The following is a 121,896-nucleotide window of genomic DNA, read 5'->3' as shown; positions in this document are numbered from 1 at the left end:
CAAGAGCCGCCGAGTCCGAGCCCGCGCCCGGCCCGCGGGGGCCGAGGGGATCGGGTTTCACGCGCGCGGAGGGGGGTGGGTGGAGGCGCATCCGGCCGAAGGCGCCCCCTTCTCTGCCCCTCCAGGGAAGCCCGAGGCCCGGAGCGGGAGAGGGGAGGGTCCCGCCGGCCCCGCCTCCGCCGCGCCCTCCTCCCGGGCGGGATAATTGAACGGCGCGCCCGGGCCCGGCGTTGGCTGCCGAGCCTCGGGCCGAGCGTGGAGCGCGCGCCGCACGCCGCGCCCGCCGAGCCAGGAGCCGCCCGCGCCTTTGTCCCCGCCGGCCCCATGGAGCGCGCCGCGCCGTCGCGCCGGGTCCCGCTGCCGCTGCTGCTGCTCGGCGGCCTCTTGCTGCTGGCGGCCCGAGGTAGGGCGTCCCCGCGCCGGGGGGAGCCGTGGAGAGGCCGGGGTCGGGGCCGGTGCGCTGCCCCGCGCCGCGCCCCCGGGGCCGTCGTCGTGCGGTCCCCTGAGCAGCGGGGCTGCCCAGACCCGGGCGACGTCTCCGGGCCTCCCCCAGCTCCCGGCCCAGCCCGAACGCCGGCCCGTCTGGGGGGTTTGCTTCCAAGGCGGGACCCCTCCCACGCCCGCGCTCCTGCCCCAGCCCCCGCAGATGGAGCCGGCTCCGAGGGCCCTTCCCGGGCCTTGGCGATGGGGGCGCTGGCTGCGGGTTACCGAGCCCCCCCGCCTTGCACCGGGAGCGCCCTTAGTGTGTCTTTTAGTGCCCCAGCTTGCGGATGGGGAACGGACCCCGGTGGGGAGCCGTCGGGTAAGGGGGTTGGGGGAGGCTGCAGACCCAGCCCCTCCTCTCTGCCTGCCCTCCTGTCCACCGGGCCCCACGCTTGCTGGGAGTTGGCTTAGGCGGCTTCCAGACCTATCCACTGCGTGACAAGGGGGGGATGAAGCCCCCTGCAGTGGATCAGAGCGGCTTGGGGGGCAGGGGAGCCATGACCTGTGACCTCTCTGCTGACCCCATGGCTCCCTGGGGCCATCAGACAGGCCTGGCCCTGCTGGAGTGTTTGTTTCTCCCCCAGGGCCAGGGCAGCTCCTTTGTGCCTTGTTTAGTTTCTTTTGAAGTCGCTGGTGTTCACTGGCCTCCTTGGTCAGAAGGTCGCTTGCTGGGGGATTCCAGAAGAGGCTGAGGAGGGGGCTGGGCTGTGGCGGCCGGCCCCTGGGGACTGATAGTTGGCCTCTGGGGACTGATAGCCTGCCTCTGGGGACTGATAGCTATCCTGGGTGCTGGCTGTCTCCCGGGCCACTTCTCTGGCTTGGAGGTGGCTTGGGGAGGCACAGGGCTCCCAGGAGGTCTCTTGGGCAGGCTTGCTGGTGGTCCGGCAGGAGAGACCTCCCAAAGGGGCTTGGGAGTGGGGGGCACCAAGAGAGGAAGTGGGTGTCCAGAGAGAAGGCTGAGTTCAGCTCTCAGGAGCCCTGGAGACCCCAAGGCCCTCCCCTCCCCCACATTCTTTTGTGCCTTTTGTGCCCTGTGCTTTGAAGGAGCCGGGCCCAGCCTCCTCCCTGAAGGGCATGAAAAGTCTCTTCCATGCAGTCTGGGTGGTCCCGTGGTCCTGTGTTTGGGGAGCACCCTCTTGGAGTTTGTTTGTGCCGGCTGGTCTGGTCTGGGCAGAGGGGGTTAAAAGGCAGCCTGGCTGCTCTCCGCTGCTGCGGGCCAGGCGGCTGGCAGCCAAGGCCCCTGCAGCCCTGCAGGGTCGTAGGTGGCCCGGCCCTGCACCCTGGAGAGTGCGGGGTACACAGGGAAACCACACTTTGACCGCAGCCGGGGAGAAGGCGAGCCGATGGGGAGCGCCGGAGCCACTGTGCTGACAGGCCCTTGGCGAGGGCCACCTGGCCACTGGCGGGCCGCGGGGCACGGCGGAGCCGCCTGTCTGTCCTCTGTCTGTCTGCCCTGTTGGGCTTTACCCAGAGCTGGGGCGGGAGGCGGGGGCGGGGAGGAGCAGGGGTCGGGCGGACGAGCGTGTTTTCTCCAAGACTTTCTTGGCCTCTGGTTTCGACTGATTAAAAGAAAAGTCGCGCCGGGAGGGAGAACAAAGGCTAGAGAGGACTTGGCTTACAAACATGTGGCCTGGGCCGCTGCCCTTCTGGAAGGTTCCCAGCTGGGGGGTGGGGCCCAGAGCTCTGAACGCTTGAAGGACCAGACTGGGGGGCACCACGAGGCCTCCCCTGCTGGGCCCAGGGCTGACGGAGCCCTCCTGGCGGTGCTGAGCCCCACTCCCACAGCACAGCTGCATTTGCCTCCCCCACGGACTGGTGGGAGGGGGCTGGGGCGGGGGGGAAGGGGGCAGCTGAGGCTCAGGTCCCAGCAGGGTGCCATGGGTGGGTGTGCACCGGCCTCATCCTAAGAAAAGCCCACGGTGGTCTGGTGGTTTACTCCATGGCGCACACCTCCCGTTAGGACGGAGGGAGAGCGCTCGGAGCTGTTACTGTCTGCTGCGTGCACAGGGTCCCCTCTCCCAGGGCCAGGACAGAGCCAGTGCCCCTGGACTCAGCTGCAAATCCCAATACTGGGTTTCCCCAGCCGGGCGCTTCCTGGGGAGGAGACCGCAGAGCCAGCAGCTTCCGAGTGCCAGTCCCGGGTTGGCACCGGTCCTGCCGAGTGGCGTCTTTGGGTCTTCGGTCATTCGTTCGCTCAGCGTCGGCTCTGGGTCTTGGGGAGACCCAGCTCTGCCACCCCGCGCCGCTCAGTCTCCCAGGTGAGCCAGAAAAAGGAGCCCAGCCCTCCTGGCAGAGTCTGGAAGGACTTCCTGGAGGAGGCAGCATGCACCATGGGGCCTCAAGGAGGAGAGGCATGGGCAGAGACTCCAGGAGGCGTAGCCCCTCTCCACAGCTGGGGAAGACCCCTGCCAGCCCGGGACTCCCCGAAGGCCAGCCTCTTAGCCGTGGGCACGGTGGGCAGGGCAGCGTTACAGATCAAGTGTTATGAAAACAGCTCTAACAAGACACCTCAGAGCTTTGCCAGTGGATTTTGTACAACAAAAGGCTTTCCTTTTGCAAAATATAAAACTGTAACAATTTGACTAATAGATGCTATTGCAGTCCCCGGATGGTGCCAGTTTCTCGGCGATGATCTCAGATGTGGCCGCATAGCAAGTCTGGGGTGGGGGAGGAGGACAGGAGCCTGTTGTGGACTGGCCTGGGATCAGAGACCCCGAGGCTGGGAGCCTGCTGCGGTCGTCTGCCCCAAGTCAGCCAGCCGGGAGCAGATAGGGCTGGCTGCCCCATTAATCCTTGGGTTCTAACTCCGGGGTGGGCCAGGAGGGTGGGGTACCTGCTGCTTGAGCTGCCCGCTGGAGGGCCCTGCTTTGTGGGGACCGGCATTCGGTGGGGGCTGTTTAGGAGACCGGTGCCCCGGTGCCAGCTCTGGAAGCGACGAGAGCCTTTGCCCGGCTCCCGTGACCCTCTGCGTCCATTTCCTTTGCTGTGAGTTGAGGGCGGCTCTGCTCTGGGCGACTCTCCTAGCTGGACTGCTTCACGTTTAGTCTCCAGTGAATCCTCTCCACAGCCCTGCAGCTCGGAGGTCCAGTACTTTTCCTTTTGGGTCTCGTCCCCGGCTGGAGTGAGACTGGATGTGCGCTTTGCTACCCAGTGGCTACTGGCTGTGGCCTGCGGCTTCCCTCCGGATGCAGTGGGGGCTGCTCCTGTGAACCACTGGGGTGGGAGCGGAAACCCCGCACCTGTCACCTCGCACCTGTGCCCCACTTCACCTGTGCTGCCTCCCTACACCCTCACAGCAACCCTGTAAAGATTATTTATTCAAAGGCAGAGTTATACAGAGGCAGAGGCAGAGAGACAGAGGTCTTACCGAACCGCTGGATCACTTCCCACAACAGCTGGAGCTGAGCCAATCTGAAGCCAGGAGCCAGGAGCTTCTTCTGGGTCTCCCACACAGGTGCAGGGGCCCAAGGACTTGGGCCATCTTCTACTGCTCTCCCAGGCCATAGCAGAGAGCTGGATGGCAAGTGGAGCAGCCGGGACTTGAACCGGCACCCATAGGGGATGCTGGCACTGCAGGTGGTGGCTTTACCCACTAAGCCACAACACCAGCCCCTCCCCTGGAGTTTAATAACAGGTGGGGGTGTGAACTCTTAAGCCAGGGCTGGATCTGGAGGCTCCTCTGATTTGGTGCTGTGGCCTCTGGGGAGTTGCTGCAGCTGTCTGCCCCTAATTGAGCACGTGATTTCATTTGCTCATTCATTCATTCATTCACACACAGTGATTGACAGCTCAGGGGCAGACATGGGCAGGGTGCAGGAGACAGAGCCCATCCCAGCCCTCGTGGCGCCAACTACAGAGTTAATTATTTGTGTGCAATTCAGGGAACAAAGGAAACAGCTCTGTCCCGTGTGTGTGTGTGTGTGTGTGTGTTGGGGGTGGTCAGGGAGGACCTCTCGGAGAAGGGGACCTTTGCACCGGTGTGGCGGTCTGAGGACAGGAGCCGGCCAGGGACCACCTGGCCTGCCCAGCGCCGAAGGCCAGGCACGGGGGGTGCAGGTGCAGTGGCCAGAGGGAAGCTGCAGAGGCGTTGGGGTGAGGGCAACCTGTGAGTGCACTGCCTGGGAGGGAGCCAGATGCTTCACCCCTCCCCCCAGACGTGCCTTGTGCCTCCCCCTGCGCCAGACCCCTGTCGTCTCTGTGATGGACGCTGGGAGCGCTCTCAAGACTGGCACCTGGGGGTGTGTGCGCTCCTGGGGAGGCTGGCGGGCTGGGGGCAGCATGGAGCGGGGATGGGGTCGTTCACCTCCTGGCCCTGCACGGATGCAGAGGCACTGGGACGACCCTGCTGGGCCCCTTCGGGCTTCCCAGGCCCGGGGAGGGTGGCCTGAGTCTTGCCCAGTCTCATCTCATTGGCGTTTCCTGTCCAGCTCTGTGACTGGCGAGGAGCTGCCCTTCAGGCCTCCCCGTCCCTGGGTCCTGGGCAGGGTGGGGGGTGTTTCTTTCCAGGAGGGGGGTGGGGGCTGCCGGCCGTGTGCACACGTCAGGTGCGTTGACTGCGAGAAGGAATGCGCTGGTCGTGACGTGAGGACTTCTCTGATTTTGAAGATTCCATTTTTCTCTGCTGATTCCAGCATTTTCCCTGGCTGACCTCATTCGTCTTCCCAGCCCCGCGGCGGGCGCTGTTAGCACCCACACTGTGCAGGTGAAGACAGAGGGAGGCTTGGAGAAGTCCCGTGGGAGCCGAGCTGGAGCCAGGCTCAAGGCTGGGCCCTCTGCCTGTTTGGCCTTGGGTTTGTGCCGAGTTTTACGCTTGGGTGATTGCGGGTTCTTCCCAGAACAGATCAGCCCTGCACCCCACTTTCTTCCTTTTTTTTTTTTTTTTTTTTAGCAGATTTATTTATTTATTTGAAAGGCAGAGAGGCAGAGGCAGAGAGAGAGAGGTCTTCCATCTGCTGGTTCACTCCCCAGGTGTCCGTAATGGCAGGAGCTGAGCCCATCTGAAGCCGGGAGCCAGGAGCTTCTTCCAGTCTCCCAGACGGGTGTAGAGGCCCAAGGACTTGGGCCATCTTCTACTGCTGGGAAGTGGGGCAGCCCGGACTCGAACCAGTGCCCATATAGGATGCTGGCACTGCAGGTGGCAGCTTTACCCACTACAGCACAGCACCACCTGCCCCCCCCCTTTTTTTAAAAAAAAATTTATTTGAAAGGCAGAGTTACAGAGAAGCAGAGGCAGAGAGAGAGAGAGGCCCCACTTTCTTAAGAGCTCCTGCAGACCAGCGCCAGGCGTGCTGGGTGGGCCTGGGTGGGGATTTGGGCGGGTTCCTTCCCAGCTGTGGCTTGAATTCTCTAAGCATTCACATCGCCTTAGGTATTGTGAGTGAGTCGGCACCTGGAGGATGGGCGTGGCTTCCCTGCCATCCTGTGGCCTCTGGTCCAGGATGTGGAGTTGCAGGGTGTCCTGGGTAAACCCCTGCTGACTGCACCTGCAGGGCGTCTCACCGCTGGCCACCACGGCCACGACCTTGTGTGAGAGCTGCTCTGCTCGGGCGCTGGGGTGTGTGGGCGACCGGCCTGCGTTCGGTGCCCCTCCACGTGTGCCGGCCGCCGAGTGACTGGTGAGGCCGCTGGACGCTGTCAACCACTTCCCAGCTGCTTGGTTCCCGTGAGATGTGGGGTGGAGGTGGGAGGCCTCCTGTCCCCTCCCCAGCCTTGCCAGGAGGCCCCGAGGGCGTTGAGGGGGCTCCTGTGTGGGCCTCGGCAGGCCCCCACTTTCGTGGTGGGGCAGAAGGGCTCTGGCCGCTGTTCCTCAGATCACCGCAGGTGCTGTGGCCATCAGGCCGCTGTGCTGGCCGCCTCACTGGACTCGCAGGGAGCTGCCTTTCCCTGGGGGGTTGGCTCGTTTTTGTTTTTAAAAACTTTTAAAGTCCTGTTTATTTTGGTTACAGAGGTACAGTTTGTTACTGGATGTTTGAACTGTTCCTGTTTGAAGTTGCACAGCTTGCCACGTAAACCGTTAGAACATTCCAGATACCGTTAACCAGCCGCTCTTCACAGAGCTCGTGTTAGTGTGGATCCAGAGCAGCATTGGTTGAAAAAGGCAAGTGAGTGTGTGAGCCACCATCCGAGTCCTTTCTTAATGAACAAAGTGCAAAGTGGCCCATAAATAAGGAATTTTACAAATCTGCTTTGGGGCCAGCATTGTGGCATAATGGGCGAAGCCACCACCTGCAGTGCCGGCGTCCCATGTGGGCGCCTGTTCAAGTCCAGGCTGCTCCATCCCGATCGGCTCCCTGCAAATGCACCTGGGAAAGCAGCAGCAGATGGCCCAAGTGCCAGGGCCCTTACACCCAGGTGGGAGACCTAAAAGAAGTCCCTGGCTCCTGGCTTTGGCTTGGTTCAGCCCTGGCTGTTGTGGCTTTTTGGGGAGTGAACCAGCAGATGGAAGACCTCTTTCTTTCTCTCTGTAACTCTGCCTTTCCAATAAATAAAACTTAAAAGCAATTATTTTGTTGTAGTAAAATTTACATCCCTTTGAACTTTTTATTTATTTGAGAGGTGGAGAGAGAGTGAGGTCTCTGCTGGTTCACGCCGCAAGTGCCCACAATGGCTGAGGCTGGGTCGGTGCCAATGCCAGGGGCCAGAGACTCATTCCAGGCCTCCCACACGAGTGGCAGGAACCCAGTGACTGGAGCCGTCGCCTGCCATCTCCCAGGCTGAGTCCCCGCTGCCCCCTGCTCCCGCCCGCCCCCGCCATTCTCTCGCCCCCAGTGAATCCCACTCCTTCAGGGAGCCCGTCGGCTGTGTCGACCTCTGATTTCCATAACCGGAGCAAAACTTGTCTGTTTTAGAGGGGACAGATCTGCAGACAGCGGAGATGGCACGTTCTGCCTTTCTGGCGGCGATGTGTCTGGCCGGGCTGGGCTGGGGGTGGGGAGTGGGTGCAGCCTTGGCCTTGGGACTTCAGTCCCCTGGAAACGCCCGCCCAGAAAGCACTGGGGGCTTTATTTTGATCTCTGGTTAATGACAGCCTTTCCTTGGGCGGTGGGAGACGCGCGGGTGGCGCCTCTGGGTGGCGCCTCCGGTGGCTGTGATGCTGGGGAGTTTTGCAGGCCGACTCCTCCTCTCCTTGCAGCTCAGTCTCCCTCTGATGGGTCGAGGGTGGCCAGTGCTGAGGCCCATCCCCGTGGCAGGTCCACGGTCTCAGGCCCACCCCAGGCATACTGGCTCTGGCTGGAAGTTGGGCCGGCCCCGCCCTTTGGCTGCAGCCTCGGGATGGTCCCTCCCATCACTCCCTCCTCCCCCGATGACCCAGGAACAGGGCTGTTAGCCAGGCCGGGCACCTGTCCCGGTGACTGTGCCCATCAGTCCCTCTGGTTCTGTGTGTGATACTGATCCTCAGTGAGCCCTGGTGTTTGTGCTGGGCGCAGGCCGGTGCTGCAGGGACAGTGAGCTGAGAAGGGGCGGGCCCTGGCCCTGGCAGAGCCTGGGCTGAAGGGCGGTGGGGCCTGGGTGTCGGCCGGGTGCTGGCAGAGCTGGCCACACGCTGGCTCTGGGTGGGTGTGGCGTGGTCTGGTCTGGGTGGGAGCGGGGACCCCTCCACTGGGCTGTGTTCTGGTTCCAGGTGGGTGTGGCGTGGTCCGGGTGGGAGCGGAGACCCCTCCACTGGGCTGTGTTCTGGTTCCAGGTGGGTGTGGCGTGGTCCGGGTGGGAGCGGAGACCCCTCCACTGGGCTGTGTTCTGGTTCCAGGTGGGTGTGGCGTGGTCCGGGTGGGAGCGGAGACCCCTCCACTGGGCTGTGTTCTGGTTCCGGGTGGGTGTGGCGTGGTCCGGGTGGGAGCGGAGACCCCTCCACTGGGCTGTGTTCTGGTTCCGGGTGGGTGTGGCGTGGTCCGGGTGGGAGCGGGGACCCCTCCACTGGGCTGTGTTCTGGTTCCAGGTGGGTGTGGCATGGTCTGGGTGGGAGCGGAGACCCCTCCACTGGGCTGTGTTCTGGTTCCAGGTGGGTGTGGCGTGGTCTGGTCCGGGTGGGAATGGGGACCCCTCCACTGGGCTGTGTTCTGGTTCCGGGTGGGTGTGGCGTGGTCTGGGTGGGAGTGGGGACCCCTCCACTGGGCTGTGTTCTGGTTCCAGGTGGGTGTGGCGTGGCCTTGGTGGGAGTGGGGACCCCTCCACTGGGCTGTGTTCTGGTTCCGGGTGGGTTGGCATGGTCTGGGTGGGAACATGTGTGTTATCACCGGGATCGCCTCCACTCTGCTTTGTCTGCTCTGGATTCTGCTCTGAGTGGCTCTTGGAGCGCCTCTTTGGCACTGGCATGTAAGGTGTGCATTTTGGAAGAGAGCAGGTGCAGGGGATGGGGCGGAGCGGAAGTAGGAAGGTTTCCAGTGGCTTCCGCGCGCCCTGCCCCTTGGTGGTGCAAACCTTAGGACTCTGGCATCTGCAGGATCCGCCTGGGGAACCCAGGGCTGCCCCGGAGGCCAGCTCCCTCTCGGCCCCTCTCCCAGCACGTCTGCCTCGACCACAGCCTGTGACCTTCGGCCAGTCAGCCCGGCTCCAGCTGGTCGCCGATGGGCCACCGGTCCCGCCTTGAAACCCGTGACCCCACTCCACTCACAGCGGGGGCCGGGCAGAGGATGCCTTTGGGGCATAGCCGCGGGCGTGACAGCTGCCCCCTGTGGCCTCAGCAGGTGTGTGACTTCTGCAGCGGGGTCTGTGGCTCAAGGTGGTCCTCCCCAGTGACGGCTGGAGGTGGCCTCTGTCCCAGGGCGGGGCACGTGGCTAAGGACCCAGTGCTGCCTGTCCCTGACAGCACCACTCAGTGTACACCATGCTGGCCACAGAGGCTTCTGGGCTTGAGGGGATGGGGCTGGCATGTGAAGGGAGCCGGGGCCGGGCGGGGGCGCCCTTCCCAGCCCACTCCTCCACCTGTGCTCCTTGCTGCCCAGCCTGGGCAGCTCAGGGTCTCTCCGAAGGACTCTGCAGGAACTTGCCAAGGAACTTGAGCTGACCCTGGGCAGCAGGCCGGGCACTGATCCCCCCGACACATACCCCCGGGAGCCCCCTTTTAAACCTCCCACGTTTGCTCGTCCTGCTGAGAGCGAGGCTCCAAGTGCCCAAGGCTCCGCGGCAGGGAGCTCAGGTGAGCTGTCTGCAGCTCAGGGCACAGAGCTCCTGTCCGGGGCCTTTGCCTCTCTGAGTCCGAGGGACGTTTGGAGCTGCAGCTCACGCGGGGGGAGTTCCGCACTCCAGGCCGCCGGGCGAGGCTCCCGGTTCTCGTGGGCATCGGCCGGAAAACCCCCTTCTGTCATTTAACACACAGGCCAGCTGTCGCTTAGGAAGCGCCGGCTGCGTGCTTGGAACCAGGTTCTCCGCACCTGCCCGGCGGCTCTGTGAGGCCATCGCAGCCCCGTTTTCCTGCCCTGGAAGCTGCGGCTCAGAGCGGTGCAGCAGCCACCCAGGGTCACAGAGCAAGAAGGCGCTGGGACGGGCTCAGAGCTCCGCTTCCCGGGCACCAGAGCCCCTGCTCTTTCCACTCAGAGCTGTGGGTGCCGGCACGCAAGAGCGCGCGAGACAGATTCTTGACTTACGAAGATGCTCGTGCTGTGGCGCTGGGAGAGCTGTGCTCGATCTCCTGTTCACCAAACAGCATTGTGGGGCCTGTGAGGAGGGGCAGCCGAGGCAGGGGTGGGCCGACTGGCCAGGTGGCAGCCGTCCCCCTGAGCCCCATCACTGTGACAGTGAGAATGGGGCGGGCACAGAGAGCAGCTGTGAGTTCCCCAGGAGCCCTGGGGAAAAGGGGAAGCCCTGAAGTTGCCCTTGGGGGATGTGCCTGGAAGCCAGACCCCCTCTTCCTGGCCTCAGCTCATCCGTGCACTGACCACACCCACCTGGGGTGCTTCTGGAGGTTTCTCCCCCTCCCCCACAAGAGCAGCGTGCCCTGAACGTGTGTCTGACTGCAGGGGAGCTCGCCTCAGCAGAACCTGTGGATTAGGCAACTTCCCTCTGGGGCCATCCCTAGGCCCAGCATGGGGGGGAGAGAGCAACGCCCCCTGCTGTCCGTGCCCAGAAATGCCGCCGAGCCCAGTAGCCTTCAGCTGGACACTGTGGGGTCACTGAGAGGCCGAGGGGCAACTTCTGCCTGCCAAGGGCTATTGGGATGTTTACGTCTTCCGGGGGCCGTGTGAAATCATCGCATGAAAAACGAGCCTGCTTTATACATGTGTGGAATCTCGAGTCTCGCCTGTGGCTGCCTGGGCAGGGACAGTCCCGCTCTGAAAGCATGGGGACTGAGCCCGACCCCCAGCACGCACACGCACACGCACACGCACACGCACACGCACACGCACACGCGCTCCTGCCGTGAGGCCTGGAAGCCGCTCTGCAAAAATGTGGGTTCTTCTGCCTCCTGCCTCTTGAGATCCCCATTTCCAGGCTCTGCTCCGGGGGAGTTGGACCGGTGGTACCCTGGGGCCCCACCTCCCAGCTCCCCCAGCTGCTGCGCTCCATGGTACCTGGCCACACCCCTGCCAGCCGCACCCGTTCGTCTTGCCCAGTGGACCCTAAGCCCAGGGACCCCTGTGCGTCTCCAGCACGTGGCTGGAGCAGGGAAGTCGTCATGTGTGCTTGCGTCGTGGGTGCTAAGCTGTGTGCCGTGGGCAGGGTTGGGTTCAGGAGGCGCAAGCATTTACAGAACAACTAAAGGGGGTCCTGTTTGTCCCTTCCAGCCCGGGCCCGAGGTGGTGGCTTCCCTGGTGGGGCAGCTCGGGTGCGGGCCCCCGGCAGGGCAAGGGCTGAGTCACCTGTTGGCTTCTCTTCCCTGCACAGGGGCCGCGGACGTGTCCATGGAGACCTGCTGTGCAGACGGACATCGCATGGCCACCCAGCACAGGGACTGCTCACTGCCCTACGTCTCGGAGTCCACCGAGTGCAGGTGTGTCCGCCAGCAGCCGCCGTCTCCCCAGGGCCTTGTTCCTTAGCGCCTCTAGCGGAGGGCAGGGATGGAGGGGTGGTGTGTGCCTGGCCGCGGGACGAGGGTGGGCGTCCCCACCTCCCTCCTTGGTGCCCCCTCTGTCCTCGCACACGACTCGGCAGTCGTCGGATGAGAGGACGCGGGGTTGGGGCTCACCGTGCCACAGTGGGGATTGAGCGGGGGGTCGATGAGACTGTGACTGGAGCTGCTCTGCACATGGGAATGGGGACCACCTGTGACCCCAAAGTGTGGGGGAGCCAGGCTCCAACAAGACTTCCCCGGGCAGGTGGTGCCCTCGGGCAGCAGCCTGCGGTGGGCTCTGCTCCTCCCGGGTCCCTGCAGGCTCTGGGTCCCTGCAGGTTTGGGCAGTCACGCTTAGCAGGGGCTCCGCCCACTACTGAGAACAGTAGCAGCTTTCTGTGGAATACCAGCTGTGTGTCGTGTCTCTCACACACGTCTTCTCATTTATTTATTTATTTAAAGAGTTTTTATTGTTTGAAAGGCAGAGTTAGAGAGAGAGAGAGAGAGAGAGAGAGAGCGAGCGCTTCCACCTGCTGTCCCCCTGAGCCCCATCACTGTGACAGTGAGAATGGGGCGGGCACAGAGAGCAGCTGTGAGTTCCCCAGGAGCCCTGGGGAAAAGGGGAAGCCCTGAAGTTGCCCTTGGGGGATGTGCCTGGAAGCCAGACCCCCTCTTCCTGGCCTCAGCTCATCCGTGCACTGACCACACCCACCTGGGGTGCTTCTGGAGGTTTCTCCCCCTCCCCCACAAGAGCAGCGTGCCCTGAACGTGTGTCTGACTGCTGGTTCACTCCTCAGATGGCTGCAACAGTCAGGACTGGGCCAGGCTGAAGCCAGAAGCTTCCTCTGGGTCTTCCACGTAGGCACAGGAGCCCAAGCACCTGGGCCGTCTTCTGCTGCTTTCCCAGGTGCATGAGCAGGGAGCTGGGTGGGAAGTAGAGCAGCCAGGACTCGAACCAGTGCCCATGTGGGATGCCTGTGTCTCAGGTGACAGCTTTACCCGCTACGTCACAATGCCGGCCGCCTGCTGGCAGGAGGTGGATGTGGAAACAGTGTCGGCCCAGACGTTGGTGTTGGTGTTGGCACCGGGCACAGGGTGCCGCCTGCCAGCCGTGATGGGGAGCGTGCACCCTGAGGGGGCAGTTCCTGGAAAGCCAGAAGTGTCACAGACCAAACGGAGGGAGGCAGGACACTGAGAAGGCCACACAGCTGGGGCTGGAGACGCCACTGACCAGAGGGCTGGGCCTCGGCCGTGGGGCCCCGCGCCCGGACGTCTGGGCAGCTGGTGGCTCCGTCAGCACCAGGCCCTGTACAGACTGCGCTGTGCTCAGGAGCGGCGGCCGGGCCCTGGATCTGGACTGGCCTGGCTTGGACTTCCAGCTGTGTGACCTCAGCTAGCTCGGAGCCTCGGTTTCCCTCTGCGTAAACCAGGGGCCAGCACCTCTCTTGCAGGACCAGAGGTGGCCGGAGACCCACCAAGAGGGCCACACAGAGGGAGTCGCTTAGGGTCCCAGGGCCGCAGCCTGGGGGCTCCAGGCATACGTCTTGTCTCCTGTTGGGTGTGGGCAAGGCTGGTTGCTCCTGGGCCTGGTCCTCGGGTGCAGGCAGCTTCCTCCCCCATGGCTGTCATTCCCACGCCTGTGTCCTTGTCCCCCCCCATGGCAGCGGCCATGTCCACTCGAGTCCACCTCGATGCCTTCTCTTACCTTTGTCACCGCTCCACAGTGACCTTCCGAGGTCCCGGGGTCAGGATTTCAGCAGCGCATTTGGGGGACGCCATTCAGCGCGTGTCCTGTGCTGTCACAGAACACCTGAGACCCGTGATTTATAGAGAACAGACATTTGTTTCTGGGGCCGATGCCACGGTGCATCCCATGCAGCGCCGGCATCCCATGTGGGCACTGGCTCGAGTCCCCGCTGCTCCGCTTCTGATCCAGCTCCTGGCTAATGCACTGGGAAAGCAGTGGAAGATGGCCCAAGTCCCAGGGCCTCTGCACCCACATGGGAGACCTGGAAGGAGCTCCTGGCTCCTGGCTTCAGACTGGCCCAGCTCCAGCTGCTGCGGCCATTGGAGGAGCGAACTAGCAGATGGAAGACCTTTCTCTCTGTCTGTAATTCTGCCTCTTAAATAAATAAATATTTTGGCCGGTGCCGCGGCTCACTAGGCTAATCCTCCGCCTTGCGGCGCCGGCACACCGGGTTCTAGTCCCGGTCGGGGCACCGATCCTGTCCCGGTTGCCCCTCTTCCAGGCCAGCTCTCTGCTGTGGCCCGGGAAGGCAGTGGAGGATGGCCCAAGTCCTTGAGCCCTGCACCCCAAGGGAGACCAGGATAAGCACCTGGCTCCTGGCTTCGGATCAGCGAGATGCGCCAGCCGCAGCGGCCATTGGAGGGTGAACCAACGGCCAAAGGAAGACCTTTCTCTCTGTCTCTCTCTCTCTCACTGTCCACTCTGCCTGTCAAAATAAATAAATAAATAAATAAATATTTTTAAAAGTTTTATTTATTTGATAAATAGATTTTTAAAAAGAAGATGTGTTTATTTAAAAGACCGAGTGACGGGTCTTCCATCCGCTGGTTCACTTTCCCGAATGCCTGTGACGGCCAGGGCTGTGCCAGGCTGAAGCCAGGAGCCTGGAGCTCCACCCAGGTGTCCTACGTCATCTGCTGCCTCCCACCCGGCAAATTGGCGAGGGGTTGGGTCAGAAGTGGAGGCAGGACTCAGACCAGGCTCTGACTCCCTGTCCCAAGCAGCAGCTGAACCCGCTGTGCCACGGCGCCCACCCTGGCGAGGCTTTCTTGCTACATCATCCATGGCAGAAGGCGGACCGGCAAGAGAGCGTGAGAGAGGACAAAGTAGCTTTTAAAACAAACCGACTCCCGTGGTGAGGACACGAATTCGTTCCCGGGGGCACGTGTTGAGGGCCCATCCCCTGCGTTTTGGCCGGGGATATATGTCACAGGTACAGGAAGAGGTTCCTGGAAATGGCCTCGGAGTGGCCGGAGGGGCTCTGTGGCCGAGTCCAGCTCCCGAGGGTACCTGCCGTGTTTCTGGCTGCACCCACTTCATCACGTGCGGCCATGGGACTTTCTGGCTGGAAACCAGGAGGTCCCCAGCGGCCGGACGACTCCCCTCCTTGGCCACCAAGGGCTCTCTGGGATCCAGAGGACATAGGGCAGATGCTTGGGTGAGCCAGGGGCTCAGGACGCGTGTGAGGAGCTGCCCGCTGCAGACCCAGGCTTCGGCAGGGTGAGGATTGAGCTGCCTGGAGCTGTCACAGCCATGCATCCCGTCGGGAGCGGCCGGGAGATGGCAGCTCTGACATCTCCCCAACCCTGGCATCACTTTGCATTTTGGCTTTGGGGCCCAACAGTCCATAGATCTGAATCTAAAGTCTCCTAAAACCCTGGTTTAGGGCAAACCCACGCATCCCTCCTTTGGGAGCCGGCCCAAGGTGGGTCCTGGGAGGCCGAGATCACTAAGTTGGGCCAGGTGTAAACTGAGGAACAAAATTGGCAAAAATCCCCTGGCCTTGTCCTCCAGGGGCTGCAGACAACAAGCAAAGTACAGAGCAGTGGCGCGGCTGGCAAGGGGCAGGATGTGCACAGGAAGAGAGATCGGGGAGGGAGTGGGCCCGGGGTTGGGGCGGCTCACAGCAGTGGGCAGAGCGCTGAGCAGCCTGGAAGGGGGCACCAGAGCCAGCCATGTGGCGTGGAGGGAAGAGCAGTCCGGCGGAGGGAACAGTCAGCACGGAGGCTCAGGGGAGAGGCTGTGCAGGTTGACAGGCCAGCAGCGAGGGACAGGGGTGGCCAGCAGGGAGAGGTGAGGTCGGAGGGTCTCCAGGGGTCGCTGTGGGGCTGAACGTCCATGCTGTGGGACCACTTCAGAGGCTGACTGTGTGTGGGAAGAGAAGGCGCTGGACTTGATCAGATGGGTGGAGGAGGGTCTGTCTGAAGCTGAGCTTAAGAGGGAGGAGATTGGGGGTGGGGGTGGGGGTGAGGTGGAGCTGAGACCAAGTGGCCGCTTGGATGCCCCGGGGAGAGGTGGCAGGAAGAGAGCTGATGTGGGCGGGACTGGGAGAGCCCCGAATTGCAGGGACTTGGTGTGGGGGGAGGGCTGCCGGGCTTTGCTCTGAACACCTGGACCGAGGGCTGGGTGCTGAGCTCCAGGTGCCCTTGGCGCCACGTGGGACCTGAGTGGGGGGCGGGGACTCTGCCAGGGCGCAGGGCCCAGAGACGCAGGTGCAGGTGAAGTGGAGGCCGCCAGGCGCCCTGGGGCTGCCTCCGAGTGGCCTCCTCCCCAGCAGCGAGCCCTCACCCGAAGCTGTTGGGCACCAAAAAATACGTTGTGCCCGGATCGTTAGATCCCCGCAGAGACCCCCAGAGAGTCGACCACACCGAACTGCAAAAGCAAGGTTTACGCAGGAGTACAACCACGACAGGGACCCCATCCAACCAACCGGCACAGCGGAGGAAGGAGTGAGGCCCCGGTCTTTGTATGGGAGAGTTTTTAAAGGAAAAAAGGGCTACATCAGCAGGAAGAGAGTTACATACAGCATGGAGGCTTTGGGTACAGGGAGTTACAGCGGGGGCTCACAGCACGGGAGCTCTGGGCACAGGGAGTTACTTTGTTTACCAATCTCTACTGTCTGTCCTTGGTCTACCGAGTTAGCTGTCCCTGGTGAGCTTTGACATCTCCGGAATGCCTGAATGCCTGCTTTTACAAGGACTTGGGTCTGCTATGGGAAATGGAGGCTGCTTTTTTTGAATTGTTTTAAAATGGAGTCACTTTGGTTCTTCAAAGCCTCACGCCGACCGGGCGCAGAAACACCAGGGCACTGCTAGCCAGGGGGTGAGCGTGGGGGGCCGGCACGGTCCTCCGGAGGCTCGTGGACACTGGCTGGTCCTTCGAGTTGCAGACCGGTTTCCCTGGAGCCTGGCCTGTGTTTGGGAAACCCCAGTCATCAGCCCAGAGATCGAGAGAGATGGATCCGTGTGCACGCACAGTGAGGCAGACGGCTGGCTCTCATCCGCTGGTTTTCTCCCCAGATGCTCACGGCGGCTGTGGCTGGGCTAGGTCCAAAGCCTGGAGCCGGGGCTCCATCCAGGTCCTTCCCATGTGGGTAACAGAAGCCCAGCTACCTGAGCCATCACCGCCACCAGCCAGGGTCTGTGCTGGCAGGAGCTGGTCCAGGAACCGGCCCAGGCCACTGTGGGACGTGGGCACCTTCGCTGCCAGGCCAAATGCCTGCCCCTGCTTTAACTTGCTTTGGATGTGCCCTTCGGTAGTGTTAAGTATGTTCACACTGTGCTCAGCGAGCGCCCCCTCCCTCTCCAGGACTTCCCACCTGGTAGAACTGAAAGTCTGGAACTCCCCCTGGCAGCCCCTGGCAACCACCCCTGCGCTCGTCACCACGAGCGTGGCTGCTCTCGATGCCACATAGGAGTGGACCCACACGGCCCTGTGCCTCTGTGCCTCTGTGCCTGGCTTATCTCATCGGGCATGAGGCCCTCACGTCCGTCCAAGCTGTGGCCTGGATGAGAAACGCCTGTCTTCAAGGCTGATACTCCGTTGTGCGAGTGGACCATAATTTAAAACGATGCGTATTCATTTGTTTATTTTCCTTACTCTAAAGGCAGAGCAGCAGAGGGAGGAGAGAGAGAGAGAGAGAGACATAGAGATAGAGATCCTGCATCCGCTGGTTCGGGGCCCACAACAACTAGGGCTGGGCCAGGCCAGAGCTTAGAGCCCAGAACTCCAGCCAGGTCCCCCATGTGAGTGGCAGGGACCCGAGTCCCTGAGCTACCACCTGCTGCCTCCCAGGGCGCGTCAGCAGGAAGTGGGATCAGAAGTGGAGCAGCTGGGACTAAGCTGCTGGCACTCTGGTACGGGACGCACGGGTCCCAGGCAGCGGCTTCTCCCTCTGCGCCAACCCTGTCGCCCACTGCTGGACCGCTGGGTGCTCCACCTGCTGGTGGTCATGAGTGGTGCAGCTGTGACCCTGAGCGTGCGGGCCTCTCTTCCAGCCCAGAGCCGGCCTTTAGAGGAGTGACCGTTCGGTGTTCCTGCCGGCGGTGCCCAGGGGTCGCCCTCGTCTGCTGGTGCTTGCCGGCTCCTGTCGGCCGGCGAGTCTGCGATGTCTGGGTTCCCACCGCGTGTCGGGAAGGAGGCACGCGTGGCTCTGACCGCTGAGCAGCGTGAGTGATGTGTGTCACAGCCCAACATGGACAGATCCATCCTGAAGCCCCAGTGTGGCTCTGAGAAGGGGCAGAAAGCTGGGCGCCGGCCTCCGGCCCCCCACAGCAGAGGGCCAGGGAGCTGCTGTCCACAGGAGGAGGCAGCCTGGCCGGCCGCACAGGGAGGCCAGCTGGGCCCCACCCTCTCCCGGATGGAGCAGGCCGGGCAACTCTTCCTGCCCTTGCTGGCTTTGGCTGAAGCTGCGGTTATTTTGGGTCTGGTCGGGAGCCACCTGTGACATACAGACCTCCCACGCCGGCCCCCGCACCGCCCCCGCGCCGTGGCTGCGTCTGAGATGGATTCTGGCAGCCGCCGGCCTTCTGCCTCCCTGAGCCTTGGCCTTTGAGAACTTATTCCAGCAGGGCTGGGCGACGCGGGCACCACGGCCAGGGCTGCCGCTACCACTGTCCCTGCCCGGGGAGCCTTGAGTGAGCTGTGCGGTGGAATTCCCCGAAACGGTTTCCTCTGAGCCTGGCACGTGGGGGTGAGCGTGAGTGTGAGTGGCAGGTGCTGGTTCAATAGCCGGGAGGCCCTGGGTGAGGCCCTGCTCCGGCAACGCCTCCGGGGCTGCCCCTCCATCCCAGTCTCCTCTCTGCGTTCAGTCTCCAACTAAACACGCGTGCAGGCCAGGGTTGCGTGGTCTCACCGAGCGGGAGCAGAGTGCGTCCCGTGTGCTGACTGGCCGGCCCCACCCTGCCCACAGGATGGTCCAGGAGCAGTGCTGCCACAGCCAGCTGGAGGAGCTGCACTGTGCCACGGGCATCAACCTGGCCAGCGAGCAGGACAGCTGTGCCGCGCCCCGCGGGGACAACGCCAGCCTGGAGGCCGTGTTCGTGAAGGTGAGGACCCCAGCCCCTGCCAGGCGGCAGCCCCGGGCTCTCCCAGCTGCCCCAGGCTCTATCCATGTGAGCCCCGCCCAGCAGGGAGCAGAGACCACCCGGTGTTCTCTCCCCTCCCCAGGGTACAGCCCCATGCTGGGGAAATGGGGTGGGGTGGGGGCTGTGGGCAGGGGAGGGGGCCTTGCCCAGAGCACAGGCGTCCCCAGGCTCTGCACGGAGTGCAGAGGTCAGAGCAGGCCTCTGACCTACGACATCTTCCCCTCAGTTCAGGCTGGGCCCTGCACAGCCGGAGGTCTTTAGGCCTCTCTGCTTCCGAGGCTCAGCTGGGGCCCAGAGCCACCGTAGATGACGCAGCTGAGCGCAGAGTGGCCTCTCATTGCCCTGCCAAGAAAACTGCAGAAACAGCAGGGGCCCATCCCTGAGTGCACCTGGACCCTCCCCCCGACCCACCAAGACAGCGGCCACTGAGGCCACTGGCTGGGCTGGGCTGCGTCCATCTGGGGTTGGCAAGCGCCTGAGGATCCCATTCCTGGGCCGGGGCCCCGCAGAGGAACAAGCTGGCCAGGCCACCTGCTGTGGGAGCTGCCAGGCGGGACACGGCATCTGCTGGCGGTGCCGGGTGGACAGCGCGAGCCCTGGAACACACTGTGCCCGCCCGGGAGGCAGGGGGCCCCTCGAGGAGTTGGAATCTGAATGGAGTGGGGGTGCTCGGAGGCAGGCGTGGGCTCCCGTCTGGGCTTCCCCTCCACACAAATCGAGACGCCACGTGGGCCCCCCGGGTGGCGACTCTGGCAGGAAGGAGCCTGGGGGGCGGTGAGGGAGGGGTGGCCAGGCCCCGGGCACCTGGGAGCCAGGCCCCGGGCTTTCTGTGACCTCCTGGCCGGCAGCTGTGCCTGCGCCCCAGGTCAGAGGGCAGGCAGGGACAGAAGCAGCCCGGGCTGCTCCCAGGGGATTTGGTGGACGAGGGATCGGTGTTGCCGGGAAAGATAACGCGTACCCCAAAAGGTGGGTGTGGTAACGAGTGCTCCCCATGTGTGGCGGCAGAGGGGGCAGTGGGGAAGTCGTGGACCCCCACAGAAACCACAGCTGGGGCTTTTCTGGAAAGCTCCAGGCTTTCAGGTGGGGAGCAGGGGCCCAGGCGTGGCAGCGACCCAGCACCTGCACCTCTCCGAGTCCAAGGCTCCTGTGTTTGTTGGGTGTACACTTCCGTTCCGGCCGCCCTGGGAGAGCAGACGGCTGTGCGCCCGTTCTCGGGGCACGGTAGCGAAATCTGAGACCACCCAAAAAGCCACGGATCCCCTGGGACTCTCGGTGACCCTGTAGGAGGCTCCCTTGTCCTGGGATCAGGTGGAGAGGGGGTGGCCCTGTACGGAGATTTGAAGGCCTGCCTCGCTACTTACTGCCAGTGTTTCGAGGGTTCGAGGCCAGACGTGGCTGGCCTTGCTCTGAGCTCAAGGTCACGTGGCCAGGACGTCGGCATCCCGACTCCTGGCAGATGCCGGTCTCCAGAGCCGATATGTGGGCATCAGTCGCCACCATCCAGGGAGGCGGCCCCAGGCCCCAGGCCCCGCCGGCCCTGGCCCTGTGCCCAGCCTCCCCAGCTGGAGTCTCCTGTTCACAGAGGTGCTGCCACTGCTGCCTGCTGGGGAAAGCGGCCCAGGCCCAGGGCCAGAGCTGCGAGTACAGCCTCATGGTGGGCTACCAGTGCGGCCTGGTGTTCCGCGCCTGCTGCGTGAAGGGCCAGGAGACGGCGGACTTCGTGCCTGGGGACGTTGTGGACCTCCGGGAAACAGGTGCGTCCCCTCCCCTTCCCTCCTGGGCCGCGTGTGGGGTTTCCAGGATGTGTGTGGAGCCCACTTATCTCCCGATACCACATCCATGGATTCCAGTGCAGATCAAGAACATCTAAAAAAAAGGGGGGGGGCATCTGTACAGAGCAGGTGCAGACTTTAAAAACCATTTATTTACTGAAAGTCAGGGACACAGAGAAATCCCTCAGGTACTGGTTCACTTCCCAACTGCCTGCAAGAGCCGGGGCCAGGCTAGGTGGAAGCCGGGAGCTGGAAACTGCCCAGGTCTCTTAATGGGCGGCAGGGCCCCGACTGCTTGAGCCGGCACCTGCTGCCTCCCAGGGTCTCATTAACAGGAAGCTGGAATTGCTGGCAGAGCAGGGACTTAAACCCATGGGACACAGACAGCGTCTTAACCACCAGGCCCAGCGCACACCCCTCCAACTAGCTTCTGGTTTCCGATCCCTTAACAGTAGAATGTGACAGCTAGTCCATCCCATTTACATGGGACCAGGTTCTCCAAGTACTGAGAGACAGCCCAAAGTCCCCAGGAGGATGTGGTGGGATTTGGGTACCCGTGGGGGTCCTGGATGCTGGAGGAGCACTGTGTTGGGTCTGGCTCCTGTAACTGAGGGGCTGGCAGGTTCCAGGACTGCAGGGCAGGCTGGCCCTGGGGAGAGCTGCTGTCTCGGCTGAGGGTTCCTTCCCCAGGTGGCATGGGGGGGAAGGGGTTGTCACTTTGTTTTCTCGTAAGGTCTTTGATTGCCTGGGCCCACCAGGTTGTGGAGGGCCATCCGCTGGACTCAGGGTCCACCGGCTTCATTATTAACCTCTCCTCAAACACACCTTCTGAGGGTGTGGCCTGTGTCATGGTGTGGCCAGTTAAACTGCTGCCTGCAGTGCCGGCATCCCATGTGAGTGCCAGTTTGAGTCTTGGCTGCTCCACCTCCGATCCAGTTCCCTGCAAATGCACCTGGGAAAGCAGTGGAAGATGGTCCAAGTGCTTGGGCTTCTGCCACCCACGTGGGAGACCCAGATGGAGTTCTGGGCTCCTGGTTTCAGCCTGGCCCAGCCCCGGCCATTGCAGCCATTTGGGGAATGAACCAGCAGATGGAAGACCTCTCTCTCTCTCTCTCCCTCTCTTTCTCTCTCTCTCTCTGTGTGTGTGTGTGTGTGTGTGAGTCTGCATTTCAAATAAATAAATTAAAAAAAAAAAAAAAAACCTTGCCTTCTTCCAAAAGCATCCACAAGGCACTTCAAAAAAAGTTCAAAACAGGATACTTAAAAAAGCCAAATCTTTAAATTAAAATAAATTCCTTCCCAGCCACATCCAGACGGGTGTCTGAGCAGATGTCTGGGAACCGTGGCCCGGCCAAGTGCACATTTGACATTCACCATCGTGGACCGCGCAGGGCCACACGTTCCCGGTACAGCTGAGTGCCGGTGTTGGAGCCTCACCTGGGAGCTGCTGGCCTGCGATGAGACAAGGACTTGGGGTTCAGGATCAGACAAGTCTGCGTTCATGGCCTCGTCCTAACGTGGCCCTTGGGGCTCAGTGCCCTCATCTGTGGGGTGGGCATCAGCTTCCTGGGATGAGCACATGGAGATGGGTCCCAGGTACCACACCTGGTGACTTCACCCTGTCCCTGGCAGCCCTGGGGCAGTGTGGGTGGCTGGCCTTGCTCTGAGCTCAAGGTCATGTGGCCAGGACTTCAGCCTCCCAGCTCCTGGCAGATGCCTGTCTCCAGAGCTGATTGTGGGTATAAGTCCTTAATAATGGTCTCTGCCCTTCTAATAGTAGACACCCCCTCAGCCAATGGGAGTGTGACCCCGAGAGCTCCCAGCGGGGCACCCACCTGTTCTGCTTCTCTGTCCCCTGGAGCATTGGGCTTGGTTGAGTTACACGGGCCAGGGGAATTGACTCTTGTGCCATAATGAAACTACCCTGGAAAAATGCAGGAGTCTCTCTGCCCAAGCTTGCTTGTGCTTTTGGGCTGGTTCCTGCCTGAGTTTCCTCTCCCTTGAGTTAAAAAAAAAAAAAAAAAAAAAGGGAAGGAGGGAGGGAGGGAGGGAAAACGGTGAATTCCCACCCCTGGCTCAGCCTGGCTCAGCCTTGGCTGTCACTGGCATTCGGGGAGTGAACTGGTGAATGCTTGCCTTCCCCATGTCTGTCTCTCTCTAATAAATAAATTTTAAGAATTTTTAACAAGAAGGGGTTGAAAGGGAAGGGCTCTCACAGCTGTCGCTCAAGCCATCCATTCTGTGGTCGTGGGAGCCCTGAGGCTTTGGGCTCCTGTGTGGTCTTTGATATTCAGAACCTGGGAGGGTCAGGACCACATCCCGCCTCCTCCCCAGACTTCTGGGATGACATTCTCACTCCATCCCGCCCGAGCCCTTCCCCTGTGCCTCCAGGGAGGATGTCCTGGCTTGTGGCTGGCTTGTGGCTGGCTTGTGGCTCGTTGGGTTCCGGCCTCAGGCCTTCTCTGGGGCTCCAGATGTTTTTTCTTGCCCGGCTTTTATCCACTTCCACCCCTGCCCAGGCTCTCCTCCAAGACTCCCTCCTCCCCAAGACTTCCCCAACTCCTCCTCCCCCACGCGGTCTCCTCCCTTCCACTAACCTTCACCCAGGGCCTACTGTGTGCCACCCAGAAGCGCCACGGACAGTGCTGGCTGTGATGGGGTCAGTTGGTGGCCACGGCCCAGCCGTCGCTTTAACAAGCCTCTGCAGTGCGTGCTGCCCTGGGACGGAGGGCCGGGTTCAGGGTGCGAGGAGGCCAGGACTGCGTTTGTGGAAATATTGAGTCATCTGAATTCTGTAACAGCATTTGGCGCGGAGTGAACCCGCGAGGCCGCTGTGCCGCGCTCTGTCTGTCGTCATAGCTCTGAGAAATCCACCCACCACTAGGAGTGGCAGTTTTTTTTTTTTAAAGATTGATTTATGGGGGCCGGTGCTGTGGCACAGCAGGTAAAGCTACTGCCTGCAGCACCAGCATCACACATGGGCACCGGTTCGAGTCCTGGCTGCTCCACTTCCGATCCAGCTCCCTGCTATGCCTTGAGAAAGCAGTGGAAGATGGCCCAAGTGCTTGGGTCCCTGCACCTGCATGGTGACCTGGAAGAAGCTCCGGGCTTTGGATCTGCCCAGCTCTGGCCATTGCGGCCATTTGGGGAGTGAACCAGCTGTTGGAAGACCTTTCTTTCTGTAACTCTGCCTTTCAAATAAGTGGGTAAATCTTCAACAACAATAACAACAAAAGATTTGTTTATTTGAGAGAGAGAGAGGTCTTCCATCCACTGGTTCACTTCTGAAATGGCCACAATGACCAGCGCTAGGCCGATCCAAAGCCAGGAGCCAGGAGCTTCCTCTGGGTCTCCCACGTGGGTGCAGGGGCCCAACTCTTGGGCCGTCTTCCGCTGCTTTCCTAGGCACATCATCAGGGAGCTGGATTGGAAGTGGAGCAGTGGGGTCTTGAACCGTCACCCATATGGGATGCGGGTACCACAGGCGGAGGCCCAGCCTACCACGCCACAGGCGCCGGTCCCTGTCATTCTGTTCTTAGACTGATACCCTGCTGTCTTAAAGACTTGCAACTGGGCATTACCACCCGAAACGGACTAGACATGAACACAGTTGGTTTTCCCTGCAATGAGACGGGAGATGGCCAACGTCTGGTTTCTCCCTCCTTAGCTAAGGTCTCTGAGCCGGAGGAAGAGCAAGAGGACCCCTACCTGAATGACCGCTGCCGAGGTGAGACCCGGGATCTCCCGTGAGCCACCTGGTGGTCCTGAACCTGAAGGGAAGTCAGCACTGACCTTGGCCTCTGCCCTCCAGGGAGGCGGTGGGCCGGTGGGAAGGGGCCGTGCAGAGGAGCTGGCAGGGAAGGTTCTCCCAGGGCGGCGTCCACCTGGACACTGCCAGGTTCATGGACCTGTGGACGCGGGCTGGGGCCGCACGCTTAGGGAGCCCCTCGGGAGGGCCGCTGGGTCTCTGGAGCTCCGCCAGGTGCCGCGGACACTGGCGGACACTGTGCGCTTGCCTCCCGGGGAGACATTTGCAGATTCCAAGTGAGCAGGGCCTTGCAGGTTTTCTTTCCATTGCGTGTCTGGACCAGCACGTCTGTCCCCCGGGCTCACCCAGCCGTGCCTAAGCCAGCTGAGTCACAACATGCTGTGGGCAGTGACGGGGGTGGTGGGGAGGGACCCAGAACCCCAGAAGGCCTCCAGTCCTCCCTGGGAGAGGGGAGAGCCGGTGTGCATGGGAGGGTGCAGACCCACAGCAGCCAGGCCACGGGGCGGGCAGTGGGGATGGGAGGGCTGGGGGAGGGGAGAGGCAGTGGTGAGCTCTGGTCTCCTGGCCTGGGCCTGCTGGAGGCTGGTGTCCCCATGACAGCTTTACCTCGTGCATTCTGGCTGCCCTGGAGGGAGTGTGGGGTCCACGGGTGGGGAGAGGTGCTAGGGCCCCCCGGGGGGAGACTGGGCAGGAGGCAGCTGAGGTGGCAGCAGGGCCAGCCCTGGAGTTTAGGGGGGCAGATGGGGCTGCGCGGGGCCCAAACAGAAGCCAACGTCGGACAGCTCACCATCCCCTGCCTGGTCTCTTAGGCGCCCCACTGGTGGGGGGGGACCAGAAGCAGGAGCCCCCAGGGTGCCCAGAGCCAGACCCTGGGGTGTCCCGTGTCCAGTCCAGCCTGGCTCACGGCCGCTCTGCCTGCAGGCGGCGGACCCTGTAAGCAGCAGTGCCGCGACACCGGGGAGGAGGTGGTCTGCTCGTGCTTCGTGGGCTACCAGCTGATGGCCGACGGCGTGTCCTGCGAAGGTAAAGGCTGGGGCGGGGCCTGCGCGGAGGACCGCCCCGCGCTGCTCTCGGGCGCCCCCTGGAGTTGGCCGGGAGCGAGAACCGACGCGTGGGGCGCGGAGGCGCGGGAGAAGTGCCCACAAGGGGCCCGGAGCTTGCAGGGGAACCAGCTGTTGGGGCCGCGGTGGCGCGGGGCGCCAGGGAGGCAGCTCCTCCCGGGGCGTGCTGGGCCCCGCTCGCCGGTCCTCCCGCGCTGACCCCTGTGTCTCACAGACGTGAACGAGTGCATCACCGGCGGCCACCACTGCCAGCTTGGAGAATCCTGCATCAACACCGTGGGCTCCTTCCGCTGTCAGCGCGACAGCAGCTGTGGCACTGGCTACGAGCTCACGGACGACAATAAGTGCAAAGGTACAGCCTGCGCCGGGCGTAGAGGGGCCGAGGTGGGGGGGCGGGTGGATGCTGCAGGCGGGCCGGGCCGTACCGGGCCCAGTGCCTTGGGGCACGGGAACTGAGAAGTCCCGAGGCTGGCGGTGCCGGGCAGCAGGTGTAGGAGGTGGGCAGGTGTGCACCTGGCCGGCCAGAGCCTTCCCTTGCAGGGGCAGGTTGGCGTTTCCGAAAAGGATCAGATTCTTTAGAAACAAGGCTAAGGGCAAATGTCAGGTGCTCGTGCGTGTGCCGTCTGCAAAATAAAAACAAATAAAATAGCTTTGTGCAGCAGCCGGCATCCGTCCGATTCCAGGCTTCCTTGAAGTTCAAACCATATCCCCTTCCACTACATAAAGACCAGACGCTGCTGGCTGCCAGTGGAGCTGGAGGCCTGACCTGGCAGGGGAGGCTCCGCCCAGGCTCTTCCAGAACCTGGTTCTCCGAGGATGGCCTTGGGCCTTTCCCGAGGACAAAGCGGTTTGGCTAAAAGCGTGGACTGTTGGATTCTGGGGGTGACTCCAAAGCGAGGTTCCCCCCTCCCTGGTCTTGTCTCCTGCACTCCGGCTGGGCCGGCACAACCCCGAGGGCCTGGTGGCCCGGCAGGCCGAGTGTCTGTGCTCTGACAGTCTTTGGCCTTGAGCTTCAAGGAAGCCTTGCCACGACCTGCCGGCTGCTGGTGCTTGGGGTACCGGGGCGGCGCAGGGTGCAGAGGTTCGCAGCGGCTGTGTTTATTGCCATTGAGTTAATTGTTTATGAGCTAAACTAAACATGCACTTAGCCTGAATGAATAACACATACGTGTGCCAGGAAGTTTGCCTGGGAAGAGGTTTGGGGGAAGCAGAGCAGTCAGCCTTTTGAGGGGAGCGAGCAGAGCGTGGGGCGTCTCTGCTACAGTTTCGGGAGACGGTGGGGTAATGAGCGTTAGAGAAGGACTTTCTTGTGATGTTGAAGTGTTGTCAAATGCCTGGCACTACTCTCGCTAACCATCTCCTTTTTTTATGATGTACCAGATATTGACGAGTGTGAGAGTGGTATTCATAACTGCCTCCCCGATTTTATCTGTCAGAATACTCTGGGATCCTTCCGCTGCAGACCCAAGCTACAGTGCAAGAGTGGCTTTATACAAGATGCTCTAGGCAGCTGTATTGGTAAGACACGCTGCCGCCAGGGCGCCCCCCGGGCTCCGCCGGGCAGGGTACGGCGTCCGCCGCTCCGCTCCGGGGCCTCTGTCCTATCAGGGGCAGCCGGCAGGTAGTTCAGGCCTCATGGGCCATGTGGGCTGTCACGGCGCTCGAGTCTGCCGTGGTTTGGAAGTACCCAGGGACAACGAGTGAACAAGTGGGAGATACTGTTCTCAGAAATCTTTATTTACGAAAAGCGGCAGGCACGCAGGGTTTGGCCCGAGGCCTGGGACTTGCTCATGGCTGATTTGGATGTTGGAGTTGGAGATGCCCGGTTCTGAGCCGAATGGACCAGCCACATTTACTCTTAACCCCTGGCGTGCGGGCTCGAGCAGGTGCCAGCAAGATGACCACCGTGGCTCCCTACCCCAGCTTGTAGTCGGCTGGACGGTGTTCTGGAGAGACTCTCTGTTGGCAGTGGGCTTCAGAGAGACGGGACAAGAGTGGGAGCCAGGGCCCCGGGGGAGGGGACTGGGGAGCCAGCGTTCTCTAGGGACAGAGTCCGAGTTTTGCCAGATGAAGGCGTCCGGGACGTGGCTGGTGGTGATGGTCACACAGCTGTGAGACCGTACCCGGTGCCCCAGAGCTGTGCCCTTACAAATGGGGAGGACAGCCAAGTTGACGTGACGTGTATTTTACCACGATAATAACGAGAGCGCTGTGTTGGTCTCAGGGGAGGACCGGTGGGAAAGGAGAGAAAGTGCCAGGTGGACTGAGTGGAGATGGGGGGTCGCATGCGCTGCTCACACTGGGGGAGGAGCAGCGCGGGTCGGGGCCCACGACACCTGTGCGGGAAAGGTGGCAGGCGAGCCGTCCAGGCGAACTGTCTGGCTCTGTCGCCCCTGCCTCCGAACCCCTCCCTCAGCCTTGCCTTGCCCTCTGCTTGGCAGAAGCTTCTGGGTCCTGCCTCTGGCTCTGGGCCATGAGCGCCGCCAGTCGGAGCCCACCCTGCCTGGGTGGCTGCAGCCCGCTCCCCTCTGGAGGCCGAAGCTTTGTCTGATCTTGTCTCAGCTCCTCTCAGATAAAGCCGCACTGACCTTGTGTTTGAGATGGAATTGAAAGCTCCCATCCCCCTCCCCACTTTTGCCACCCCGAGATATTTGAAGCCAGTGCCGCCTTAGGAAGGGAGCCCCTTGTGAACCGTGCCCCAGCCTCCTGGCCCTCGTCCCACGCCGGGGCCTCGGCTGCGCTGCCAGCTGGCCCCTTGCCAGCTTCCTGCGAGCTGCGCGGTCATCACTCAGCACCGGGGGCCCTGAGCAGGGCGGGCGCTGCTCAGACTTGCTGGTGGCTTAGGGGGGCTCCGCCGCGGAGCCTGGCAGCTGTTGGGCTGGGAACCCTGACTCACGGCAAAGTCAGCCCCGCTTCCCACAAAGAATCTTTGCAAGTCTCAGCGTGGTCCCGATCTCCCTGCTGCTGTGGGGAGGCACGGGTCGGCACTCGCCCCCTCACCCCCACCCCGGATCTGGGGCACTTGGAGCCTGGCTGCCGGGGCTCTGGGTGACTTCCCTGGGGTCCTCACCGAACCCTCAGCTCTCAGGCCCCTCCGGCTCAGCCTGCTGTGTGGGAGGTGGGGGTGGGGTGGGGTCTCCGTCCTCAGACCGAGTGCCGCTTCCTTGGCTTGGAAAAGTGCTGTTGTGTCTCGGAGGTTGTGCACAGGGATCGCCAGAGAGCGCGTGACAAATGCGCGTTATGGAAAAGCTGTCAGGGTTTCTTGCACCAGGGGAAACTTGTCTTTTAATTCCACTTCTCTGTGACGTCTTGGAAGTGCCCTTGAACTTCCTGCTGAGAGACGGGCAGACCCGGCGTGAGCGTAGGACTGCGCTCCCGCGCCTTTTGGTTCTTGTGGGGCCGGACTGCTCTGGCTTTTTCCTTCTCCTTTTCTTTCTCTAAGCCCACTTGGCGCTGTAGTAGACGTCTGGTGTCAGCACCTGGAAGTCGTCTTTAGTGAAATGATTGACTGCGTCAGCAGGGATAACTCTCAGGAGAGAGCTCCAGGTGTTGCCAAAACCTGGCTTCCCAGGCCCCAGAGCCTCTCCCGGGCAGCTGGGGCTTGGGACCAGAGGCCGCCTCCCTGGTGTGAAGCCTGGAATTTTCCTGAACCTTGCACTGTGCTCACCCAGGGCCCTGCGGCTGTCTTGTCTTCCCCAAGTTCTGTCTTTTCCTCTTTCTCTGAGTCCCCTCCCCCAGCCCCTGGCCCCCTCCTCAGGAGGGGGAGGGGCTGGGCCTTGGGCGGCTCCCACCACATCTGGACTCTGCTCCGGGGAGGAAGCGTGGGGTGGCTGGGTCGCCAGCAGCTGGGACTGCCCAGGTCCTCCCCACAAGGCCGCCTAAGAGGGAGCGGCTGTGCAGTGCCTTCCTCGGACCCGTTGAACTCCATGTGGTCGCCCTCGCATTCATTCATTCGCTCGCTCATGAATTCAGCCACTGCTTTCCTAGTCCTGGGTGGGGCGTGCAGGCCAGGGGCGCCCCTCGTCAGTATCTTGGGGGGGGACACACCGTCCCCAGCATCCCACGGAACAGTGTGGGAAACTTGGAACCTGAGAGGCGTGTTTGCTTTGCTGTTGGCTGCGAGACGGCCCCTCAGCTCCTTCCAAATGCACATAGCAGCACAGAGCGATTCCCCAAGGTGGCTTTGCAGGGCCTGGGTCCTTGCAGGAGACCACGCCTGGCCAGAGGCCCAGTCTGCGCGTGGGACGCGGCTCTCGGTTATCCCTGGCTCGCGCTCGGTCCTTGCGTGACCATCAGAGGTTAACACCGCGCAGTCACCGCATCGGGGCGTGTCTGGGCGAGACGAGACCGCTGGGCAGTGACCTCAGGGAACCCAGAGTGGGGTCTCCGAGGAGGTGGTGCTCAGAGGGCCACAGGGGCCGGGCGTCCCTGGAGGCAGGTGCCTGAGTGGCCGGTGCAGGAGCTGCTGATGCGTTGGGGCTGCAAGGCAGACTGGCCTGGTGAGGCTGGGGGCAAGTGGGGCCCCGAGCCTCGCTGGGGCCAGCATGCCGCACAGAGGGGACCCTCACCTCTGTCTCCTTGGCTCTGGGCCGGGGAGGGGCCGTCTGCCCGTGTGGGTTTGCTGCAGCAAGAGGTGGAGCTGTCGGGGCAGGAGGTGTGCCGAGGCCCCCAGTGTGCTGGGGACGGACGTGGGGGAAGCCAGTTGCCTGGTCTGGGGGAGGGGACTGCAGTTTCTCACTGTGGCCTTGCGCAGAGCAGGGCAGGGCTCTTGGAAGTTCCAGCCAGCGGCTTCCAGCCCGAGCTCCGTGGCTCACCGCGCTACCTCCGTCTTCCCCGTTGTAGATATCAATGAATGCTTAAGTATCAGTGCCCCGTGCCCCGTGGGGCAGACATGCATCAACACGGAGGGCTCCTACACGTGCCAGAAGAACGTGCCCAACTGTGGCCGTGGCTACCACCTCAACGACGAGGGGACGCGCTGTGTGGGTTGGTATCCAGTCAGAAATCAGTCCGAGCTCCACTCTCCTGTCCGCTTCCAGCACACACACGCGTGCACACACAACACAGACATGCACACCTGTGCACACACCAGGTATGCGCACGTGCACACACAGGCACAGGCAAGTGCACACAAATGCACGCACACATGCACCTCGGAGCAGGAGCGCTGATCCCACGCTGAGGCCTTCTCCCTGTGTCTGCCCAACCTGTCACCGACCCCTGGGCCCAGGCCTTCCCTGGATCCCAGCCCTCGTCGGCTTCCCCCAGCCTCCTCTCTCTGTCCAGTCTGTCCTGAGCCCAGAGCTCTCTCCTGCCTCCTGCTCACAGCGCTCAGCGGCTCCCCTTGTGGCAGGGGGCAGCCACTGCTTCTCACTCGGTCCTGAGCTGACTGCCACTTCACAGAGCCCAGGCCACACCAGCGCGGCCCCTTCTGCTCTGTGTGTGTCGCTCTTATTCCCATGGTGGGGGGTGGCAGTGGATTCCCCTGCTCCTACACCCCAGCCCACCCTGCTGCCTGCTGGGGAAGGGGTCTGCCCCATGCCCATGGCTCCCAGCATCTCCCCACCATCACCCTTAGCAAGGGTCTGTGCTGGCCAGCGCAGGCCCGGGTGGGTGGGGTCCCAGGACGGGCCCAGCCCATAGTGGGTGCCCCGGGAAAATGAAGAGGTGTCGCCTTGTCAGCGGACGCTGCGGCGGCTCCTCGGGGCAGGCCCCGCGCTGACTGTCCCACAACCTCTTTCTCCTTGGCAAGACGTGGACGAGTGTGCGCCGCCCTCCGAGCCCTGTGGCAAGGGGCACCGCTGTGTGAACTCCCCCGGCAGCTTCCGCTGCGAGTGCCAGCCTGGCTACTACTTCGACGGCATCAGCAGGACGTGCGTGGGTACGTGGTGTCCTCGCGGGCGCGGGGGCAGCCGAGGGGCACCAGCAGTGACACTGTCTGGTGCGTTTCGGAGACTCCTGGGCGCAGGGTCCCAGAGAGAAGCCCTGAGTCAGGAGACCCCCGTTCTAGCTCGGACTCCACAGCTGCCCCGGCAAGGCTCCCCCAGGGTCTCCAAGTGTGGCCAGGGCCACAGATGCCAGGAGTGTGAGTGGTGTCCCCAAGATTCACGGTGACCTCAGGGCCAAAGGGCCTCCCATGAGCCCGGGCTGACTGCTAATGGGCTCAGCCCCCAGCAGCAGGCACCTGCCAGCGCCGCTCCAGTGTGCTAAGGAGGCCGGCACCTGCTCCCCATGGCTACCCCTTTGCCACCTCTCAGTGGTCCCTCCTGGTAGCACTGGGCGGAGGCTAGCCCAGTGGCAGGCACGCCGGGTGTGGCTTCTGCTCCTGCCAGCTTGCCAGGTCCAGGTCCAGTCGGCGGGAGGTGGGGGAGGAAGACAGCAGCTGCTGTTGCTACGGAAACATGTCCCTGAGCCGCCTGTCCCCGTTGCAGACATCAATGAGTGCCAGCGCTACCCCGGGCGCCTGTGTGGCCACAAGTGCGAGAACACGCCAGGCTCCTACCACTGCAGCTGCTCCACGGGCTTCCGGCTCTCCGTGGACCGCCGGTCATGTGAAGGTGAGGGGAGGCCCTCGTCCACGCTGCCCCCTGCTGGCAGAGCCCCCCTCTCGCAGACCCGGGATACGTGTTGGGGGGAAAGGCAGCTGTTCAGGCCTTCCTTCCAAGATCCTGGGAGCCAAGGGATGTGGGGGTGTGGCCGCGAGTGTGCAGCCCCCTTCACCTGTGGCTCTGGGGACACTGACCTCCTCACCCCAAGCCCGGTGTCCCTGGAGGGAGTGACTGCTACGTCCCAGAGGAGTGAGCCACCCAGTGGCAAGGAGGCGCTGTGGTTGTGCTTTGGGGGGTCCATGGGTGTCCCGTGTCAGAGTGCGGGGGTGGAGTCCCAGCCCTGTTTCTGATTCGAACTTCCTGCTGAGCCTCCCCCCCCCCCCCCCCGGAGGCAGCTGTGATAGCTCATGTGTTTGGGTCCCTGCCACCCACAGGGGAGACCCGGATGGAGTCCTGGGCTCCTGGCTCCAGCCTGGTCCAGCCCCGGCTGTCGTGAGCATTTGGGGAGTGAACCTTCACATGGAAAATTTCTCTGTCTCTCTGCCTTTCAAATAAAACAAACATTAAAAAAAATGGGATGGAGGCTGTGCAAGGTTATCAGGGAAGGGCGTGAGATGGCAGCTGGTACTGCAGGGGCCGCGGCGGCTGCTGTCCCTCCTGGCTTGTGCTCCTGTGGCCACTCCCAAGCAGCTGGCAAGAGGGCAGATCTGTGTCGGTGGACAGTGTTGTGGGCACGGGTCCAGGGTCTGGCTGGCTTTGCCACCTGAGCGCCATCGGGCACCTGCCCAGGTGTGGAGCGAGAGCTCCATTGCTCTAGGGTGTGGAGGCAGCGGGGAGCAGTGGGGCCAGGCTGGATGCTGGGGGCTGTGGAGATGGAACACGGCTGGTGGATGCTCTGCTACTGACCAGCAGCAACTGAGCAAATGTGAGAAGGCACTCGTGGGCCTGGGTTGGCCGACTCCGTCTAGAAGCCGCGTAGTAACCGTTGGCGGCTTCCCGGCCACGGTCTCCTGGTACAACGCCTCTGCTCTGCTTAGCAGCACAAAAGCAGCCGGGGCCTTGGTGCCCTTGGTACGACCATGAGCACAGCTGTGTGCCAATAAAACTTTATTTGTAAGAACAGATGGCCGGCCAGATTTGGCCTGAGGGCTGCGGCTGCTGCTCCAGGCCAGGGGAACAGGTGGGCAGCAGCTCAGTCCCGAGCACTGGAGTATCTGGAGTGCTGTCCCATCTGCCGGGTCACCTGGGGGGCGAGGGAGGTCAAGATCAGGCTTACATCTGAGAGCTGCGGCCGACAGGTGCCCAGCAAGGCTGGGAGCCCGGGCTGGGGGCTGGGGGCATGGCTTGATGCCCACAGGGGCAGGGACAGAGCGGGGATGCATCAGCCGTGGTGGGCGGGAGTCCCGGGACCCCCCGCGGATGAGCTGTGGGGAGGGGTGGTGGGCGGTGCCGTGTGACACGGGGACCCCCCCTCTGTGCTCCAGACGTGAACGAGTGCAGCAGCAACCCCTGCAGCCAGGAGTGTGCCAACGTCTACGGCTCCTACCAGTGCTACTGCCGGCGCGGCTACCAGCTCAGCGACGTGGACGGCGTCACCTGCGAAGGTGAGGGCGCCCCGGCCGTGCCATCCCCCGGCAGGTGCCAGGGCCTCTGCTGCCCAGGGCTGGCAGCTGATGTGGGCTTCCCCCGCCGCTGAGATTGGCCTGTCGTTGAGGGTGAGGTGGGTGGGGAGCAGTTCCTGCCCCCCCCCCCCCATCGTTCTTCCTTGCACCTGTGCTCATGGTCACCGCTGAGCGGACTGGGGCTCTGAGCCACAGAGTGTGACCATGGCAGGGGACTGAGGAGGGAGGAGGGCTCCAGGGGCCACCCGCACCCCTGACTCCGGCTCTGCCTCGGCCTGGGCCACTGTCTACTCGGTGCCGAGGGTGTTAACCGCAGCCCCCCCCACCCCAGGCTGCCAGGGGACAAAACCGGATTAAACCGGCCTGCCACACGCTGCCTGGCGCCCATGGCGGTGGGTTTTGTTAGCAGATGGCCCTCGGTCTCCTGCCCCCACCTCATCCTCTACATCACCCACTGCCGTGTGAGCCCAGGCTAGCCTACCCCTTCGCTGCCTCGGTTTCCCCTCTGTGCTCTCTGGGCCCCCTGGGGGCTCTGCCATGCGAGGCTGAGGTGGGCTTTTCCCTTGCAGACATCGACGAGTGTGCCCTGCCCACCGGGGGCCACATCTGTTCCTACCGCTGCATCAACGTCCCCGGGAGCTTCCAGTGCAGCTGCCCCCCGAACGGCTACAGGCTGGCCCCCAACGGCCGCAACTGCCAAGGTGAGTGAGGCCCCGCCCCCGGGGTGGGGAGCTGTGGCCAGGCTAGGGGAGGCTGCTTGCCTGACCCAGGGCCACACCACAGGTATGGCAGGTCCAAGGCTGCCGTGTGCCCTGGGCCCCCTCCCAGCCTGCCCTCGGTGGAAAAGACTGGGACACCTTAGGAAGGCGCCCCGGTGGAGGGAAGGCCCGGAGACCCCCTGGTTCTGCCTTCCATTCCGTCCCGACTGACCCTTGCTGTGGGCCAGGCCTGGAGTGAAACCGTGAGCACGTGGCCGAGGCCGCTGTCCCCAGGGGCTGCTCGCTGTCCCAGCAGGGGCCTCGGTTGTTCCCGAGGTCTCTGTGTTGTGGTCGCGGTGACTGTGAGGTCGTGTGGGGCTGGCTCTGCTCAGCAGGGGCTAGATGGCTGGGGGGCCGTCCTCAGCCTGCATTTCCAAGACCCCCGGGGTCCCCATGCCCTCTGTGGCCGTCATTTGATGACTGGGGGGAGGGGGCGGCACGCGCTAGGTTTTAGTGGATGAGTGATCCTGGGGTGGACGCGCTGGCTCCCATCTGGGGTCGGCCCCAGAAGCTGGGTCGCAGGGGCAGCTCTGTGCAGCCCCCTCCTCCTGGGTGCCCCATGGGGCTGTGGGTCCAGAGGCTCTGGAGGCCTCCAGATGTCATTTCTGGTCACGAAGAAGGTGGCTTGGGGCGAAGGCAGGCAGGAGCTGAGGCATTTCCTGGGAGGGCCCTGCTTAGCCGGGCTGCAGCCCCGAAGGAAGTCCCTCACCTCCTGTCTGCCAGAGCTCGTGGCATGGGTCCTCCTGGCTGGAGTCCCTCCCGCAGCCTGGGGCTGCCCGGGCACGGCGAGCACACGCCCCCGAGCATCGCTCTGCCAGGGCGGTGTGGGCTTGGCCACCAGCCACCAGGCTTTAGGGACGGCCCCCTCCCCGTGGAATTTGCTCCAGAGTGTCTATGGGAAGCCCCAGGCCCCTCCGCAGGAGCCCCAGGCCCGCAGGGCAAGGTGTGGCAGGATCCTGTTAAGCCTGGGCGGGGTTGGGGGAGGGCGGAGCCTCTGCCTCTCCCCTCCCAGGATGTTAGGGGTCACATGAGATAAGGGCCAGGAGCCACGGAGCCACGGAGGGGCACTGTGTGGACTCTGGTGCTTACAGAATCTGTGGCCTGGGGCAGGTGCGCTGGCTCTGAGCGCCCCCTGGAGTGCGTCCTGGGATCATTGGGAGGATGCAGAGTTGTCCTTTACCCAGGGCCTCCAGGGGCCGCCCCACACCATCGCCACGCTCGAGCCGTGGCTCATGAATACTGAGGTGCTACCCTGCCAGTGTGGCCAGCTGTGGCTGGCGTTTGGCTCAGGGATACAGAGACCGCCTGGGACACTCCCGTTCTAGACCAGAGCCCCCAGCTTTGAGTCCTGCTACCCTTCCTGCGGAAGCACACGCCGGGAGGCAGCAGCGATGGCCCTCAAGTAGTCGGGGCCCCGCTCCCTTTACGTGGGAGACCCCGACTGAGCTCTGGTTCCCGCCTCCTGCCTCCGGCCTGGCCCAGCCCTGGCTGTTGCAGGCATTTGGGGAATGAACCAGCAGATGGGAGAGCTTGCTTGCTCTCTGTCTCTCTCTGCCTTTCAAATAAAATGCTTAGAAATCAGAGATCCAATAAATATAGGGGCTGGTGCCGGCCGCTGCCCCAGAAGCAGCCAGTGGTGGGCGAGGGCGGCCCTGAGTGGTGGGAGATCCTAGCATGCCCGTCTGGGAGGGGTGTGGCTGCCGTGGCCTGCGTGGCCGGTGTGGTCTGGGCCCTCACCGTGCTGCCCCATGGTCTCTCGCAGACATTGACGAGTGTGTGACTGGCGTCCACAACTGCTCCATCAACGAGACCTGCTTCAACATCCAGGGCAGCTTCCGATGCCTGGCCTTCGAGTGCCCCGAGAACTACCGCCGCTCGGCAGACACGTAAGTGCCGCCTGCGCCGCTGTCTGTCTGTGTTGGCCTCCCGGCGACCTGGCTGGGCGACGAGCCGTGACCGCAGGGCCCTCCACTGATCCGGGCGAGAAGGGGCTCCGAAGGCAGGGGAGTTGCCGCAGGCGCCCTGGGCCGAGCCTACACAGGGAGCCCTCGTGTTTCCTGGCGTGGAACCCTGGCCTGCTCTCGGCTGTGCCGTGGGGCTGGCAGGACAGGCTGTGACTCCGAGAAGCAGGTGGAGGCCAATGTGGGGGGCTGCCGGGATTTGCTGGGGGCTCCTCGTCAGGTGGCAACCTGCCTGGAAGCCGATTCCAACCTGCTGGGTGACTGTGGGAACGGCACGGAAGGTTCCGCTGCCTAGCCTGGAGCTGTGTGGCCGGTGTCCTCATGAGCTTGGTCCCCACGTGGCCACTCAGCGCTGAGTGGCTGGGAACCCCCTCGTGCAGAGTTGGAAGGAGCCTGGGGGCCTGGTTCTTGCCTCACACCCCCCTTGGCACCGAGTTTCTCCAGCGAGGCCATTCGGCGCCTCTGTCGTTGCTTCCGGAAGCGCCCCAAAGCCCATCCTGTGTGTGCACAGGGAACCGCCCCCGGCATAGGAAGTGACCCAGGCCTCGCCGGGCTGCCTGTACTTCCCGGGCTCCGGCCTCTTGTCAGCTTCTCCTCCTGCCTGAGTTTAGTGTCTTCCTTGCAGGGAGCTGCAGGCTGCAGCGTGTGCCCCTTGGCCTCGCGCCTCCGGCCCCCCCCAACCATGTTTTCTGCCAGCGCTCGGGTGGTGGACCTGCCGCCTGGCCATGTCCCCTCCTCCTCCGTGTGTGTGCTCTCTGACCTTGTCCTGCACCCGGCTGGCGAAAGGCCACTCCAGAAGTGTGTCTGAATGAGCTCGCGCGTCCTGTGGCTGGGCGGTGGTGACGGTGCTGCTCTGAGCCATGGGGCCAGGTCCCTGTCCTCGCTTGAGGCCGTGCAGCTTGGATGGAGGTGGGAGGAGGAGCCGAGGGAGGGGAGGCGTGGGCACGTGTGCGATGCTGCAGGCTGTCCCGCCAGGAACCCGGCCCCGCGATTCTGCTCCGTACCAGGTCCCATGGAATCACCAGTCCCCCTGCAGGGCTGGGAAAGGGGGGACCCGTCATTCAACGCAAGTGAGGCCTGGAAGCGTAATTCAGAGCAGGTGGCCACCATCCCCGTGACGACCCGGACCCCTGGTTGGCACGTTCCTGTGTCCCCCATGACAAAGCTTGGGGAGGGGGTGGAGCTGGGAGAGGCGGGAAACCTGCCCTGGGGTCCTGACCTTGGTGGGCTGGGCATGTCCCCTGGGACTGCTCTTTTCCCACGTGAGGGCCTGCGCCTTGGGGGCTGCGGCATTCTGGAAAGATCACAGCTTTAGAGCCAGGATCCCTTGGTGCTTCTCGGAGCCTCCCTGTCCTCGCGCGCCTGGGTGACCGGTGTTGAGGGGTGGAGCCCCTGTTCTCCATCCGGCTCAGCCAGGGTGCGGCCCTGACACCCCTGCTGGAACTGTGGCATGACGGGAAGGAGGGCCTTCTGTAGCCTCCAGAATGAGGGTCTCAGGCGGCGTAGAGAGGGTGGGCCCAGCGCTGGGACAGGCGGTGTGTGAGCTGCCGGACCTGGCCCTCCTGAGTGCTGTGGCCTTGAGTCTGTCTCTGGGCCTCCCAGGGCCCCGCCTGCATCTCTGGTGTGGTGCCAAGCTGCCCTGCCTGGTGAGGCGGTGAGGACCCCAGCCAGAAGCCCGGCCAGGGCCAGCAGTGGGTGTGGTCATCAGCTTTGGGATCCACCCCGGGGAGAAGACCGAGGTCTGTCTCTGCCACTGGCAGCCTGTGCCGCTTGGCTCTCAGAGAGAGGAGAGGGCTCAGAACAGGAGCGAGTTTGGGGCTGGCACTGCCGACACACAGGGGAGCTCCCTGGCCCCTTCCTGATGGGGAGGCCAGGACCAGCCGGGGTCCAGCCTCGGGAGTAGGAAGTGGGAGCCGGGTCTGGATCCCTGGTCGAGAGACCCCGGGGCGATGATCCCAGCTGAGCTCTGAGCTCCAAAGCTGTGGGCGCAGGGGAGCTGCAGTGACAAGTCATTCACAGAGAACTGTTCCGTGGCCTGGAGCAGGATAAGCCGGCTCGGGTGGGCTGCAGGCCGGAGGGCCCGCCCTCTCCGCACGCTGACACTGGCAACCCCGCCTCCTGTCTGATCTGGCCCCGGCCGCACTCGCGTGGTCGGCCCTCACCACGGCTCATCTACGTTGTCTTTCTCTCTGGTCCTCTGTCTCCCTGTCTCTCTCAGCCTGGCTTCCATGCGGGTAGCGTCTCGGGTGGCCGAGGGCCATAACTGGAGCGTGACCCAGCATGCTGGGCCACAGACCACGGGGCTTGGCCTCGTGGGTGCCCCCGGGCTGCCGCAGTCCTGACCACAAGCTCCCTCCCAAAGCTGGCCGGTGCCTTGGAGGGGCCTGGGAGCGCCCTCTTCGTCCCCTTGGTGGGACTGACTCTGACGACGTGTGGTCAGCGTGTGGTCAGCGCTGGGCTGAGCACGTGAGAGACAGGGATGAAAGCCAGCAGCCGTGGCCATGCATCAGACCAGGCCCGAGCGCCAGGCCTCCCGAGAGAAGGGACTGGGCCCTGGGGGCAGTTTTTTCTGGAGTGTGATGGCTCTGGGCGGTACTCACGGGACTTTGGTGTTGCGATCAAATGTGTTGAACTTCAGAGTTGGGGTGCGTTGTTATCTTGTGCGTGGCGTGGCCCGGGACGTGTGGTGTGATCTGGGGACAAGTCCGTGGATGCCGGGGTCTGTGCTCGGCGGGCGCTGGTGCCCTGCTCTGTGGTAGGTGCCGTTCCCGTCTGACAGGTGACTTGGCTGCGCTCCGAAGCTAGGACTTCGCGGGTGTTTTGATGAGTTTGAAGCAGGGCAGGATGGGGCTCACTGAAGCCAAAGCGGGCCGGGACGGTGATGGTCCTGTTCATCTGCACGGCCATCTTTTACTGAGCACATAGTAGGTGTCAGCTCTGTGCCCAGCGCTGGGGATAAAGGCAGAGAGCCCCAGCCCTGCCCTTGAGTGATGGACTGGCAGGAACAACCCGGGAACACCTGGTGACGGCAAGGGCTCGGGCCTCTGGGAATGGCTGGGGTTGGGGAGGAAGGAGCGGCCTGCTCTCGGCGTGCGATGGTCATAGGAGCCAGGACGTTACACCACCTCACTTTCCTACTTAGTCACGCTGGGTTCCCACTGCCTTCAGGCTGACCTTGGTTGGGACAGGCCACACTGGCGCGAGTGGGGAAGCTGCGATCCCATGAGGGAGACTCTAGCGCCACCTGCTGACCGGGCCTGTTCAGGCCACTCTTGTAGCCGCTGAGCTGTGCATGTATGTGTGTGTTTGTGCATGTGTGTGTACTTGTGCGTGTGTGTATGTACAGGCTTTGAAGTGAGATGGGCTGATTCTAAACCCAGGCCTGCCACCTGCTACCCACCGTGGACTCAGTTGTCACAGAGCCTCTGTCTTCCGACGGGGAGAATGCTGGGAGTCAGCGGAGGCAGCGAGCAGGGGCAAGCCCTGACGCTCATGCACGCACACAAGCCGTACACACAGTTCCTGGGCCCCGGCCCTCCCCAGCTCCCAGCTCTGTGGCCTGTTCCCCGTGGGCTTGGGCCTGGGTACCCCTGGGGGACAGCTGCCCCTCAGGAGCACCCATGCCCGCCTCCTTTCTTGCCTCGGTCTCTGGAAGCCCTCCTCCCAGTATTCCCCGTCCAATCCTCAGATGCCTTGGTGCCAGGGAGCTGGTTTCCAAAGCAACACGAGCGACCTGAGAAGCAGCCTGGAATAGGGTGTGAGAGGAGACCCCACTCACATCAAGTGCCAGGTACAAAAAAACCCATTCAGCCAAGATGAGACGTGGACGTTTAAAAAGCTGACAGGGAAGTGTGACGGGAGGGTGGGGCTGGGGGGCTGCTGATTAGAGAATCCCAACACAGCCCAGGCGGCAGAGCTGCCTAGGACGCGCCACCAAGCCCTGTGACCTCTGCTTCCCGGTGTGACGGCCCTGGTGTTGAGCAGGCAGAAGATGAGGCCCTGTCCCGCCCTGGTGTAGGAAGTTACCCCTGTCCCTGACCAGTTATGCAGTTAGAACCTGACTCCATTCCTTCATAGGGAGTCAGAACTGTCTCCATCTTGTCACAGGAAGTCAGAACTGTCTCCACTCTGTCACAGGAAGTCAGATCCTGTCTCCATCTTGTCACAGGAAGTCAGAACTGTCTCCATCCTGTCACAGGGAGTCAGAACTGTCTCCATCCTGTCACAGGAAGTCAGAACTGTCTCCATCCTGTCACAGGGAGTCAGAACTGTCTCCACTCTGTCACAGGAAGTCAGATCCTGTCTCCATCTTGTCACAGGAAGTCAGAACTGTCTCCATCCTGTCACAGGGAGTCAGAACTGTCTCCGTCTTGTCACAGGAAGTCAGATCCTGTCTCCATCCTGTCACAGGAAGTGAGAACTGTCTCCATCTTGTCACAGGAAGTCAGAACTGTCTCCACTCCTACACAGGGAGTCAGATCCTGTCTCCATCCTGTCACAGGGAGTCACATCCTGTCTCCATCTTGTCACAGGAAGTCAGAACTGTCTCCATCTTGTCACAGGAAGTCAGAACTGTCTCCATCTTGTCACAGGGAGTCAGAACTGTCTCCATCCTGTCACAGGGAGTCAGAACTGTCTCCACTCTGTCACAGGAGGTCAGAACTGTCTCCATCTTGTCACAGGGAGTCAGAACTGTCTCCATCTTGTCACAGGAAGTCAGAACTGTCTCCACTCTGTCACAGGAAGTCAGATCCTGTCTCCATCTTGTCACAGGAAGTCAGAACTGTCTCCATCCTGTCACAGGGAGTCAGAACTGTCTCCATCCTGTCACAGGGAGTCAGAACTGTCTCCATCTTGTCACAGGAAGTCAGATCCTGTCTCCACTCTGTCACAGGGAGTCAGAACTGTCTCCATCTTGTCACAGGGAGTCAGATCCTGTCTCCACTCTGTCACAGGGAGTCAGAACTGTCTCCATCTTGTCACAGGGAGTCAGAACTGTCTCCATCCTGTCACAGGGAGTCACATCCTGTCTCCATCTTGTCACAGGAAGTCAGAACTGTCTCCATCCTGTCACAGGGAGTCAGATCCTGTCTCCATCCTGTCACAGGGAGTCAGAACTGTTTCCATCTTGTCACAGGGAGTCAGAACTGTCTCCATCCTGTCACAGGGAGTCAGAACTGTCTCCATCCTGTCACAGGGAGTCACATCCTGTCTCCACTCTGTCACAGGAAGTCAGAACTGTCTCCATCCTGTCACAGGGAGTCACATCCTGTCTCCATCTTGTCACAGGAAGTCAGAACTGTCTCCATCCTGTCACAGGGAGTCAGAACTGTCTCCATTTTGTCACAGGGAGTCAGAACTGTCTCCATTTTGTCACAGGAAGTCAGAACTGTTTCCATCTTGTCACAGGGAGTCAGAACTGTCTCCATCCTGTCACAGGGAGTCAGAACTGTCTCCATCCTGTCACAGGAAGTCAGAACTGTCTCCATCTTGTCACAGGAAGTCAGATCCTGTCTCCACTCTGTCACAGGGAGTCAGAACTGTCTCCATCTTGTCACAGGGAGTCAGAACCTGTCTCCATCTTGTCACAGGGAGTCAGAACTGTCTCCATCCTGTCACAGGGAGTCAGAACTGTCTCCATCTTGTCACAGGGAGTCAGAACTGTCTCCATCCTGTCACAGGGAGTCACATCCTGTCTCCATCTTGTCACAGGAAGTCAGAACTGTCTCCATCCTGTCACAGGGAGTCAGATCCTGTCTCCATCCTGTCACAGGAAGTCAGAACTGTTTCCATCTTGTCACAGGGAGTCAGAACTGTCTCCATCCTGTCACAGGGAGTCAGAACTGTCTCCATCCTGTCACAGGAAGTCAGAACTGTCTCCATCCTGTCACAGGGAGTCAGATCCTGTCTCCACTCTGTCACAGGAAGTCAGAACTGTCTCCATCCTGTCACAGGGAGTCACATCCTGTCTCCATCTTGTCACAGGAAGTCAGAACTGTCTCCATCCTTTCACAGGGAGTCAGAACTGTCTCCATTTTGTCACAGGGAGTCAGAACTGTCTCCATTTTGTCACAGGAAGTCAGAACTGTTTCCATCTTGTCACAGGGAGTCAGAACTGTCTCCATCCTGTCACAGGGAGTCAGAACTGTCTCCATCCTGTCACAGGAAGTCAGAACTGTCTCCATCCTGTCACAGGGAGTCAGATCCTGTCTCCACTCTGTCACAGGAAGTCAGAACTGTCTCCATCCTGTCACAGGGAGTCAGAACTGTCTCCATCTTGTCACAGGGAGTCAGAACTGTCTCCATCCTGTCACAGGGAGTCAGATCCTGTCTCCACTCTGTCACAGGGAGTCACATCCTGTCTCCATCTTGTCACAGGGAGTCAGAACCTGTCTCCATCTTGTCACAGGGAGTCAGATTCTGTCTCCATCCTGTCACAGGAAGTCAGAACTGTCTCTATCTTGTCACAGGGAGTCACATCCTGTCTCCATCTTGTCACAGGGAGTCAGATCCTGTCTCCATCCTGTCACAGGGAGTCAGATCCTGTCTCCATCCTGTCACAGGGAGTCAGAACTGTCTCCATCCTGTCACAGGGAGTCAGATCATGTCTCCACTCCTACACAGGGAGTCAGATTCTGTCTCCGCTCTATCACAGGAGGTCAGATCCTGTCTCCATCCTGTCACAGGAAGTCAGAACCTGTCTCCACTCCTACACAGGAAGTCAGATCCTGTCTCCACTCTGTTACAGGAAGTCAGAACTGTCTCCATCCTGTCACAGGAAGTCAGAAAATGTTGGGCACCAAAAAATATCTTGTTCCCAGATCATTAGATCCCTGCAGAGACCCCCAGAGAGTCGATCACACCAAACTGCAAAAGCAAGGTGTATGCGGGAGTACAACCACGACAGGGACCCCATCCAACCAACCGGCACAGCGGAGGAAGGAGTGAGGCCCCGGTCTTTGTTTGGGAGAGTTTTTAAAGGAAGAAAGGGCTACATCAGCAGGAAAAAAGAGTTACGTACAGCATGGAAGCTCTGGGTACAGGGACTTACAGTGGGGGCTTACAGCACAGGGGCTTTGGGTGCAGGGAATTACTTTGTTTACCAATCTCTACTGTCTGTCCTTGGTCTACCGAGTTAGCTGTCCCTGGTGAGCTTTGACATCTCCGGAATGCCTGAATGCCTGCTTTTACAAGGACTTGGGTCTGCTATGGGAAAGGGAGGCTGTTTTTTTTTTTTTTTTTTTTAATTGTTTTAAAATGGAGTCACTTTGATTCTTCAAACCTACCTCCATCCTGTCACAGGGAGTCAGAATCTGTCTCCACTCCTACACAGGAGGTCAGATCCTGTCTCCATTACCACACAGGAAGTCAGACCCTGTCTCCGTCCTGTCACAGGGAGTCAGAACTGTCTCCATCTTGTCACAGGAAGTCAGAACTGTCTCCACTCTGTCACAGGAGGTCAGATCCTGTCTCCATTCCTTCACGGGGAGTCAGAACCTGTCTCCATTCCTACACAGGAAGTCAGATCCTGTCTCCACTCTGTCACAGGAAGTCAGAACTGTCTCCATCCTGTCACAGGGAGTCAGATCCTGTCTCCACTCCTACATAGGACGTCAGATCCTGTCTCCACTCTGTCACAGGACGTCAGATCCTGTCTCCACTCTGTCACAGGAAGTCAGATCCTGTCTCCACTCTGTCACAGGAGTCAATCTGTAACGGGACATTAGTCCTTATGCTATCACAGGAAGTTAGGACCTGTCCCCAGCCAGCTGGAGGAAGCTACATTCCACCTTCCCTCTGAGACAGGAAGTTAGGATCTGTCCCCTTCTCCATCAAGGACATTAGAACCTTCCGCTGTCCTGTCACAGGAAGTGAGCCCGTGTCTCCAGCTTCCTCACAGGGGGTTAGAACTTTCACTGTTTCTGTCACATGAAGTTAGAACGTCTCAGCTTGCACGGATCTGTCACCATCTCTGTTCCAAGCCCTGAGCTGGCCCTGTGGTGCAGACAGGGACTGGGGCCCGAGCACCAGACCGAGTGATGGGGATGGGTTCTGGCCTCACGGCCCGAGCACAGATCTGGCTCCTTCAGTCCCTCCGGGACCTGGGGAGGCCACAGTCTCTGGACCTCGGTCTCCTCCTCTGAAAAGTGCTGCTGCGACCACCACTTCTCTCATGGAGAATGTAGAGGGCAGCATCCTGACCGCTAGTGGCAGAGACGGTCACTTCCAGGGTGAGCCTCCCAGGAGCCCCCGTAGCTCTGTCATTGTCTGGGCAAGAGGCCAGGAGCCCGGAGGACGCTCCAAGGGCCGGGGGTGCTGCTGTGTGCGTCTGGGGTGGGCTGTGCCATGAGAAGGGGACACGCTGTGCTGTGGGGCACGGCTCTTGTCCCCCGGCCGCCCAGCGCCCCCTGAGGGTGTTGGAAGAGGCTAGTGCCTGAGTCAGCTGCCCCAGAGGTCCACAGCGCCTCCCTGAGGTGAGTGAGGGGTGCTCTTCTCGTTGGCCGAGCAGGCCGGAGGGGCAGCGGGAGGCCCCGCCAGCCTGCTTGCCTGCACTGTTGTGGCTCCGCTTGCTGCCCTCGCGCTAACCCTCTCCTTGTCTCTCTGTCCACTTTTCTTGCAGCCGCTGTGAGCGCTTGCCTTGCCATGAGAATCAGGAGTGCGCCCGGCTGCCTCTGCGCATAACCTACTACCACCTCTCTTTCCCCACCAACATCCAAGTGCCCGCCGTGGTTTTCCGCATGGGCCCCTCCAGCGCCGTGCCCGGGGACAGCATGCAGCTGGCCATCACCGGTGGCAACGAGGAGGGCTTTTTCACCACCCGCAAGGTGAGCCACCACAGCGGGGTGGTGGCGCTCACCAAGCCGGTGCCCGAGCCCCGGGACCTGCTGCTCACCGTCAAGATGGATCTCTATCGCCACGGCACCGTCAGCTCCTTTGTGGCCAAGCTTTTCATCTTTGTTTCCGCAGAGCTCTGAGCGCCCACTTCGGGCCCGGGGCTCCGTCCTGTTGCTTCTTCTAACCCCCTTGGGATGCCAATAAAGTCTCAGCAGCCACCCGCCTGCCTTGCGTGCCCTGGTGTTCTTTGGCGTGGCCGGGACCCTTCGGGGACGAGCTGAGCCCTTGCAGCCCTGGGCTTGACCTGGGGATGCTTCCGCCTAAGGGGACCGTGAGGCTTAGGCTGGTCATTTCCGATGAGTGCTCGCATCTGCATTTTGTGGTGAGCCCAGAGGGTAGAGGTGTAGGCAGAGAGGGAACCTCAGACCCCTCTCGCTTTACCAGTGTGGAAACTGAGGCCCACTGAAGGAGGGGCTTGGCCCAGAGGATGTGGCCTCCTCCCTCCTGCAGGGAGCTGAACACTGAACTGAGACAAGAAAGCCCTGCCTTGAGATTCTGCCCTTCCGTTCTGTCCACTTGTAAGCCCCCCGAACTCGAGGGAAAACACTAAGGGAGCTCCCACATCTGGCACGAGGGGCTTGCCTCAATGGGAGGAGGGGGGTGTCGTGTCCACGGCAGATCCCAGCCCTGTGTCGGAGGTGGCAGAGGACAGCCGAAGAAATGCGATTCTGGGGATCTGCTGACCTCACACCTGTCGCTGGCGTCTCAGGTGTCCTCAGGGAGACCCAGAGAAGGCCTCACAGCGGCTGTCCAGGCCCTGGGCTCTGACGCTACAGCGCTGCCTTGTCCATCGGTCACGTGCCTCACCGTGGGCCCCGACCCACCTGCCTGTCGTTCTCCGCCGCGATTCCAGCCAAGCCACTTCGCACCCTCTGCTTCTCTCTCCGCGCCCACACCGCTCTTCTGAGCGCTCGCTCTCTGCTCGGCAGCTGGAGTGGTCTTCCAGCATCTGCCCAGAATCCTTCATGGTTTTGTGTACTTGTAGATTGAGGGCCCCAGAATCCTCGGCATGAAGCCGACCAGGATTTAGTCCTTGGAGGTTGGACCCAGCCTGACTGCAGATTATTTTCTGGTTCCCCTTCCCTGAGGCACACTGGATCGGTGGATGGGTGGGTGGATGGATGGATGGATGGGTGGGTGGTTGGGTGGGTGGGTGGATGGGTGGGTGGGTGGATGGGTGGAAGGAAGGAAGCCTGGATGGATGGATGGATGGATGGGTGGATGGGTGGATGGGTGGGTGGGCAGCTGGATGGGTTCATGGATGGATGGTTGGGTGGATGGATGGGTGCATGGATGAATGGAGGGTTGGATGGATGGGTGGGTGGGTGGATGGGTGGATGGATGGATGGATGGATGGGTGCATGGATGGATGGAGGGTTGGATGGATGGGTGGGTGGGTGGATGGGTGGATGGGTGGATGGATGGATGGATGGATGGGTGCATGGATGGATGGAGGGTTGGATGGATGGGTGGGTGGGTGGATGGGTGGATGGATGGATGGATGGGTGGGTGCATGGATGGATGGAGGGGTGGATGTATGGTTGGGTGGATGGATGGGTGGGTGGATGGATGGGTGCGTGGATGGATGGGTGGGTGGATGGATGGTTGGGTGGATGGATGGGTGCATGGATGGATGGGTGGGTGGGTGGGTGGATGGATGGATGGGTGGATGGATGGGTGGGTGGATGGATGGGTGCATGGATGGATGGATGGTTGGGTGGGTGGATGGGTGCATGGATGGGTGCATGGATGGATGGGTGGGTGGATGGGTGGGTGCATGGATGGATGGGTGGGTGGATGGGTGGATGGATGGGTGGTGGGTGGATGGATGGGTGCATGGATGGATGGGTGGGTGGGTGGGTGGATGGGTAGACGGTGTTTTCAAGGCTTATTTCAAATCTCTCCTCTCCTGTGAGAGCAGCACCGCAGGGCAGGGACTCGGCTGTCTGTTCAGTCGCTGAGTTGTCATTCCCCAGATTGCGCGGGCCGGAAGGACCTGCTCGGCGCCTGCATGTGCTTGGGGGAGTTAAGGGGCTTCGGAGGCTGTCTGGGACCCTTGCATGGCCCACCAGGACCCCCACCGTCCCCACCAAGTGACTGCAGCCCTGCCTGAGCTCGCCCAGCCTGGGGGGAGGGGCGTTCTCTCTGTGTGCTCCTGAGGTCAGTTTGTGGGGAGGGGCAGGGGCTGGGGGCCTGCATGGCCTCCTCTGCCCTGGGCTGTCAGGCTGCGCCCCCAAGAGGCCACAGTGCAGAGAAGCAGACCAGGAGGCGTCTGAGTCTCGGGCTCTGTGCCCTGGGTCACCTCCTGGCTGACCTGAGTCCCTGGCACGAGACGCGTCTGGCACAGGGCGCGGTCTGGGTGCGAGTGCTGGATTCTCCATTCGTTGGAAGGCGACTGAGTATTCGTTGGCTTCAACGAGGGATGCGGTGCCGAGGGTGTGGGCGCGTCCAGGTTGATCTGATCCCAGGCCAGTGCCTGTCCGGCTGTCACTGTAGAAATGGAAACTGTTGAGGACGAAACATAGTGATTGTCTTTCCATGCAGATCAGGATGCCCAGGCTACACCAGGGGACTTCCCAAAAGTTCACGCATCTTTAAAAAGTTTGTTTTTAAAAATATTTACTTATAGGCTGGCACCACGACCCACTAGGCTAATCCTCCGCCTGCAGCACCGGCACACTCGGTTCTAGACCCGGTCGGGGCTCCGGATTCTGTCCCGGTTGCTCCTCTTCCAGGCCAGCTCTCTGCTGTGGCCCGGGAAGGCAGTGGAGGATGGGCCAAGTGCTTGGGCCCTGCACCCGCATGGGAGACCAGGAGAAGCACCTGGCTCCTGGCTTCGGATTGGCGTAGCTCCGGCCGTAGCAGCCATTTGGGGGGTGAACCAACGGAAGGAAGACCTTTCTCTCTGTCTCTCCCTCTCACTGTCTAACTCTTCCTGTCAAAAAAAATTTACTTATTTCTGTTTGCATTCAAAAGGTGAGGAGACAGAAAGGTCTTCTGTGTGCTGGCTCACTCCTGCAACGCCTGTCAGTGACGGGGCTGAGCCAGCGGAAGCCATGAGTGCAGAACTCCATGTGGGTCCCCCGTGTGTGCTATGGTCCCCGTGACTTGAGCTGTCACCCGCTGCCTCCCGGTGCACATAGCAGCAGGAAGCTGGGACTGGAACCCAGGCGGGCAGCACATGCCTGCACTGATAAGTTTATTTCGGTGCAGAAAATCTGAAATCTGTCGGGAGTTTTTTTTTTCATAATATCTGTTTTCTGTGGAATTTTTCAAGGCTCCTCCTAGGCATGGATTTCTAAGTTGCTTTGCCCCAAAATCAACCTTTTAATTCCATTTTCCGTGAACTTTTTGGAACGCCCTCGTGTGGTCAGTCCTCCCATCAATTAGTGAGGCTGGTGTTGGCAATGTCTCTGCTCACAGTGGGGACACAGTGGCACGGAGAGTTCGGGGGACACCCAGAGTCCCACAGTTGGCAGCTGGTGGGGCCAGGATGGAAACCCCGGCAGCCTGGTCTGGGGTCTGTGCCGGGCACCCCTGCAGTGTGCTGCGCCAGATGCTGGCAGGAGGGTGGCATTGCTGGGGTTAGATCGTCATCCTGGCCCTTCTCAGAGCACCCTGGAGGCCGGCCTGCGTTCCGTGACTTTTCCAGTGTGGGGCAGGCTGTGGAGGGAAAAGCTGTGAGGATGACGTGGAGTCGGAGGTGTGGCTGGCGCAGCCTGCAGCCCGGAGTTCTAGAAGCTCTCCGGCCCCTCACGGGGAACCTCTCAGAACAAGCAGCTGGGAAAATAGAGACCCGTGCAGAACAGGTGCGAGCACGCGAGGTGACAAAGGTGCCTGCACCCAGGGAATTCAGGCCGCCACGTGGTGCGGCCTCCGTGCAGGACACGGCAGTGGGAAGCCCCCGGTGGTCGGCAGGTGCCCTGGGCCGTGCGTTGGCGCCCCTGGGGAAAGGCTGAGGCAGCTGGGCGGTGTTTAGCTCACGGTGGTGCCCGGACGTGCAGGAGCCTGGGCAGGGACCAGGAAGCCCCTCAGAGGTGAGGGCTCACACGTGGAGAAACTGCTGGAAACGGAGCAGGACTGAGACACGAGGCTGTGGGAAGTCTTGGGAAGCAGAGGATTATGGGGAAGTCTCCCCCCGAAGCCCCAGCCAGGGGGACTCTAGAGAACCAATTTCCCGTGAAGTCAGTCAATGGACAAGGCAGCCAGGTTGAGTGCGGTTGTCGGTTTCCACGGTGAGGTACCGGGTGGCGTGCTGTGACAGACGCCACCCGTTTCCTCCTTCTAGAAGGCGAAAGCCAAGGGGCTGGCCTGGCTTCTTCCAGCATTCCCTCAGGGGACAGCCTCGTCCTAGCTTCCTGGGCGACTGTGGGCGCTCCCCGGGTGCAGCCACCTCGCTGCACACTGTCCCCACGGAGTGGCCTCTGCTGGGCGTTTCGGCCATCACACAGTGCTCTCTTCGCCCTCGCTGAACCAGGGACCCGGCCCACTCCAGGGCCGACAGTGGCCCTCCTTGCAAAGGCTGGCCCTTTCTCAGATGCTGGGGATAGCACTTTTTTTTTTTTTAAGATTTATTTATTTGAAATAGTTATGGGGCAGGGTGTGGAGACAGAGACAGGTCTTCCATCTGCTGGTTCACTCCCCAAATGGCCTCAACGCCAGAGCTGGGCTGATCTGAAGCCAGGAGCTGCTTCCGGGTCTCCCACGCAGGTGCAAGGGTCCAAAGACTTGGACCATCTTCTGCTGCTTTCCCAGGCCATAGCAGAGAGCTGGATCGGAAGCGGAACAGCTGGTCCTTGAACTGGTGCCCATATGGGATGCCAGCACTGCAGGCGGTGGCTTTACCTGCTATGCCACAGTGCGGATCCCGGGGGTAACACTTAGACTTCTGTTGTTTGGAAGGGCACAGTCCACCCTGCAAAACCCATACAGGGTGCCATGGGCTGAACAGTGGGTCCCCACGATCCACGCGTGGGCGCCCTCTCACTCAATGCCTCTGTGTTGAAAGACAGAGGCCGTGAAGTGACAAAGGAGATCCTAAGGGTGGGCCCGAATCCAGGACAACTGGCTCCTCATTAGACGATGAAGTGCAGGTGCAGACACCGGTGCAGGGACCCCCTGCAAGACCCCAGAGGGAAGCAAACCACTGGCAGTGTGGGGCTGGCCTCCGGCCTCCAGGACCACAGCCATCCCGAGTCTGTGGTATTCGTTTCGCGGCCCCGGCAAAGCAAGGCAGAGGCTATGAGGAAAAAGAGCACGAGGAATGGGCTGGTGTCCCCGGGTCGTGCCCGAGAGGCGTTCTCATGGGCTGGAGCCACACTCTGTTCTTCTGTCTCAGGAGAAACAGGAAGTGTCAACAACGTGGCCAGGTTGTCACCGAAGGAAAGCGCGGGTCTGATTTAGGAAAAGCTGAGAGATGAAGCCCTGGACCCAGAAAATAAGTGAAAAACTTCAACGTACGTTTAGAAATGAAGAGTGAGGGGCTGGTGCTGTGGCATTGTAGGTTAAACCTTTGCCTATGGCACCAGCATCCCATATGAGTGCCGGTTTGAGTCCTGGCTGCTCCGCTTCTGATCCGGCTCCCTGCTGATAGCCTGGGAAAGCAGTGGAAGATGGCCCAAGTGTTTGGGCCCCTGCACCCACGTGGGAGACCCAGAAGAAGCTCCTGCTCCTGGCTGGCCTGACCTGGCCCTGGCTGTTGTGGCATTCTTTTGGGGCATGAACCATTGGATGGAAAATCACTATCTTTCTCTCTCTCTCTGCCTTTCACATTTAAAGAGAGAGAGAGATAAGGCTTGGAGAAAAAGTGACAAATATTCAAGATATGCAAAGAAGGTCCATCCTAGAGATAGGTAGAATAAGTAGATACCCAAAACCTGTGGGAAACACCGTAAGTGATAGCTTGGAAAGGTTTGCAGCTTCACAGTGAAAGAACACACTGCACATCTGAGAATATCAGCCCAGAGCAGCCAGTGCCAAGACACGATGTTGTAAATGATCGCACTTTAAGAACGGGCGAAGGGCAAACGACGGGCAACCGGGCGAGAACAGCAGTGACTCAGACGGGAAATCAGTTATCAGAGTGTCCGCCAACAACGGGCTCAGCTGGCCAAGACGCCTGCAGCCGTGTCAGGGGCTGGCTCTGCTCCCGCCCCCGCTGGCGCTGGCGGACACCTGAGAAGCAGAGGGTGGTGGCTCAAGTGCTTGGGTCGCTGCTGCCCCCGAGGGAGACCGGCTGGAGTTCTCAGCTCTTGGCTTTGACCTGGCCCCGCCCTAGCTGCTGGGGACATGTGGGGAGTGAACCAGAAGTTGGGAGATCTGTGTCTGTCTCTCTCAGATAAATAAAGAACAACCCTTTGGAGAATGACAGAGAGCAGGTGCATCAAGCTAAAACCCGGCACATACAGTGGAAGGATCAAGTATTGTTCTTGCTTTTCTTGTGTGAGCTGTCTGTCCTGTAACCACGTGCCCCTGCCAACGGGCCTGGGCCTCACCAGGTCAGGCCTGACCCCGGCTGCCAACGTGACGACATCAGAGGATGTGGGAGCACCCTGGACTGTGCCCCGAGGGTGCAACTGGCAGAGTCCACACTGGGAAACTCCGTGGCTCAGACGCGTTGGGGTCTTTCACAAATTGTACACAGAGGAAAGGGCGGAAAATAAACCTGTAGCTTAAAAGACAGGACAAAAACTTTAAAATGTATATATACTTATTCTAAAAGCAGAGTTACAGAGAGGGAGAGAGAGGTCTTTGATCCAGTGGTTCACTCTTCAGATGGTTGCAATAGCCAGGCTGAGCCAGGCTGAAGCCAGGAGCCTGGAACTCCATCAGGGTCTCCCACATGGGTGCAGGGACCCAAACACTTGGGCCATCTCCTGCTGCTTTCCTGGGCACATTAGCAGGGAGCTGGATGGGAAGTGGAGCAGCCAGGACTCAAACGGGCGCTCAAACAGGATGCTGGAATTGCAGGCGATGGCTTAACCCACTGTATCACAACACTGGCCCCCAAAGCAAAAACTTCTCAATGGACACATCTGTGGATGCACAGCTGTGCGATAGGATCATAAAGAGCGTCAGCTGGGGATTGCTGTGGGCTCTAGGCCGGGATCTCTAGCGGGATGAGAGGGTTTGACCTCAGTCTGGCGCGTGTGGGGCGGCCGGAAGCCGCTGGAAGTTTTCTTTCTGGACCTGGGTTGTGGTTACAAAGATGTGTGTCTGATAACAACGCACCAACCTCTGCAGAAGTCCCCTTTATCCAGGGCGGGCGCACTCCACGAGCCCGGAGGGTGCTTAAAACATGGCGAGTGTCAGGCTTTGTAGACGCTGCTTCTCTCCTGGACACACGTCCCAGGGATGAAGCCCGGTAACTCAGGAATAACAGAATGGCACTGTTCTAACGTACGCTGTGACGGGACTGTCGGCATCACTGCTCCCGCCCGTGGAGCCGTTATTAAGCAGGGCGAGGGTTATCGAAACGCGTGCCCAGCAATCCCATCTGATAATGAGACAGTGGCTAACAGGCAGGTAGCACATACAGCGTGGATACGCTGAACTCTAGGATGAGCCCTTCCTGGGCTGCACAGAGGGGGCTGGCACACAATTTAAAATGTATCAACTGTTTATTTCCGGAGTTGTCCATGTAGTATTTTCAAACTACAGTTGCATGTGGGTAGCTGTGTAGTATTTTCAAACTACAGTTGCATGTGGGTAGCTGTGTCTGGCAAAGTGAAACTGTACTTCCCTGTGTGAGAGCACAGGCCTGCTCCCTGCCCCCTGCTGCCTGGGGCTGCGGCTCTGCCTTCTTTGTGCTGGGCGTCGAGCCCGGCACCTGTTCTGTCCCCCCTCACTTGTGATGCCTGCTAGCCTGGCCGTGCGCCCCAAGGAGGTGTCCTGACACCTGGCGCCCAGCACATGCGTGGATGGAGGTGTTTTGCAGCCATTCGCACCGATGCTCAGTCCGTGCTGGTGGCTACGGTCACAGCCTTGCTTGTCCACCACCAGGGCAGATGGAGTCAGGAGGCTCCCTGGTGTCCGGCTCCCACCTGCTCTGCACAAGCGGCAAGGGCCCCGCCCCGGCTCAGCCAGCCCTCGGCAGAGCTGCCTGAGACAGGTGCCCCGGGGCCTGGCCGCCGCCGCTCCCGCGACTCCCAGAGCTTGGTCCCCGTGGGAGCGGCGGTCTCCACGTGCCCGTCAGTGCTGTGTGCTGTGGTTGCCCGCAGGCTCCGGCAGGAGAAGACCGACACGGTGCGCTGCATCAAGTCGTGCCGCCCCAGCCACATGGCCTGCCTGCTGGACCCCGTGCACACCGTCTCCCACACTGTCATCTCGCTGCCCACCTTCCGTGAGTTCAGCCACCCTGAAGGTGAGTGGCATGGCTGGGGCGGGGCTGGGGGTGGGGAATGCAGCCCTCCCCCCACCTCTGCACCTGCCCACTGCCCAGGCATCCCCCAGGGGCCCTCAGCCTGCGCCTCTCTCCAGCCACAGTCATCCCCACAGGCGGCCATGGGCATCCATTCTGTGGCCAGGCACTGGGGAGTCGGGGAGGGGTCCCGGGAGGAAGCCCGAGTGGTGATGAGCGAGGGGCCGGCGGGGCTGGGCCGACAGGTCTGGAGGGGAGTGGACCAGTGTGGACATTTGAGGAACCAAGCCGAGTCTCTGGCTGCACAAAGGGGGACCGGCAGGAGGTGGGCTGGAGACCAAGCCAGAGCGTGAACTTGGAGTTGGGGCCCCCCCCGCCCCGAGTCTGTGGGGAGCCCCTGGAAGTTGCAGCAGACGGGAGCTGTGTCCAGAGAGATCACCCTGGAGACTGGGGCACGGGGCTGGAGGAGCTCACCTGGGAGTGCATGGCGTGCCCTGTGGACCGCCGCCCCCAGCGGCATGTGTGGGGCAGGGCTGAGACCACGTTCCCGGGGCCCAGCGGAGGCCGTGGGCGGAGCACTGCTCTGTCCACCTCACTTCCAGGGTGTACAGCCCGTGAGCCAGGCTGCGGGGGTCCCCAGCCGCCACCTTCCCCTGCAGCATCTCTGGCCCCGGCCGCGGGAGGAGCCCCCGTTAGGTCGTCCGGCAGATGCGGACGGAGCTCCCTGCGTGTCAGGCTCAGGGACGTGGTGGTGGTGGAGGCCTCTGCCCTCTCGGGAAACACCCTGTGTGGACGCTGCCAGGGCTGCCTGGCCGGTGGGGGTGGGGCGGGCAGGAGGGACCCCCGTGCCCCCCGCCGCTGTCTCCTGCCGCGGTGCTCCGACAGGCGCGGCCTCTCCCCTGGGGCGCCCAAGCCTGGCCGGGAGGAATCGCTCACTGGTGTTTGCCTTGAGCAAAATGATGGGTTTCCCCAAACCACACACAAACCCTTCCCAAATCCCTAGTGGGTCTTGCGGCCTCTGCAGCCGGGGCTGCTCCGTGGCCTGGTCACCCACAGGGGGCGCTGCGTGCCCCGCCGAAGGACCCGTGGGGGATACCAGCAGCTTCCTCCTTTACTTTGCAAATGGAGAAACTGAGGCCCAGAGCCAGGGCTGCTCCCCCAGGACCACGCAAGGCCAGGGCTCTGTCCATTTTACCATGCAGTGGCCTGGAAGAGGCACTGGCCAGCAGCCAGCCTGGCCCAGCCTCTGCACCCTGGCCCTTGCTGCCCTCACGCGGCCGATCACAAATCCCTCCCAGCACCGATCCCAGCTGACTGGGGGAGGGGGTTGAGCCATGCAGGCCCCTTGAACACAGGATTGCAGCAGCCGGCAAAGCTGCAGGTGAAAGGCATAGCCCAGAAATCTCAGACACGAGGAGACAGGTGCAGCACGGCCCCCGAGACACACACTGGCCCTGTGTGCTACCGTCAGGTGTACACACATCCATCGCGAGAAGGGCGGCCATGAGAACAGTGCACATACACACGCACACCCACATGCACACGCATGCACACGCCCCAGGCGTGCACCTTTCACACCGCGGCACCACATCACTACTGCCTTAGACAAGCTGCAGTGCCCACGGTGCCCCCGGCAGAGCTGCACAGCTCCTCCTGTCCCTCTTACGGGGGACCGGGGCTGTTGGCAGCGGTGGGGGGAGGGGAGGTCGGGGCTCCCAGGGCCAGCTGCAGCTCCGTGCCTCCTCTGGGCCATGCGGCGTGCGGTGCTCCACGCAAGGGTCTGTGGCTTCAACGATGGCGCCTCGGGGGGGCTCCTCGTGTTGGGTGCTCGTGGCCCAAGAAGTGAGTCTCTGGCCCGGGCTGGGGCCTGGGGCCGCCGCCCTCCCCCACACTGTGCCCTCTCGCCACAGAGATCGTCTTCCTGCGGGCCGTCACGCCGCTGTACCCCGCCAACCAGGCCGACATCATCTTCGACATCACAGAAGGGAACCTGCGGGAGTCCTTCGACATCATCAAACGCTACATGGACGGCATGACCGTGGGTGAGTGGCCCCGCCCCCGCCACGCTCGCAGGAGCAGCCCTGGCCTGGCGTGCACCTTGCCCCCAGGCACAGCCCCTGCGCTGGAGCTGCCGGCTCCCTGGGCGACCCCCACCCGGGGCTCAGACTCCCCACCTATAATAAGAGTGGCAACAGCACCCAAGGGAAGCGCTCGTCCCAGGCTGGGCACAGGCCCTGGGTCAGGGGGACAGACAGCAGCGGGACAGTGGGCTGGAAGGAGAAGACCCGAGCTCTGGGCCCTTCCTTGAGCTGACCTCGTCCCCTCCACACAGCCCCTCTGAGAGTGGAGCCCCCGGCGCCACCTCCCTGCAGGCTGTAACTTGGGTGTGAGGGAAGGGGAAGGGTGAGGCCAGCAGAGGTCGCCAGGCCCACACAGGGAGGGGAGAGGGGAGTGAGTGTGGGAAACTATGCGTGGGCAGCTCTGGCCGGCAGGGGGAGGGACTGAGGGCGTCCTTGGCTGGGACAGCACCTGCCCCTCTGCAGGCGCTGTTCCTGAAGCCTGCAGGTGCACGGGGGGTGAAGGCGGTCTCACCTGCCGTGCTGGCTGTAGAAGGCCGTCCCTGCCCTCAGCCCCTCCGCTGGGGTTTCGGGGGGAGGCGGGGCGGTGGCCTTTTGGTCTCTCGGGTCCTGTGTTTGCCGGGTCTTGACCAGAACCAGTTCACCAGGGACAGAGCGTTGCAGGCCGTGGCCTCCAGGGGGCGCTGTTGGCTCTCAGAACCCAGTCCCCGCAGCGCCGGCCGACGGTTGTTGCACGGGCGGCTGTTAGTGGGGGAATCGTTATTCCCCTGTTGCCAAAGAGCCATTTATAGCAACTTTACAAGCTCTTAAATGGGTTCGCATGTTGTAAACATCCCTGAGTCATGTGGGGGCTCCACACCCCCAGCCTCCTCCTCCGCTAGTTGGCAGCAGGAATAATTAGTTAATTACGATTAATGGTGCATTAACCCTCGCGGGGACCCCAAGGGGCGGGCGCACTGTTGAGCCCTCAGCAGCCACAAAGCTTGCTGCTTGCCCTTGGGTCGCTGCCCGCGCTGGGCGTCAGCTTCCCCTGCTGTAAAATGGGAGTTTCGATGGAGAGATGGAGAGGTCCTGGGGTAGGCGGGGTGCGGGCGGAGGGTCAAGGGTTTGTCCTGCCTCACAGGGTGGGGGTGAGCCCCTGGCCCCAGCCCACAGAAACCTGCCGTGGGCCACTCTGTGCTTGGCGCCAGGCCCGGGCCCTCTGTTGTGTTTGCACCTTCCGTTCCCAGCTAAATCCCTCCTGGGTGACCCAGGCCGAGCGGCTGGGCAGCAGCCGGGCCCAGAGCCCACCCCAGCGCCACGAACTGCCCTGGGCGTTTCTGCCTCCTGCTCCGTGGCCACGGAGCAGAAAACCCTGGCGGGGCTGAGCCCGGGGCCTCCCGGCGTCCACCTCCAACTCCCTCTGCAGCAGAGCAAACAGGCCTGGAGCAGGGACCCAGGGCACTGTGGGAGGTGGGACAGACCCCAGTGTGTGGGAGGGCATGGGGGTCCGCCCTCGACTGCGACTTCCTGGGAACAGAAGGTGCTGAAGTGGCTTCCCCTGGCTGCGCTGGTCCGGGCTGGAGCTGCCTGCGGGAGGAATTCTCGAGGCCTGGATCCTGGCCCCGCCCGCTCCTCAGGATGTCCTGGCTGCTGGGCACCTGGACTTTGCCTGGGCCAGTGTCAGCTCTCAGGTGCGGGACGCAGCCGGGTTGGGCCTGCGGCCGTGTTTGTGGCCGTGTCTGGCGTCCGGAGCCCTGGTGCGGACCCTGGATCTCGGCTTAGGACCTGGTCCTGGGCTTCCCACCCCTTCCTCCTTGCCGCACCTGCTGTGCCCTGGGGGCTTCCTGTCCCTGGGGAGCCACCCTGGCACATGACTCTGGGCCTGGCCCGTGGGGCGGGGGCTGCCCTGTGCCAGACTCACCTCCTGGGGACAGCAGGGTGCCCGGAGCACTCACCCCCTGCACACTCCTCGCGCGAGGGAGAGACAGGAAGCGACCGGCTCTTCCTGCAGCGGGAAGGTGCGTGCAGGACGGGTGCAGAGCATCTCTGCTCGCGGTGCACAGTGGCGGGAGGGGCGGGGCCCGAGCTGCGCTCGCACGTGTGAAGCAGCTGGGAGTCGGAGACACCCAGGGCCCTGTGGCAGGGTGGCGGGAGCGAGGGCCGGAGGAGGAGCGAGGCCAGTGCAGAGGGAGGCTGGAGCCGGCCCACACCCCCGGCTCCCCGGCACGGCCAGGGCTGGCGGCTGTCCCGGGCGAAGCTGCTGCAAGTTTGCGTGCTGGTGCATGAGGCCCGCACGGCCAGGGGTCGAGCCCTCTGGGAGATGAGAAGAGGGAGGAGCAAGCGCCCCAGAGGGCGGGCCTCCCGCTAATAATGCCCTAAAGACGGGGTCTCAATGGGGATGGAGAAGCTTCTGCACAGAGCCGGCCGCTGTCTCTGCAAATCCCCCTGCATTCCTCCTCTCGCGGCTGTCAGCGAGGCCCCAGGAATGCATGCGCGTGCCCCGGGAACGCCCGAGGCCGCCGCCCGCCCGTCGGAGCCTGCCGTGTGTGCGGCTCTGCAGGGTACAGCTCCCGGGCGGCTCCGGTAATAACTCCTGAGTGATGACTGACGGGTGAGCCTGGCCCCGGCGGGCGTGGGCCGGGTGCTGCCACCCTGTGGGTGGGACAGAGGCTACCGCCCCCCACCCCCGGCTTGCTGGGCTGCCGGGTAGCAGCTGGGAGCTGGGCCTCGGCCCCCTCCACCCCGCCCGCCCACCACTCTCTGTAACTCTCTCTTTCATGTATTTCTGATGACGGCCGGCTTTGCCAAACTTTCCGTTCAAAACCTCACCAAGGCCAGGAGGAAGCAAAGAGCCGTGGGCCCCTGGGCTGTGGTTACCCACAGGGCGGGTGACGTGCCTTTTTGTGGGCCAGGCTGGGATGGGACAGATGGGACAGTGAGTGGAGCAGTCACGGGGGCTTCTCGGAAGAGGTGATGCAAAGGAGAGTGAGCCAGCACAGCGAGAGTTGGGGGCTGAAAGGGCGCCCTGCTCCTCCTGGTGCTGTCCCAGCATTCAGTGTGTGCAGGGGGGATGGAGAGGTGGAAGGGGCGGCAGGGCCAGGCCTTGGTAGCGCCCCCCGCAGGCCGGGAGTGACGCTGTCCCCATTGAGCAGATAAAAGACTGAAGCCAAGGGAGCAAAATTGCTTACCAGGGTCTCCCAGCTGGGGAGGGTGTGAGTCCCCTGGGCCCTGTTCTGTCAGCAGCAGCTGGCTCTGTGTTGGGGGTGCTCTCCTGGCTGTGGGTCTTGCCCTGGTCCAGCCCGTTAGGAGTGAAGACCCCCATGATGCCCCTCTGTGGTCAGGAGTGGGTGCAGAGCGCTCCGTGCTGGGCCACGGCCGGGGGCCCAAGCACCCCCTCTGATGCTTCACCCGCCAGGCGCCCGTGCGTCTGCTCACACAGGGATGCCCGGGCTGCCTCCTCCCGCTCTGGCAGGGACGGGCAGGGGCCAAGGGGCCTCCAGGAACCCTGCAAGCCGGGGTGGTTCCCCAAGTGGCACCCCACCAGACAGACGTGAGTCGGGGACGTGGGGCAGGGCCCTCCCTGGCTGCAAACAGGCTTCCGCTCAGCCCGCACCTCCGGGCGGTCACTGAGGCCCGACTGCTGCTGGGCCGGCCTCGCGCTGAGTGAGCGGGGCTGGGAGGTGTGCGTGCCCAAGGCGTTTGATTTCTGGGAGGGTCCCTGCTCTCTGGGCTTGGAGAAAGGACATCCCTAGAATCCTGAGCCCGGCCTCGTGGCCCCAGCCACCCAGCGACACCCCCAGAGCAGGGTGCAGAGGTGTAGCCGTGTTCCCTAACACAGACTCCGCTGTGGAGTCGCCGGGTGTCTTCACCCCTGCACGGTCACCACGCTGTGAGACCCCCTCAAAGCCTCCCGGGACCACGGCCCTGGGGCTGCAAGCACAGCCCAAGCCTACCCTCTGTCTCCCTGGGCCATACCCCCACACGGTCTGTGCTGAGACCCCTGGGAGCCTTTGAACCTGGCTTCACCCGCGCTCTCGCCCCCCCCCCCCCCAAAGGAACGCAGCCGCGCCACGTTTTGTGACGGGATTTGAAGTTCCTCTGTGAGTGTGGGAGGATCGGTATCCTGCCGTGCACTCGCTGTTTGAAAACTACCGCGGGCTGGGGCGGGCTTTTGGGCAAAGCACGGTCGAGTCTTGGCAGCCATGGGGAGCTGTTCCGGGCTTGGTCCTGGGTCTTGGATCCTCGCTGTGTGACGTCAGGCAGGTGCCACGACGTCTCTGAGCCTCAGCCTTCCTCCCAGTAAAGCTCCCTTAGGAGCACTTCCTGTGCCGTGGACGAGCCACGGTGGGGGGACCGTGTGGAGCCAGAGTGGTAGGAGCTCCTGGGCCCCTGGGAGCAGTTGGCCGGAGCCAGGCAGACAGGATGGGGCCAGGATTGGTCACCAAGAGTCGCCCCAGAGCATGCGGCAAGACAGTGAAGTCTGTCTGATTATCCTATTGGTTGAGCAGGTGCGCCCTGAGGTCGGGCCTCAGGCCGGACTCCTCACTGGGGGCTCCAGATCCGGCTGGTTTCCCTAGCATCTTGTCGTCCATTTTCACGGCTGAAAAGCTGTTTCACAGGAAATGTTTCTCCTCCCCGTGTATTTCTCAGAGACGGAGAGAAGTGGTACATGGCAGGGCTGCCACGTACAGATGAACGTGTTGTGCACTGCAAAACCCTAGGGGGTACCATGCACAGCTTGGCCTGTGTGCACGGCGCAGCCCAGTCCAAGGGCTGTGAGCCAAGAGACCAGTCTGGCTGTACTTCTCCTCTGCGGTCACCCCACTTAGCAGGGGCCAGGTCATCATCTTCAGACCCTTGCCCGGGAAAGAGTTAAACAGCCTCCCCCCCGCCCCCGCCCCGGGTCCTGAGCCCTGGGTTGGCCGTGGACCAGTGTGCGGTACAAATGAGTGTCAGAAATGCCAGCTAAAACAACAGCGCCAACGCCCCCTCCTGGTGGCGAGTGATTGGCCTGTCCTGGCTTTCACGGCCAAGCCCAGGGATTAGTTGCCTTCTGTGCTCCGGGAGGCACAGCCCTGGCCCCCGGGCCACGCCCTGGCCAGCGGCCAAGTCGTTCCCAGGGCGCTGGGCTGGGCCTGGCTGCACCTTAGCAGGGAGGGTCTCCCAGGGGCCGAGCCGGAAGGTGAAGGGGAGCAAGTACCTTACGTGCCACTGGTCCCCGACCGCGTGACCGCTCTACAAGGTGACGGCCCCCAGGCCCACAGCTGGTGACGCCCACCAGGCTCAGGGCTGCGAGCCGTTCAGAGGGGCACAGCCACAGCTTCTGAGCCCAGCTCAGGGAGGACCCAGAGTCCTCCCGGGCAGCCCCCAGTGGCCTCAGCTGGCCCTGCTGTGGCACCAATGGCCTTGTCCACGTGAACGCCACGCTCCACACCTAGCCCAGCTTTCTGGACTACACCTGGCAGCCCTGGGTCGTGGCCAGGGAGGGTCAGCAGGGTCCAGCCTGTCCCTGCAGCCCCCGCAGTGGCCACCCCAAAGGAGGAGACGGTGCAGTGGAGAGGAGGCCACCCGCCTCTCTGAGCCCCCGGGCACCTGCTGCCCTCTGCTCTGTGCAGGGTTTGGGGATGGCTCAGCTCAGACGCTGCGGCTACGCGAGTTTGGTCAATGTTGCCGCTCAGCATTCACGGGTCACAGGGTCGCCACAGTGGGACTGTCCCAGCCCCAGCGGGAAGCTGGAAGCAGGTGAAGCCCCAGAGGTCTGCCCTGCTCGTGGGTGCTGGTGGGTGCTGGTGGCTGTGGGAGCTCAGTGAGGTCTGGGCAGGCAGGTGCGCCGGGCTGTGCCCGCTGGGTCCCCGTGGACACGTCTGAGCTGCACAGCCGGCGAGTGGCTGGGGCGTGAAGACACGGACGGTTCCTGAGCAGGCAGGAGGCTGCAGGTGGTGAACAAGTGTCTTGCAGGCAGCCAGGGAGGGCGCCAGACAGGGCACGAGGGGGCCCAGCCCCCCACCCAGTGTAAGGAAGGATCCCTGAGATGCCTGTCGGTGTGCTGGGTCCTGGCCATGTGCCGGCTGTAGGCCCTGGGACCCTGAGATGCTGCCCCATTCGTGGGGCCCCCAGCTGCACCCAGGTCCCTGGCCGGTCCCTTGCCTCCTTGATAGCCCCTCTGGAATAAAACATGGAGGAGGCAGCAGTTCCCGTCTGTCTCAGGCTCTGTGTCCCTTAAAGCAGGGCCCAGCGCACAGGGCTGCCCGGGCTCCAGGCCGAGTTGAAGTGCCCGGGTCTACGTGCTGGCTCTCCGGCCCTGCCTCCAGCATCTTGCTTTTTCCTCCCCGCTCTGCTCTGCTCCAGCCGGCCCAGCCCAGCCCCCAACCCAAACGAAACACGGCCCGCTGTGCTCCTGGACCGAAGCCATGACTTCCGGCAAACTCCTGCTCATCCCCCAGCCACCCCCTGAAGGGTGCGTGTGGCTCCCGCTTCTGGGCAAGGTCCCTTTGGGAAATGCTGGCTCTGATTCTGCCTGTGTGTGCCCTGGGGCAGGCCTGAGACAGGGAGTGGGTCCCTACCTCACACCCTTTTTCTTCCAGACGAGCACAGTACCCGCACTGTCAGGTGGTGGTGTGTGCTGTGCACAGGCAGAGCGGGGCAGTGGTACAGCTGTAAATCTGGTGGCCGGTAGACTTAGTCAAAGACCCACGCAGCTGAGGAGGTGACCCGTGCAGGGGGATCTGGGAGGACAGCTCAGGGCTGCAGGACGAGCATTGCCAAGTCCCGAGGCCGGTGTTGCAGCCAGGAGCCCGGCATGGCTGGGGTGCCGGGTGCAGGGGAGCTGGTGGTGAGGGAAGCCTCTGGCTTTCCGCTCTTTCCGCTAGGTGGGGTGGAAGCCGGGCGAGGGATGGGGCGAGCAGCGAGGTGACCCCAGGCTTTTACGGCCTCCCTCTGGGTGCTGGGCGGGCAAGCCACAAGCAGGCAGCCTGGCTGGGATGACGGTGACTTCCACTGTGAGTGCGTGGTCGGGGCGAGACGTGGCCGGGTCCGGAGTCTGATGGGAAGCAGCGCCGGGGTTTGCTCCTGGGGCTGGTGCGGAGTAAGACACGAGCCGGGGTCGTGGGCTGGACAGCCACAGCGTCCACGCTGCCGTGACAGGGCGGTGGCTCTGGGCCCTGGGGGTGGTGGGGGATGTGCAGCTCACTTAGACTTTAGCCTGGAGACCCGCGTTGAGCACCTTGGCTGATGCAGGCTGCCGTCAGGGAGACCTCTGCCCACTGTGCAGAGCCCGAGGCAGGAGGGAGGGGGAGAGGCGGGGCTGAGCCTCAGCTGGGCTGCACTGGGCAGGAGAGGAGGAGGAGCCAGGTGCCCTGGGGCCGTGAGGAGCAGGCATTTCTGGGAGGACCGGGCAGTGGGGCTGGCACCTGGCGGCGGCACACCTGGCGGCCAAGGCCATCTGGAAGGCTCTGGTTGAGGCCCTGAGAAGTGGGAGGCTTTGGCCTTGTGAGCATTGGCCTTGACTTTGCTCCGCTGAGTGCCGAGCTCTCCGCTGGGAAGCAGCCTGGCGAGGGGTTCGTTCGCAGGACCCTAGCACGTGGCTGCCGCCTTCGGAGTCCCCGCCATCTCCGCGTCTCCCAAGCTGCTCCCGGCCTGCTCCGTGGCCCTCCAGCTGCCGCGGGTTTGCGCCTTCTGACAACCTGTGATTCTGCCAGGCGCGTTCATAAATTATTTCTCTCTGTCCACCGGTGCTGGGGGCCTGGGGGTACAAAGTTAGCATAAAAGGGGTCTGAGGGGCTGGTGCTGTGGTGTAGTCGGCTAAGCTTCCGCCTGTGGTGCCAGCATCCCATTTAGCCGCTGGTTCAAGTCCTGGCTGCACTTCCAATCCAGTTCTCTGCTATGGCCTGGGGAAGCAGTGGAAGATGGCCCAAGTCCTTGGGCCCCTGCACCCATGTGGGAGACCTGGACAAAGGGTTCTGAGGCTGGTACGACACCTCCATGGCCTCCCCTGCCAGCCCCCACCACCAGGCCGGGGCCACAGGGATATCAGGGTGTCTCCCCCGGTTCTGCCGGGGACCCCCCCACTCCTGGCTACAGTGGGGAACCCCAAGCCACGTTATCATCAGGTTAAGAGCAAACCTGCACGGCCCTCGCTGTGCGCCCGGCACCCCTCCCCTGCACATGGTAATGGGTGTGTGTGTGTGACATCACCGGCTGCTCCTGGCATCCTTGCAGGGGGTCCTCTCCAGCCTCTGGATGGGGGCACTGAGGCACCGAAGAGACTCCATGCTCAGATGACACGACTAGGGAGCTCACAGCATTTGGGGATGGGGATCCTGGTGTGGAGACCTGTGTGGGTGGCCCGGGCGGGGGCAGAGGTCTGCTCCCAAGGCCTCCCAGTTGTCGCCTCTGCATCCCATACGGCCATGGACACAGGCGCGGAGGTGGTGCCTGGCAGGTGCTCAGATAATGCCCCTTTCTGAGGACAGGGGGCCTCCCGCGTGCGCTGGGAGAGTCCTGGGTGGGACCACAGCACTTCCAGTCTGAGAGGGTCGCAGGCAGGTGCCCGCCGTGGGACGCCCCTCCCCCCCAGTCCCCTCCTTCGACACATCTCTCAGCGAGGCAGGAGCAGACAGCAGTGGTTCTCAGCAGATCCCAGGGGCCCTGTCCTGGCTGAGACCCCGCAGGGACGCCTTGGCACTTCCAGGCCAGGCCTTGGCTCCTTGGGGCCTGCTGCTGCCTCCCTTGTCCATCCCTGTCCACTGAGAACACTGCGTGGCCTCATCCTTGGGCTGCTGCCTTCTCCAGCCTGCGTCCTGCTGGGCACCTTGTCCTTCAAGGTCAGCTCGGGGTCACTCCCGTGCAGCTCCTGCAGTGCCCCAGGCCAGGCTTGGGGGCAGCGTTTCCCCAGAGCCACCCCAGGGCGCTTCTGCACTGACCTCTACTGCCCCGAGAGCTCCTTGAGGACCCACAGCAGGCCTGGCCACGGTCATGAGCTGAGCCCGGTCCCCGGCGGTGCCTGCCCAGAGTGAATAAAGAAGGGGGTGCTGGGTTCCACCTGCAGGTGTGGAGTCGGGGTCCCCATGCCGCAATGCCGCGTACCCCAGCATCTGTAGACAGAGGTGGAGGAGGCTGCCCGTGGAGGGTGGGGCAGGGCCTGGCCCTCTCTGGAGTCCCCAGGTCTTTCACTCCAAGCATGGTCAGGCTGGCCAGGCTGGCGCTGGGCCTGTCCCCACGGCCCGCTGTGCCGTTGGGGCTGCGAGGGGCTCAGCATGGCCGATGTCCCGTGTGTTGTGGGCCGTGGGGGAGCGAGCCAAGGCTCTGTAGTTGAGAATGCCTTTCCACTGTTTCTGCCGTGCATTTGTGGCTCGGCCAGGGCGGTATGTTCTGGAAGCGCCGTGCACGTCCCGTCGCAGCCGCAGGGGCTTAGCTCTGGGGTCTGGGACAGCTGCTGTCTGCTGCACCTGTTGGACTCCCCAGAAACAGAGGGGTGACTCTCACCACTGTGGCCTGGCACGGGAGCAGGTGGGGTCTTCTCCCTCCCCAGCCGGGGGGCTTTTTCCCAGCCCAGCCCGCGTCCACACGAGGCTGGGTGAGTTCTGGCAGGAGGTGGGGGCTGGGATCTCCAGCACTGGGAGATGGCTCGGTTCCAGGTGCTTGTGGTGTGCGATAGGCAAGACTGCACGGTGTCCTCTGAGCACCTGCACGCGGTGACCACTTGGGCCAGACACGGCTCTCACTTGTTGCTCTCGCTCCCTCCGGGCTTTGGCTGTGTGTCATGTGTGTCCTCGGTTCTTCCCAGCGCTTGTGTGTGTGGGCCGTGATTTGCAACTACATCAGTTTGCTTAATGCTTGTAGCTTCGCTGCCCGCATTGGGCACCATGTGTTGAGTGCCTCCGACGCCCTGGGCTGTGTTGAGTGCCGCCGACGCCCCGGGCACAGAGCAGCGCCCGGGACCCACTGTGTCCTGAGAACCAGGGCTGCAAGAGTGGCCAAGAGGGACGCTGATGCCCGGGCCTTGGCTGTGGGTCGTGGAGGGGAGAAAAACTTTAACCATGGGAGCCTGTGACCCTACAGCCTGCCTCGGGCCAGGAGAGCACTGGCTCTGGCTGTTTTTATGGTTTATTTATTTATTTGAAAGAGCTTCAGAGAGAGGGAGAAGGGGAGAGACGGAGGGGAGAAAGAAAGGTGGTTCACTCCCCCAACGCCCACAATGGCTGTGGCTGGGCTGGGCTGAAACCAGGAGTCAGAAACTTCATCTGAGCCCCCGGGTCGGCGGCAGAGACTTGGGAACGTGGCTGGCACTGGCTGCCGCCCGGGGCCTGACATTTCTGTTTTCTTTTTAAAATATTTTATTTATTTATTTGAGAGGCAGATTTACAGATAGTGAGAGGGAGAGACAGAGAGAAAGGTCCTACCTCCGCTGGTTCACTTCCCAAGTGGCCGCAATGGCCAGAGCTGCGCTGATTCGAAGCCAGGAGCCAGGTGCTTCCTCCTGGTCTCCCATGTGGGTGCAGGGGCCCAAACACTTGGGCCATCCTCCACTGCCCTCCCGGGCCACAGCAGAGAGCTGGCCTGGAAGAGGAACAACCGGGACAGAACTGGCACCCATATGGGACATTTCTGAGTCCTGGCTTCTGCCTGCCCCAGCCCTGGCTTTGTGGCCATTTGGGGATGAACCAGCAGATGGAAGATCTCGCTCTCCCCGCCCCCCAACACTCCTTTCCTGTACCGTTGACACTCGGCTTTCCAAGTCTCTCCCGCCTCTTCCTACTCAGACGCTGTCTTTTCCAAGCAGCTTGCCACTGCTACGGGAACTCACACAGGTCTGGGTTCGTCGCGCTGTGTGTTCAGCGCTGCACCAGCCCCGCTGGCTGCGGGGCGCTGCGTCCCTGAGGGGCCCAGGCCCAGGAGTGGATGGTGACCTGCACCGCGTCGTACCGCGGGCAGTGGCTGGAGGCCGTGACTGTGGTCTCGTCATAGGCGCTGTCACGGGTCAGCCATGAGACTGGGGCAGATGGGTTCCTGGCTGGTTTCTGTTATTTCACAAAATTGACCGACAGTCAAATAAATAGAACCTCAAGTGGCAGAGGCTGGGGGTGGCTTCAGGGGCCGAGACTGTGGGCCACAGATCCCAGGAGGTGGCGAGGGTCTCCCCACTGCACCTGTCAGCTGCACGTCACAAAGCAGTGCCGAATGCGCCAGAGGACAGGCAGCTTTCAACAGGAAAGAGAGGCCTGGTCGTGTCTCCGGAGGCACAGCCAGGCCGAGGAGGGGGCTTTTTCTTTAACCCTTGGGCTTCTGGAAAGGGCGGGGAGGGAAGCAGCCCAGCAGGTGAGGCGGAAGCGCGCCTCTGCCGGGCGGCTGCCTTTGCTGATGGGGCCGCTGTGCCTATGACTGACCGCCCTCACTCAGAGCTTCTGTGGCTCCCGCGTGCTTCGGGTCAGCGCTGCCTCCTCCTCCCTGGAGCGTGGGTCCTCAGGACTGACTCTCCCTCCTCCCTGTCCTCTCCCCTGTGCTGCCGTCTTCTGCCCTACCTCACCCAGCCATCCTGGCTGAGCTCCTGCTGTAGCTGCCCAGACCGTGGACTGGGGACCATGCAGACCCTGCCCACACTGGCGGCAGATGGCTCCTGCCACGGGCAGCGTCACAGCTGACACAAAGGGGACCTGCGAGGACTTAAATAGTCCAGTTGTTGTCCAAGCCTGGCATGTCGCCCATGCCAATGACGTGTGTGCAGAATCAGGTGTGGCTGGCAGTTGGCCACAGAGGAGAAGGTGTCAGTGGCTCCGGAAGAGCCGTGGCCTGGAAGCAGTGGAGGGGAGGAGGCTGGAGACAGCTCAGCTCCCCGATTCGGTGAGAGTGGCGGGGCGGGGCCTGAGCAGCCCTGTGCACCTGCTCAGCTTCCTCCGCCTGTCCCTCCCCAGGCTGACGCTGTCCCCAGAGCTGGCCGGCCCTTCATGCTGTGAAGCTCTGCACCCGTCCTTCCTGCTTCCTTGGTCCTTTTATCTTTCAGAATCCAATTTCGGTGTCAGTTCCTTGTTCGAATCTTCCTGAAAGTTCTCTTGTGGCTGGCGCTGTGGCTCACTTGGCTAATCCTCCACCTGCGGCACCAAGCACCCCAGGTTCTAGTCCCAGTTGGGGCACCAGGTACTAGTCCCGGTTGCTCCTCTTCCAGTCCAGCTCTCTGCTGTGGCCCGGGAAGGCAGAGGAGGATGGCCCAAGTGCTTGGGTCCCTGCACCCACATGGGAGACCGGGAGGAAGTACCTGGCTCCTGGCTTCAAATCGGCGCACTGCCAGCCGTGGCGACCATTAGGAGAGTGAACCAACGGAAGGAAGACCTTTCTCTCTGTCTCTCTCACTGTCTATAACTCTCTCTCTGTCTCTCACTCTCACTGTCTAACTCTGCCTGCCCCCCCAAAAAAAAAGTTCTCTTGTGCAGAGTAGCTTCTACTGGATGGATGGGTACATAGATGGGGGGATGGGTAGGTATGTGGGTGGATGGATGGGTGGGGGGATGGCTAGGTGGGCAGATGGGGATGGGTGCATAGGTAGATGGGTGGTAGATGGATGGATGGATGGATGGATGTGTAGGTGGGTGGATATATGCATAGGTGGGTAGATGGATATTTGATGGGTGGGTAGGAAACAAAAAATAGGTGGTATCAGAAATCAACCACTTGACTCTATGGGCATTTATTTGGCATCTACCGTGGGCCAGGCCCTGGGGACCAGCGAGACCACTTGGGTGCTCTTTTGTGAAGCCCTTCCTGGCCGGGGTTCAGTGAGGGTGAGGGCAAGGAGGTGGAGCTCACACTTGATCTGGCCTAGGGACAGAGGAAACACATCCCGCCCAACCAGAGCTCCAGGGAAGCGTGGCTAAGCTGGGGGAGCAGTGGCCAGGTCCACTGGAGGGGTGTGGCTGGGAAAGGGGCTGCACATGATGAGCTGTGGATGGGGTTGGAGATGCAGGGCTTCAGGTCAGAGGGGAGGGAGGGCGAGGGGAGGAGGGGAGGAGGGCAGGAGGGGAAGAGGGGAGGAGGGAGGAGGGGAGGAGGGGAGGAAGGGAAGAATGTTCCTCAAGCATGGCTGTGAGGACCTGTACCACACCTGTACTGTGCCTGTATCTGTACTACACCTGTACTGTGCCTGTACTGTACCTGTACTACACCTGTACTGTGCCTGTGCCTGTACTACACCTGCACTGTGCCTGTGCCTGTACTGTACCTGTACCCGTACTGTACTGTACCTGTACCTGTACTACACCTGTACTGTGCCTGTACTGTACCTGCACCTGCGCCGCTTCCTGAGCGCCCCTCTTTGTCCCGCCTTGTTACGTGTGCAGACCTGGAGTCATCCGGCCCTGCTTGTGACCCACGTCGCCGTCCAGTCTCGCGCCTTCCGCACCTTCTCAGGGCCCTTTCCCCTCCTGCTGTCCTTAGCTTCCATCCGTGGCTCGCCGTGGCTCGCCGCGGCTCGCCGCGCGGCTGTTTGCAGTCTGAATCATCAGCCCGCAGCCCGGAGCTCTGCTCTCAGCTCTCACAGGAGGCACCCTCACAGGCGAGGAGCCCTGGTAGGAGGGATTAAGTAGAATCCCTGCCTGCAGGCTCAAGGCCTTCTCCCCTGCTCAGTGTTCCAGTCGTGCGAGGATCCAGCAACGCTGAGTGGCATTCGGAGCCGTGGAAGCATTGATGTGGGACAGGGGTGCCTGGGAGGCTGAACGTCCACTTCCGGCAAGTTGCTATCTACCTACCTGTGAATGAGGTGGAGAAACAGAGGGAGCTCCGTACACTGATTCCCTACCCCAAAGCCTGCGACAGCTGGGACTGGGCCAGGCTGAGGCCGGGAGCTGGGAACTCAGTCGGGTCCCCCATGTAGTCGGCAGGCCGGCCATCAGCAGGAAGCTGGGGTTCAGAGCGGACCCAGGGCTTGAGCCCAGGCACCACCCGTGTCTTATGCTATGACAAACATTGCCCCAAGGTGACTCATGTTTGTCCCTGTTCAGAGAGAGGGGAATGGAGACTCCGGAGGGTTAAGTTATTCATCTGGATCCTAGCACTGACCCAGGCCAGTCAGACACAGCGCCGGGGGAGCGGGCCTCCCCCGACGAGCACCCACAGTGCCCGGGGCCAGTCAGACACAGCGCCGGGGCCGGCGGGCCTCCCCCGAGGAGCACCCACGGTGCCCGGGGCCAGTCAGACACAGCGCCGGGGGAGCGGGCCTCCCCCGAGGAGCACCCACGGTGCCCAGGGCCAGTCAGACACAGCGCCGGGGCCGGCGGGCCTCTCCCGAGGAGCACCCACGGTGCCCGGGGCAGGTGTCTGTCCCTACACGGAGCCCGTAGCATCTGCACTTCCTGTTTCCTCTCCTGTCCCGGGCCAACCCCCGGGGAGACACTGAGGGCTTCTCTACCTCTGTATTCAGCCTGGTGCCCGGCACCTCTCACATATCCACCCTCTCGGAGGGTCTGAGCCAGGGCTGTAGTGTCGGTATGAACAGAGGTTTGTAAAAAATATAATAATATGATAATTATATAATGTCTTATAATATTTGTATTTTACATATGTAAATTCTACAGTAAATATGTATAACTGATATATTTTCTAACCAATTACAGTTTGCACATATAATTTAATTCAGATGTTTTAATATAACATTCTTTAAGTATTAAAAATATTTTTAAAGGGGCCTGTGTTGTGGCATAGTGGGTTAAGCCATGGCCTGCAATGCTGGCATCCCATGTGGGTGCTGGTTCAAGTCCCAGCTGCTCCACTTTTGATACAGCTCCCTGCTAATGCACCTGGGAAAGTAGTGGAGGATGGCCTAGGTGCTTGGGCCCCTGTACCCACATAGGAGACCTGGAAGAAGCTCCTGGTTCCTGGCTTTGCCCTGGTTCAGCTCTGGCCATTGTGGCCATCTGGGGAGTGAACCAGTGGATGGAAGATCTCTCTCTCTCTCTCTCTCTCTGTAATTCTGACTTTCAAAGTAAATAAATATTTGAAAAATTTTATAAATTGAATGTATACTCACATAATTAGATTTACACATAAATTATGCATGTGAACAATATATTTTGTATTATACAATACATACACTTATGATAATTATATATTTGCATGGTACCTATTGTATTCTGTAGAGAATTTTTTTTAAACTTCACAGGCATTGTGACCTTGATGCCCGAGCACTGAGGTTTTCTTTTAATTTGTTTTAAGATTTATTTTATTTATTTGAAAGAGTTACAGAGAGAGAAAGAGAGATCTTCCATCCACTGGTTCACTCCCCAAATGGCTGCAATGGCCAGAGCTGAGCTGATCAGGAGCCAGGAGCTTCTTCCAGGTCTCCCACGTGGGTGCAGGGGCCCAAGAACTTGGGCCATCTTCTGCTGCTTTCCCAGGAGCATTAGCAGGGAACTAGATCAGAAGTGGTGTAGCCAGGATTTGAACTGGCACTGACATGGGATGCCAACACTGCAGGCTGGGGCTTTAACCCACTGTATCACAGCGCCAGCCCCCTGTAGAGATTTTAATAACAGAAATACAACTATGCCCTGACTGGGGGAGGTGTCCCCCACCCCACCTCCACTGCCCGGCCGTCCTGCAGGAAGCCAAGTGTCCCCCAGCCTCTCTGCTGTCCCCTTCGACCTCAACCCTCAGGGCAGCAGGGGGAGAGCAGTGGAGCCTGCTCTGCCCCCAGGGTGGGCGGCCCCAGCAGACAGCTCGGGCCCCTGGAGAGGGGAAAGGGGACAAGCGTGAGTCCACCTGAGCCCAGCAGGCAGACCCAGCCCGGGGAGGGGCGGGCAGCAGTGACCCGGCCATCGGGCCGCTGGCGGACTCGGCTGGTGACAAGCCCACGTCTTGCCGGGAGCTGAAGACGTCAGTGGGCAAGACAAAGCCGCGATGCCACCGCCGGCGGGCAGGCGGAGAGAGGGAGCTGACAGCCTGCAGGGGCCTGCACGTCCCTCCCCCAGGGCTGTAGCCTGTGTTTGCTCAGGGAATAGTCTGGAATTCCACTCCCCCACCCCGTGGTGGGCATTTCACTTTTGAAACGTAAGCCCAGGGAGCGGATGGGAGCGCGTCAACCCCAGTTCTCTTCCCGAGCATGAACTTGAGCTTCCTGCCCCGAACCAGCCGCCACGGCAGAAAGGAAGGCCTTCCAGACCGGTGCGTCGTCCCCAAGTCTCTGCCATGTGCGGGCACCGGGGCCTCCCAAGCCTGGGGCTGTGCTGTTGCCAGAAAGAGCCAGGGGCTGCCCCTCGCTGTGCGCGTGGGAAGCTGCAAACTCGGCGCTGGCTTTCCGCAGAGCGTCCAGACCCGCCGCGGTCACCGGCTCACACCGGCCCCGCCTCTCCCCACAGCCACTCTCACTGGGGTCACATCAGCACCTTGAAATCGGCGGCGGGAACCACACGTGGTCCCATCAGAGGGGCAGTTGTTAAGCAGTGACGGGTGTAGCCCTGAGTCCATGGGACTGGGCAAGGCTCCACGTCCACATGCGGCGTGGAGAAGGGACCTTGGTGACCGTGCATCCATGAGTGCCGGACGCCGCCAGTCTGTGTCTTCTCTGCCCCAGGTGTGGGCTTGGCTGGTGGGACTTCCTCTGCAAGAAGGGTGCCTCCTCCAAGAAGCCTCCCACGCCTGCACTCTCACACCTGCCGCACAGCGCGCAGACCTGGGCGCTTTCCTGGTTTTAATCCTGGACCCTCCGCCAGCTTTGAGACCAGGGTTCTGCTGGTGATCTCTGTGGCTCCGTGAGCAGGTCCTTGTGCCTATGGAGGACACACGTGTGTGTGTGAGAGTGAACTGCCAAGCCCTCTGGGGGTCCCTGCGCACTCCGGAGCTGATGGCCCGGCAGATGTTGTTCTCGGGCAGCTGGGCTGTGTGGTGCCAGAGGTCCAGGGGCACATCCCTTGGGGAGGAGGGGGACCCAGGACCCCATGGCAGTTCTCAGCTGTCCCGGGAAAGAAAGAGGGTGTGCCTGCTTTGTTCCTTCCCAAAGGCCAGGACTGGGCACAGTGGGTAGGAGGGAGGGGCCGTCTATGCCATGCCAGGCCTTCTTCTAGGCTCTTTTAACCCCATCAGGATGGTAGAGCGGGAGACCTGGACCCCCAGGGGCTGGGGCTGGCCTTGGCCCCAGGGCCGGCTTTGTCTGACCGCACACTCAGAGCTTGCAGCCTGAGCTCAGCGTGATGGACAGGCTGTCTCCAGGAGGAGTGAATTCAGTCGCCGGTCCCTGGAGAGGGAAGCAGAGCCTCGGGTGACCGTACCGCTGGGGACTTGAACGTCTGGCGTGGGGTGGGACTCCGTGACGGCCGAGGCCCCGCCTGACCCTGAGACTCCTTGAGGAAAATCGCTCCGGTCTCTGCGCTCTGACAGCCCGCTAACCTCCGCCCACCTTCTCTCTCCCCCAGGCGTTGTGCGCCAGGTGCGGCCCATCGTGGGCCCGTTCCACGCCGTGCTGAAGCTGGAGATGAACTATGTGGTTGGGGGTGTGGTCTCCCACCGGAACATCGTCAACGTCCACATCTTCGTCTCCGAGTACTGGTTCTAAAGGACAGTCCCGGGCGCAGCCACGGGCGCGCCCCCGGCCACGTCACTGCCACCCCACTTCCGTCCTGCACCTGTCTGCACCGCTCAGACAGCTCTTAGCGCTATGCGTTGGTTTGTAGCGTTAGGCCGCCGTGTATTAAGCTGAGCCAGAGGAGCAAGTCCGTCTGTTGTATTTTGATGTTGAAATAATGAGTCCAGTTGCCCGACTGCCTGGTTGAAAACCTTGCGTATTGTTTTTCGTTTTGTTTAATCTGAAGGTTGCATTTTGCTCCTTTTCTCTGCCTGTGGCCTCACTGAAGACCAAGGAAATGAAGACAGAGGGCCAGCGAGTCCCAGGGCTGACAGGGCCAGTTCTTTGCCCGCGTGTCTGAGGTTCACCATTCTGGTTCTTTTCCTGGCCAGTCAGATTGTGTAAGTTCCGAGGGTGCGGTGCTGTGTAACAGCACGTAAACGCACGTAAACTCCCCCGGGAGTACTCGGAAGGCAAGCCGCGGCCCTGCGGAGACAGCAAAGCCCCCGGGTGCGCACAGAGCCCGTCAGGCTGGTGCGCCATGGGCCCCCGACGCGTGCACTCACCGGGGGCTGCCTGGGCTCCGTCCCCGCTCCGAGCCCACTTTCCTCACAGGGACTTGCGATCCCCTTGATGGCCTTGCAGGGCAGTGGTCCAAGCAGGGGGCTCCTGTCAACTCCTCGTCCTCACCAGGAAAGGGACCGAGTCTCCCTCCAAGGCCGTCTCAAGTCACCTCCCCTGCCGCCAAGGCTGTGGGGTGGGGCCCAGCTTGAGATCGGGAGAGCTTCCTGTCCACATGGCTTCCAGCGTGTGCGGGCTTAGTCCGTTTCCCGTTGCCATGACGAAGTATCTGCGGCTGGGTGGTTTATGAAGAGCAGTGGTTTGTTTGGCTCCCGGTGCCTGGAGCTGGGAATCCAAGGCCATGGGACGGGTCAGGGCCTCTGGCTGCCGCCTTGGGTCTCTCCTCCTGTTCTGGCAAAGCCCCGAGCCCTCATCTCAGCCTCCCAAAGGCCCACCCCTCAAAGCTATCAGCACATGGGCCTGGTCATTAGGTTTCCAACAGGACTTCTGGGAGACACAAGCCCGCTCTTTGACACACGTGGCCCAAGTCCACTCCGCGCCCTGGGCCCACCCTGCGAGGCAAGTCCCGGGCTGTGGTGTTGGCACAGATGGATTCCGGTGGCGTCCCCTAGGGCATCCAATCCTCTCTGGAAATCACAGCAACGACACAGTGACTGTCTCGGGCAGGGGGAGAAAGGACTTCGTGCCCACAGAGTCCCCTGGACACGGGGCCTGCGCTGGGCACGTGGCACGTGGGCCTGCGTGGATTCCTCCTGGCCGCCCAGAGAAGTGGGTGTGATCGTGCCCAATCTAGAGACGGGTAAACCAGGCTCCGAGATGGGACCTCAACTGCCAAAACTCACTCTGCTTTCTAGACACACGGGGGATTCCAGTTCAGTTCCTGGGGCTCAGCCCTCCCTGCGCCCCTGTGACGGAGCAGACACGGACAGACTGAACATGCGGGGCCACTCAGACGACAGGGACCCGGCACCCAGGCCTGCAGGGCCACACGGGCCTCTCCCCCGGGTCCTCCCGGGTTTGTCCCAGCTGAGCTGCTCATGCTCAGAGCCTCTGCGGCCCTTGGTTCAGGCCGGGCTTCATCTCAGCCGGAGCCTGGCCGAGACTCCCCTGTGGCCTGCATTGGGTATCCACTGAGCACCACTCCAACTCTCAGCGGCATGTCCCAGGCACCCCGGGGACCTCCCGGCACTTCCAGGGTCCCCCGTCGCAGGTCCTGGTGCCTGAAGCCTTGGCGGCTTGGGGTGGTAGCGAGCGGAAAACCCCATGTGGGGCTGGACACGCAGGAGGCAAGGCAGCTCTCCTCACACAGGGACGGGAGCCTCAGGGCGAGGGGTGAGAATCCGGAAGGCATGTAGGGTCCTGCCTGTCCACCTGCAGCCCAGGGAGCAACTCTGCAGGAACCAGGCGGATCTGGGCCAGGCTCAGCCAGGTGGGGCTGGGGGCCTTCTCCTTGTTGGGTCTGTGCAGGACTGGCTGGGCTGCTCTGAGAAACTTCCCTTCCCATACTCTCACCAGTAGTTAGCTAGGGACTGCTGTCGGTGGGCAGAGCCGGGCCTCCTAATGGCGACTGGCTCACAGATGAGCATGTGACTCAAGCTAGCCAATCAGATTCGTTCCTGAGGGGTTGCTCACTCCCCTGAGTAGGAAGAGCTGATGTTGGCAGGCTGGGAAGAGAGGGAGGTGCATTCCTGCCTGCGCCTGCTAAGCCGTCAGAAGCTGGGTGGAGCTCGCCTTGGCAGTGGCTAGCAGGGGTCAGTGCGTCTTGGGGGGCCCCAGTTTCTGCAGGTGCAGAGCAGACAGAGATGGCTGGAGAGCAGCGAGCGCACTGGGGACCGTGAGTGCCAAAAGGCCTTGCAGCTCTCCGGCCGTGAGCTCTCCTCTGTCAGCAACCGTTAAAAGTGACCATGGCGACAGTCGCGGCCGACTGAAGCCTGCGACCGTTTAAATCCCACAGTTCCATCCCCTCGTCGCCCACGGGAGACTGGGCAGACAGGTGTGCGAGTCACTCACGGGCCTAAGCTTCACGCTCTGGGCTGCCCGTCTGCTGGACCGAGCAGCGTCCTGTGATTTTTGCAAAGTGATTGCTGTCAGGGCCCGGCGGCTGTGAGAGGGGACCGGCTAAGGGGAGCTGGCCGTGCCGCTGGCCCCACGACAGTGCTGGCCTCTCGGTTCGTCCTTAAGACGAAGTAATTGAGGGGAGGCCCTACAGGGAGAGCAGTGTACGAGCAGCGCCAGACGGCAAACGGACACCAGGCTGACATTCCTGCTGCTCTGCTACAGAGGAGCCGGGGGGGGGGGGGGAAGGTTCCGGAAGGGCTCGCACAGTGTAGTCACACGGTGTACTCACATGGTGTACTCATGTGGTGAACTCGCACAGTGTAGTCACACGGTGTACCCACACGGTGAGCTCACACAGTGTACTCGCAGTGTACTCACACAGTGTACTCACGTAGTAAACTCGCACAGTGTAGTCACACGGTGTACTCACAGTGTACTCATACGGTGTACTCGCATGGTGTAGTCACACAGTGTACTCGCACAGTGTAGTCACACGGTGTACCCACACAGTCAGCTCACACAGTGTTCTCGCAGTATAGTCACACGGTGTACTCACATGGTGAACTCGCACAGTGTAGTCACATGGTGTACCCACACAGTGAGCTCACACAGTGTTCTCGCAGTGTACTCACACAGTGTACTCACATGGTGAACTCGCACAGTGTAGTCACACGGTGTAGTCACACGGTGTACCCACACAGTGAGCTCACACAGTGTACTTGCAGTGTACTCACGTGGTATGCTCATGTGGTGAACTCACACAGTGTAGTCACACAGTGTACCCACACGGTGAGCTCACACGGTGTACTCACACAGTGTACTCATGTGGTGTACTTGCACAGTGTAGTCACACGGTGTACTCACAGTGTACTCACATGGTGTACTTGCATGGTGTAGTCACACAGTGTACTTGCACAATGTACTCACACGATGTACTCACATGGTGTACTCGCACTGTGAGCTCACACAGTGTACTCGCAGTGTACTAACACGGTGTACTTGCACGGTGTACTCACACAGTGTACTCACATGGTGTACTCGCACAGTGAGCTCACACAGTGTACTCGCAGTGTACTAACACGATGTACTCACATGGTGTACTTCATGGTGTACTTGCAGTGTATTTGCACGGTGAGCTCACATGGTGTACTCACATGGTATACTCGCACAGTGAGCTCACACAGTGTACTCACACGGCATACTCACATGGTGTACTCACACAGTGTACTCGCATGGTGTACTCGAACGGTGTACTCACATGGTGTACTCACACAGTGAGCTCACACAGTGTACTCACAGTGTACTCGCACGGTGTACTCACATGGTATACTCGCACAGTGAGCTCACACAGTGTACTCGCACGGTGTACTCACATGGTGTACTCGCACAGTGAGCTCACACGGTGTACTCACATGGTATACTCGCACAGTGAGCTCACACAGTGTACTCACAGTGTACTCACATGGTGTACTCACATGGTATACTCGCACAGTGAGCTCACACAGTGTACTCACAGTGTACTCGCACAATGTACTTGTGCAGTGCACAGAGGAGCTCGGGGGCGTAACCGTCGCTCACACGCCAGCAGGTGCGGCACGTGGCATGGCAGGGCCGAGGGAGCCCAGGGAGGCCAGCTGCTTGTTCTCGGGAAATCAAGCCACCGTCTTTCCTAATACTTTCTTACGGAACTCTGCACAGACACCACAAAGCCAATAGAATTTCTGCAGGGACTGCCAGGGTCCCCATCGCCCGATTCAGACGAGGGCGTTAACGAGATCAAGCTGCGTTTTGAAGAGATGACAAAGCGATGAGATAATAAATGTAGCAACTCTGCCACTCAGCTCGGACCCAGCCCCTCCTGGCTGTGCGGCCGTGGGCGCGGGGCTCAGCACCTCGGAGCCTCGATTTCTCTCCAACAAAGGCAAGTGCTTGCGGGGACTTCTCAGGAGCCGTGTGAGGGTCCAGCAGCAAGGCTCTGCCCCCATCGGTGGTGCCTGGGACAGATGCGTGGAGAGAGCAGGCCACACTCAGAGGCCACAGAGCAGCGTCAGAGGAATGATCCCGAGGGGCTTGGCAAGACTTGGCGTCAGGGGTGGCACAGGGCCCTCGCGTGCGGGCAGCTCCCCGGGCCCACAGCGCAGTCTCACCCCAGGCTGGTTCAGCTCCATTCTCAGGTCAGTTTGCAGAGCCTGTCCCCCGCCCAAGCCATCATCTGCTCCCATGGAGGATGAGTGGGTGCCAGCCACGACGCCTCATCCCCGGGCGCACTCCCATGCTCACGGCAGAGGAGGGCTCCCCGGGGCGCTGTTCTTCACCCCGGAAGAGAATGAGAGGGGACCTCGCTCTGGATGTCCGCTGACGTCTGGGCACACACTGAGCTGTGTGCTCCTGGCTTCCGAGAGGAGGTTTCCTGCTTTATCCTTCGAGCCCCAGCCCAAACGTGTCTTCAAAATTGAGGCTCTCCTGGACTCGTACCACCCAGGACACCAGCCGGCTTTATAGCAGGCTCGTTTCCAGTGTGGACCCCAGATCGTGCCGGGACTGCCGGGCAAGGGTTGCAGACACGGCCACCAGGTCCCAGCAGGGCCGGATGTCAGAGCCACAGGCTAGAGGTGTTCCACCTCCTTCCTTTGTCCTATTCCACTGCCTGCCACTGGTGCGGCCATTCCCTCGCCACCATCCCTGGCTGGCCAGCTTCCCCGAGGCCACCAGCTCAGCGTCCCTAAAACCCAGATGGGTTGGAGCCCCTCCTGGCCTGGGCGCCTTCGAAGTTCCCACACCGGCCTCGTGGCTGACTTTGTGACAGGCAGAGAGAGAGCGGCACACACACGGTCACGGCAGCCGTGGGGACGGCCCAGGTGCCTGGGATGACCAGGTGAACACAGAGGGGTCGTCAATGCCCGCAGCAGATGCCACTCAGCCTCAAAGGGGCAGGAACTCTGTCACTCGCTGCCCCGCTGGCCCTGGAGGACATCAGCCAGTCACAGTCTCTCAGGGGTCCAGAACAGGCGAATTCAAAGTTTTGTAGGGGGTGAGGAGGAAGGTTTGGGTGTAGACAATGATGTTGGTTAGACCACATGATGAGTGGTTAATCTTATGACTAACTTGACTAACCAATATCACTAACTAGCACCATGACTAGCATCACTAGTATTACTAATATGATTAACATTGTTAACTAGTATTACTACCTAGCGTTGTGGTTAACATCACTAATATCACTACCACTATGATTAGCATTACTAATAACACTAACATGATTAGCACTATTAACTAATATTACTAACATTATGGTTAATTAGTAGTACTAATTTTTTCTTTTTTTCTTTTTTTTTTTTTTTTGACAGGCAGAGTTAGACAGTGAGAGAGAGAGAAAAACAGAGAGAAAGGTCTTCCTTCCGTTGGTTCACCCCCCAAATGGCTGCTACAGCCGCCGTGCTGCACCAATCCGAAGCCAGGAGCCAGGTGCTTCCTCCTGGTCTCCCATGTGGGTACAGGGCCCAAACACTTGGGCCATCCTCCACTGCCCTCATGGGCCACAGCAGAGAGCTAGACTGGAAGAGGGGCAACCGGGACAGAATCCGGTGCCCCAACTGGGACTAGAACCCGGTGTGCTGGCGCCACAGGCGGAGGATTAGCCAAGTGAGCCATGGCGCCGGCCCTAACTTTTTTTTTTTTAAAGATTTACTTATTTATTTTGAAAGTCAGAGCTTCAGAGAGGGAGAGACCGAGAGGGAGGAAGAGCCTTCCTCCATCTGTTAGTTCACTCCCCAGATGGCCTCAATGGCCAGGACTGAGCCAGGCTGAAGCCGGGAGCTTCTTCCGGGTCTCCCATGAGGGTGCAGTGGCCCAAGCACTTGATACATCTTCTGTTGCTTTTCCCAGGCCATTAGCAGGGAGCTGGATCAGAAGTGGAGCAGCTGGGACTTCAACTGGCACCCATATGGGACGCTGGTGTTGCAGGCAGCGGCTTTACCTGCCACACCACGCTGCAGGCCCCTGAGAATACCAATGTTATGATTAACGCTACAAATATTACTGATGTCCATCCACGCGTCTGTCCCCCGCAGCACAGGCAGCTCTGCAGGGCAGGGTCGTGTCCTCGTCATCTCTGGGTTTGCAGCCCGTGTCCTGGCCCCGGCTGGGTCCTCAGGAAAAGTGTCCTAGATGGGGAATATAAAACCACTGCAAGCAGACAGCCGAGAACACAAAGGTCCCTGGCATTCCCAGGACATCAAAGCTTCCGGCGGCCGGCGCTGCCTCGGCTGCGCTGGGGGTCCCCCGGTGCCAGCAGCCTGAGCAGTCCTGGGGCTTCCCAGGAGCCTTCTTGATGGCTGGAGAGTCCAGATGGCTCAGCACTTCATGGGACTTGTTCTTGGAAGTTCTGTCTGTGGTCTGGCCTAAAGCCATCCTTCTTCATCTTCCCTCCTCTGCCAGTGGCTTACTCCAGGGAAGGGTCTGTTTGGAAGACCCAAGACCCCACGGAGCAGGAGCCAACCTCAGCTCTCCCACACACCCGAAGCCGGGTCCCCTGCCCTTGTGCACTCCATCCAAGAGCCCGTCAGCTTCCTCCCTTTGCCCCCACCCCAGCAGGAACCCGGAGCTACCACACTGGCTCTGGCTCCCTGAGAAGCAGCCCCCGCAGCCGTCGGCATCAGCGTCGGCGCAGGCGGATGCCTCCCCAGGCACAGCCTGGGTTTGGGAGAGGATGCATGCGTGCCCGAGCAGGGCTCACCCCAGGCGCTCGCTGCGGCTGCAACGTTGGTCACCACCTGGGGGTGTTTTCCACCCCGCTGAGTGGAAACGCTGTTATCCCGGGGCCCGTCCTGACAATCCGATCGCTGCTTTTCCCAACCCAACCTGGATAATTGTGTAATTAATTGCAGGCAGATAATTCACCTGGAGAAGGTGGTTACGGGGAGTGGGGGGGCCCAATTCCCACTCCCCTGGGAGGATGCCAGATCCTGGCGTGGGTGAGTCCCGCCAGCCAGAGTGCACGGGGCAGGCTCTGGGCACACATCGCCCCAGCAGCCTCATGGCCCTTGCCACTGCCTGGGTCAAGTCGAGGGCAGCTCCTGTCCATGCCAGGGTGAAGAGAAGGGTCTTCTAGGCTGGAACGGGTCAGGGTCTTCCCTTGGGACTTCGGCCACTCCTTCTCTCAAGCTCCTGAAACACTGTGGAAAGCCGGCGTCCACACCTCTCCCCTCACCACCCCATGCTCACTGTCCACAAAGCTCAAGGCCCGAGGGGCCCGAGACCCAGCTGGTTCCCTGAGCCCCAGGCTCGGCCACGATGCTGGGAAATCGATGCAGCCCCCAGCCGGGGAGCACTCAGCCCTCCAAGAGCCAGGCCGCACTCAGAAGCGCTGGCATCGAAAGTGGGTGTGGCATGGGCTTCTGGGGTACGGCCCCAGACCCCAGCCCTGCTCATCTCAGTTCTTTAACCCCAGCCTGTGCACCACCAGCCACTGCTGCTTTGTCTGTCAGATGCAGATCCAGAGTCTAGGCAGGAGCAGCCTGGGTGCTGGAGGGAGGGGCGTGGAGGGGTTGGTCCAGGGGCAGTCACGGGCGCCGGGGAGCAGCCCCACCACGCCTCCACCTGCACACCTCCCTCTCCCTCCCTCCCCTTTCCTCGCTTCTTCCGCAGAAGGTTTGGGGATAAGCACAGAGAGCCTGGTTGTGGACAGCCCACAACCTTTGCCTGAAATCCCTGGGTCGCCTTAGTATACGGGAGGGAGGCCCAAGTGCAGGGGAGCAGGAGCTGCCCCCCGTCACCCCACCCCCACCCGGGGCCGGAGCCTGCCCTGGAGCCCTGACCTTGGGGAAGACCTTGAAGAAGACCAGGAAGGGAGCAGGCTGGGATTCGGGGGTCACAGGTAGGGAAGTGGAGGTGCCCTTGTGACCCAGCACAAGGTCACGGAACAGAGCCAAGGAAGACAAGTCCCAGCAGCTGCTGGAATGTCACAGAGCGGAGATGGCCCCGGCCCCTGTTGGCTGTCCTCTGCCAGCCAGCAGCCAAGTTCCAGTGCCCTCAATAGGAGGTCTAAGGAGGTGCCAGGGCCACTGTGGCGGTGACGCCAGCCAAAGCCTTGAAGCTGGGGCTTTGTTGTCCCGGGGGAGCCCTGCTCTCAGCACTGAGCCCCCTGCCCCGGCCACCTGGCCCCTTTCCTGCACCCCCAAGGGTGAGCGATCCACCTCGCTGGGTGGAGTCTGCCGAGATCCCAAGCCATCCGCAGGAGCCGAGAGGCCATCCTGTGTTTCTTTACGGTTTATTTATTTATCTATTTGAATGGCAGAGTGATGTAGAGAGAGTTCTTCCGTCTGCTCACTCACTCCCCACGTGGCGTCTCCCCATCTCCCACCCGGGTGCTCGGGCCGTCTTCCACCTCTTTCCCAGATGCGTGAGGAGCCAGATCAGAAGTGGAGCAGCCTGGACTCGAATCAGCAGCCCTAAGGGATGCCAGTGTCACAGGCGGTGGCTTCACCAGCTGCGCCACAGCGCCGCTCGTGTTCTGCATTTCCCATGGGCAGAGTCAGATCCTGGGAGAAAGGCCCAGCGTCCCCGGCCAGCGCCACCGAGGACACCCTTTCCTGGCTGCCTGGCTTCCTCCCTCCTCTAGGGAGCAGAGCGCCCTGGCCCCGCGGGGAGAGTCCGCCTTGTGGCAGAGGAGCTGTTTCCATGCTGTTTCCCGGGAGGAGAGGGGCTCCCGGCTGATCCGGCTTCTCCTGAGCCAGCCCTGTTAGGAACAGGACCACCCTTCCAGAAGCATCGCCCGGGGAAACTCAACACACCGACCCCCAACCCAGACACAGCAGAGAAAGGCCCTGGCCCCCCGGCCACCTGCTGATGGTGTAGAGACCCCCGTGGCCTGGCGTTGCTGTTTCTGGGGCTCAAGAAGAAAGCGCCTCCCACGTAAGAGACCCGACACGGATTCCAGGAAGGGACATCACCCACATTCCAGACCTCTTCGCCTCCTCGGGGACACAGGGAGTGTAGGGGGCTTTTGTTATGTTTTTTCTGTGCCACAAAAATTTGGTGGCAATCCCTCACCTGGGGTGACACGAGAAAGTGGACGAGGCAGGTCCGTGGCCGTCCTGAGGCGGCTGCCAGCCCTGAGGGCGCCCACAGGTTGGGCGGTTGGGCAGTAGGGCGAGCGCCCTGGGGCCTGGGTGCCCTGGTGTGCGGCAGGTCTGACTCAGCACATACAGAAGGGGGAAGCAGCCAGGCATTGTGGGGGAGGGGGGTCCACATCCCTGGGGGTGGGGACTGGAGAGTCGGTGTCTGCTGGAGGCGGGGTTGCCATTAGGGAAGATGGAACAAGTTATAGAAGGGGCAGTGGTGGTGATGGGTGCACAGCAACACTAAAGTATTTAATGCCTCTGAATCGCACACCTAAAAACGGTGGAAATTGGGGCTGGCGCTGTGGCGTAGTGGGCTAAGCCTCTGCCTGCAGTGCTGGCATCCCGTATGGGCGCTGGTTCTCATCCCGGCTGCTCCTCTTCTGATCCAGCTCTCTACTGTGGCCTGGGAAAGCAGTAGAAGATGGGCCAAGTCCTTGAGCCCCTGCACCTGTGTGAGAGACCCCCAAGAAGCTCCTGGCTCCTGGCTTCAGATCGGTGCAGCTGCAGCCATTGCGGCCATCTGGGGAATGAACCAGCGGACAGAAGATCTCTCTCTCTGCCTCTCCTCCTCTCTCCCTCTCTCTGTGTAACTTTCAAATATATAAATAAATTTTTTTTTGACAGGCAGAGTGGACAGTAGAGGGAGACAGAGAGAAAGGTCTTCCTTTTTGCCGTTGGTTCACCCTCCAATGGCCGCCGCGGTAGCGCGCTGCGGCCGGCGCACCGCGCTGATCCGATGGCAGGAGCCAGGTGCTTCTCCTGGTCTCCCATGGTGTGCAGGGCCCAAGCACTTGGGCCATCCTCCACTGCCCTCCCGGGCCACAGCAGAGAGCTGGCCTGGAAGAGGGGCAACCAGGACAGGATCGGTGCCCCGACCGGGACTAGAACCCGGTGTGCCGGCGCCGCAAGGCGGAGGATTAGCCTGTTAAGCCATGGCGCTGGCCAAATATATAAATAAATCTTAAAAAGAAGAAGAAGAAGAAGAAGAGGGACAACGTGGGAGCTTCCACGTTCTGCTTCCTCTCCCCTCGTTGTGTTCTAGACCTTTCCACGAGAAGCCCTCCGGGTACACACCCCCTCACCTTCACCCCAGGCAGCTCGCACAATTCCGCCAGGCACTTGCCTGTGCATTACATTCAGCATCTTGCTTCGTTGTCACAAAACCCCACAAGGTATAAAACAGCAGGCCCATCTTGCAGATCTCGCCTGAGACGGGTGAGGAAGGGTCTTGAAAAGCTGTAGAGAAGCCTGGGCCTTGGGTGTGGTTCCTGTGAGAGGGATGCCAGGTCATGGCTCGGACGCTCTGGCATTAGCCCATCCACCGAGATGGAAACCTGTCCGGTGGAAAACACACGGTAAACATCCACAGCCACTCCCCTGGAGCCCTGCCGGGACACCCTCCGGAGAGAGACCCCCAGACCCAACCAGAGGATCACAGAGCAAACGCACCAATCACAGTGCTGGCCGTGTTTCTGTGATGGATGCCGACACACCGATTCCTGCAGACTTGCAAAAAGCCTAGAATGACCAGGACAACCTTGAAGAAGAGCACTGTTGGAAGGCTGACTCAAAAGGAGACACCCAGGCACGCTGTCACCACCCACGGTTAAGCCAAGGCCATCAGACAGTAAGGAATGGCATCGAAATACACACACGTGGACCGGGGAGAGGAGACAGGCACAGGAAGAGAGCTGCACCTGCTTGGCTGCTTAACTTGCAGGAGAGGACCCCCAGCAGCTTACGGGAGACAGCAGGTTACGGGAGAGAGCCGCGGCTTTGTCCGTGAACGACGCTGACTCCGGTGTCTGTGTGGGAAAACAACCTTGACCTCCTGCCATCCACAAGCAGTAATTCAAGGTGACGTGAACAGTAAAACAGCAACGCTTCCGGAAGAAAACACAGAGCACCTCCACGATGTCCAGATAGGCAGAGTCGGTCCTGGGAGGACAGATGGGGACGTTGGACTCCAGGAGAACAGATGGGGACGTTGGACTCCAGGAAGAGGAAGACATTCTGCTCATTGCGGGAAACCAGTGGAAACGTGGGTGCAGGCTGGGAGGCTCTGCAGGACCTACGTCCCCCCGGAAGTCCCTCTGCAGGGCGTTCGAAGAAGCCAGCAAGGCAAAGACAAGCGTCTTTATCGAAGAGGCACTTCCCAAAGAGGACATCCAAGGCGGCAGAGCAGTAAGCGCAGGTGCGCCACATCCTTAGCCGGCAGGAGGAGAGCAGTTCAGAACCACAGCGGGACAGCACTCAAAGGCGCGTGAAGGTACTCCGAGTTCTACGGCCAACTAGAAGGGCTTGAATGAAAATGACTTCGCCAGTGATGCGAGGTTACGAAACTCTCACAGAGCGTGAGTTGCTACAGTGGCACAGTGGCTGCCTGAGAGGACGGCGACCCCCATCAGAGCATGGTGCACGTCCCAGCTGCTCCACTTCCAGTCCAGTTCCTTGTTAATGCACCCGAGACCACAGCAAAAGACGGCCCCTGCCACGCACATGGGAGACCAGGGTGGAGTTCCTGGCTCCTGCCTTCAGCTTGACCCAGCCCCAGCCATTGTGGTCATTTGGGGAGTGAACCCGGGATGGAAGATTCTCTCTCCCTCTCTCTCTCTCCCCTCCCTCTCCCTCTCTCTCCCTCTCTTCCTTCCTCTCCCTCCCCCCCACCTCCCTCCCTCTAACTCTGACTTCCAAATACATAAATATTTTTAACCAAAAAGTTGCTATAATCATTTTTTTTAAAAAAATTTTTGACAGGCGGAGTGGACAGTGAGAGAGAGAGACAAAGGTCTTCCTTTTGCCGTTGGTTCACCCTCCAATGGCCGCCGCAGCTGGCGCGCTGCGGCTGGCACCACATCACGCTGATCCGAAGCCAGGAGCCAGGTGCCTCTCCTGGTCTCCCATGTGGTTGCAGGGCCCAAGGACTTGGGCCATCCTCCACTGCACTCCTGGGCCACAGCAGAGAGCTGGCCTGGAAGAGGGGCAACGGACAGAATCCGGCACCCCAACCGGGACTAGAACCCGGTGTGCCGGCGCCGCTGGTGGAGGATTAGCCTAGTGAGCCGTGGCGCTGGCTGCTATAATCATTTTGAGCCACATAATGAGCCAGGGATTCCATGCCTGAATATACACTCAACATAAATGTGTGTGTGTGTGCAGCAAAAGTCAGGAACGGACAAGAGCACCCATCTCAGCTCTGCAGTAAGTGGACTGCGGGGGTGAGTGAGTGGCACAGCGTGGGATGCCCGCATCTCATCCTGCACAGCTTGGTTTGAGCTCTGGCTCTGCTACCCGTCCAACTTCCTGCTAGGGCTTACCCTGGGAGCCAGCAGGGGATCGCTCAAGCACTTGGGTCCCTGCCACCCACGTAGGAGACCCGGATTGGATTCCAGGCTCTTGGCTTTGGCCAGCCCAGCCTAGACTGTTGTGGGCATTTGAGGAGTGAACCAGCAGATGGAAGCGCCCTCTCTCTCTTGCTCTCACTCGCTCGCTCTCTTTCTGAATTACGGACGTTTTGTTCGGAGTTTCTCGTCTATAGACGTAACAGTGAGAAGCTTGTCTAACTCTGTCATGGCAGTGTCCTTGTCAAATAGTGACACTGGGGTTTGCTGCCTTTACAAAATAGTTGCAAGGTGTTCTCTGTAACGGGTTCTATGAGACTGATACAGTCTCTCCTAAATAACTAAATTGCCAGTGAAGCCGTCAAGGGAGTCTGGTTTAAATTGCAGATTTCACTGCTTTTGACTGTAGATGATTTGGGGAGTTTCTGTCGCATCTTGCATCGGTTTTGCTCAAGTGTGCAATCTAAAGAACACGTCCATTTCACCCAGCTTGTCACTGTTAGCATGGAGTTCTCCATAAAGTCCTCTTGTAACACTGAAAATCTCACTAGGTCTCCAGGGTGGTTCCTTTTTATCTCTGATTTAGACATGCGGTGTTGGATTTTTTTTTTTTCAATTTCCCCCTCCCACAGATCTGTCTTGACGGGACTGTCAATATTAGCGATTGTTTAAAACATGGCTCTGTTCATTCCCTTGGTGCACACCGGTTCTCTGGGTCAGCGAGTTCTGCTCTTCCCCTCTCACGTTCTCCCCTCCGCTTTCTTTTTGTGTAATTTTCTGGCTTTTACCTTCTCCATCCCAGGAGCAGGAGCTTAGATCATCGATTTGCAAGAGTCTTATTTTCTGATACCTCGCATTTGAAGCTAACAGCTGCCACGTGAGCGCTCTCCGCTGCCTGCCGCAAGTCTCAATACGTTTGTTTCATGTCGTTGGGGCAACGTGTCTTCCAGCTTCCGTTGAATTCTCCTCTGACCCATGGGCTAGTCAGAAGCTGTTGCTTAATTTCCAAACACTTGGGGAGTCTCCAATGAGTCTTCTGTTATTCACTCCGAGTTTAATTACGTTGTGGTCAGAGAATGGGCTCCTGGGAGATTCCAGCCTTTCCAAGTGCAATCCGACTTGCTCTGGGGCCTGGCACGTGGTCGATTTCGGTCCATGCTCCACAGTTGCACGTATCCGTCTCCTGCCCTGGCGCCATTGACATCATGCATGTTAGCATTCGCTGCTCTAGGATTGCTCTAAAGACGGTTATCGCAGTGCGGAGGCTCGCTCCGTCCTCGCCTGGGCCCTGTCTTCCTTCCTGCAGGCGTTGTTTTCACTGGGATCCTCCTCCTTTAGCCCCAGAAACCTGCTCTGCAGCTCCCAGGCACCTGGACCTCTGCCTGGGGTCTCCAGTCATGTGGAACCCTGACTGGGATCTCGAGGCCCCTGGACCCCTGGCTGGGATCTTGAGGTGCACGGATGCCATGGCTGGGGTCTCCCGTGGACCCTCGGGCTGGGGTCTTGGAAGCATTTCTGAAAAACATCTCCCTCAGAAGCTCGGCTTGGGTTTCTGCTCTCTGCAGTTCAGACTGCACTGCCCCGGCCTGGATCCCAGAGTGTGAGGTGTCACCATGTCACATGTCATCCTTGGGCAGTTCCGGTCTCAGTATCAGTGCTCCCAACAGGCGCATAGCGCAGCTTTTGAAGCATGGATGGGGCTGGCACTGTGGTGCAGCAGGTAAAGCCACTACCTGCACTCCACATGGATGCCAGTTCGAGTCCCGGCTGCCCCACTTTGATCCTGCTGCCTGCTAATGTGCCTGGGAAAAGGCAGTGGAGGATGGCCCAGGTGCTTTGGTCCCTGCACCTGCGGGGGAGACCTGGAGGAAGCTCCTGGCTCTAGGCTTTGGATTGCTCAGCTCCAGGTGTTGCAGTCTGGGGGGTGAACCAGCAGATGGAAGATTTCTCTCTTTCTCTCTCTCTCTCTGTAACTCTGCCTTTCAAATAAATAAAAAAAATCTTTAAAAAAAAAAAGGAAAGGAAGAAAGGAAGGATAAGAAGCACAGACTCTTTTTTTTTTTAAAGATTTATTTATTTACTTGAAAGTCAGAGTTACACAGAGAGAGGAGAGGCAGAGAGAGAGGTCTTCCATCTGCTGGTTCACTCCCCAATTGGCCACAATGGCAGGAGCTGCGCCGATCCGAAGCCAGGAGCCAGGAGCTCTTTCCAGGTCCTCCTTCCAGGTCTCCCACGTGGGTGCAGGGGCACAAGCACTTGGCCATCTTCCACTGTTTTCCCAGGCACATTAGCAGGGAGCTGGATCGGAAGTGGAGCAGCCGGGACTTGAACTGGCGTGATATGGGATGGCGGTGTCACAGGGGGTGGCTTTACCTCCTACGCCACCTCACCGGCCCCCACCCTTGCACTTGACCCCACTGTTCGTAAAGGGGCCTGGACACAAGCTCTGCCGTCAGCCGAGCTGCTTAGAATGCCCTGCTGCTTCGTTGGAAGCTCACGCGTTGCTCATTTCTTGAACCTTCCATTTAATATTTTTTGGACCATGGTTAACCGAGGGTAACTGAAATTGTGGTAAGTGGAACCTGAATACTTATGTGTATGAAATAACAGCATCAAACCACCACCCCACCCCACCCCTGTTCATACTACTTCAGGTGCCGCGGCCTCTGTTAGCTTCTGGAACATTCCAGACTCTTGGCACCCTTCAACATGCTCTTCCCCCAGTGAAAATGCGTGTCCTCGCCCTCTTCACCTGGCTAACACCCACTCCTGCAGGCCCAAGTTCAAATGTTCTTTTTAAAGTTGTCTGCTTCCGAGGGTCAGTGCTGTGGCAGTTGGTTAAGCCACCACCTGTGACACTGATGTCCCACACGAGCATCGGTTCAAGTCCCGGCTGTTCCACTTCAATCCAGCTCCCTGCTCATGCACCTGGGACAGCAGCAGAAGATGGCCCAGGTGCTTGGGCCCCTGCTCCCACATGGGAGACCCGGTTGAAGCTCCAGGCTCCTGGCTCCAGCCTGGCCCAGCCTGACTGTTGTGGCCATCTGGGGAGTGAACCAATGGATGAAAGATCTCTCTCTTTGTAGCCCCACCTTTCAAATAAATAAACATATCTTTTTAAAGAAATAAATAAGTAAAAATAAAGCTGTCCGCTTCCCCCACCCCTCTGATTTAAAGTGGCTCCCCTTGGTCATTCTCTCTCTCGCCCTTTCTTTCTGACTCTCAGAGCCATTGTGTTAATATAGTAAGCACTGGTGTTAGTGTAACCTGGGCAGCGCCCTCCACGTCACATGAGCATCTCTGCGTCTCCGGCCCCGCTCCAGCCCCCGCCGGCTGCCTGGCGCTGTCAGGGTTTGTCCATGCCTCTGCCCCAGGCTGCCCTGCCCCTCCCTCCGGATCCCTGGCTGCACACAGGTGAGCGGCGCTGGAGGCCTGGCGTGACTGCACTGGTTGGACAGACGGTCGCGGGCTGGCCCAGCTTGATAACAGGTTTACCTGAGTCATCTTGGCACAGGGGACGGGGCTCAGGACAGAACATGTAGACGAGAAATGCCTTTTCCAGGGCACGCTCACCTGTCTCTCCAGTGAGAGGGGGCGGGGGAGGGGGCGTGGCCAGCAGACAACTAGCGCTGAAGGGTTTCTGTGCCTCATTTTCTAGAAGCTTCCGAGAGAACGCTGCTCCTGTGGGAACGCTTTGCCACACTCCGTCCGGGCTTGTGTTCAGGCCCGACTTCACATCCCACAGACCCCAGCCGAAGCCCCAGAAGCGCTCGGCAGAGCAGGCCTTCACCGTGTCCCCAGCGCCCGGTGGGGCCGTGGCCGCAGCAGCCGTGGAAGCCCTCGAAGGAGGCACTGCAGGCACTATTGCGTCTTCAAATCTCCGTTTGCCAAATCAGGAGCCGGAGGCCGGGGCTTGCCAGGACGGAGACGGTGGGTGCTCGCTCAGGTCGGGGCACCCCCAGGCTCTCCCGACCCAGGGAGGAGGCATGAACAGGGGAGAGACAAAAGCACAGCCTCCCACAAGCCACTGGAACGTGCAGTCGCAAGGTTCTGGGTTCCTCACACCCAGGCTTGGTGGCAGGGCAAGGTCAAGGCAGTGTTTTTCCACCCCTGCGGGCTCCTGGCGGGCTTGCTCATCCGCTACACCCATGTCATCGCAAGGGAGCGGCCTCGGAGGCTCGGCCTCACCCTCGGATTCCTTTCCTGGGACTGTCAACAGCAAAGCAACCCCCAAACCTCCAACAGGAGGGGATGCAGTGCACCGCCGGGAACGCCACCGAGCCGCACACCCGCCTCTGCAGAACACGGCCGGGAACCCAGGTAGCTCCTGACCGTTGCAGCCACTGCAGGGGACGGCTCCTGGCCCGAGCAGAACTAACCGTCAGGGGACTCGCAGCCATAGGAGAGGCTGAGGGCGGAGCTGCGTGGCAGCCATCGTGCTTCACGGCCAAAGTCACTGAGCCAGCAAAAGCAAACAAAGCCCGCACGGTTCGCCGTGGCTGTCATTGTTCCGTTGTCTGAAGTGGCTCCTGTGCGTCTTTCCAAGAGTCCTTCATTTTTCTTCTGTGTGATGGTGGGGTAGCTGTTAGGGGCACATGATAAAACCTGCAACGTTACTGTCTTTTAAAAATTGTTATTCATTAATTTTCATTTTATTTACAGGGTGGAGAAGCCATGATGGGGGGAGAGAGAGAGAGATTTTCATTCCGTTGGTTCACTCCCCAATGCCCACAACAGCCAGAGCTGAGCCAGGCCAAAGCCAGGAGCCCAGAACTCCATCCAGGTCTCCCACGTGGGCGTCAGGGGCCCAGCCGCTGGAGCCTCCACCTGCTGTCTCTTGAGGTGCACATGGCAGGGAGCAGAAATCAGAAACAGGGTAGGGACTCAAAGCCAGGCACTGATACGGGACGCTGGTGACCATGCCAGCATCTAACCCTGCACCAAACGCCCAGCCCCTGGAACGTCTCTTCGGAAGGCAGGAGGTCCCTCAGGGCGGGTCTGAGCAGGTCAGCTACAGGGCTGAGGGAGGCTAGGGGAGGCAGCCCCTCCCGATAGCTGCTTCGTGGGCGTGGGTGGGCGGGGTTGAGCCACTTCAGCATCCGGGTTGGTGTCCTGGTGAGCAAAGTGGGCAAGTGCCACCTGCCTTGCAGCGAATCGGGGACCCTGGCTTGGGGCCGCGCTCACGGAGGAGGCCAGCTTTGGGCACTGTCTCCCCGTGGCCAGGAGCTCGGAGGCCCCTCCGTGCTGCCCGTGGGTGAGGGTCTGTGCCGTCTCTGCTGAGGACCCCCTAGATCCTGGGCAAGAGGTGAGAAAATGAGACCTTGGGGGAGGGGGTGAAGTTAAGGGGCTTGAAGGAGTCTCAAGGCTGAGCTGGAGTGAAAGGCAGCTTCCGTCCTGTCCCCACCCCCACCCCCACCCCTGGCCACCCAAGCCCTCTCCCTCCCCCACCCCCACCCCCGGCCACCCAAGCCCTCCCCACCCCCACCCCCGCCACCTAAGCCCTCTCCCTCCCCCACCCCCACCCCCGGCCACCCAAGCCCTCTCCCACCCCCACCCCCACCCCTGGCCACCCAAGCCCTCCCCCTCCCCCCCCTTCATTGTTTAAATTCCCCTTGAGTGTTCCTTTTTGAAACCCAGTGTTGGTGGCAGTTCTGAGCTGTTTGTCGCAGGTGGCATCCTTGGAAGGGCTCCCGCCTGTCCAACCTCACCCCCACCCCGGGCCGCCCCTTCCCTGCCTGCAGGTGGGGACAGGCAGCGGCACAGGGGCCATCCACATGGCTCCCAGGAGCAGGTCACAGCTCACCAGCCAGGTGGGCACTGGCCAGGGTCACCCCCCAGGGCCTACCCTCCTCCTGCCCACAACTGCCCGCTTCCTAGTGGATTCTCACTTCCTCTGAGTGGTCCTCGGGAGAGGGGAGAGCGAAGCCGTCTGGGGAACTTGGTGCCTCCATGGAAAAGCACAGAGCCGGGGCTCCCAGGGCCCCAGGGCCACTCACCTTGGGGCCTGCTAATGAGTCTCGCCCTTCCCCACCCCGTCCCCCCGGGCAGTGACCCTGGCGTGGGGGAGCAGCCAGGCCGAGGGCCACTCACTCATTGCTCAGCTCAGGGGCAGAGCGTGCAGGCCCTAGAAGTGTGTTAAGCTGTTGTTCCATTCCCGACACCTGAGGCTCCCACGTCCGAGGGATGTGTGTGACCCGGGCTGTACCAGGAGACACAACAGGCAGGTGGGGGCGGGGGGTGTCCCCCAAAGGCCACCAACACCTGGGAGAAACCCACAGCCACTTCCTTCTCAGGGGAGCTGAGAGCACAGAGGGGCCGGGCCCAGAAATGCCGGGGTCTCCCTCACAGCCAGGGGGTGCGCCTGGCTCTAGGTTGCCATGGCAACACGGCGTGGCTCAGGGAATCCGGAGCCACCCGAAAATGAGGCCCTTGTGACTGGGGAAACCGCGGCCGCTGGCCACCGGCTGTCTCTGAGGCCACCTGGGAGGAGGAACTCAGGTCCCCGGGGCCCTGCAGACCTGGCGGAGCCCCTGAGTGCTGGTCAGATGGACAGAGGAGCCCGCGATGCCCCTGGCTGTGTCTGGCCCGTTGCCACACGGAGGGAGCAGGGTCGGCTGCGGCAGCTGCCAGGATCTCCTTCCAGACGAGAACACGGAGGTTGGGAAAGCGGTGGTCACGCGCAAGCTCGCGTGGCTGTGCGTGGCGCAGGTGGATTTGAATCTCTCTGGATGAATTCAAAAGCCAGTTTCTTTTTTTAAAGATGTAGTTATTTATTTGAAAGGCAGAGCTACAGAGAGGCAGAGGCAGAAAGAGAGAGAGAGAGAGAGAGAGAGAGAGAGAGAGGTCTTCCATCTGCTGGTTCACTCCCCAGAAGGCCACAATGGCCGGAGCTGCACCAATCCAAAGCCAGGAGCCAGGAGTTCTTCCGGGTCTCCCATGTGGGTTGCAGGGGCCCAAGCACTTGGGCCCTCTTCTGCTGCTTTCCCAGGCCACAGCAGAGAGCTGGATGGGAAGTGGAGTAGCTGGGACTCAAATTTGTGCCCATATGGGATGCCAGCACTGCAGGCGGCGGCTTACCTGCTACACCACATACCAGTCACTCACTCATGGGGAACCCCAGTTGTAAGGGAGTGTATCGCCGTAGCCAAAATAAACAAAATATTATCTAAAGACAAACCTCCTGTATTTTATTTTTTTAATAAATTTTTAAAATAATTTAAAAAAATTATTTACTTATTTGAAAGGCAGAGTGATAGAGAGGGATAAATGGAGAGAGAGAGAAAGATTTTCCATCAAATGGATCATTTCCCAAATGGCCACGACGTCCATTTGGTGCCCAGACTTTGGAAACCTGTGCAGTTTCTGTAACACACACTGCTTCCACGCACTTCCTGGGGGCCTGGCTGAGCTCACCGGCACACACGGGATCCTCTCCTGTGTGTGCTGAAGCCAGGAGCTCCATCCGGGTCTCCCATGTGGGCAGCAGGGACGAGCACTTGGGCCATCATCTGCTGCCTCCTGGGCACGTTAGCAGGGAGCTGGATTGGAAGTGGAGCTGCGGGGACTCAAAGCAGCGCTTCCATATGGGATGCAGGCATCGCAAGCGGCAGCTTAGCCAGCGGCTCCACAACGCCAGCCCCAAACCTGCCCTGTTCTGGAGTTCTGGGGGCTGCTGCCCACCAGGCTGCTCCTGAGGCCTCCAAGCCTGCCTTGCCCCATCACTAAGGACTCCCCACAAACTGTGAGAGACATCCCAGGGCATCAGAGGAGGAGGAGAGCCTCTGAGGGTCAAGGTCAAGATAAACAGAAATGGAACCCCTGTGTGGCCAGCAGGGTGGTGCCTGGGTTAAGCCGACACCGGCCCAGGATGCACGCATCCCGTATCAGAGCGGCATCGATTCAAGTCCTGGCTGCTCCACTTCTGATGCAGCTCCCTGATGGCAGCACAAGACGGCTCAAGTACTGGCATCCCAACCACCCACATGGGAGACCTGGATGGAGCTCCAGGCTCCTCGATTCCGCCTGGCCCAGCCCCTGCCATTGAGGCCATTTAGGGAGTGAACCAGCAGAAGGGAGATTTCTCTCTGTCTCTCCCTCTCTCTCTGTCTGTGTGTCTCTGTCTTTCAAATAAGTAAATAAACCTTAAAAAAAAAAACAAAAAAAGACTCCTTGAAGTCATAGGGAATTGCTGGAATGTTCTAAAGCTTCAAAACAACACCCACAAAAACTTCCAAGTAGAACCCGAGACTGGAGGAGACACTCGCAAAACAAGAACAGGACCCTCTGAGAAAGGAACATGCTGAGAACAGGAGAGGATCCCGTGCGTGGCGGTGAGCTCAGCCAGGCCCTCAGGAAGTGCGTTACAGAAACTGCACGGGTTTCCAAAGTCTGGGCACCGGAATGAACGCGTGATTCTGTCTTCCACTGACGTTTCGGAGCGCCCTGGTGTTGCTAACAAGGAGGCGGAATACTAGAACGAGAGTGGTGCGGGAGGAAAGGGGCACCCTGGCGAGGAGGCAGCAGGAGCTGGGTTTCAGCAGGTCCTTGGGGACCGCCCCTGTGACTGTCCAGCTGTCCCTGAGGCTCACAGGCCCTGCCCCGCCCCAACGGAAGCCCCAGTCCATCCTCTCCGTGGGTCCTGGGGCAAGTTGTGTACTTTCCCTGTGCCTCGCCCCACCTTGAGCACGACGCCTTCTCCCCGAGAGCAGGTGCCGCGGCCCGGCCCCCTCCCAGGGTGCTGGGCAATGTTTGTCTTCCTAAGTGACAGATAGCCGGGATGCTGACCCCCTGAGCCGCCCCCGCAGGAATGCAATGCCATTGTTCCATCCTAGGACAATAACGCAATGGTCAGGGCAGACCCTGGAAGCGTGCAGCGAGGAGATGGAGACCTGATAATTGCTGGGAGCCTGGCAGGAGCCAGCTAATCACTGCCTCAGAGCCCTGGTCGCACTCCCAGCTGCCGGGACACTGGGGACCGCCAGCAGGGCCCAGCCAGTGACACCAGCTCACGGGATGCAGCCGGGCAGGGCTGGGCAGATAACCCCCAAAGGCGGAAGGCTCCAGGGGCCACCCATCGAGCCATGCAGGCTGGCTGAGATGCCTTCTCGTGACCTTGTGACCCTGACGTGTGAAAGGTTGTCTTAGGACCCTGAAGGAAAGCTGTGTCCTGAGGAGTTGCTCATGTCATTTGTCCTTGGCCAAAGCGTCGAGGGTGTGGCCTGGGCTTTGGAAGATGCCCTATGCATGGAGCATCCACAGGGCAAAAAATGAAAACCGAATCAGATGTCTTTGAAGTCTCCGAGACTCGGTTGATTTCTGTTGCAGCCGTGCACGGGCTGTGGCATCTGGGATGCGTCTCTGGGGCCCATGGGCTCTGGGTTCTCACCTGCAAACAGGGAGAGTCATTTTCAGCCCACAACACCGAGGTGAGGTTCAAGCCAGGGTCCCCTGCTCTGAGGCCATCTCTGTCTTTGCGGGGTCCCAGTTCTTTTTTTTTTTTTTTTTTTTTTTTTTTTTTTTTTTGAGAGGCAGAGTTAGACAGTGAGAGATAGAGAGAGAAAGGTCTTCCTTTTCCGTTGGTTGAACTCCAAATGGCCACTACAGCCGATGCTGCACTGATCTGAAGCCAAGAGCCAGATGTTTCCTCCTGGTCTCCCATGCGGGTGTAGGGCCCAATCACTTGGGCCATCCTCCACTGCCCTCCCGGGCCACAGCAGAGAGCTGGACTGGAAGAGGAGCAACCGGGACAGAATCCGGTGCCCCAACCGGGACTAGAACTCAGGGTGCCGGCGCCGCAGGCGGAGGATTAGCCAAGTGAGCCGTGGTGCCTGCCCGATCCCAGTTCTTACCCCCTTAACACCTAAGGCAAGTGCACCTGCCAGGCACCGCCCACGCATCCTGAGGACCGCGACCACCTGGTGCATGGCAGGGGAAGGGGGGGGGGCACAGGCAGGTGCACTTCCAGGTGTGCAAACGGCCTCCGCGCCTCCAGGCCTGATGGCGCTCTCTGGACTCGGTGCTCACCGAGCCCGACACTCTCTGAGCTTGGTGCTCTTGTAAGTGGCACAGGGAGGTTTCGTCCTGGAGCCGAGGCTGCTGCAGCTGCAGAGGGGCGTGGCCAGACTCAAGCCCTCACCCCCACCCTCGAGGGCCTCGGAATGCCTTCAGAAATGTGTCTGCCCAGGTGGGTCTCCATCCAGGTGCTCATCCTAAATTCTTCTCCTTGGTTTACATCGGCCCTCTGCACTTGGCCCAGGAGTTGACACACGCATCCCACACCAGAGCGACTGGGCTTCTTTGGTTCCCAGTCACAGCTCCCTGCTGTGCACACCCTGGGAGGCAGCAGCGGTGGCTCAAATAGTGGGGTTCCTGCCTCCCTCGCGGGGGACCTGGATTGAGTTCCCAGCTCCTGAATTCAGCCAGGGCACTAGCAGGTGGGCACTCGCTCGCTCTCCTCTCTCAAATGAAAAATAAAATGAAATATCACTATCATAGGTCATAACATGATTTTGGTATCTGGCAACTCATGAGACTGAAACTGGCTGTTTTTTATGAAGAAGGAAAGGATCCTTGAAGAAAACCCAGGTGGGTGAGTCAGGAACGCACACCTGGAGGCGGGGCGCCCGCACTCCCATCGGGCCGTCCAGAAAACCGTGGGCGTCGGGAGTGAAGGCAGCGCACAGCGCAAGTCTGAGCTTCTGCGGCCTCTGCTCTTGGAAGAGGACGAGCGAGTCGCTCTGAGCTACCTGGAAGTGCCCGAGGCGCTCTCTCTCCCCCGTAGCCCCAGCATTCCGTCCACTGGGTGACGCTAAACCTTCAGAACGAGACCAACGCCCCCGGCCTTTCGTGTTTCAGAGGTGACGCAGGCTGGGAGGTGAATCTTGCAGCCTTGCACAGGGCATCTAGAAGATGCTGCAGGTGCGGGCGCTGTGGCACGGTGGGCAAAGCCACCGCCTGCAGTGCCGGCGTCTCACATGGGCACTGATTCGCGTCCCAGATGCTCCTCTTCTGATCCAGCTCTCTGCTCATGCTCCTGGGAAAGCAGCAGAGGGTGGCCCAAATGCTTGGGCGCCGGCACCCACATAGGAGAACCAAATGGAGTTCCAGGCTCCTGGCTTCAGCCTGGCCCAGCCCCGGCTTTTGCAGCCTTCTGGGGGAGTGAACCGGCAGATGTAAGATCTCTCTCTCTCTCTCTCTCTCTCTCTCTCTCTCTCTCTCTCTGACTTTCAAATAAATTTCTTTAAGAAAAAAAAGAAGAATCTACTGCAGCAGTGCCCCGCCCCCTCCACAGCCTCGACCGTCTGGCTTGTTTGTTCCCTGGTCGGCAGGTGAGCCGGGGGACAGGGCTGGGATGAGGAGAACCAGGCAGCTGCCTTCCATCACCTCTGGATGCCCACCAGCTCTTACTCCCTGCTCATCTGCTGGCGCCAAGCTGCAGGTGGGCTGTCCTGTGCTGGGGTTGGCGAGGGGAGGCGGGACGGTGTGGTCTCAGGGTCCCACAGGGCTCAGGTCACATGGGGCTCATGAGAGGCATCCCTCCCTCAAATCCCAGGTCAGGATTTCTTTCTTAGTTTTTCAAGGATGTTTATTTATTTATTTGAAAGGCAGAATGGGAGAGGCGCAGAGAGAGGGAGGAAAGGGAGGGGGAGGGAGGGAGATCTCCCCTCTGCTGGTTCACTCCCCCAGCGGCCGCAGCAGCTGGTGCCGGGCCAGGCTGAAGCCAGCAGCCAGAAGCGCCCCATCCCGAGTCAGTTTCCTACAAGCAAGAGTCGAGCTTGCTAAGGGCAGTGGAACATTCTGGTGCCTTCTCCTGGCCCGGGCTCCAGACTGGCTCCATTCCACTGCAGAAGTGTGAATGTTTCCAGCCTGAACCTGCAGGTCCCCGGTTGCTTCCAGCAAAACAGGACACCTGTTAACCGGCACAGCAGCTCATTTCCAATCTTGTTCGGGTCAGGTGAGACCCGCAAGGCTGGGGAGGCTGCCTTACAGGCCTGCGTGCTCACCCCCGCGTGCTCACCCCCTGTCCCCCTGTGTGCTCACCCCCTGTGTGCTCACCCCTGGCTGCGGGCACGTCTCTGACGGTGAGTTCTTCCCTGGTCTCTCCCACTGCGGGAGAGGTGCAGGGGAGCAGCTGGCAGAGCCTCAGCACTGGGGGGATGTTTGATTCTAGCAAGTGGCAAGACAGGGGTTAGTTCAGGGATCTACAGTTTGCTGTGGAACAACGTGCTCTCCCTGCCCTGTGCACCTGCCTGGCCTTGCTCAACCTCTCTGTGCCTGGGAAGCTGCTTGCAGCCCCTTTGGACTGTGTGTACCCCTCCTCTGCGCTCCCCTCTCTCTCACGGGACCCCCTGCATCGCAGCCTGGAGCTCCTGTCCCAGTGGTCCAAGGCCAGAGCTGCCTGCTAATGTGCCTGGGTGAGCTCGGCCTCCGTCAGTGGCACGGCCCCAGCCAGGAGCGGTGACATTCCCGAAGCTTTCAAAGCCCGCAGCGAGAACAAATCAAGCTTTGTCTGTCAGTCAGAGGCCACTGGCATCCGGGAGTCTGTGCGTGTGTGCGTGCACACGCGTGTGAGTTGACGTGCCACACGGGGGCGAAAGCGGTGTCGTTTGGTTAGGGCCGGAGGCACTGTTGGGGAGGAAGGCGGTGGGCTGGGCGTTGATAGAGCAGGTGGGCTGGGCGTTGATAGAGCAGGTGGGCTGGGCGTTGATAGAGCAGGTGGGCTGGGCGTTGATAGAGCAGGTGGGCTGGGCGTTGATAGAGCAGGTGGGCTGGGCGTTGATAGAGCAGGTGGGCTGGGCGTTGATAGAGCGGGTGGGCTGGGCGTTGATAGAGCAGGTGGGCTGGGCGTTGATAGAGCAGGTGGGCTGGGCGTTGATAGAGCGGGTGGGCTGGGCGTTGATAGAGCGGGTGGGCTGGGCGTTGATAGAGCAGGTGGGCTGGGCGTTGATAGAGCAGGTGGGCTGGGCGTTGATAGAGCGGGTGGGCTGGGCGTTGATAGAGCAGGTGGGCTGGGCGTTGATAGAGCAGGTGGGCTGGGCGTTGATAGAGCAGGTGGGCTGGGCGTTGATAGAGCAGGTGGGCTGGGCGTTGATAGAGCAGGTGGGCTGGGCGTTGATAGAGCAGGTGGGCTGGGCGTTGATAGAGCAGGTGGGCTGGGCGTTGATAGAGCAGGTGGGCTGGGCGTTGATAGAGCGGGTGGGCTGGGCGTTGATAGAGCGGGTGGGCTGGGCGTTGATAGAGCGGGTGGGCTGGGCGTTGATAGAGCAGGTGGGCTGGGCGTTGATAGAGCAGGTGGGCTGGGCGTTGATAGAGCAGGTGGGCTGGGCGTTGATACAGCGGGTGGGCTGGGCGTTGATAGAGCAGGTGGGCTGGGCGTTGATAGAGCAGGTGGGCTGGGCGTTGATAGAGCAGGTGGGCTGGGCGTTGATAGAGCAGGTGGGCTGGGCGTTGATACAGCGGGTGGGCTGGGCGTTGATAGAGCAGGTGGGCTGGGCGTTGATAGAGCAGGTGGGCTGGGCGTTGATACAGCAGGTGGGCTGGGCGTTGATAGAGCGGGTGGGCTGGGCGTTGATAGAGCGGGTGGGCTGGGCGTTGATAGAGCGGGTGGGCTGGGCGTTGATACAGCGGGTGGGCTGGGCGTTGATAGAGCAGGTGGGCTGGGCGTTGATAGAGCAGGTGGGCTGGGCGTTGATAGAGCAGGTGGGCTGGGCGTTGATAGAGCAGGTGGGCTGGGTGTTGATAGAGCAGGTGGGCTGGGCGTTGATAGAGCGGGTGGGCTGGGCGTTGATAGAGCAGGTGGGCTGGGCGTTGATAGAGCAGGTGGGCTGGGCGTTGATAGAGCAGGTGGGCTGGGCGTTGATAGAGCAGGTGGGCTGGGCGTTGATAGAGCAGGTGGGCTGGGCGTTGATAGAGCGGGTGGGCTGGGCGTTGATACAGCGGGTGGGCTGGGCGTTGATAGAGCAGGTGGGCTGGGCGTTGATAGAGCAGGTGGGCTGGGCGTTGATAGAGCAGGTGGGCTGGGCGTTGATAGAGCAGGTGGGCTGGGCGTTGATAGAGCAGGTGGGCTGGGCGTTGATAGAGCGGGTGGGCTGGGCGTTGATACAGCGGGTGGGCTGGGCGTTGATAGAGCAGGTGGGCTGGGCGTTGATAGAGCAGGTGGGCTGGGCGTTGATAGAGCGGGTGGGCTGGGCGTTGATAGAGCGGGTGGGCTGGGCGTTGATAGAGCAGGTGGGCTGGGTGTTGATAGAGCAGGTGGGCTGGGCGTTGATAGAGCAGGTGGGCTGGGCGTTGATAGAGCGGGTGGGCTGGGCGTTGATAGAGCAGGTGGGCTGGGCGTTGATAGAGCAGGTGGGCTGGGCGTTGATAGAGCAGGTGGGCTGGGCGTTGATAGAGCAGGTGGGCTGGGCGTTGATAGAGCAGGTGGGCTGGGCGTTGATAGAGCAGGTGGGCTGGGTGTTGATACAGCGGGTGGGCTGGGTGTTGATACAGCGGGTGTTTCAAATGTCAGCTCTCAGTGGTCATGGGCGGGAAGGGAAGAAGAAAAATGGCCCCTTGAGAAGACATCGCTTCGTCATCTCCCTTTGGCAAACACGGGGGGAAGCGGGCGAGGCCGGGGCCCCCCGAAGTGCTCTTCAGTTCCCAGAGAGATGGGGCTCGGGCTGATGTCGGGGTTGCCGAGGAAACGCCGCCTGCCCACGAGTGGCAGAGCAAACAGGCATGCGAGACTGCGTTAATGTCATTCCTGAGGATGACCGGAGGCGCACACAGTCCTCCTTTATTCAAGCCCTCGAAAGTTTTCTTTCTCGCAAGGCAAACACTCCGAGGCCACTTGGGAGCCCCGTGAGCCGGACTCGGGCGGGGGAGTGGGGCTCGCTCTCCGACGCTAATGGATCAAAGACGGCGGGAACCGGGCAGGAGAAGTGCACGTCGTGGTATTTTTCTTTTTCTTTCTTTCTTTCTTTCTTTTTTTTTAATTGATGGCTGTGGTTTTTGTAGAGAATGGAAAACGCATTAAGGGTAGTTTGGCTTAAATCGAAGCGCATTTTGGGTTGACAAACAGATCTGAGGGAGGCACGCCCACATCACTGACCCTAGGTCAGGGGTCCCCACATAGGGCTCCTACCTGTGAGAAGTGCCAGCTGCAGGTGTGGCCAGGGCGCAGGGACCCATGGGCGGGCAGCCAGCCAGGGAGGGACACAGACCAAGGGGGCCACGGCTACCACCTCCGGGAGGGGCTGGCTGCCTATTGTGCCGGGCTGGCCAGCATGGGTCTGGTGGCTCCCAGCCCGGGAACCCCGTGGAGGTTAGCAAGAGGCAGACTGTCCCCTGGGAATCTCCATCGCCCCGTGAACTCCCCATTCCCAGGAACCCTGTCACTGCTGCCACCTTCCCTCCCTCACCGCCCCCTGCCCGAATGGCCATCACTGTCACCCAGCGGTGTCACCCGGACTTGGGCCCTCCCCTGGGAGGCCATGCCCAGGGCAGCAGAACGGGCTGGACAGGAAAATGCGGCTGGGACTCACCCTCTCCCACACCGGGGACCGTCGGCGTCCTGAGTGTGGTCTGGTGTGCATTGCCAGCACTGAGGCCAGTTGGACGGCAGCGTGGTGGCAGCCTGGCTGTCGCCCAGCCCTTGCTCCAGGTCGTGGGCACCCCGGGCCTGCAGAGAACCCCTTCATTCAGGCTGTGCGTGATGAACCCTCGGTCTCACACCATCACAGTCCCTTTGCTCCGGGCAGCTACTCAGAGACTTGAGGCGGGGAGCGGTGCCGCGGTGAGGGCACCAAGCTCTGTCCCTGCCCTCAGGGCCCATCAGCAGTGTGGACCCTCAGCCCCGTGGTCCCCAGAAGTGCTGGGCCAGGGTCGTCCTCGGTGCAGAGTGGGGGAAGTGGCCCTGGAAGAGTTCCTGTGCTCCAGAGAGAGGACAACGGTGCAGAACCTCCCGCCTCAACGCAGGGGCTCCGCACCCCTCACTGCCCCTTTGACGGCACAGCTTTGGGGCGTGGGGGTCCATGGGCTCAGCCGGCACTTTGTATCCATGGCAACTACATGCTCACACCTGCCGAGAACTAGAGACTGGGGCGGGCGTTTGGCAGTGGTTACAGACAGAGAGGAGAGACACAGAGAGAGAGATCTTCCATCTGCTGGTTCACTCCTCAAATGGCTGTAATGGCTGGAGCTGAGCTTATTTGAAGCCAGCAGCTAGGAGCTTCTTCTGGGTCTCCCACGTGGGGGCAGGGGCCTGAGCACATGGGCCATCTTCCACTGCTTTCCCAGGCCATCAGGAGCAGAAGAGGAGCATCCGGGACTCGAAGCAGCGCCCATAGGGGATGCCGGCATTGCAAGTGCAGGCTTAGCCCACTACACAGCACAGTGCTGGCCCCTGCTTCTCAAATTAAAAAAAATCAAAATCCAAGACTCCCTGTCACCCAGGAAGAGCACTCTGAACCCCCATGTGGAAGGAAGGGGGTCTCCCTTGAACGAAACCCGTCTTCCGGCCTCAGGCCGGCTGCTTCCATGGTGATGCTCAAGAGGGAAACGGAGTAGGCTGGGTTTTAGTGCAGAGAGTGAGGACTCTCCCGGCTGGGAGGCCGCAGGTTTCAGGGGGTGGGGTGGGGTGGGTGTGTGATGGGGCGGAGGGGGGTAGGCCGAGGCAAGGGCACAGAGCTTTCTGTGCAGAGGGGCCCCCACCCCCACCCCCTGTGCCCGCCGCTCTCAGCCCTGTCGACAGCTCCTAGACTCTTCCCACAGGGCCCCAGTCCTCACGCGACATGAAGGGGCTCGTTTCATATCAGAAGGCTGAGTTCAGCTGACAAATTGGACAGGTTCCCTACGGCACGGGTTCCTAAGAGCTGTCATCCCGGCTGGGATGTGATTTACGACATGTTCCTCGCTGCCAGACACTCCTGCTCCCAGGAATGAAGACCCGGCTCAGAAGTGGGGGACTGCTCAGCGCCCTCACCCCGCACAAGTCTGGTGTCGCCAGGGACACACGTGCAGAGTGGCGGGCCGCCGGCTGCACGCGCTCCATTTCAGGAAGTGTTGGCCACGCTCTGAGTGGCCGAGCCCTCGGAATTCAGGATGGGGCAAGCACTGCCCACATGGACCCTAGAAATTTCTACGCTAGAAGCAGGTGTTGTGGCACAGCAGGTGAAGCCCACATCAGAGCCCTGGTTCGAATCCCGGCTGCTCCGCTTCCGGTCCCGCTCCCTGCTAATGTGCCCAGGAGAGTGGCGGACGGTGGCTCACCTGCCACTCATGTGAGAGACCTACATGGAGTTCAGGCTCCCGGCTTTGCCCCAGCCCGCTGATGCAATCTGGGACATGAACCAGCAAATGAAAAATTCTTGTGTGTGTGTGTGGGGGGAGGGGGTGGTGTGTGTGTGCGCGCGTGCCAATCTGCTTTTCAAATAAATAAAATGAATCTTTCAAAACAGAATTCCATACTTTCTGGGAAGCCATCTCCCGGTCTCTGCTCGCACACGGGGCATCGCCGCCACAGCTCCGCCAGCGTTCCCCACAGAGCCTCTGCGACCCTCGCCCGTGCAGACAGCAGGTGCAGACGCCTGACTCTGGAGAAGTCCGAGTGAAACTTGCAGACTCACTCTGGCCGAGATAAGCAGAGGGGCCGGAAGCCGTCTGAGTGGTGGAGACGGATCGGATCCCCGGATCTGATTGCGTGGCAGAAGTGGAGCGGCTAATTTTCCGACCGTGTCTCCATATCATGAAATTTCCTAAACATCTTCAAGGGGTAACCTGAGCTGGTGAACAATGACCCCAAATGTCAACAGGACAAAGCTTCCCTCGCACGATGTAATTAGGGGGGCTGGAGCGGGCCTCCCCGTCTCACCTGACACCCGACAAGCATTGGGTCCCTTTGTTCCATCCGCTCCGGAGGGCTTGAGCAAGGCTTTGCCATCTCTCTGTGGAGACGCGTGGCTGAAAAAAAAAACCAAGCATATTTCTGTCATAGTCGTCATTTAGACGGGAACCCATCCCAGCAGAATGCTCCTTGTGCTAATGCTCCTGTGTGTGTGAAAGTCCCACAAGTCCGGGTGGGGGAGGGCAGGCTTCTATTTCATCTCCCAGCGCTTTGCTCAGACCCACGGGGGGCTCGGGCAGGCGTTGGGCTCCCCAGGCTGGCCAGGGCTGCTGCTCGGAGATCTCGCCAAGGAAGGACATCCACAGGGGAGACCGGGAGGCTGAGCAGGAGAGAGCCGGGTGTCCCAGCTTCAGCCCTGGACCCTTGTGCCCAGGTGGTGGGGGCGGGGCCGGTGGCGGCAGCAGCCACTTCCGCCTGAGGGCTTCGGACAGCGCCAAGGACTCCGCTCCGATGAGAACCACTGCTGTGAAAATGAAGGGAGCTGGACGCAACCCAGCCCGAGACGGCGGCGCACAGGAGCTGCTCGGAGGTCCGGCCTGAGGTAGAAGCGCTTCAGAAAGCGACCAAGGACTGAGGGGCAGGCGCGCAGCGGAGTCGATTGCCAAATGTATTTGTTTTGTTTATTCCAAAGGCAGAGAGGCAGAGACGCGCCCGCCCGCCCGCCTGCTGGTTCACTCCCCACAACAGCTGGGGCCAGGCCAGGCCAAAGCCAGGAGCTGGAAACTCAGTGCAGGTCTCCCACGTGAGTGACAGGGACCCGCCTACCGGAGCCATCACCTGCTGCGACCCAGAGCGCAGAAGCAGAGCGGGGACTCAAACCCAGGCCCTCCCAGGCGATGCAGGCACCCCTAGCGGTGTCTGGACTGTTGCACCAAACGCTCACCAAGACGCCGGTTTTAACCAAGGAGCTGGGCCATCTTTCTGGAAGAACTCAGCTGCCAGTCCCTGGGCGTCTATGCTTAGGCCGCGCTGGAACCCAGGCTCGGAATCGGGGCTCTTTTCTGTGACAGATTGTTCCGTGAGTGCTCACCGGCTGCAGAACAGCCTGGCCTCCCTGGAGGAAACCTCCTGTTAGCAGAGCAGGCAGGGGTGCGTGAGGGCCACAGACCAGGGGAGCAGTTAGGACAGCGGTCTTTCAGCTGGCGGCTGAGCCCGCATGGGAATGCAGTCACCCCTTTCTCCAAGCCCCTGGCACTGGGGAGAGGCCAGCGCCCGGAGGTGAGCCCCTCACCCAGGTTCTCCACCGGAGCCTGCCCGTCGCCGAGCAGGAAGCATTTCCACAGATGTCCACCAGGTGGCACTCCGCCGTCTCGAATGACTGCTTGCCGGTGGCCGGACCGCGAGCTTCTGTCTGGCCACCTGCCCTGCCTCCGGCACAGCCACTGCACGGCCCTCGGGGGCCCGCAGTCGTGTTTTCCCGCTGCACCGCCAGACCCAGCCTCACTAAGCCTCCTCTACTCCTTGCGGCCCCTTTGTGGCTCCTGGGGTGCTCCAGAGCTCAGGTGAGGCCAGCCTGGGTCTCCAGTCGCAGGCTCCCCGGGCCGTGGCGCTCCTCCATCCCAGACGCCTCTCCATGCCCTCGTGCGCGGCGTGACTGCGCCCTTGGTCTGTGAGCCCTGCGTGTCTCCACCTGCGCATCCTCTAGGCCGCACTGCAAGGCGCTGGGGAGACTGCGATTCAACCCAGACGAGGGAGACGAGGAAAGAACTCAAAACCAACAGTGGCCAGTCACGGAAGCAAACACTGCACGGATCTGTGCGTCCACGCTGAGGATACCTGTAGGCTGGGTGGAGGCTGGCCTCGGGAGCCTCGGAGGGCTGTGGCAGAGGGCGGGTGGGGGGGAGAGCCTGGGGGGGGGGGCGAGGCATGGAGGCAGGAACAGAGACGCCTGTGCAGCGCCCGGTGGCTGCGGGAAGACACCCAGGAATTCCAGTGCCCACACACTCCCCTCCCGCCCGGCTCTCTCTTGCTCCCTGCATCTCAGCTCCTATGCAAACCTCTGTTCTCCCTGAAGCCCAGGTAGGGGGTGGGGAGGAGCCAAACCAACAGCTGACCTTTTCCAAATTTTTTTCTGGACAGTACTGTGGCAGAAGGGGTTGCTTGTGGCGTAAAAGCCACAGAAACAGCAGAGGGCGAGGCTGGGGGAGGCCTTGGCCAGCAGCCCCACACCTGCCTAGCTGGGGCAGGTGCAGGTGTGCAGCCCAGGCCCCTTGAGAGAGCCGTGACAGAGACGGAGGTGGGGCAGGGGGCAGACGCAATGTTGTAGGTGCGGAGTGAACTGGTGCAAGTGTGCCCTTGAGCCCTGCCTACCTGCTGTCCCACACCCTCCCTCTGTGCGCCCAGGGCCACAGTCCTCCCACCCCTGTCCACCCCACCTCTCCAGTGGGGAGACCAAGGAGAGGGGCCAGGGCTGTGTAGGGTGCGCCGGTCACTCGGCTGGTGGCGCTCCAGGCTCAGTCCCGTGCGGGTTCTAAGGGTATCACAGCACGAGTGGGGCCTCTGCCACAGTGGGATGCCTCGGGAAGCGGCTACACAGTGGTCACTGCAAGGTGTCTGAGTACACGATTGTCGTGGGATCTCCCAGCAGCCCTGGGGAGGAGGCACAGCAGCATCGGCAAACCCCCTTTAGTTATTTATTGGACAGGTAGAAATACAGACAGAGAGAGAGAGACAGAGAGAGAGAGAGAGAGAGAGGTCTTCCTTCCGTTGGTTCACTCCCCAAATGGCCGCGATGGACGGAGCTGTGCCGATCTGAAGCCAGGAGCCCAAGCACTTGGGCCATCCTCCACTGCCCTCCCAGGCCACAGCAGAGAGCTGGACTGGAAGAGGAGCAGCCAGGACTAGAACCGGCGCCCATACGGGACGTTGGCGCCGCAGGCGGAGGACTAACCCAGTGTGCCACGGCGCCGGCCCCCGCAAACCCCTTTTACAGATGAACAAACTGAGTCTTGTGCCAGTCAGGTGGGCATGGAGCAAGACTTGACTCTCATGGGAGCCTGTTCCACCGCCCGGTGCATAGCCAGGCAGGTACAGGAGTGCCCCACCCCCACCTCACCCCACCCACAGGTTTGGTCTCTGTGGTTTCAGTTACCTGAGGTCAACTCCAGTCTGAAAATATTACACGGAAAATTCCAGAAATAAATAAGCGGTGAGCTGAGGAGTGCGGCCGTCTGTGCAGAGTGATGTCCCACCCACCCGTGACTCATACCTTTGCCCAGTGCATCTGTGCCGTGTGCACTGCCTGTCCGTCATGGCGCGCACTGGTGTCCTGGTCGCCCGGGCGTGGCGTCCCCGCCACCCCCTCCCCAGTGGGGGCTTTCTGAGGGCCAGCCTGCGGCCACGCAGCACTCACTTCGGTACACTGTCATTGTGGTCGCCCCGGGTGGCTCATCGTGCGCTTGTTTGTCCACCGAACCTTGCCACGGGGCCAGGCAGAGGACCAACCTGGTCCACGCGGGCTCCGCGCTCCGTGGGGGTCTCAGTGTGCCCCCGGTGAGGCAGGGGTACGACTGCCCTTGTTGGCTGTTTCTCCTCCAGGCTGAGAGGCCCCTCGCTGTCGGCAGGGCCTGGCCCCTGTGCCTGTCTGCGCCCCGCCCGGCGCCCACACAGCCCACTCCTCGGCCTTGGCTCCCACTCTCAGCACCGTCCCGGACAAGGCCACTGGCCCCTCGGATGGACAGATGGACGGCGGGAGCGCAGCCCGAGGGAAGAGGAGGAAGTGACTGACAGAGAAATTGGGGGATTGGGCAGACAATGATAGGGTGGTTGGAAAGGGCAAGGATCTGGGATAAAGAAAATAAGTTCTGTCTGAGGCAGGGCTCAAGGCCCAGACGCATGGCCCCTGCGTGCCCGGGAGGGCGCGAGGTGCCGCCCACGGCAGCCCAGGACCCGCGCGGAGGTCTGCAAAGCCCCTCCAGCACCTCCCAGGCCCGTGACCATCCCCTCCGCTGCCCTGCGGCTGCCCACACCCTGCGCCTGTCATCGCCCGCCCTCCAGGATCCCACTCCCTGACCACAGCTTCCGGCGCTGCCCGGGCTCCCAGGCCCCCGCCTGCCGCCTGCTCCCGGCTCGCACTTTCCCAAGGCACCGGCTCCCCCTGGCTGCCCTCCCCAGGCCTCCTGACCACACAGGACGTGTCCCAGCCCGGCTCCTCGGCCAGCACACTCAGCTGCTTGGCCCCTTTGGCCTTCCGCCCCTCTCATCCGGCACAGCCCGAGCCCGGGGCTCCGCGGCACCTGTCTCCTCCACCCCTGCACCAGCCTCTGCGCCCGGGGATGTTTGGGGCCCACAAAGCCGCGGCACCCGGAGCAGGGCTGCCTCCTCCTCTCTGGCATCTGTCGCCCAGCAGACGGCTGAGCCTTCCAGCACGCAAGGGAAGCGGGAGCCGGCCGGGTGCCTTGCACTGCGTGCTCCCGGGTGCCTGCACAGTGCTCTGCCCGCAGGTGATCTTGCTTGTCCCCTTACAGACAAGGAGCCAGGCCCAGTGACACTGAGCAGCCTAAGCTGCCGCAGGGAGGCTGGGGGACTCCAAACCCGCGCCCTTGATCCAGGGCTGGGCACCGCGCTTTGTGCCCAGGACATAACCAAACCGTAAGGCGGCGAGACGGGGCCCCTGCCTACGTGACGTTTGCATTTTAGAAAGACAGACAGACAATAGACCAGCAAATGACTGGCTGCGCTGCGTAATTACAGCCCGTGCGAGCCCCAGCCAAGGATGATGCAAGTTCAGTGGCTGAGGCCGGGGAGGTGCACGGACGCCACCTGCTCCCCCCCCACCCCAGGAGGCACCTGCCCAGGCGCACTCGGCCCAGCTCTGATGGGCTCCTGGGACTGCCTGGCTGAGACCAGCCGATGGCGAGCTAGTGGGACTTGCTGTGGGACCAGTCCCTCATCTAGGGAGCACACAGGTCCCTGGGGGGCAAGCCAGGGCCTGGCTCAAAGCCTTGGGTGGGTGTCTCCACGCACCCCTCCCCTGCAGGTAGAAGGGTGGTTCTGGCCATGGGGGAGGCAGGTGTGTTGGGGGGGGTGCAGCACGCAGCCAGTGGGGTGGGGGCATCTCCTCCCAGGCGTTTCCTGGGGGTTGTGTGGCAGTGCTCTCAGGAGCTCTGTGGGGGAGTGAGGGAGCAGGACCTGGCAGCCAGAGAGGACTGCACTTTCCTGTTTGTTTAACAGATTTATTTATTTACTTGAAAGGCAGTCACAGAGAGACAGAGAGAGGTCTCCCATCTGCTGGTTCCTCCCCAAATGGCTGCAACTGGCCGTGTTGGGTCAGGCCGAAGCCCGGAGCCAGGAAGAACATCTGGGTCTCCCACTTGGGTAGCAGGGCCCAGGTACTTCCCGGGAGCATTAGCAGGGAGCTGGATCGGAAGTGGAGCAGCCGGGACTCCAGCCAGCGCTCACGGGGGATGCCGGTGTGGCGGGCTGCGGCTGAGCCTGCTGCGCTGGCCCCAGGAGTACGCATTCCACGGCGGCCGTGGGTAGCGAGCCGTAGCGGGTGGATGTCTGTGCTGTTGGGCCTGTGATGGCCTCTGCCCCAGCACGTGGCCAGTTGGTGTCCGCTGAGGGTGGCCTGTGTACTGCCCTTGCTGCTGTCACAGGAGCACCCCCGGGGGGCTCAGCGGGCGACCAAGACCGCTTCCCGCACTGCCTGTCCCCTTGGGTCCCCTGATCTTTCTGTCCCCGGTGTTCCAGTGTTTCTTTCTTCGGGCTTCTGACCCGTGATGTGCCGCTGCTCCTGAGTCTGGGCTCTAGCCCTTCCCACATAAGGCGAGTGATGCGGCCCCTGCTCCGGGCTCCGGCCCCTGAGGCTCCAACGCCCCCTGTCCTCCAGGGCCATTCCTGAGAGGGGCTGTGGTGGTGCCACCTTGTGCTGTAGGTCACACCCGCGAAACGAGTGTGGCAGAGAGTGACCTGTGCCCCGGGAGTATGCTAGATGGCACGGCAAGGAGGACTTCGGTTGTTCATTGGCAGCTCCGGAGGTGGCCGGATGCAGGCACAGTGAGAGGGACATGGGAGGGCCGCAGTGGGGGCAGAGCAGGAGCCGCGAAGGGGGAGGCGGAGAAGCAGGCCGGCCGGCGACAGGACGCCACCCCTCAGGTCTGCGCCGCGAGCCAGGGGCCGTGGGTGGCCTCTGACGCCGGAGAGGGCGAGGAGACAGCTGTGGCTCTGTGTCCCAGCCAGACCTGCTTCTGTCTTTGGACCTGAGAAGATACAGCGAGACACTAAACTCATGTTGGTTGTTTTCACAAAAGCCGCACGTTTGGGACGACTGGTTACAGCTCCCGGAGGAAGCTCCTGGCTCCTGGAAGAAGCTCCTGGCTCTGGCCTGGCCCTGTCGGGGTCACTGTGGCCATCTGGGGAGTGAACCAGCAGATAGAAGATCTGTGTGTGTGTGTGTGTGTCTACCTCTCTATGTAACTCTGCCTCTCAAATAAATAAAATAACCCCCCCCCCCCAAAATATACCGTGTGGGTCCATCTCTGTTGTAAGTTACTTCTCTGGCTGTTCTCCCATTTCCTTGTAGTCCTGGTTACTTTTTTTTTTTTTTTAAACAGGCAGAGAGTTAGACAGTGAGAGAGAGAGAGAGAGAGAGAGAGACAGACAGAGAGAAAGGTCTTCCTTCCGTTGGTTCACTCCCCAAATGGCCGCCACAGCTGGCGCTGCACCAATCCGAAGCCAGGAGCCAGGTGTTTCCTCCTGGTCTCCCACGGGGTGCAGGACCCAAGCACTTGGGCCATCCTCCACTGCACTCCCTGGCCACAGCAGAGAGCTGGCCTGGAAGAGGAGCAACCGGGACAGAACCAGTGCCCCAACTGGGACTAGAACCCGGAGTGCCGGCGCCGCAGGTGGAGGATTAGCCAAGTGAGCCGCGGCGCCCGCCAATCCTGGTTACTTTTGGGTTGTACACTGTGCACATGGATGGAAGTGGAGCAGCTGGTGCTCATATGGCAATTACTGATGGCTGGATGCCAACTTCCTCCAAGGATGGATTTTCTGTTTCTAAGATTGATTGATTTATTGGAAAGGCAGAGTTATAGAGGGGGCGGGGAGGGAGCGATCGTCCATTCACTGATTCACTCCCCAAATGGCTGTAATGGCTGGGCCTTGGCAAAGCCAAGGTCAGGAGCCAGAACTCCATCAGGGTCTCCCCCATGGGTGCCGGGCCATGTTCTGCTGCTCGCTCAGGCGCGTTAGCAAGCAGCTGGGCTGGAAGTGGAGCAGCTGGTGCTTGTCTGGGATGCTGCGTCGCCGGTGGCAGCTTAGCCCCACAGCCGGGCCCTCACTGCTCCTGCCGAATGTCTAAGTGCGCTACCATTCCGAGGCGTCTTAGTCCCAATTCAAGGCTTTTGGTTGCCCGGATCAACTAGATTTTTAAAATAGTTCATTCCACTCCTTTTTAAATGATTTTTCTCATTCAGGGGATTACTTTAAGTAACCTAGGCTGACATCAGAACTGAAACTTTTTAAAAATTATTTATTTATTTCAAAGGAAGAGTTACGGGGGGAGGGGGAGTGGTGAGAGAGAGGAGAGAGGTCTTCCTTCCGCTGGTTCACTTCCCAAATGGCCTCAATGGCCAGAGCTGGGCCAGGCCGAAGCCAGGAGCCAGACGTGGGACTCCCACGTGCAAGGAGCTGGATTGGAAGAGGAGCAGCCGGGAATCGAACTGGTGCCCAGGCGGTGGCTTTCCCTGCTATGCCATAGTGCCGGCCCCGCAACTTTTTATATAAGGTAAGGATTACCTCAAACTCGTGAATAAAGCCAGCTGGCCTGAGGCCGTAGCTGGTGCACCTCCTCTGGGATGCACTTCTGCCTCTCGCCTGCCTGCTGTCCCTGTCATCTTCTGGGGTTTGGGGCAAATGTTTCCAACAGCTGTCTCTCTCTGGCTCCTTGTGCATCCCTCTCTGGTGTGGGTTCTCACACTCTGTCATCCCACGCTGGTGATTCTATATCCCTTACTAGACCCAAATTCGTTGTTTTAAAAAATATTTATTTATTTATTTATTTTGAAAATCAGAATTACAGAGAAGGAGAGGCAGAGAGATTGTCCATCCGCTATTCACTCCCCAGATGGCCACAGCGTCTAGTCTGGACCAGGCCGAAGCCAGGAGCCATAACCTTCATCCCGGTCTCCCACATGGGTGCGAGCACTTGCACCATCTTTTGCTGCTTTCTCAGGCCATAGCAGAGACCTGGCTCGGATGTGGAGCAGCCAGGACATGAATCCGTGCTGATATTGTCCACTGTACCACCACACTGGCCCCTCTTATTCATCTTCATAAGGCTACATTCTAATATAGTCCATGACAGTGGCTCAAAAATGGCTGGCTAAATTAAAATGTGAAAAATACAATTAAGAAATGGATTCATAGAAACCATAAGGAGTTAACTTTATAAATTATATAAAATCATGCATCCCTACAATTAAACTATTCTAAAATAGTTTATTGTCCCAAATACCAGCAGACTATTATCCGCCTCTTACTACCAACTGTGTCTCACACCTCCCCGCCGTTCCTGTACATTTCCTGGGGTTCCCGGATGGCCCAGTGCCCAGCCAGCAGCTTGCTGCATTTCTGCTGTATTAACCCCGACTCCCATAGCATTGCTGATGGTTTGAGCACAGTTTGGTTCCCAAGCCCATACAGGACTTTAAACCCCAGAGTCCTAAGTTAATGGTACTTAGAGGGCAGAGACTTAATTGAATTATGGTGTTTACAAGGTGGGCCCAGGGAGGGCCTGGCGCTGTGGTGTAGTGGGCTAAGCCTCCGCGTGTGGCGCCGGCATCCCATACAGGCACCTGTTCGAGTCCTGGCTGCTCCACTTCTGATCCATCTCTGTGCTATGGCCTGGGACAGCAGTAGAGGATGGCCCAAGTCCTTGGGCCCTGGACCCACATGGGAGACCTGGAGGAAGCTCCTGGCTCCTGGCTTCGGATCAGCTCAGCTCCAGCCGTTGCGGCCACTTGAGGAGTGAACCAGCGAAAGGAAGATCGGTCTCTCTCTCACTGCCTCTGCTTCTCTGTAACTCTGCCTTCCAAATAAATAAATAAATCTTTAAAAATGAAGAAAGGAAGGAAGGAAGGAAGGAAGGAAGGGAGGGAGGGAGGAAGGAAGGAAGGAAGAAAGAGAGAGAGAGAGAGAAAGAAAGAAAGAAAGAAAGAAAGAAAGAAAGAAAGAGCGAAGGTGGGCCCATGAGAAGTCCTTGGGCTCCTGTGGCTGTCTCTCTGGAAGCTGTCTCTCACCCGAGGGTTCTCAGGCTGAGCTTGGGCTCACCCTCGCTCTCTTTCCGGGCTCTGCACACACTCCGTCAGTGCCGTCTGGCAACCTCACCGACGCTGAACCAACGAGGCTGCCACGTTATGGACTTGAACCATCAGCGTTGTGGGCTGAATAAAACTTTTCTCTCTATAAAGTTAATTTCTGCAGGCGCTTTGGCGTCATAGTGAAAAGCTGACTAACATTAATATGTAGATTAACATGGACACTGACCGGGCTACAGTAAATGTGTGACACTGCTGGAGAGCAGTCTCTCTCTCTCTGAATCCTCCCAACAACACGATTAAGCAGGTACACTCCTGCTACCGTTCCATTTTACAAATAAAAACAAAAAAGCCTTGAAGAGAGGGTTACTTATCTTCAAAGGGATAAAAGCTGGCCTCACGTAATCTAGGTCTGATGACTCCCAAGTTCCAAAGATTGGTAAACTTTTTCTGTGAAGGACCGATGAGCTAATACCTTGGCTTTTAGGGCACATAATCTCTGGACAACCATTCGACTCTGCCAATGCAGTGCCAAGGTAGCCAGAGACGACATAGAAATAAATGGTGGCCGGCGCCGTGGCTTAACAGGCTAATCCTCTGCCTAGCGGTGCCGCCACACCAGGTTCTAGTCCCGGTCGGGGCGCCGGATTCTGTCCCGGTTGCCCCTCTTCCAGGCCGGCTCTCTGCTGTGGCCCAGGAAGGCAGTGGAGGATGGTCCAAGTGCTTGGGCCCTGCACCCGCATGGGAGACCAGGAGAAGCACCTGGCTCCTGGCTTCAGATCAGCGCGGTGTGCAGGCCGCGGTGGCCATTGGAGGGTGAACCAACAGCAAAAAGGAAGACCTTTCTCTCTGTCTCTCTCTCTCACTGTCCACTCTGCCTGTCAAAAATTAAAAAAAAAAAAATAAAAAGAAAGAAATAAGTAGTGCTGGGGCCAGCACTGTTAAGCCACTGCCTGCAGTGCCGGCATCCCATGTGGGTGCCAATTCAAGTCCCAGCTGCTCCACTTCTTTTTTTTTTTTAAGATTTAATTTAGGCTGGCGCCGTGGCTCACTAGGCTAATCCTCTACCTGCAGTGCCGGCACCCCGGGTTCTAGTCCCGGTCGGGGAGCTGGATTCTGTCCCAGTCACTCTTCTTCCTGTCCAGCTCTCTGCTGTGGCCCCGGGAGGCAGTGGAGGATGGCCCAAGTGCTTGGGCCCTGCACCTGCATGGGAGACCAGGAGGAAGCACCTGGCTCCTGGCAGCGGCCATTTGGGGAGTGAACCAACGGAAGGAAGACCTTTCTCTCTGTCTCTCTCTCACTGTCTAATTCTGCCTGTCAAAAAAAAAAAAAAAAGATTTATTTTATTTGAAAGTCAGAATTACACACAGAGAGAAGGAGAGGCAGAGAGAGTCTTCCATCCATCAGAAGTGGAGCAGCCGGGACTTGAACTGACTGCGGCGGCTTTACCCACTGCTCAACAGTGCCAGCCCCTGCTCCACTTCCGATCCAGCTCTCTGCTGTGGCCTGGGAAGGCAGCAGAAGATGCCCCAGCGCTTGGGCCCCTGCACCCACATGGGAGACCCGGAAGGAACTCCTGGCTCCTGGCTTCAGAACAGAGCAGCTCCAGCCATTGTGGCCAATTGGGGCGGATGGAGACCTCTCTCTCTCTCTCTCTCTGCCTCTTGCCTCTCTGTGTAACTTTTTCAAATAAATAAACTAAATCTTTGAAAAATAAATAAAATAAGTGGTGCTGACACTTTCTAAGAAATCTGTATTTATAGAAATAGGTGGTGGGATAGATTCAACTCACAGGTTGTAGTTTGCCAACCCCTACTCTGAGCAATTGCACTATTCTTTTTTTTTTTTTTAAGATTTATTTATTTATTTGAAATTCAGAGTTCCAGAGAGAGAGAGAGAGAGAGAGAGAGAGAGAGAGAGAGAGAAGAGGTCTTCCATCGGCTGGTTCACTCGCTAAATGGCCGGAGCTGCACCAATCCGAAACCAGTAGCCAGGAGCTTCCTCCAGGTCTCCCACGTGGGTGCAAAGGCCCAAGGACTTGAGCCACCTTCTACTGCTTTCCCAGGCCATAGCAGGGAGCTGGATCAGAAATGGAGCAGCCGGGACTTGAACCGCCGCCCATATGGAATTCCGGCACTGCAGGCGGTGGTTTAACCTGCTGCGCCACAGCACCAGCCCTTCTGTTTTATTTTTTCCTTTTTTTTTTTCTAATTCCTAAAGTTTTCTATTCAACAAAAATTTACAGCATCGCTTCCCAGCCCTAATCCAGGATTATGTGGAAGACAAAAACCTGTTGCAAGGAACTCCTGTGTGGAAGATGGGTGCACAAACACATCTAAGGCCCAGGATTTATGGTGGAAAAGCCAAGACTGGTGTAGACGGGCGAGCTTTTCCTGCTGACAAATGGCCTGTGGAGCAGGTGGTATGGGACCTGAGCTTTCTCGCGGAGCCCCACAAGCCGAGGAGCTAAGGCGAGTTTCAACTAAGGAGGAGCCCGTGCCAGCAAGAGTTCTGTCGCCTGCCACCCCTCCCCGTCCCCTCCACCAGTGGCCACTTTTCCTTGCTGGAAACCCTGTGTGTTGCCGTGTGCCACCTGAAACATTCACCGGATCTCCCTCTTCTCTCTTCCTTTTCCCCTTTTCTTTCTTTTTTGTTGCCTTCTTTCTTCTTTCTTGATTGCTGAGTCATTGCTGATTCAGCTCTTCTACAGTGGGCTCAAAACACAGCTGATACCACAATCCCATCTGAATGTGATCATGCGCACCAGTCTGGCGACACTTTCCTCGGGCTCAGCGAAGGCAGACAGTGCTGCAGTTCTAAAAAACGTGACATGGGGCTGCCGTTGTAGCACAGTGGGTAAAGCTGCTGCCTGTGCCACCAGCATGCCACATGGGCGCTGGTTGGAGTCCCGGCTGCTCCACTTCCGATCCAGCTCCCTGCTAATGCGCCTGGGAAAAGCAACGGAAGATGGCTCAAGTGCTGGGGCCCCTGCACCCATGTGGGAGAACTGGAGGAAGCTCCTGGCTTTGGTTTTGCCCTGATCCAGCCTTGGCCTTTGTGGCCATTTGAGGAGTGAACCAGCAGATTGAAGCGTGCTCTCTCTCTCACTCTCGCGCTCTCTCTCTCTCTGTGTGTGTGTGTGTGTGTGTGAGACCCTGGCTTTCAAATATATATGACATGTCATTTAGGCCAATTCAGTCAAGCTTGAAATCCTTGGGCAGTCACTGCCACCCATGGCTGGACGTGTTTATTTCCCTTTTCCTTTTTGTCTGTCAGTTTGCTTCTCGTGTTGAAATCCTCTCCCCACCATCTTTGTCTTCCTGGTTTCTGCCCTCCCTCTTTCTGCAGTTTCATGCTTCTAGCGGCAGGTTACTGCCTTTCTTCTTCCTCCGACTTATTTATTTATTTCATGCATTTGAAAGAGCGAGAGCGTCCCTCTGCCGGTTCACTCCTCAGCGGGGGCTGGGCCAGGTTGCAGCTGGGAGCCAGGGATTCAGTCCAGGTCTCCCATGTGGGTGGTGGGAACTCCAGCCCTTGAGCCATCAGGGCCGCCTGTCAGGGTCTGCAGCCGTGTGAAGTTGGGGCCAGCAGCCGGGCACTGACACAGGACACGAGTATCCCAGGTAGCAGTTAAGGACTCTCACGCGCCTGTCCCTACAGTTACAGTTCAGTGATCAATAAAATGGAAAAATAACAGCCATCAAAGTAAATAAGGAAACTATAGGGAATGGAAGGTGTTGACAACTCTGGGGAAAACATTCTGGCGAGATGGGGTTGTGCGGCACTATTGTCAATAGATTGATCAGGGAAGCTCATTGGGAATTGAAGGGAGGAGGGAAAGAGGCCATGGGGGTCCCGGGGGCAGATGTTCTGTGAAGAAGGAGCAGCTGAGCGGGCAGCAGGGCGCCTCCAGGGCTGTAACCCAGGCCCGCATGGTTGAAGCACAGTGGGGAGAAAGGGACCAGAGATGCCATCACAGCTGGGCGTGGGGACAAAGCAGACCCCCAGGGGCCTTTCTGTCAGAAGAAATGTGGCTTTGAACTCCAATGGAGGCTTCCGAGTGGAGTATAGAGTTGACTTCTTATGTTTTTATTATTTTTGTGATTTATATATATTTTTTGACAGGCAGAGTGGACAGTGAGAGAGAGAGACAGAGAGAAAGGTCTTCCTTTTCTATTGGTTTACCCCCCAAGTGGCCACTGCGGCTGGCGCGCTGCGGCCGCGCACTGCGCTGATCCGAAGCCAGGAGCCGGGTGTTTCTCCTGGTCTCCCATGCGGGTGCAGGGCCAAAGGACTTGGACCATCCTCCACTGCACTCCCAGGCCACAGCAGAGAGCTGGACTGGAAGAGGAGCAACCGGGACAGAATCTGGTGCCCCAACCAGGACTAGAACCCGGGATGCCGGCGTTGCAGGCAGAGGATTAGCCTAGTGAGCCGCGGCACAGGCCGTGATTTATATTTTTTGAAGGATCTAGAACGTTGGGAAGAAATCAATCAGGAGCATATTGAAATGTGTCAGGTAAGAAATCTATGTATTTTTTAAAGATTTATTTTATTTATTTTGAAAGTCAGAGTTACAGAGAGGGAGAGAGAGAGGGAGGGAGAGAGATGGATCGATCTTCCATCCTCTGGTTCACTCTCCAGATGGTTGCAACAACCAGGGCTGAGCCAGATCGAAGCCAGGAGCCAGGAGCTTCTTCCAGGTCTCCTACGTGGGTGCAGGGGCACAGGCATTTGGGCCATCTTCCCCTGCTTTCCCAGGCGCATTAGCAGGGAGCTGAAATGGAAGTGGAGCAGCCGAGACACAAACCATTGCAAATGTGGGATGCAGGTTTCGCAGGCAGCAGCTTTACCCGTCATGTCACAACACTGGCCCTAAGAAATCTGAACATCACTGGAGAATGTTCCCGGAAGACTCGGAGTAGCCACTCCTTATAATTGAGGTTCCAGATCCTGATCTAGTGGCTGGCACTGTGGTGCAGTGGGTTAAACCTCCACCTGTAGCACCAGCATCCCATATGGGCGCTGATTTGAGCCCTGGCTGCTCCTCTTCCAATCCAGCTCCCTGCTAACGTGCCTGGGAAAGCAATGGAAGCTGACCCAAATGCCTGGGCCCCTGCACCCACGTGGGAGACCCGGAAGAAGCTCCTGGTCCAGTCCTGGTTGTTGTGGCCATCTGGGGAGTGAACCAGAGGATGGAAGATCTCTGTATTTCTGCCTTCCAAATAAATAAACCTTAAAAAATGAGAGAGAGGAAGGGAGGGAGGGAGAGAAAGATCCTGATCTAGGACAAATTCAATTTAGTGCCCCCTGCCCTCAGGGAAAACATGGCGAGGTTGCCCTGCTAGCTCGAGGAGCGTTAAGCACTTTGAACTGTCTTGAGTACTGGCAGGTGATCCAAGGTCTGGCACACAGCTAGCGGATGACAACACAGCTTGACCATCCCTTGTCTGAAATGTTTGGGAACAGAAGTGTTTTTGGAGTTCAGATTTTTTGTGTGTGGAATATCTGCATATACAGAAGGAATTATCTTGGGGTTGGGATGCAAGTTTAAAAGTGAAATTCATTTATGTTTTAAATGCACTTTACACACAAAGGCTAAGTCTAAATTTGAAATTAATTTCTATACAATATACCTTATCCACATGGCCTGAGGGTACCTCAATATCTTTAGCAGTTGCATTCGATCACTTAGTGCATAAGGTTTCGTGGTCACGCCGGAGCTCCAACAGCTTTGGATCTGGGGACATTCTGATTTCCCTGTCCGGATGCTCAACCTGCCGCAGGTAAAGTGTGTGTGCACACGCAGGCGGCATTTATCACGTCTTATTTTACGCAGCAAATATCGCAGGTGCAACACGACAAACATACTCATACCGTGATTGTCAGAACGCAGCAGGCAGCAGCATTTACAGGTGAGGCGCCCCCACAAGTCCTGCAGCCCTCCACCCAGGGAGCTCACAAGCACAATGGGTTCTTGGCCTCTCTGCCTCAATGGACAGGGAGTTCCTGCAGGGTTGGGACCGTCTCTCCTGGACCCCGGGGCCTGGCCCCCAGCACTTGTTCACAGAGTAACAGAGAAAGGGATGTTATCCACACGGGTCTGCTCCGCTTGCGGTCAAACAGTCCGGGTGACAAACTGCCCCAGCTCAGGGGGCCGGTGGGGACCCAGGCCCACCCCTTCACGCAGGATCCAGCCGGCACGGGGCGGCCCCGCGCAGCACAGCCCCAGCTCCCTACCATGGGGGTCCCCTCCTCCTCCCCTGGGGCGGCCCCTCCAGGAACACCCTCCGTCTGACCCGGGGTCGGCGCCCCCTCCCACAGGGACCCCTCCCCTCAGGTGGAGGCCCTGCACCAGCCCCCACCCCCGGGCGCCCTCCGCCCGCGCCCTCTCCCCTGCGGGAGACCCGGTGCCCGACAGCTGGCGGACTCCCAGGACTTCCGCCGGCGCCCCCTCCCCGCAGGCGGGACTTCCGCCGGCGCCCCCTCCCCGCAGGCGGGACTTCCGCCGGCGCCCCCTCCGCCGCCGCGTCGTCCCCTCCTCCCGCCCGAGGCGAGCCGGGCTGCGTGGGGCGCGCGGCGAGGCTGCCGCGGGGCCGCGGGCGGCGCGGGGTCCGGTCGGCCGGCTGTGCGGGACGCGCCTCGCTCCGCCGCGCGCGCCTCCCGCTCGTGTCCCGCGTCTGCGCCGCATCTGCCTCCTCCTCGGGCCTCGGCTCGGCCGACCTGCGGGCGGCAAGATGGCGGCGCCCAGGCCGCCGCCTGCCCGGCTGTCGGGAGTCATGGTGCCGGCGCCCATCCAGGACCTGGAGGCCCTGCGCGCGCTCACGGCGCTCTTCAAGGAGCCGCGGAACCGGTAACGGGCCCGGGCGGGGGGCGGCCCCGGGCTGGGCAGCGCCTCGTCCCGGACGGAGCCGGCGAGGAGCCGCCTCCCGGGCAGCCCGTGTGTGCGGGGCGGTCGCCGCCCAGGGGCGTGAGCGCATCCCCGCCGGCGTGGGCTGCGCGGTGGCGGCCACCCCGGCCCCTTCTGCGGGCCCGGCCCCGGCCGGACGCTGCCGTGGGGAGGAGAGGGGAGCCGGCCCGGGGTCCGCCAGGGCTCGGCCGCCGTGCGCTCTCGGGGCGGGATGTCCAGGAGGGCTACGTGACACGGCCCGGGTGGAGCCCTCAGCCAGTGCCCTGGGGTCTCGCTCCGTTCTTCCCTGCTTTCCTGGTCGGTTTCGAGGGAGCAGGGGTGCACAGCAGCTTCCCGGAGCGGCTGTTGCAGGATCAAGTAGGAGAGGTAACCGTGTCACGTGCTTAGGACAGGCCTGCTAGGTGGATTTCAATGCCTGTTAGCTGGTGTCATCACGTAGCTCCAGGACTGCTGGGACACTGTGTGCCGGGTGCTGCACGGTGGCGAGGAGGGAGCCAGGATGACAGATACCCTGTTGGGGAGGGGGTTAGGCACGGAGAGCCGGGGCAGCCTTGGGAAAAAGCACACCTGGGCTAGGGTTGGTCCCGATCAATCACCGGACTTCTCGCTGGGCCTTCCTGTGCCCCAGACCACAGCAGGCAGTGTGGAGCTGCAGACTGGGTGCGCCAAGCCCCCGGCACTGCCCCTTGGGGTTTTGGGGAGACGCTTTGTTTGGTAGGATTCTCTCGGGGAGACAGGTTGATAGACTTAATGCTGAGGTTTTTAAATTTTTTTTTCCTTTTTTTTTTTTTTAGGTCTACTTATTTATTTGAAAGAGTTACAGAGAGGGACTGGTGATGTGGTGTAGCGGGTAAATCCGAGGCCTGCCGTGCCGGCATCCCGCGTGGGCACCAGTTCGAGTCCTGGCTGCTCCACTTCTGATCCAGCTCCCTGCTGTGGCCTGGGAATGCAGTAGAGGATGACCCAAGTTCTTGGCCCCTGCACCCATGTGGGAGTCCTGGAGGAAGCTCTCCTGGCTTTGGGTTGGCTCAGCTTCTGCTGTTGTAGCCATTTGGGGAGTGAGCCAGCTGATGGAAGACCTCTCTCTCTACCTCTACCTCTGCCTCTGCCTCTCTGTAACTCTGCTTTTCAAATAAATAAGTAAATCTTTTAAAAAAGAAAAAATAAAAAAGTTTCAGAGAGAAAAGGAGACAGAGAGAAAGATATCTTCCATCTGCTGGTTCACTGCCGATATGGCCACAACGCCTGGGGCTGGGCCAGGCTGAAGCCAGGAGCTTCACCCAGGTCTCCCACATGAGTGCAGAGGCCCAAGGACTTGGGCCATTTTCTGCTGCTTTCCCAGGCCATAGCAGAGAGCTGGATTGGAAGTGGGGCAGCAGGACTTGAGCCAGCGCCCATGTGGGATGAGGGCGGCTTTACCCGCTGTGCCACAGCGCCGGCCCCGTGCTGGGTCATTTCTGTACCATGGCAGATCCTCCTTTTGTCACTAACTCAGTTGTCAGCCATTTGTCGAGCACCTGTGACAGATCATTTGCCACACAATTCCCTGTTATCAAGCATATTGGGAACTTGCTGTGTGGTGACATTGTCCTGGAGGTGTGTCCCAGGTGCGGAGGGAGTGCAGGGTCTCTCGGGTAGACTGGGCTGGGTGCCTTATGTAGGAGAGGGCTTAGGTCAGTGTTGCAGCGGGGCTGTGACTAGAGTGACGGGGAGGGAGAGAGAGCTTCCATCCGCTGTTCACTTCCCAAATGGCTGCAGCAGCGGGGCTGGGCCAGGCCACAGCGTGAATTCCGTCAGGTCTCCCATAGGGGTG

General features: G+C 60.5%; 2 protein-coding genes across 3 annotated transcripts in view; both read left to right on the top strand.

The window, feature by feature from the left end:
* The first annotated feature begins 301 nt into the window (after window positions 1–301).
* Window positions 302–73,141, top strand: FBLN1 (fibulin 1). Of its 2 annotated transcripts, XM_062202699.1 has the most exons (17): window positions 302–403; window positions 11,305–11,410; window positions 18,409–18,544; window positions 20,166–20,337; window positions 24,023–24,082; window positions 25,046–25,147; window positions 25,400–25,537; window positions 26,566–26,703; window positions 30,028–30,171; window positions 30,938–31,066; window positions 31,617–31,742; window positions 33,218–33,337; window positions 33,925–34,056; window positions 35,876–35,999; window positions 53,189–53,331; window positions 55,239–55,370; window positions 72,782–73,141. In XM_062202699.1, the coding sequence occupies exons 1-17, from the start codon at window positions 325–327 to the stop codon at window positions 72,919–72,921; spliced, it is 2,121 nt and encodes a 706-aa protein (XP_062058683.1). In that variant the 5' UTR covers window positions 302–324; the 3' UTR covers window positions 72,922–73,141. The 2 variants fall into 2 exon arrangements, with proteins under 2 accessions (XP_062058683.1, XP_062058684.1); XM_062202700.1 differs by lacking the exons at window positions 53,189–53,331; window positions 55,239–55,370; window positions 72,782–73,141 and adding an exon at window positions 44,695–45,152.
* Window positions 73,142–119,878: 46,737 nt separating this feature from the next.
* ATXN10 (ataxin 10) overlaps window positions 119,879–121,896 on the top strand; it is a 159,408-nt gene continuing 157,390 nt past the window's right edge. Inside the window, exon 1 of the mRNA XM_062202698.1 lies at window positions 119,879–120,026. Within this exon, the coding sequence (XP_062058682.1) occupies window positions 119,911–120,026 (116 nt within the window). The 5' untranslated portion in view covers window positions 119,879–119,910. The remainder of the gene's footprint in view (window positions 120,027–121,896) is intronic.

This window comes from Lepus europaeus, chromosome 10, assembly GCF_033115175.1.
Source record: "Lepus europaeus isolate LE1 chromosome 10, mLepTim1.pri, whole genome shotgun sequence".
NCBI lineage: Eukaryota > Metazoa > Chordata > Mammalia > Lagomorpha > Leporidae > Lepus > Lepus europaeus.
The sequence above is the reverse complement of the archived record's forward strand: the minus strand, read 5'-3'. Positions and strand labels throughout refer to the sequence as shown.

Excerpts from the sequence above, each read along its gene's own strand:
- FBLN1 (XM_062202699.1), top strand. The coding sequence starts at position 325 with ATGGAGCGCGCCGCGCCGTCGCGCCGGGTCCCGCTGCCGCTGCTGCTG. Across the intron at positions 25,538-26,565 it reads GGACGACAATAAGTGCAAAG|ATATTGACGAGTGTGAGAGT; the intron begins GTACAGCCTGCG and ends ATGATGTACCAG. Across the intron at positions 33,338-33,924 it reads GGACGGCGTCACCTGCGAAG|ACATCGACGAGTGTGCCCTG; the intron begins GTGAGGGCGCCC and ends TTTCCCTTGCAG.